The sequence below is a fragment of the Sparus aurata genome, chromosome 13, assembly GCF_900880675.1.
Source record: "Sparus aurata chromosome 13, fSpaAur1.1, whole genome shotgun sequence".
In the NCBI taxonomy this organism is placed as follows: Eukaryota; Metazoa; Chordata; class Actinopteri; order Spariformes; family Sparidae; genus Sparus; species Sparus aurata.
The window spans coordinates 28,262,275-28,384,170 of NC_044199.1; the positions used below are offsets into that span (position 1 = coordinate 28,262,275).

The 121,896-nt window shown below is 40.7% G+C and overlaps 3 protein-coding genes and 1 long non-coding RNA gene across 7 annotated transcripts; 3 read left to right on the top strand and 1 right to left on the bottom strand.

Moving 5' to 3' along the window:
- Positions 1–10,092: 10,092 nt before the first annotated feature.
- Positions 10,093–18,563, top strand: LOC115594808 (solute carrier family 22 member 4-like). Its single transcript, XM_030439060.1, has 10 exons — positions 10,093–10,500; positions 12,078–12,181; positions 12,268–12,422; positions 12,586–12,757; positions 14,597–14,723; positions 15,246–15,346; positions 15,466–15,680; positions 16,842–17,024; positions 17,205–17,340; positions 18,006–18,563. The coding sequence occupies exons 1-10, from the start codon at positions 10,093–10,095 to the stop codon at positions 18,082–18,084; spliced, it is 1,680 nt and encodes a 559-aa protein (XP_030294920.1). The 3' UTR covers positions 18,085–18,563.
- Positions 18,564–29,641: 11,078 nt separating this feature from the next.
- On the top strand, positions 29,642–56,174 carry LOC115594809 (uncharacterized). The gene is made up of 2 exons (XR_003986559.1): positions 29,642–30,011; positions 55,590–56,174. It is a non-coding gene; the product is annotated as an uncharacterized LOC115594809 (long non-coding RNA).
- A 1,908-nt stretch (positions 56,175–58,082) lies between these two features.
- irf1b (interferon regulatory factor 1b) lies at positions 58,083–62,508 on the bottom strand. 2 transcript variants are annotated; one of them, XM_030439101.1, is made up of 10 exons: positions 62,333–62,507; positions 61,477–61,569; positions 60,919–61,018; positions 60,636–60,803; positions 60,448–60,488; positions 60,203–60,323; positions 59,950–60,072; positions 59,790–59,818; positions 59,512–59,632; positions 58,083–58,843 (listed from the first exon to the last, which is right to left on the bottom strand). In XM_030439101.1, exons 2-10 carry the CDS (start codon positions 61,561–61,563, stop codon positions 58,737–58,739), a joined length of 897 nt encoding a protein of 298 aa, XP_030294961.1. In that variant the 5' UTR covers positions 61,564–61,569; positions 62,333–62,507; the 3' UTR covers positions 58,083–58,736. The 2 variants fall into 2 exon arrangements, with proteins under 2 accessions (XP_030294961.1, XP_030294962.1); XM_030439102.1 differs by lacking the exon at positions 59,512–59,632 and having other exon boundaries at positions 58,204–58,843; positions 62,333–62,508.
- An 8,830-nt stretch (positions 62,509–71,338) lies between these two features.
- acsl6 (acyl-CoA synthetase long chain family member 6) lies at positions 71,339–121,271 on the top strand. 3 transcript variants are annotated; one of them, XM_030437945.1, is made up of 21 exons: positions 71,339–71,427; positions 91,459–91,679; positions 93,836–93,950; positions 96,929–96,993; positions 100,115–100,216; positions 100,669–100,768; positions 101,250–101,428; positions 102,783–102,815; positions 104,185–104,236; positions 107,843–107,916; positions 108,054–108,131; positions 112,619–112,753; positions 113,205–113,339; positions 114,768–114,863; positions 114,969–115,041; positions 116,862–116,950; positions 117,284–117,400; positions 117,517–117,660; positions 117,795–117,896; positions 117,987–118,058; positions 118,782–121,271. In XM_030437945.1, exons 2-21 carry the CDS (start codon positions 91,476–91,478, stop codon positions 118,920–118,922), a joined length of 2,106 nt encoding a protein of 701 aa, XP_030293805.1. In that variant the 5' UTR covers positions 71,339–71,427; positions 91,459–91,475; the 3' UTR covers positions 118,923–121,271. The 3 variants fall into 3 exon arrangements, with proteins under 3 accessions (XP_030293805.1, XP_030293803.1, XP_030293804.1); XM_030437943.1 differs by lacking the exon at positions 71,339–71,427 and adding an exon at positions 73,929–74,286; XM_030437944.1 differs by lacking the exon at positions 71,339–71,427 and adding an exon at positions 79,446–79,526.
- Positions 121,272–121,896: the final 625 nt, after the last annotated feature.

The window sequence follows — 121,896 nt, forward strand, 5'->3', positions numbered from 1 at the left end:
TGAGTTGTCTTCACTTTACAATTGCAATCTGGCTAAGCTAGCAGATGTTTGATGCCACAAACTATCTGCTGGGACCCTTTTTGTACTGTTGCTGAAGTTTGGTGCTGTTCTGAGCATTATTTGTGGCTATGAGTGGCTTTTTGATGGCAATTTCATCTTGGAGGAAAATACTGTAGTGTACTGTTGACATGCGGTCTTTTTCTGAGGTTGCTAAAACTACGTAAGCTAGCGGTCTGCAAACTTGATCTCTCGAGGAGGGGGTCTCTCTCGGTATCACGGTGTGTTAGACCATGGATTAAACTTACACTGGAATATCCCTTTAAGCGCCCAAGTCAGCCAGCCACAGCCTAGAGGTTTTTTTTTCTAACAACCCTCAGAAGAAGACAAAATACCAAACAGTACAGCGAGTGTTTAAACACGTAAAAGTACCCCTAGCACTCCCATTGAAAATGAGTTTGACCTGAAAACCAAAATACGGTTAATCTTAAAAGTGCCTCTTTCATGGTAACTATGCTTTTAAACCAAGGTTTGACTCGGGTACATTCACAAAAAAAAACCTAGGTTGCATTTTGGCGAGAGTTTCGCTTTAACTTACTGTAAACTCAATGTGCTGTGACAATTTTGTGTGGAAATTCTCAACTCTCATGTTATAAAGCGTCTAAGTTGCAAGCCTCCTGTTTTCAACTTTTATATAAATGTCAGTGGATTGATACGGTTCTCTTGAATGAAGGGAGAAAAATAGTGTAAGCTCTTTTCACTTTGCAATAGTTTGACCCTTTTTGTGGAGGAATTGTGTACTTTAATAAAAGTCAAAGCAATGTCTCTGGGAAGACAGATATATTTATTTCATTCACAATGGAGAACTCTTGGTGGGATCAGCAGTTTCTGAGTTCTTCTGTGTCTTGTGTTTTCCATCTGTCTGCGCTCCCTCATAACAAAGTCTCCATTCTCATGCCTGACTGGACTGGTTGCTGCACACACTTCAAGTATGCTCTCTTAGCAAGACATTATTATAATTTTATGAATGTTTGATTATTTTGATGTGATAGACACTGTTAACATTCAGTTATTAAGCGAGCTTTGACTCTTATCAACAAGCTGTTCAGATACGTCTGATTAACAGTATTACAATGTACTTACAATAAAAGCTTTTAACTAACAGATAAACAAAGACAGTATTGTGTTGAATAACAAAAGTATGTACAACCAGCGTCCAGTCGTTCAAATTACAGAAAGACAGAGACAATGGGAAAGAACAGAGAAAGAAAATAAAAAAGATTTCCCCTCAAACCCTCACCCCAGGTCCAAGCCACCACCCCAACAGATGATCATAATACAAAGACTTAACTGTACCAGGAAAGCTAGTACAACATCTTTATCATTGTCCAATTTAGATAACTGATATCTACGTCTGAATCCACACATGAAAGGAGAATGAGTGAGGAGGCTTCTAGTGGGTTGCAATCAGTTTTTTTGACTGCTGTAAGAAACACCTGATAAAGCACTCTTATTTAATCATGTCAAGCTCAATTTCTAAAGAGTGTTTAAAGTGTGATGGGTGAGCAAGACACTGATCTCAAATATCTCCCCCTCCTCCACTCCCCCCTTCGATGCCTCCCAAGAAAGGTGTGAGGACTTCTTAAATTATTTTTAAAATAGCATCAATGATATCAGGCAAAACATCTCCCCCCCAGACCAAATTTTACAGACCAGCAGGGTTATCCATAGTTATTTTAGCTGCTTTGAACCAGTCTCACTGCCCTTTTTAAAGAAACTCATATCGCAAATGAAACCAGCTACGTGCAGCCTTGATTTTATCCCCACCAAGTTTCTTAAAGAGGTTATCGACACTGTTGGACCCAGTATTTTATTGATTGTTAACAGCTCCCTAAAAAGTGGCACTTTCCCACACTCTTTTAAACATGCTGTGGTCCGACCTCTTTTAAAGAAACCAAACCTCGACCCTTCTGCTCTTAATAATTTTAGGCCAATCTCAAAGCTTCCATTTGTATCCAAGGTTTTAGAGAAAGTCGTTTCTACGCAACTTTTAACCTTCATGTCTCAAAACAACATCTTTGAGAAGTTCCAGTCAGGTTTTAGAGCTTTACACAGTACAGAAACTGCCCTCCTCAAGGTATCCAACGACCTTCTTTTAGCAGCAGATAGGGGAGATAGCGCAATTTTAATCCTTTTAGATTTAAGTGCAGCGTTTGACACTGTTGATCATGCCATTTTATTAGACCGCCTGAAAACCTGGGTCGGCATCAAGGATACTGCTTTAAGCTGGTTTTATTCTTTTTTTTTTTTTTTTATATTTTATTTTTATTGAAGAAATAAAAGTCAACAGGACATGCTTCTTGCACTGTACATTTTTGTTTTTAAAACAAAAGAAAACATTGGAGACAAAGACAAAAAACAAGACAAAAAAACAAACAAACAAAAAAAACTAACAGATTACAACACAAAACAAATCCAAAAAAACAAAGAGTCTGTGTAGTGGAGAGCCAGGTGGAGTTACAGTACTAATGACTCTTTTACGTGAAGTCCGCTCTATATGGGTTAATAAAGTCAATCCATCCTTTCCAGCATTTATTAAATGTGTCTGTCTTGAGTCTCAAAAAAAATGTTAATTTTTCCATTACAAAAATATCATGCATCACATTAAACCAGTCAGTTAAAGTGGGTGAACCTTGGCTTAGCCATTTTTTGGTGATGGCTTTTTTACTGGCGACCAACATGACTCTGAACAAGTAAGCCTTGGAGAAGCCGAGAATCTGTTGTGGCATCATGCCTAAGTACAAGACCTGGAAGCAGGAGTCAATCTTAACTTTCAGAACTTTTTCCATACTATCTCTGACTGTCTCCCAGTAGTGGGCAATCCCAATGCAGTCCCAAAACACATGATAATGATTTGCTTTCTGAGCCCCACAACCTCTCCAGCATGCTGCCTGCCTCAGCCTGGACTGCTGAACTGGTGTTATAAAATATCTAATCATATTTTTCCAATTAAACTCTCTCCAAGACAGTGAGTTAGTTGATTTCCATTGCTTTTGATGCAAGTTTTCCCATTCCTCTGTTGTTAATACGAAGTTTCCCTCACTTTCCCATTTTTTCTTGATGTAGGATGTGTTTACCCCCCTTAGTTCTTGAAGGCCCTTGTACAACTTGGAGATAGTTTTGGAACCCGACTCGGCTCTGTATGCTGAAATAAAAACTCCTAGTATGCCCTTCCCAGATCCTAATTTTCCCAAGTCATCTTTACTAAATATGCTATCAATATGATGTCGCAGCTGTAAAAATCGAAAGAAATCCTGTTTAACAAAGTCATGTTGTTCCCTCAGCATTTGGAAACTTTTAAGCGAGAATTTCACAAAGAAATCGATATACATGTTAAGGCCCCTCTCCTGCCATGACCTAAAGTTTGCATCCAGCCTATTTGGAGTAAAATCTGTGTCGTGGGCTACCCAGCGGATAAGCGAGTAAGGCTCCTTGGACCCAAAGGATTTAGCTACTTTAAACCAGGTTGCAAGTGAAAGATCTAACCATGGGTTGGGTTTGTCCCCCAGGTGGTGTTTCAAGTTGCTATCTCCAATAATAGCCTGCAGGGGAACCGTAGTCAGATATTTGCATTCAATCGACTTCCATATTGCTGAGTAATCTGGGTTGCATATATTTATTAAGGGTTTAATCTGAGCTGCTTGGTAATATGTTTTTAAACAAGGGAGGGCCAAGCCCCCTTTGTCCCTCGGCACCTGGAGGGTTTTATATCTGACTCTTGGTTTCTTGCCATGCCACAGGAATCTCGAAATCCACTTGTCCCATTCTGCAAATTTCTTATCCGAGATCTCCACTGGAAGTGACTGAAATAAATACAGAACCCTTGGGAGAACATTAATTTTAACTATTTCAACACGCTGGATCAGTCCCAGGAAGGGCAACAGATTCCACCTGTCCAGGTCTTGTCTAATGTTAGAAAGCAATGGATCATAATTTTCTGAGGCCAGTCTTGTTAGGTCCTTTGGTAGCCACACTCCCAGATATTTCATACTATCAACCTCCCTAATAGCATAATTATCTCTAAATTGCTGACTGGTTGTATAATTAAAAGTTAAGAGCTGAGATTTATGAGAGTTCAATTTGTAGCCTGATACTGATCCAAAATCTGTGAGCGTTTTCATCAGAGCAGGAAGAGAATGGGCCGGACGCGTCAAGTAGATCAGGACGTCGTCCGCGAACAACGCTATCCTGTGGTCACCCGCCAGTGGAACTCCATGTATCTGATCATTCTGCCTAATCAGTTGACCCAGAGGCTCTATAAAGAGCGCAAACAGAAGGGGACTGATGGGGCACCCCTGGCGGCAACCGCGCGCCAATTCGAAGGACCCTGAAAGGGAGCCATTTATTTTTATTCTCGCTGTCGGTTTGTTATAAAGCGCCTGGATTGTCCGTATGAAATTGTCATGGAATTGAAACTTATGCAGGGTTTTATATAGAAATGACCAATTTACAGAGTCAAAAGCTTTTTCTGCATCTAACCCCATTATGACTGCTTCAATTTGCTCCTGATTTATCTTATGAATTATGTGTAAACTCCGTCTGATATTATCTTGTGTTTGCCGTTGCCTTATGAAGCCAGTTTGGTCTTGGTGTATGATCTCAGGCAGAATCAGCTCCAGTCTTTTAGCTAGTATTGAGGCAAAAATCTTATAATCCTGGTTTAGTAGACTCACAGGTCTGTAATTGGAACATTCCTGCTCATCTCCTCCCTGCTTGGGGATAACTGTTACAACCGCTTCCCGCCAGGAGGGGGGCGTCTCCCCCCCCTGCAGCACCCAATTAAATGTCCTCAGCAGCAGAGGTGTTAAAGGTTCTCTGAGTACCTTATACCACTCAGCTGTGTACCCATCTGGTCCCGGGCTTTTGTTGGTCTTGAGCCCAGAGATTACCTTATTCAATTCTTCACTAGTAATGGCTGCGTTTAGGGCATCATTTTGGGTGTCAGACACCTTTGGGAGGTCCAGCCCGCCAAGCATAAACGTGGCTTGATCATCATTGTTTAATTTTGGCTGCGTGTACAAATTTTTGTAAAACATCTCAAAACTCCTGCTGATGTCGTCCAAATCATATTTTATTCCATTGTCCTGGGGGTCTCTAATCTTATAGATGGTCCTCTCAGCTTGCTGCTTCTTTAGCCTATAGGCCAATAATTTTGATGATTTACTACCCACCTCATAATGTCTCTGTTTCACAAACAGCAAGTTTTTGAGTAAGTCTTTTGATTGGATATTGTTTAATTGAGTTTTAACCTGCTGCATTTCTTTGGCGAGATTTGGATCCAGACTTGTCTTGTGTTCCCTTTGCAACCTTTTCAATTTTAATTCTAGATTAATTAGATCCTTGTTTTTTTCTTTTTTCAATGCGGCTGTTTTAGCAATAATTTTCCCTCGTAGCACTGCTTTGCAAGCGTCCCACAGGAAAGGAGGAGTGACCTCACCGTTATCGTTTTCAATCAAATAATTTCCTATTTCCTCCTTTATCTCATCCTTCATCTTCCCATTCAATATAGAGGTGTTTAGCCTCCATAACGAAACCCTCCTTTTAAAATTTAATTCAATTTCCATCTGAACTGGGCAATGATCTGATATGTCCATAAGTCCTATACTGCATGATTTGACCATATGTACATCCTTGTGGAACATTAGAAAATAATCAATTCGAGAATATGTGGAATGGGGTGAGGAAAAATAAGTGAAATCTTTTAATGAGGGGTGGAGCTCCCTCCACACATCAACTATACCTGTGTCCTGCAAAACACTGTTGATTTTCCTGCTAAGTGAGCTGCTTTGGGGACTGCAGCCCCCAGATGAGTCCATTTTGGAGTTCAGTCTGACATTTAGATCTCCCCCACAAATCGTTAGGCCCTGAGCTTTAGTTAACATTAAATCAAAAATGGTCCTGAAAAATGACCAGTTTGCTCCAGGTGGTGCATAGACATTAAAAAAGGTGACTTCAATCCCCTCAAATCTTCCCCCCACCATAATATACCTTCCCTCCTTGTCTTTAATTTCGAACTGGGCTTCAAAATTTAGTCCCTCTGCTATCAAAACTGACACCCCTCTTCTCGGCCCAAGCTTATATGAGGCTGAGAAGACTTGACTAAACCCCCTTTTCTTGAGTTTAGCGTGGTCTGGCTCAGAGAGGTGTGTTTCCTGAAGGAAAACAATTCCCACCTTTTCCCTTTTCATTTTGCTCAACATTTTACTCCTCTTAATGGGATTGAGAATGCCATTCACATTATGTGATAATACCTTAACCAAGCCTGTTGCCATTGTACTTTTTTTTTATGTCATCTCTCCTCCTGTCACCAAGGTAACCTTGCCCCTGTTGCTACACAGACATGTAAAGAAATCAAAAACTAAATGACAACACTGGAACGTGGAACACAGTGTTGAAAAAAATAACACAGAAATGACTCCCTGAACTGGGGTCCTGTTTGTGACCCTGTTGGAGCCGTGTTGACTTGACGGCTCAGAGGGATAGACTTCCTCTCCCACTATGGGTAGAAGGCCCTCTATGAGAAGTAAGCGGTGGTACATGGTAGTTATAGCCCCCCGTTACATGGCTGTCAGAACTACTAGTTAGCCTGTCTAGGTAACATAGACTGGGCAGGAGGTGATATGAGCACAAGACATGTCAATAAACACCTTATTGATGAACAGAGGTCCGGTTGTTTTACAAAGTATAATGTTATCTCTAACGTTTGAACTCACCAACACGTTATTCAGTCCCCTTGCCTTTCAGCAACACAAACTTGTCCCTAAGTTGAGCATAGAAGTTCCTGTTTCTCAGTCAAATTCGTTTAGTTTCTCCTAAAAACGTCCAGCTTCTCCTTGTAACCCGCGCGCTGCGCAGGTGCCCCTGTCTCGTTCCCCCGGGAAGATGTGCGCCAGGTCAGCCGCTTAATCCTCTCTGCCCAAGTCTCCGGGGGCTTGAACGCCTTTATGGGCAAGCCCCTTGCTGCCAAATCTTTGGTTGCCTCCTCCGCCGAGTTGTAGATTCGGGTTTCGTCTTGAAAGAAGACCCTCAGCTTTGCTGGGAAAGGCGTCTGGAATCGTATTTTTTTCTCCCTCAGCACCGTTTTGGCCTCTGCATACTCTTTGCGTTTTTTAAGAATTTCTGGGGCATAGTCATGGTCTAAGTTTACTCTTCTTTCCTGAAAAACAAAACCTCGTTTCTGCCAGGCTGTCTTCACGATGTCCTCTTTAATCCGGTGACTCGAAAATTTGACCACGAACGATCTTGGCGGCGCGTCTTTCGGTGGTCGGGGACCCAGTGCCCGGTGGGCTCTTTCTATTTGCAGGTCCGAGGAGGGCTGAAGATCCAGGTTTTCAATCAGTAACTTCTCAACAAAGGAGATCACAGAAGGTGAGTTTTCCTCAGCACCTTCACAAACCCCGTGGATCCTGATGTTGTTCCGTCTGGATCGACCCTCCTGGTCCGTTAGCTTCATTTCCAGGCGGGTCTGCACCTTTAGTAGCTCCAGCACCGCGACCTCCACGCCTTGCACTCTCTCCTCCGCCTCCGCAATTCTTTCCTGGCCTTGTCAATCCTGATATTTGTCTTATTTATGTCTTCCCTAATTTCTCTCAGTTTCTCACCGTTTTCTCGGCGGAAATCTCTCAGTTCTTGAAGAATCACATCCAAGTTCGCCATGTCCTCCTCTGCCGACCGGCCCTCTGTAGCGAGCTGGCACAAGCTAGCTCTGCTCTCGTCCACCGGAGATATGACGGTCGCGGAGCTCTCTCTGGGCTCTTTGCCGAGGGTTGACTTCTTTTGTTGTATCTTAGGCATAATATGTGCCCCTACTATAACTTTATTAGACTCGAAAGAAATTTTGGCCAAGTTACAGGGGCTTTAGAAATTAGCCGGGGGGAGCTGTTAAGTTAGGCTGCTACCTGCATGGCCGCTCGACCGGAAGTCACCGGTTTTATTCTTATCTGTTAGACAGAACCTTCTCGGTCACCACAGGTAATTATTGCTCATCTACAACCTCAATTGCCTGTGGTGTACCGCAAGGTTCTATTTTATTTTCTATTTATATGCTCCCACTTGGCCAGATTATTGAACACCATAATGTATCGTTCCACTGCTATGCAGACGACACACAAATATACCTTCCGCTGAGGCCCGGTGACCGTGGAAGCCTAGCTGCTATCTTAGACTGTCTTAAAGATATTAACAGTTGGATGGCCCAAAATTTCTTACAGTTAAACAACACCAAAACTGAAATCATATTGTTCACTCCCCCTAACAATATTAGTCATTACCAGCAAGCCCTTGGTCCCCTCTCTGTCAACATAAAACCCACTGCAAGAAACCTAGGTGTACTCTTTGACACAGAGCTGACTTTCATCCCTCATATCAATAAACTGGTCCAGTCCTGCTTCTATCAACTTCGCTCTGTTTCCAGAATAAAACATATGCTCACACCCCCCGATCTGGAAAAAGTAGCCTAATTCCTGCATTCATCTTTTCAAGATTAGACTACTGCAACTCCCTCCTGTCCGGCATTAATCAAAAATCTCTCTCTCGCCTCCAACTGGTTCAGAATTCAGCAGCTAGGCTTCTAACAGGTTTTAACAGACGTCAACACATCACTCCAATTTTAGCTTCCCTCCATTGGCTCCCTGTCTGTTTTAGAATTGATTTTAAGATTTTACTGATCACTTTCAAAGCACGCTTAGGTCTGGCTCCGAGCCATATTACAGATATTTTAATTCCCTATGAGCCAGCTCGCAGCCTTAGATCCTCAGGCGGGGCCCTCCTAACCATTCCAAAGTTGAGATTAAAAACTAAGGGGGACAGTGCCTTCGCCATAAGGGCCCCTTGACTTTGGAATGCCCTGCCTGAGGAGATAAGGCTTGCAGGATTGGTAAATTATTTTAAATCACTTCTTAAAACTCACTTTTATAGACTTGCCTTTTTGTGATGTGGCCCTTGTGTGTCTATTTTTACTCTAACGGTCTTTGAATCTTGTTTTTGTGTTATTTTATTTATTTCATTTATTATATTTCTGTTATTTCGCCTACTTTATTTATTTTGAGTCATTACCTCTGCTATCTCAACCATTCCATGCGAACGATTTATCGTCGCTTGTAATTGTAAATTGTTTTATTGCTTTGCCTGTCAAAACACTTTGTAAACCTTGTTTTTAAAAAGTGCTATAGAAATATAGAAATATAGTTCTTTTTTTTTTTTCAGCTTGCTCCATAGTCATACTCATGTATGTGCCACTCGGCCGCGTCGAGTCATGAAAGTGACTCCAACGGAAACTAACTTGAGGAGACTGAAAGCGAAGCAGGTTGATAGAAAACATCTAAATCTACAATAAAATACTTGAGAGCATTTTGTAGCAGAACAAAATGTGCATACGCTAAAGTTGGGGAGAAAAAGTGAATCTTTAATTGGAGTCTGATTAAAATGTAAGTTCAGAAAGTAGAGTGTACACTTAACAGTTTTGCTACTTTGACAGGTTATCCCAGGTTACAAAGAAGCCATGTGTTAATGAATAAACTGCTTGTAACACTGGCTTGAGCCACAAAGTCCTCTTCAAAACAGCTGTAAAAAAAAATAAAACTCATCCAGCATACTGATATGCTTCATAAATGTTTCACCTCTGCTTGAGATGATTAACTCTCTTTCCATGAATCTTCTCTACATTAGAGAGATTAGATATCTTTCTTTACAAGGATTCCTGGAATGATGTTTCCTTTTATAACACCTTACATAATGACTGTATTTAGCTTATTTCTCTAGTTTTATAGAAAACATCTAAATCTATAAAGTACATATATTTGAAAGCTCCTCCAACACATCAAGTTGTGCATAAGCTAAAGTTAGAGTTAGACTACTTTTCCAGAGCACTCCTCAGTGTGAACTGTAGTTGTGTAACCTCCCAGGCTTATAAAGCCTGAACTCAGCTTGATGGCTCATAAGCCTGTCTCAGAGCAGTAGATCACACCCTGTTTTGTGCCTCTCGGTTTTGAAGAAGTCTTATTTTTCCCCCTAAATATTGAGGATTTTGATCAGGTAATGGGCAACCAAAAAATTAGAGACTATGACAGTATTACATCTTTTCTTGGATCTTGGGGACCCTTTCAGCTAAGAATATTTTTAGCCCTGGCCATCAGCATCTTTCCGAATGGGTTTATTGGCATCTACATAGTATTTGTTGGCGATACCCCACCTCACGAGTGCTACATCCCTGAAAACTACAGCATCAGTGAAATGTGGAGAAATGTTATCATTCCACCGGAGACAGTCGATGGCATTGAAAAGCGCAGCTCTTGCTCGAGGCTTAACCTGGAAATTGTCAGGAACTACTCCCAGAATGAAATCATGCCAAACTTGGATGTGAATGTGAGTGAAATTCCTTTGGAGAGATGTCTGGATGGCTGGACATACAGCAAGAAAATCTACCAGTCAACTATTGTCACAGAGGTGAGCGATAAGTCATCAATTAACTTTAAATGCTTTATGTTTTTGCAAAAGAAATTGTATTTAGAAGCCTATTGTAAATATGTCCAGTTATCAGGAGCAGTTGATACTATCAAGCATACTGTCTGTGTTTATGAGTTTGCATAGTTTGTATTCTTAATCGTGTGCAATAGTTAAACGTCGTAATGTCATGTCAATGAAGTACTGTACTTCAGTACAGTTTTGCATGGTACTTTTAGTTTTCTTGAGTATTTTAATTTTCTGCTACTTTATACTTCCACTGGAGGCAAATACTGCAGTTTTTATTCAGTGCATTTATTTAATAACATTAGTTACTAGTTACTGCATCAGAGCCAAAGTCACTTGTTTTTAAAGTAACATTATGTAGATATTGTCATTTAGTACAATTTGACGCCCTGCACAGTTTCTGATTGCAACACCACTCACAAAACTCATCACATCATAACAATCTCATGTCTTATATTTTAACTTGTATCTTGAAGTAAACATGTAAGTAACGCTGTGATCCTGTGCAGAAACAAGTGATAGGGTTGCTGAGTGGTTGAGGCAGAGACACCATTTACCCTGTCACAAGATGCTGAGCCATCAAACTGATTTTGAAGCTGTCATTTTAATGTAAAAAAGTTACATAATGCTGCTTTAAGTTTATTTGTTATTGGCATTTGATTAAAAAGGGATTGGAGGTTGCTTGGTACTCACATGCAGTGGAAGTTGATGGACAGTGTTTCCCAGATGCTGAACTTTCAATATGAGAATGCAGACCATCATCATCATCATCATTATCATCATCATCGCCATCTTGTTGCTGTTGTTTACATTCACCACAAAGCAAATTCAAAAAATGCAGTATTTGTATATATGTATGTAAATACATCTATACATATAATATACATGCCTGTATATTGTGGAGCATCAATAAGTTTACAAACTGTCATTTTGGTATGCAGCCCTATTTTTTACAATGACAAATAAATCACCTTGAATCTTGGCCAGTGAAGTTAATACTTATCACATATACAAGACACGATATCTTTAATTTTATTCAAGTAAGATTTGATGATATAGGCTTGTTTATGGTTGTGTCCTGGTACATGTTGTAACAGGCTGGGGGACAGGTTTGTGTTTAACTGTTCTGTTAAGAGTGTGACAAGATACAGAAGTTCAGCCAAGATAAAATAGACATTGCGGTCACTGGGATTTCCAGCCTGTCAGTAATTACAGCTATCTATGTGTGAAATAGCATACGCAAGTTTTGGGGGGATGTTTGTTGTTGTTCCTTCTAGTTGTGGAATGAAGGTGAGAATACAAGCTGGTGGATGTTTATTTCTTCAGCTCTGACAATTAGGTCGGACTTGATGCAATGCTAAGTCTGAAGGCATATAGAAGCAGGCCTGTACTAATCATAGCTTCCTCTCATTTGTATGAATTTGCTCTCACAAGACACATCTATGAATCAGTAACATTTATGCCAGGGCCTGCCTAGCTTCTATCCTACAGAAAAGATCTACGTGAGACAGACGTTGCTTATTATTCATTTTTAAAATGTGTTTATTTTGCAGTGGGACTTGGTGTGTGAGAACGCATACAAAATTCCACTGACCACCTCCATCCATTACATCGGTGTGCTGGTGGGATCGTTTTTCTCAGGCCAGATGTCTGACAGGTACCCTACCGTATTCACAATTGTCTGAACATTTTTAGAGAACATTTTCATCACTTGCTTAGCTGCAAACTGTATTTCTTACACAGATATGGGAGGAGGCCAGCTCTCTTTCTCATGATGGCTCTTCAGACTGTGTCCATCACAGCGCAGATATTCTCCCCAAGCTGGGAGGTCTTCACCCTCATTTTCTTCTTCGCGGGTGCAGGAGGATTCTCCAACTATACCATTGCATTCGTGCTGGGTATGTTTTCCATTAAACACTTGCATTTTCTTAGACAGTGGCATATGGTTGCATATGATGATAAACTCTTCCTCCTTGTCGCTTATCTCACATGAAATGTGACTGGCAGTGAAGCACCGAGAAATCTGAGTCTCTGATAAGTTAAAATTTATCACACCGACAGGAACAGAAACTCTCAGCCCAAAAGCCCGAGTGGTCTTCTGCTCCCTCGGGGTGTTTATGAGCTCAGCTGTGGGGTACATGGTAATGCCAAGTGTGGCTTACTTCCTCCGTGAATGGCGGCTGCTGCTGATTCCCATGGCTGCCATTGGCCTGATTTACATTCCTTTATGGTGGTAAGAATATGCCTCCATCATATTTCAGCTTGCACTCACACAGCAACATTTTATACATCTGGTTTAAGTGCAAAATCTCTGTTGTTAACATATGTGTCGTATCATTTTACCGCACATATTGTTGTTACCTTGCATTACCTTGAACTGTTTTAGCTCACATATTGACCATTAACCTCACAGTTTATGACACATTTCAACACTGTGAATTATGATCTGGCCTAAGTGTGAACTGTTTGACTTATTTCTGAACAGTGACCTCGCTGATATATCGAAAGGTGTTTGTCAGAATGTGCTTATCCGGTAGTGTGTATATAGCCAAAGATATCTGGCCATCTGAATATTGTTTTGTGAAATACCCGTTTCTCTGAGTGAGCTATAAACTGTGACTGTGACTCATTGTCAGTCTCTGGTGGATGAGGTTGGCCTTTAGGCTGAAATTGGTTAACTCTGTTCACTCTTTGCTGTTACCACTTTATTGAATTACACAAAGACAACCTTGTGTGAATCATTCTATTATTTGCTCACAACAATATTCACTAATACTGATAAGATGCTCTGGTTGTAACAAATTAATCACAGTCCAAAATGTCCATGAAACAAAACCCCATCAGACAGTTATTACTGGAGATAATCAACCAAAGAATAGATTTTTAAAAATGAGGTAAGAAGAACTTTTGGGTTATTGTGATGATATTTAAAAACTTTTATAATGCCCGAACAAATGTCAGGAAAGTTGCACATCAGAAAGCATTTCTTTGTTCCAGGAAAAAGCTGGTGCTGGACTCCAGATTACATAATGTCTGTGCTCATTATTCCAGTCTGCAACATTTGCGCAGCAGTTTATATGTTGCTTGGCCCATGTAGGACTGACTTCAGGGAGCATTCTCATAGCAAAGCTTAGGAAAACAGCTCTCAGCTGCTTTTTCATTAAAGCCTTCTCTGTTTTTAAAGAACCTCCATTCAACCCTCCTGGGGTTTTTCAAGTTTGTATTCCTGTGTTGGATGTGCTTGTTGCTGCACACCATGGCCATGACTCACCGTGACTAGAGTTTTTCTCTCCACCCTCAGTATCTCATTTAACCCACTCCACTCCTTTCTTTGAAAGTTGGTTTGGCCAGCCACGTCTTTACCAGCTCCATACTCATCTTTGCTCCTCACACAGTGGATGAAAGAGTCCCAAAATGCCCAAATACTTTGGTAGGGCGGTTTTATGAAAAAAACAGATGGTGGACAAACCACATTTTTTCTGGTACTTGTAAGCAGTGTTTTCCACACAGACACAGGATAGACTTGGCTTTTATTCGTACTATATTTGTCTGAGAGAATGAAGCCATTTGCAATCGACTACTGACATTATGCTGAGAGAAAAAAGAGAGGGAGAGAGGTTCTCTGGTTTTACATCCTTCTCCTGTAAACAAACTCATTGTGAAGCAACCTTGTCAATTAAACGAAGCCCTTCTGATGCTGTTGTTTTCTGAAAGCTTGGAAGTGGTTGTTGCGATTTGGTAGCACTGTGGATCAGATAGTTTCTGTAGGCTACGTAATTATTGACAAACTACCTCCACACGTGGCTCACCTGCTGTTGAACTGGGATGAAGCCAGTGTGTGCAGTAACGTGGACAATTAAAGCAACACTATGTAGGCAAATTATCAACACCCCCACCGCTGTCTCATGTGCAACAGTTTGTTCTTGCTGGTGTGACCAGGCCCCTTTGGATTATGGTTAAAGGTTCTACATGTGACATTCCTTACTTCAATACCACCAGCATGTCAGTGCTTAGTCCTGCTTGTCTTTGTGAATCTTCTGACAGTGTTGTACCCTATGTTTTAACTCTCCAGGTTACTCCCAGAGTCTCCTCGCTGGCTGCTCTATCGGGGAAGAGTGAAGGAGGCTGAAGCCATACTGAGAAAAGCTGCCAAAATGAATAACATCAAGGTTCCCCAGGACATTTTTACACCAGCTGAGGTAAGTTTTGTCTTCTAGGTTTTATTTTTCTCATGTTATAAACGTACACTACACGTGCCTCAGCCAAACTCAACATTTTCAAGCCATTTAAAGCAACGTTTAGGCTCACTTTTACATTTCGTGTTAGCCTATTTTTGTGGTGGGGCAAAGACCATCATAAGACACGTCCAAACGCTTTGAAAACGAAAACGACAAACCTCAACAGCTATACACGTCAGACTAGTTGGTGGTAACTCTGTAATCTGCTGTTTATGTGGTATACATCAGATAAGCGGGTCTCATCAGTCCTTTGTGTCATAACCCTCATTCTTAAAATGCAGTCTGCTGTAAATGATGTTGTGTCACGATTTAAGACGAGATTTGACCAGTTATGATGTCCAATACAGATCTGCACGACTATATGAATAATCCATGTCTACAACAACATGCATTGTGTTGGCAGGGCTTGTTTTTTTCATTTCTACATATTCAGGACTGGCCCTTTTTAGGTTTAATTGTCACATCTGTTCTTGTTTTTCCCAGATTGAAGATGCACTGGCTATGAAAGACAAGAAATACAACATTTCAGTTATCCTGAGCAGCTGCAATGTCTTCTCTGTTACATTACTGTGTTCTTTTCTGTGGTGAGTCTTAGATTCCTTTTCAGGATTTAGACCTTCCCTCCCAAATTAGACTCAGAAAATATGATTTAGTTTTCGGTGTTTCCCATGTGTATTCATGTGCTGTTTGAATGTCTCTGCAGGGTCGTCATAACCATTAGTTACTACGCCTTAATCCTCAACACATCAAACCTGCATGGTGACCCTTACTTAAACTGCTTCCTGTCTGCTCTGACCGAAGTGCCGGCTTACATTATTGCCTTGTTGCTGCTGCAGTACTGCTCCAGGCGCTTCTGCCAGTCATCTTCACTTTTCCTTGGAGGCGTTATGATCCTCTGTGTTCACCTCATCCCAATAGGTAAAACTCAAAACTCTATTGCATATTGATTTAGCCTCTGATTCAGCCATGTTAGCAGCTCTGTAAGGCTGTACTTGTGCAAAGTTGTACTTTGACCTAAAGGCTAATACAACAAATATTTGCTAATTTGTGATGAACACAAAGGCCCAATTCCTGATACATGACCATTAATGTTGCTCGAGGAGCAACATTGCAGCTGACCAAGCTTGTTGGAAGCAAGTGGAAGGAGTCATCCTTCATAGCACAAGGTTAATGTTGTGAAAGGGTCTATTTCAACACACTGAGTCTTATGTGAAACTTAACCAATGATTTTGTGGCCTAAACCAAACCAAACTGTGAAAGAAAACTGGATAAAAACAAAAAACCCCCCACACAAACAGGAAATAATAAATTAAAAGTAATAAAGAGAACAGTATAACAAAACGCTCCCTGCATGATACAAAGCCCGGTCCACCAACCTCGGTGACATCAGTTATACCGTCTCGTAGAAAAAGTCTGAAATCTTACACTGTATTATTGAAGTTGAGTGTTTGTTACTTGCTTTCTGATAATCAGCAAAACAGTTCTGTCAAACTAAATCACCACATTTGAAGTCAGAAATATTGCACAAACAACACATACAGCACATGGTTTAACATATGCAATTATAACTAATATAACTAAATCACAACAAGTCTGACAGTTGCAGCGAAAGGATGGTCAGGGACTAGCGTTTCAAGGTTTTGTTTCTGGGCTTTGGTGAGTGTTAAACACCACAATACCACCCAGTGGTTCACTTTTTAGTTTAGTTTTACGACAAACTGCAACTTCCAAATGGTTGTACCAAATCCATTCATAAGATGTTGAGACATTCCACTCAAAACAATAAATGTGAACCCCAGGAGGGCTCTGGATGAAAAGTCAGAGGCTCACTGAAATCCATAGGATTGATCCTTTGGTAACCATGATTGTCTGTACAAAATGTCTTGCCATTCCAACATATAGTTATTTAATAGTTATATTTGTCTTCATCAAAGTGGTGAACTGACCAAAATTGTTTGGATATTGGTCTATTTTCACCCCTTTAATGGACTTTAATGGAGATATTTTATGTGAATCTCATAAGACTTTTTAGTATTTGCTGTAACTAAGGTTATTCTTTTGTTTTGATTACTTCCTTAGCTTTACCCGGCGTGGCTGTGTTCCTTGAGATGGTGGGGAAGTTAGGCATCACATCTTCATTTTGTGTGGTGTATGCCGTTTCATCAGAGCTCTTCCCCACTGTTATCAGAAACACAGCAATGGGATGTTGTTCAATGGCTGCTCGGGTTGGAACCATCATCTCCCCCTTCATCATTTATCTGGGTAGGCTGATATTTCGTTTTCCATTTTGAGCATTTAGAAAGCGACAAAGGAATTGCTTTTCAATATAGCTGTCAATATATTTTGTGTTTTTTGCCCCATCAAAATGGTGACTTCAGGACAGGTGTCAGTCAAATTACATTTTGTCGTCACTTCTCATGGTGTTTTTTGCTTCTTTTGCAGGACGATACTACAAAGCACTCCCATACATTTTCATGGGAAGCTTAGCCATTTGTGGTGCCATCTCTTGTCTCATCCTCCCAGAAACCTATGGAAAGGCTTTGCCAGAGACCATACCACAAATGCAGCAGATATGTGGGTGAGTTTTGCACACTGGTCATGTACTACATGATTACCGGACACTGTTTCACAACCAGCACAGACGCAGCCACTGCAGAGATCATGGCTTTATGTTTGGCTCGATTCCCAGCTACCAGCAGTAATAATCACAACTACCATACCAGGGGCCATTTTGTGATAGGGTCCCACCTTCTGCAACACCATATTGGTGTGTATGGTGCAAGGAATTCACAAAATCTAAAATACCATTAAAAATACCTTCTAAACAGCTTAGATGATAAAACCAGTTAAACAGCAATTTTGACTTCATGGGAACTTTGATAAGCTCTTAATACAACTATGACTTGGAGAAATGAATGAGATGCAAATACTTTTTTCAGTGCAGGTAGTTTATTGACAGACACAGTGTGGTAATGTTAATGAACAAAGGCCAGACATGACAATAAGCTGATTAGCATTTTTTCTTGTGCTTTTTAATTAGGCCCTTTTATACTACATATGCAATGTGTGTGTAACGTTTCAAAGAAACATATATGACAGCAGAGAGACTAGTTAACACTAAATATCACAGTTTCTGGAACTTTTTTCAAAGAACCAGGATCGGTGTGAATACATGTATCAGTATTTCTGACAACACATCACTGACACTTTCCACTTCCAACGCTGCTGTCGCATTTCAAACAGGATCCGAGGAAAACAAGAAAAGGAAGCTGAAACTGGAGAGATCACTGCTGATGACCAGAGTAAAGAATCCAAGTTATAGTTAGTTCTGAGTTTTTTTTGTTTGTATTTTGGTTTTGTTCTTTTTTTAATGTCAAAGGTTCATGAAATGTAACAGACTGTCCCCAGACACTCTTTTTTTACTTCAACTACTTTTATGTATGTATGAAAATTGTCAACTTTTCACATGTTTTTGTGTTTCTTGGTTGTCTTTTTATTTTTTGATGAAGGGACTTTTTTCCTCCCAAAAATGAACAATTACCCATTCAAATTAGAATATGATTAAAATCCATTTGAACAAGATTAAATGAGATGCCACAAATTGTAGCACTTGGCTGCTGAAGAATTAAAGACATACAAGGTCACCTTATACATCCTGATGCTATGTATTTACTGATTTTATCAATCAGCATTTTGGTTTGTGGTTAACTGACCTCAGCCCAGCAGAGATACTGCAGCGATGTTGCTGATTTTGCCTGAATGTTGACTGAAATAAAAGTGAAACCACAGACTGCACTGACACACGAGCCAATCGTTGCTTATTTGTTCACTTAATCAAAGTTTACTACTTCTATGCATTTATTTTTCAAGCCAACGTCCCTATGGAATAACATAAAGGTCAGTTTTATCCTCAATGTGAGCTCTTACTTGAGGATCTATATCCTGTAGCAAAACTCATTGTTGCAGCCAAATGGTCAGTGGTCAAAGCCCTGTGTTGTCCTGAAGTCTTCACCATGACACCACGAGGGAGTGATGAAAGCTCTCACAGAACTCGTTTGTGGGATCTGGGAAGAAAATGTCGAGATGTGGGTTAAACTTTAATACTAAACATTTCAAAAAGTGACATCTCCTAAAGGTGCAGTTGGACAGGAGCTCTGAGAAAATAACTGATGATTTCATAATGATGTGATAATGATGAAAGCAAGGTCAGGCACAGAAAATGAAATATTTTGTATGGCACTGAGTTATAGTGCAAGTTCAAAATGACGATGTTCTGGACCGTCCCTTAAGGAAATAGATATGTTTTTTAATGTAGTACCACCAGAAATGTATCCCTGTACAAACACACATGTATAATCTGAACCCATCAGCTACCAATATTTACCTGAAACAGATTCACAGCATCTGGTCTCTGGAGGGGTGCGTGCCACATCCTTCAGCAACCTCTTGAGCTCTGCCGCTAACCTTCCTAGACCCAAGAATTCCATCTGTCCATGTAAAATCTGAAAGAGCAACACTGGCCTGAGTGTGGCGATTACACGATTACGCAAGCCAAACAGGCAGAATAAGACAAACATGCATGCTTTTTTGAGGAGGAGCCAATGAGGAGGCAACCTACCTCAGCGAAACCTGGAAGATCACAGCAAAGAGAGAGGGAGAGAAAAGGGAGGATGCATGAGTACGGCACTGTGATATCAATATATCTGTCAGTGTTTACTCAATTTCACTTCATCCTAAACCATTTATTAGCAAGTATGACCTGAGTTATTTGCTAAATCATAACATAATATAGGAGACAACAAGCAAAGAATGTAATTCATTAATTCATTAATTGCAGTTTGCATGTGTAATTACACCTCACTTCACCTCTGTAATCTGTCAAACACAGTTCCTCCTCGTCCAAGCTCCACATGTCCTGTCGAGTATAAAACAGAAAACTGAGTTGGAAAGACTGTGGTTGCAATATAATGCATCACAGAAAAAAACAAAATATGATATTAAATATTAAAATATTTCATGAAGCATTTCAGTGAGTATCTAATTTATAGATTTTTTTTAACAGTTTTCTATTTATAGTGGCCTTAAGTTATGTAAAAACAGTTATATAAAAACAGTTTATTTTACAGTGTGTGTGTGTATATATATATATATATATATATATACATATATATATATATATATATATATATATATATATATATATATATATATATATATATATATATATATATATATATATACACATACACACACACACACCTACACACACACACACACACACACACATATATACACACTATACAGACTCAGAGTTTGTTTTAAAATGCATGCTGTTAAGAGTAGTAGCCAATGAGGAGGCGATGCTCACCTCAGCCATAGCCCAACCTGGAAGATCACAGCACAGAGAGTGGGGGAGAAAAGGGAGGATGCATGAGTACAACACTGTGATATCATTTATCTATTTGTGTTGCTATTTCTCACTTTCATCCTGAACCATTATTTAGCAAGTACGACCTGTGTGTTTGAATAATTATACTTTTCAGAGCAGTTTTAATGCAGAAAACCTTTACTGGAGTAGATTTTTTTAAGAAAAATCATGAATTTTACTCACTCACACATGTGCAGATACAGTTTCAAACTTAGCTCCCCTTGCTGGTTTCTACGATCTTCCCAACTCCAGCTTTAATAGGGAATACATGATAAAACAATTTGACGCAACAGAAACTGTCTGTTATGAAAATGCATACAATTTGGTGATTTATTTGCCAAATCATAATACAGTAGTATATAATATAATATAATATAATATACAGACAACAAGCAAAGACATGTCATTAATTAGTTCATTCATTGCAGTTTGTATGTATAATCACACTTGCTCACCTCTGTCACATGCCCACTTCATCAACAGATGTTCATCCTCGTCCGACATTCTGCCACACACAGCCACAGCCCTCAGAACCCTTAGGAACATCCTCACATCCTGTAAAGTATAAAAAAGGAAAACTGCGTTGGAAAGAGGGTGGTAACAACATAATGCACATTATGCATCATAGAATAAACCAAAATATGAACCTAAATTTTCAAATATGACATGGAGCATCGCACTGACTATCTAACTTGTAAACTGCTCTTAACAGTTTTCTATTTCGTGGCCTTAAGACAGGTAAAAATGTATTTGGATAACAGTTTTTCATACAGTGTATATGCAGTATATAGACTCTAACTATGTTGAAAATAAAAAAGTAGAAGCAAGAAAAAAAAGAAAAAAAAACTCTGACATGTTTTTGGCATCAAGTTTTTATCTGGGAGTTTGAGAAATGCTGTCAGAGTTTGTTGTTACAGGTCTAAAACTTCAATGACCATTTTACGTCCACATAAATACACACGGCACCTCTAACAATTTTAGTTTGAGTCCAATAAGTGCTCCTACTCTTACATTTGTTGATACAAGTAGATGGTCATAAAATATCTACTGTAGTTCCCTTGATTGTGTCGGCCTCCTCTTCTTCGCCTTGTTCAACTGTGCAGATGAAAAAGAGACATTTTGATCACCCGAAAATCTCAAACAGCTCATTGTGATTGCAGAACAGGGTGAAGGATGAAATAAAATCTAAAAAAGGATCAGCGGCTGCTCACTTCCTGTCAGTCGTCTCACCTCTAGAATTTAGGTCGGCAGGTTAGAGAGGTTACATGTTTTTGAGTAAATTGGACTTTTTGAGTGGCAGATGCTTTTTAATACAGCACACTTACTCGTCTTTTGTTTGTTTTTTGTTCCTGTTGAGGAAAAATATTACTTTTACTCAGTTACTTTTGGAAACATTGTTTGAGCTACTTTTATTTAACATTTTATGCATTCATAACTCTGACTCAAGTGGTGATTTTGAGCACTACATTTAATTAGAAAACTTTGAGTTCAGTAGATACACAGCTCCATCGCGCAGCGGAACATGGCTTTCCATGGATTTATGTCATCTGCAGAAAACATCTTTATAAGTTTCACACCTACACACCTCAAGTTTGCAAGTATCTATTCACATTTTTCTCACCTGCATGGCGGGGGGACGGATATTTGTCCAGTCTACAATACGGCCCAGAATATGATAATGGGATCCCCTGTAAAATACAGAAAACGACTTAGGGTGTCTGCACATTCAATGTAGAATAAATCTAAATATTTTTCAGAAATAATATTTCAAGTATCTAACAAGTATACAAACCAAACGGCGACACACTTCAAAACATATTGTGCGGGTTGACAATATGACAAAATGTAAACCATGAGAGCTTGAACAACAAGGGTTATACCTGAAAGTGCAAGAGACTTAAGCAAATCATTCACAGACCGGTTATCTTCTTTATGGGTGATAAACAGTTTTTAAATAAACAAATTAAGGAGGTTTGCTGTTCTTCTATTTGCATTTATGTGTTCTTATTCTCAAGAGAAGCTCTCGGAATTAAACAGCTGCTCAAACCTTAATGAAAAGGTTGCATTTTGTGGTGGATCCCTGTGGGTTTTGCCCGAAAACTATTGAGCATTTATTTTTCTCTTGCTGCAGTTTTGGCAAGATCTTTACAGTCGGTTAAATATTGGGATCAACAAACCTTCATTTGATTTAATACAGCTTTTGGTCTATATATCTACAAGAATGCTTTTTAAAGATGGTAAACCTAATTATTGGTATGGTTAAATATAATATACGTGAATGCAAACGGAAGAACAAGCAAACCCTCCTTAGCTTGTTTAAGAAAAAAAATCATCCATAAAGATGCTACCTAAAGATAACCTCTGTACTTTAAGGTCTAGTCCTTGCTGACCCAGCTCTTAAGGTTTACATTTTGTCATATTGTCAACCTCCCAAAACGTTTGAGACATACAACGTTTGAGATATACAAACTACTGTTCCTAACTTGAGTCTGTAAACTGATCTGCTTCAATAAAAATTAAGAAATCAATATAAATCTATATGTATGGAAAAGTGATCTTGCATTCATGGACGGTCCTGCTGACATCATTTTGGACACGCTGGCAAGATGGCTCCAGCTAGCAGGCCCGGAACCAGCTGCCTGTTAATGGAATATGCACGGATGCATCAAATAAAAAGGACTTCAAGTAGTGAGATTAATGTTTTCAAACAATGGAGTAAGAGCACGTTTTACTCAAAAACTACCAACCGCTGTCGAAAACCATTCTGGTTCTCCTGTCTCGTCTCCGTCATCTTCCCTGCTGCACTTCTACGATACGAGAGGTTTGTTTTTTCAAAAGTCAGTTTCTCCTGTGTTGCATCATGTGTTAAAAAAGTTCAACTGCAGACAATCAGAGCAAAAACCACACAAACTCTACCATCTGAAACATTAAAGCACTACTTGTGTTAGATGCTCCAAACAGCTTTTTCACACCATTCAAGTGTTCTAGTATTTATTCTCATCAGCAGCTCCTGGCAATAAAACATTTCAAATATGAGAAATGTTCCTGTTTTGTAGAAGTGATAGATCAATACAGGATAAAATAACTTACAGATGCTGCATTCCCCATGATGGGAGAGAAAAATCGAGAAAATATTCCTGACTGCTTCAAGCCTCCACAGAAGTGTCTCCGCTCCTCTCTGAGTTGTGTTAAAGATTCACAGACACAAGGGAAACAAGGGATTTACCGACTGTAAGGCTGCAGGAGGAGGAGGAGGAGGAGGAGCGCGGTGAATGGAATGTCCGTCACATCCAGATCAGAACAGAATAGATTCTTTATTGTCATTGTTTTCAGATGAACACAGTGAAACACCGATAGCAGCTCGTTGTTTGACAAATATAAAATATGGACAAAAATAGATAAAAGAAGAACATTCACAGCAATTAAAGTAACAATTAGTAACATTAACTCCATAACATTTTTTAAAAGGGGCCTAGTTCTCAAATCCTTTTTTTTTTTTTTTTAAATAAGGCAATTTTTTAGCCTTTAGCTGTTTAGCTGTTGTATATGCAAAGGTAATCCCCTGCTTGTCCTTTTTATACTTTAAGTACATTTTGAGGATAATACTAACATACATTTAAAGTGCAGGACAACAGTGAAGTATTTCTACAACGTGTATTAGAAGGAGAGCTTTTCAGCCGAGGCCTGTTTATCTTACCTGGATACATAGTCACAGTCGACTGTAGAAGATGGAATTGTTCGATGGTCTGTTTGCTGTGTCTGCTCTGAAACACACCAGCCCCAGTATTCATGCAAAAATATCGAACAGTACAGCAATGTTGGCCTGGTCTCGAGAAGTCTGCCTAAACAATCCAACAAAGCTCAAGCAGCCAAGATCCGCCTCTGAGGAACCTGTGGGCAGCATTGTCAGACTGCACAGGCGGAAACCAGTCGGGTAGTTGATGCCTGGTGAGAAAACAGGAGGGGCAGAGAACTTAGAAACACTTTGGCCCTGCCTGATGCACAGTTCCAGTCCCTGCCTTTTCAATGTCACGACGCTGTCAAGTCAAATGTATTTCTATGTTACATTTAAAACAATCTGAACAACCCCAACGTGCTTTGCAAACAAAGGCAGAGGATCTAACTATAACAGGTCCATACTGACTCCTAAGAAGATTAAACGAGTTTCCAGTGATCCTGTGGGTTTTAATTTGAAGTGGTAACGCATTACCAGGCTGAGTAACTGTAATATATATTATATATATAATATTACTGCAATTACTTATCAGACATTAAGGGCATTAATCTAGTCCGTTCACGCTTAAATTAATTGATTAATGCAACAATTTACTTTTGTAGTGCAACACCGATAACTTGTAAAACAACCATTAAAGGTGCAAGAGACAACATACCACCAGAGTAACCTCTAACTGTTGCTAGATGCCATTAGCTGTGGCTCAATTAGCCGTAGGGCTAGCTGTCCAGACTGGGAGCTCAGACCAAGGGTAGCGTTGTGTGACACTGATAGGACAGGAGCTTTGTTGGACAGGCCACGGATAACTGGTGGGCATGCTAACTTAAGTAGTTATTTATGTGACACAGTACAAAGACCACAGAGGGTCAAAACTGTCGCTGTGTCACGTTCTGTTGGTCATTTTTAGTTAACCTCTAAATGGTTTTAACTTTGGGTAGTGGCAATTAAAGTATGATCAAAAGCCGAGAAAAAGACGGTGTTGAGCTGTGCTTTGAACGACTCTTTAAAGGAGGCCTCTTGTACACAGTTTAAATGGCATGGGTTAGTCTAAGTGATAAGTCTAAGGCTATGTCCACACGTACGAAAACGATCTCTTTTCCCTCCGTCCTCATTGGCATCGTTTCAAGAACATTTGCGTCCACATGGATTCACTGAAAGCGACCGAAAATGCTGTAGTTCATATTCCCTGCCTATAGGTGGCACTTGAAATTCACCAAAAACGGAGAAGACGAGACGGAGCATGCGCATTAAGCTTGCGCGCTGTAAACAAACAGACAGTAGACGGAGAAACCGAACACAACAAGAAGAAGATGAAAATGGCTCGTGCAGAGGAACCAGAATCGTTTGTGTGGCCCGTTAATGAGGTCGAACTGCTGCTGCGACTCACTCAACTACAAGGCGAATAAGTTGCAAGAAAGGCTCAATTTCTGTGGAGGACCAAACCTGACATAAGTATAAATAAATAAATAAATGCATAAATGCATAAATAAATACATACATAAATAAATAAATAAATGCTGAAATAAATGTGTAAATAAATAAATTAAAGTATAAATAAAAGAATAAATGCTTTTTATTTATTTATACATTTCTGTTCACCTACATTTATTTATTTCTGTATTTCTGTTCACCTACATTTATTTATTTCTGTATTTCTGTATTTCTGTTCACCTACATATATTTATTTCTGTATTTCTGTGTCCATATGTAAATGAGGAGGTAGGAGGTCCTAACCTCAGTCAAGAGCATGATTGGTCAAATCGGAGAGCCAGACAAAAGCAAACGATTCCTGATCTCAAACCTCCCTCTCTGTAACGTTGTAAACAGCTCCAGTTAGCATAATGGCCTCGACCAGTGTGACAGGTTAACTGGCGTTCATTTTAACTTGCGAGGGTCCCAGATGTGCTGGTGGTGTGGTTTGAGAATCCTGTCTGGAGAGCCATGTCCGCTAACCAGGAAAAACATTCTGCTCATCGCTCCAAGTCATGTATATGTGTATTCGTTTTGACGTGGCTTGAACACTTCTATCCACACGGAGAAGCCGGGGCTGCGACTTGCTAACCACTGCTAGACGAGCGCTACAGAGCACAAATCGTCCAAAAGTGCATGTTGTCGGTCTCATATCTTTGTCTTGAATCTCTGTACTCTTAAACAACTCATGTGTGGAACAGTATCAAGCATTTGTTCACGCCGAGCGGCTCGAGAGCGGCGTGGACACCGCTGTTAGCAGTTAGCTGCTAGTTAGCTTTTAGCTGCTCACTGTAGTGCTAAGAGCGTAGCGTCCAGGTTAACTGTTGACACATGTTACCACCGAGAGTGAGATACATGTCTGGGCTTTCCTATGAACCATTGTCGCTACTGGTGTTTGTATCACAGGTTGATCTGGACGTCTCACGATTTGCCACAGCTGATTGACCTGACGCTGAGCTCGGGCTGGATGTCAAAGTACTCTGCAGACTGTTTGACCAGCAGGCTGTATGACAGTGTACAGTTTTCACACTGACTTTGCTTCAGCTTAATAACGATGTATGCGGCTCGGAACGATGGCTTTAAGCAACCATTTGAACAGTGCGGAATGAAAAATACCCGATGGTAACCTGTGTCACAAGGTAGCCTGGACGCTGCGTTACAGCGAGCAGCTAACAGCTAACATAAGAGCTAAAAGGGGTCTCCACTCCGCTCTCGAGCCGCTCGGCGTGAACAAATGCCTCAGCCTGTTCCACCCATGAGTTATTTGAGAGTACAGACATTCACGACAAAGATATGAGACCGACAACATGCACTTTTGGACGATTTGTGCTCTGTAGCGCTCGTCTAGATACACATATACATGACTTGGAGCGATGAGCAGAATGTTTTTCCTGGTTAGCGGACATGGCTGAGGATCCCTCTCTCTCCAGACGGGATTCTCAAACCACACCACCAGCACACCTGGGACCCTCGCAAGTTAAAATGAACGCCAGTCAAATTCATAACTATACCATAGCTACATGAACAAATGTCAACAACTGCAGCTAACAGTTAGCTGAGCGGGCTTGCTGGTAGCCAGCAACATTCCTGTACAGTATACAGGAATCAGCGCTGCTAGTAAGGCAGAAGTAGTAGACCCTCATCGAGCACACTCCTGTAACCAATCATGCTCTTGACTGAGGTTAGGACCTCCTACCTCCTCATTTACATATGGACACAGAAATACAGAAATAAATATATGTAGGTGAACAGAAATACAGAAATAAATAAATGTAGGTGAACAGAAATGTATAAATAAATAAAAAGCATTTATTCTTTTATTTATACTTTTATTTATTTATTTATACATTTATTTCAGCATTTATTTATTTATTCATTTATTTATGCATGTATTTATTTATGCATTTATTTATTTATACATTTATTTCAGCATTTATTTATTTATTTATGTATTTATTTATGCATTTATGCATTTATTTATGTATTTATTTATGCATTTATGCATTTATTTATTTATTTATTTATTTATACTTATGTCAGGTTTGGTCCTCCATAAATTTCTTCTGTGGCACGAAATAGGGCATGTAGTCCGCCATTGTTGTTGTCGTTATTATGTGACGTCATGGGGTTCAGAGGTCGGAGGCAAGAGGTCGAGGGGTGGGGCGATGGCGTCATTGTTTTGGAAAGTATGCGGATTCGCTGTCCACACGAAAACGGGAGGGCTGTGTTTTCATATTTTTCCACCCAGAGACCCGTTTTCAAAAAAGTGCGTTTTCAGGTGGTGCATTTTCAGGATCCGTGTGGACAGTCGGCCAAAACAATGCAATATATGTGCGTTTTCGCAAAAGAGCGTTTTTGTGTGGACGGCCTCTAAGCATATATGTAGGGCTGACCTCCAATAGTCGACTATTCGACGATTCGATTCGGAGTGGTCTGATTCGACTATGAACCTCGTAGTCGAGGAAATAAGGTCCCAGCACAAATTTCAAGGCATCAAACATTTGATATAGTTGCCGTATTTGTCGGAAAATATAAACGAAACTCACCACCTGAGAAGCCTTCCTTGTTGTGGGGAAGCCCTGTGAGTCGATTACCGAGTGCAGTAGAGTCCCACAGTAATGATCATCATTGAGCTGCGGAACTCTACTGCACTCGGTAATCGACTCACAGGGCTTCCCCACAACAAGCCTGCAGCTGGAGAGATGAGTTTTGTTTATCTATTCCGACAAATCTAGCAATGATATCAAATGTTTAATGCCTCGAAATATGTCCTGGGACCCTATTTCTAATGTTGCTGAAGTTTGGTGCCGTTCTGAGCATTATTTGTAGCTTTTTGATGGCGGTTTTATATTTGGACCCATTTACTGCAATGTATCGTTGTCGTGCTGTTGTTTCTGAGGATGCTAAGACTAAGTTAGCTAGCGGTCTGCAAACTTTATCTCTCGAGAGGGAGTCTAATACAGTTTCACGTTGATTTAGACCATGGATTAAATTTACACCGGAATATCCCTTAAATAAATCACCCACTGCAGTTGCACAATCCAAATGAGCGGAGGTGAGCAGCACACTACAGGACCGTTAGCATTTACGGATTTATTGGCTCACAATGGCTACTAAAAAATCATCCAAAGTGTGGGAGTATTTTGAAAAGGTTAAAGATGACCCGAAGAAAGTTAAGCGCAAGTTGTGTCGGCAGCTTCTTTCATATCACACGACGACAACCAACATGGCGTATCATTTGAAACGGGTAAGGCTTGTTAACTTTACAAAAAAAGAGGTTCGACTATCAGTCGAATACGGCAAAATCTGACGAATCAGATTCAACTATGAAAATCCTTAGTCGAAAACAGCCCTACATATATGACATCTACCATTCAAAAATCACCTATGAACAGACTGTTGGATAAACGGCAGCATTTACGCTAGCATTCCACTGTATTATGTTGTAGTGCTATCTACTGAAGTTAGCATGCTTAACAGCTACAGTAGCCCCAGCCTGACCTGGTCCAAAGCTCCTGTGCTAGCGGTGCAAACACTGAGGCTGCACCCAAACACCCAGACTCTCAGACTTTGCAGGCGAGTTCAGGGGAAGTCTGCGAGTCTTGAGGGTTGTCTAAACTCACATCTCACCCAGTCCGAGTGGACTTTCTACAGACTTCACTGATTTAATTACCCACAATTCATTCAAATACAGACATGACTTTGTAGAATTTTTTATGAACGTTACTATAACATTGATAATGCAGAAATATTTAGACGTAGGCTATAGACTGTGGAGGTAATCAAATGCGTTTTTTTGTTGTTGCCGTCTATAAGTGGCTTATATGTGTGTTGCAGTCGCACGTCGTCTTTGAGCGCGTATTCTTACATATTGCATCTTTAACGTCTGCTTTACTAAGTAGAGTCATGTCATATTTTTTACTTGACATGAATAAGATAATTATCTTATTCATATTCATTATCTTATTCACAATAAAAAGATAATTATCTTATTCATGTCAAGTGAAAAAAATGTTCCGCATTAGATCCAACACAAGGAAACAAAGCCAGAGGTGTTACACAGAGCCGTGTGGGCATGCTTACAGTAAGCTGCCTGCAGGACTGGTTTCACTCTTACATCTTTTCATGTTCGTGATTGTTTAAAAATAAGTGCGAGCGGCAATAAAAAGCAGCGGGGCATTACGTGGCACACGTTCGAATACTTTCATGTTCGCTGTAAGCGTTCAGGGGAAGCCCCCAAAAAACAAGGCCAGCTGTTTCATTCCACCTTCACTTCAGATCCTCCAACAGCCTTTAAAACGCAAACATACAGAATATCTGCGCGTTCTCTCTCGGGTTAGAAATTATTCCTGTGTCATTTTTTCAGTAAACACACACGCTGAAGCTTTAATAGAGGGCAGCAGCTGCTGGTAACCCGATCTGAGACCAGCTGCGACGCTGCAGATTAGGCCTGAAGGATCGGCAGAAGTAAAAGTGAAACTGCACACAGCGCTCCGGCTCACTCTCACACCGTTTGCTCCTTCGTTCAGGTTATTTGTCGTTTACTCCCTTTTACAAGTGGATTATTCTCGGAGCACAATTTCCAAAAGGAGTAAAGGAGACGTCTGCTTGGTGAAAGGTGAGTTTTCTCTCCTTACAGCCTCTGAATAGCGCCTCGCATCCTCCTGGATGGAGATTCAGTAATGGTGATGCTTCATGCTTCATGACTCCTGAAATGTGATTTTAAAGGAAAAACAGCTAATCATCCATGTACAATCATGCTTCAAGCTGATTTATGGGGTTATTCTACAGGTTCTGTAGGTATTTAAGGGGCTTTTTTTTCGTTTTGTAGCAAGAAATCAAGCAAAATGACAAAGTGAAAGTGACTGGGCGGAAACGATGATATAATGGGCAGCAAGGAGCTACCTATCATCTTTCTCTTTTCTTTATATTTTTCTTTATATCTCTTTCTTTAAAGCCTCTTTTTTATTTCAATATAACGTGTATTGAACAGCAGCCAGCCTCGTGTGCACTTTTGTTGTCATTGACTGGGTTATTATGTTTTGGGTTTTTTTTACCAAACATGTCTACAATTTTCCCCCCATAAAAAAATCTTATATTTGAACTTTTATATTAAATACTGGGACATATAACTGTCTCACACATACGTACGTTGTATTTGTTTGTTAGTTTGTTTGTCAGTAGCTGGAAAACATTCAGATAATGTACTGTCTATCTTCCAGGCTATTTCCGTTTCTATAAATTGGAAAATTTAAAAACTAAACTTAACTAAACTTAACTTAACTTAAATATATAAACAGCTATATCTGCAAAAATGAAACAGAAACATTTAAAATCTCGCATATAAGGTGACACGTGTCTGTTTATATATAGGCTACATAATGGCATGACGTGTTTTCATTGCATACTCAGAAACAGGCCACTCATTGCTCCAGGTTTCATACTCTTATGAAAAATGTTAAGATGAATGAATACAGCCTGAATATCTGAATATAAACCTCGTCCTGTGTCGTTATTTTAATGTGAATCTGAAAGTGCGTTGCAGATCCTAATCTGTGATAACCGACCAAAAATACGTAGGCCTTAAAAATCTGCTCACATGTTGATTTAAATGGCTGCTGTCAACAGGTGCTGCACCATACACAGCCGCTAGATGTCTCCAAATCCGACCGGGGATTTTCTGAAAGATGGTGCCCTGACTGTGTAAATGTTACATCTCTTGTATATTCTGAATGGATTAGTGTGTCAGGTGCAGTGTACTTATAGACAAATGTAAGGATGTTGGTCTCATCTTCTTGGGTGAATTTCTATTTTTTCTTTTCTGACGAATTGCATGCTATAAACTGCAACAGATGCACGAGCAAGAGAACCGAAGTGATAACAGAGTAGTATGCCCAAATTTATGCATACTGCATTCAACCGTATGGACTTAGTGAGGGCAGCTGCAGTACTTACAAAAAATGAAATTAAAAGGATACGTATGCGATGTGGAATGCAGCCTGAGTTGTGTCAAAAAGGCTTAGACAGGGACGTTTTGTAATCGAGGGTGACTGCCCTGAGCAGCAGTCCAGACACTGGTGGTGGTGGCTGATGACTCTTCTGTGAACGATAGTCTGATGAAATGCTAAAACTGATGCATCTTGTGAAGACGGGGCGCTGATGCAGAGGATGGAGGGGGCACGCAACAAGGTGGCATGACTGAACTAAAGCAGACGGAGACTCATAATTGAAAAGACAGCAGCAAGATGACAGGTTTGACAATGTAGGTGTTGAACGTGCTAATTGACTGATATGACTGGCTGATGTGATCAACTGACAGCAGGAATAATGAGTGAGCATTGTTGAGAGGAGGGAATGACTAAAATGAATAAAAGCCTAAACATGAAAGAAAAAACCCTACCGAACTTTTACAGGAGCTACAACAGTCTGTTGTCAAATTTTTATTTGAACATGATAAAACTGATGATGAAGCTTATAAAATACGCACAGTGTTAAAGATTAGGCCAGATTTGGTTTAAACTTGAGTCAAATATGAGCAGTCCTTCCAAAATATCAATAGCACAAACACTCAACAGAATGAACGTGCTGGAAGAAGTATTCCCATCCTTTACTCGAGCAAAGGAAGTCACTGATATTGAGTAAAAGTATTCACAATGCAGAAAAATAGCACCACGCTATTTGATATTATTTTCTTGGATTATTGTTTCTGATTCTGTGTTGTGAAATGAGCATGTTGCTCAAAGCCAGATGTGTTAGCTACAACTTGGTTGAAAGTAAGTACACTTACTCAAGAACTTCACTTCAGTACAGTTTTGAGGTACTTGTACTTTACTTGAGTCTTTCCATTTCTTATAGGAAGACTTCTTATCTTAAAAATGGTGCTTTCTACTCCACTACATGTATCTGATAGTGTTGGTTATCGAGTTAATCAAGTTAATTTGACGTTGCAATGATGCAATGACTCACGAAGACCACGGCAAAAGTGTTGTGAATTTAGATGCTTTTTGCATGTTATGGATGGAGATTTGAAATGATATTTGAGGGACTGATTGAGGGAGTGGGGTGAATAGAAGAATGAGGGATGACAGAAGAAGACATTAGGGTCATGGAAGGATGGATGATGGACCAGCAACTGTTGGAGGTGGAGAGATTCAGACTGAAAAGAGAGAGAGAGAAGGAAGAGAGGGAGGAAAAAATACATGTTGGGGAGAAAGATGTGAAAAACTCATTAGGTGCAGAAATGGGATGTGTTTGTACTTCTTTTAACTGATCTGCATGGGAAAACTCACAAGATGCACAGCAGTATATTAAGTAGCTGCAGTTTTACCAGCTGCAACCTTGAAATAGTGCTTTGACATAAATACATCGATAATCACACCCCCAAAAAAAAGTGTTATTGTTTTTTTTTGCAGAAACAGTGTGTTTAATTCTGTAACCTCTATATTATTTTTATCACCTTATAATATCTGATTTTATGACTTTTTTATTTTTTGTGAGACTTTTTATTAGATAGTTATTCTGCTTTGTAGCTTTGCATGATTTAGTAAGTCTGGCACTGACCAAACTCCTTAATGAGTACTTTAAAATGATATATTCGTTTAACTTATACTTTAAGGTGGGATGTGTATGAATTTGCAACCTGGCAAATTCATACTCCAAGCCACTAGGTGCACAGCGTATCACCAGAGAAAGCTAGATTGCTTAGTTAGCTGTGCAGCTAGTTGCCTGGACTGGGAGCTTGGAGAATTTGGATAGTGTTGTTGTTTTTACCGCTAACACATGAGCTTTGGCAGGGGGCTAGCTGGTTAGCATACTATCTTCGGTAGATAACTCTTCAACATGATACACAGACGTCTTTGACGTCAAGTCAAAAACTGTTATTGTCAAGCTGATACTCTGAGTTTTAGTTAAGTTTTTTAAAGATGTTTTAGATAACATTCCTACACATTTCACTTTTAAAGTAATTTAACTAAATATTTCCTGTATCATTGTTTGGATTATTAGAGTAAAGAGTAAATGCAGTTAAGGTTGGTGCCCGAGTAAAAGCGTCATGTCCTAAATGAACACTAGAGAGCACCATTGGGCAACATTTAGATAAACACACCAGCTTAGTTAATAACCACTAGATGGCGACGGAGCCTGTAATATAACCAACATGAACTTGATGCCCTTATCTGTTGCTCACACTGTGTTGGCGGCATGTGAAAAAGGAAGTGTCAAGGTTTCAGTGTTGATAACTCACCGGCTACCTTCCTTCTTTGTTTTTTTACTCACCTTTAAACTGAAGTTGCCCGCTCGCACACATTTTTGGAATTTGCATGTGTTGAATGTACGCGGGGAGGGGTAGACCACAGCAGTTCCCCCAGAGAGAAGTTGTCATCTAACTTTTTTTTACCACAGTCGCCCTGCAGAGCCGTTAAATTGGAGTCAGTACAGTAAAAACAGGAAATGACTCTTCTAAACCAGGGCAGTGGTATTTGATCTACTTTGAACTGAATCACGAGCAGCCTTTACATAACAGCGGTGTTGGAACCTTTGCTGCACCAGCATTTCTGACAAGATATGAGAAACTTAGACTTCCCCATACCATCGCCAGACAGAGGCTTTACACAAAAAGACAATCAAAGATCACAGTAAACAGGACATAAAAGTCCAAGGCCAGGGTGTCTGTTCCGAATGCTTGAATCTAAGGTATGTCTTAGCCTTGCTTCCAAGGAATCTGTTTTGCTGCTGTTATCAGTTATCATCAGCGAGCAAAAGAGATAAAAGGCTGCCACAGATTCATTCACATAGACAGCAGCAGAGACAGGTCATACTAGTTGTGGAGTTTTAAATCATCAAAAGCATGTAGGATTATGTTTTTTCCTTTGCGACTTGAGTTTTGGTGAGTCTAATTGTGGCATTAAAGACTGAATAAAGAATTGTATTACTTACATGTGAAGGTGCACCACACTTTTTTTTTTTTTTTTACCCCAAGATCTTCAAAGAACTGATCCTTGCGATTGGGTTCAACGGTATGAGATTGTCACGCTAAGGTAACTGTCTCAGAAAGCATCCCATTATTTCACATTTGTTTTTATCAGTCACAATGACTATTAAAGGAATGAAAACAAAAAAGAGTTTGATTTCTGTTGCTGTTGCTGATGAACAAAAGCTTTATTTCAAATTCACATCTTGACTTGAAACTTGACCCCCTAGAATTACTGTTGTCGCTAGACAGTGTTAGTAACATGGTTACTATTAGCAGCCTGGCAAAAAACTTACAACAAGAATCCCAATTTGACCTAGAAATCCCACAGAGTAAAACACTCTGTTGTACTAGTAAGTTGGCAGGTTTTGTTACTCATTGATGGGGTAGAAAGAATGCCTGTTTCGAACCATATCGAACCCAGGTGTGAAGGGGAAACACATCCCAGCGAGGGAACACACTTTGTCACAACACTGGAGCGCTCTCCATCAAGTGAATATGACCCGTCCAGTCACTATTGTTTCATCTCGGTTTCTTTCACTCGCGCTCATCTTTTTTTTTTTTTCTCAATGTAGAGTTTCCCCAGTGATTCTTGTTTCTTCCACCATGACCTCAGGAAAATCCACCAGGCAAAAACAATGGCTCTTCCTGTTTTGGTTGCACAATGGAATGGCATAGCTTTCTTCGTGCCATAAAACGACTTTCAATTTTTGTGGGAAGAATACGGTCCGGTGGCCTGGCATCGTGGTGTCATGTTTTTGTTTTTGTTTTTTTTTGTTACAGCTATTACACTGTGCAATCAGTGATGACCTCAGAATGACAATTTAGAGCAGTAGTGTTGTCTGTTCTCAGTTCAATAACACAAATGTGGTAGAATTCATGACGGTGGATAAGGTACGATAACCGTCAGTTTGTGTACTCCAGAACACTGCTGCAACCCTGCGCAGTTGTGGTTAGTGCATACTCACGTACGAAGCCTGTTTATGTGGTGTGACACTTTAACACTCTCGACTCTCACCATGAATGACTGTAGCGCACGCCATGATTTCACATTCCAGCAGGGCCACAAACTCAAGCGTTCGCTCTCTGATTCGTCAGGCTGTAAGAGTAACAAACCCTGGACTGACTGAGGGCACAAGAGCCTAGAACAGACAGCATTCCCCTGAACATAAAAGCACAATATCTGATCATTCTTATTGATATTTAAGGTTTGGAGAAATGTCTAAGTGAAAAATGAGTTAAAAGTACAGAGATTTACTGTCAAAGAGCCTAGACCTTTGCATCAACAGCAAAAAGCATTTTTTATTTGGCGTGTTGATAGATTTATAGCACAGTCTACACTTACTGGACATGATGTCTTATGTTTTCTTGTGCTGAAAGTCCAGACAAGCTCCGTGACATGACGAAAATCCTCAATAATGCTGTATGTAAGTGGGACCCTGCAGCAAGAGCAAATGTCCAAATAGGTTTTGAGTGCGTCATCATGCTCAACAAACTTAAACAAACAAACAAAAGAACTGTTACTGTCTGACTGACAACTTATCTAACACATTCAAAGTCGTCATGCAGTGGACCCCACCCTTGCCATTAGGATTTGATCTAAGTTTCAAAGACAAGAATGAAACTGGCATCCGTCAGCTACTCTGCACTGTGTACTTCTCACAAAACAAGCAATTCATAGAGCACAAACTGCCGATTCAGTCTCCTCATGAGAAAACAACCATCACAATGACATTCAGGTCGTTTTTTGGAAATGCCTTCATGTTTTGCGAACAGTGCCTCCCCACAAAGCTGCGACTGTAAAAGGCTTTGCAGCTCAGCCAGGATGTGTTTGCAGGGAGGGGAGGTGGAAGTTATAAACCCAGAATGGATTTCCCAACTCAAGGCCGGTTTCTTAGAAATGCCCTGTCTCCCTCCTGTGAGCAGCACCACCTCCTGGTCAGACGACGCATCGTCACACATGCTTCTAACAAGTCACGTGATTTATAAGAAATCGAGCCTCCAGTTTGTAGCAGGGCCGAGAGCCTGTCAGTGAGGCTGTAAAGCTCTTGACTCAGCAGTTGTTTTTTTCTTTTCCTTTTATTGCGTCATGTGTTTGAGCAGTTTTATTTCTCTTATCTGGGGATTGCAGAGTTGGGAAATCTGTAGGTGGGATATTTGGCACATGAGTTGATCACTCAGACCTGAAATTTTTAACCTGCATGCACGACCGCTGCCTCTCACAGGTGGGAGTTTTGGGTCTTGCGGTCTCGTCTCGTGACCTCAGCATGAGGCAACAGTGTCATCACATTTGGGGATATTTTTAGTCGTGTGCCTTTATTGGACATATGTTTAGCCTAGCCAAATTTTTTCTTGTGGAATTGTTTTGCAGCAGCTAGAAATAGAAAATGCATTTTTACATTATTTAAATTCTCTGTATTGGTTGGAAATTGTGCTATGAGACAAAGTATGACTCTGTGAGTAACATTGACACTTGTGGTAGGCAGATGGTGTTAAAGCTGGCAAAATAAACTTTTTTCATTTAAATTTTTTGTTTCTTGAGGTCCATTTTAAAATTTAAGTTTGTCTGAAAGCTATGCTAACAGTCTGGTTAGGTTTAGGCACAAGAACCACTTTTTTGTTGTTTTTTATTTTATTTTTTTTGTTTTTATTTTGTCTCCTATGTTTTTATGTTTTATGTTCTATTTCTTTTCATGTACAGCACTTTGTCCCAGCTATGGCTGATTAAATTGCTTTATAAATAAAGTTGAGTTAAGTTGAGTTGAGTTGAGTTGGTTAGGGTTAGGAAAACAGCAGGGTTTGGTTTAAAGTACTTGTTTTGGTGCCCACAAAAATGGCTGGAGAGGGTTAGGGTAAGTTTTCTAACCCTAATCGACCCTACCATGAAACATACCTGGCTTTGGTCGCTATAAAAACAGCTGGAAATCTCCCTAGAGCAGCCATGTCCAAACTTTTCCACAAAGGGCCGATGTGGCTGCAGGTTTTCTTTTCAACCAAACAGCAGTACACCAGACCTGACTCATTTAATCAACTGATATCAGTCTTCAGAAAGTTGATTGGTCAAACTGTGTTTTTTTGACTGGTTGGAACAAAAACCTGCAGCCACACGGCCCTTCGTGGAATAGTTTGGACATGCCTGCCCTAGAGTGTCAAACTGCGGTTGCCCGCAGAGGTGAAAGTCGGCTAGTGAGCATATAAAAATGGTAAATACATTGGATGTATCTGTGGTTTGCAGAGACGTTAAGTGCCAACATTTTATTCTGTTGACTGAGCTGGGTGTTTGCTAGTGATTTTAGTAGGCCACAGATAGAGAAGGTTAACACAACGAAGATGTCAGGCAAGGAAATAATAAACACCTGGCAAGTATCCCGAGTTTTAGAAAATGACTTTTGTAAATCAAAATAAATATCTGTGGTATGTTCTTGAACAGGTCATTCAGCCTGCATGTTTAGCATCCCCGCTTGTTGTTTTCTTCCTGTTTTCCGCTCTTGTTGTTTGTTGCTATGGCTTTGCAGCTGCCTCACCTGCATGTGGCCACACCCACAGCAGATGGCAGGGCAGAACAAAGGTATTGCCATCAACGGGTCGCATCAGGTTACTGGGGCATGGATTCACTGACACTGACTCAGACACAGACTGTTTTATGTTTTTGAAGCCATTTTAATGTCAGAAACACATCAGTTATATAAGATCGGCGCTGCACATTGTCTTCTGTTAAGACCTCTGCATATGTTGACCCAGTTCTTATATCAGAATTAAACTGATGTTGCAAATAAACGTAAACTCATTGCACAGCAACATTAAAACCATAACAGAAGAAGAAGTTAAGACATTCACTTGGAGGTTTTGGTGATGTTTCAAGTGTTTCCTGTCTGATAAAACAAACAGCATGTCAGCTGTTGGAATGGCTGCAGCCCATTCCTGTTTACAGTGCTGTCGACCGCAGCAGGGATCTGTTGGCTTAGATAACCTTCAGTACCAAGATATACTGTGACACATATACCTACATACACTCTGACACATATACTGTATAACACCTGTAGCTCTGTAGTTATTGGTGTTGGCTGAAGGGTTGTTCTTGGCTCTTCTAGGAGTTCAGGAAGGTCAGGAATTCCTGTTCAGCAGCCAAGATCGAGAATTTCCCCAGAACAGACATTAATCACCTTAATTCACTTACTTGCGTGATCTCCATGCTCTTTGCTGAATATTTACAGCAGGTCCTGGCCTATGACATTGTTCAGGCCGATAGATATTAACATTGAACCCCCGAGGCATCTTATTTATGATGTAACTTTGAGTGAGCACGGTAGTGTAATTGATGTAGGTTCCCCCGGAAAATGTGGGTGGATGTGGCCGTGCACCCAGCAAGCATTCCTGAGATTTCCCAGTGTTTTTGTAGTGTGCAGATGTTGGAGTTTAGCGTCATGACACCAGCGGCACGGTGACACAAGGCTTAAAAAATCTGAGCAAAGAGGTGCAGCATCTTATGGGCTGGGATCATTATTTTACAACCCCATTACTTTACAAGTTGTAAGCAGTTGAAGCACTTTGTGGATACCAGGGGAATCGCACTTCTGATAACAAGACGCTTCTGCTGAGCCACAGCCGTCAGTGTTAAATAAACATTGATTGCACAATATTAATGGCTATAGAATAATAAAACCATCAGCATTTAGATTGGTCCATATAAACCTCATTTTTAGAATGCACTGTGTGCGAAATCTCCTGGAAAATGATGGCTGACTGCATCAACTCAGCCTGGCTTCAGTTCTGTCTGCTTTCATGTCTCCAATATTACCGTGATATGTGTTTTTCTGTGGTGTTGGCAGTTGCCACTCTGATAAAACTTTTTGAGGTAGTAATAAATAAAAATGGTCAAAAAAGGGCCTTTGTTTTGTACTCATACGCTCAGCAAGAAGATTTATGACAAAAATGTCACAATTTTTTAAGTCAGAAGTGTGAGGGCACGAGATAAAGATTTCAGGAACACATGCATGTTTTTCAGGAAGAAAGAAGTTTTACAGTCACACATACATGCACAGACACTTCAGTCAGTGTTCATGAAATATGTTCAGGTGTTCATGTGCGAGGCAGGAAAACACCAAAATGTCAGTTATGTATTTTTAGCTGACAGGGAGTCCTGCAGGGAGTGAATGTCATGAGAAGATTAAGTCTGAGGTGTTATTCTGTGTTGATCATGTGATGTGACCAACACAGAGTTACAACTTGTAGCCCTCATGAGGTGTTTTTTGTGATTACAAGTTGTTATTTTACAACCATTATTGCGCTGATATGGATTTGCATGTGGTTTGTGCCGTATGAAAATCAAACTGCAGCCCAGTTTGACAGGTTTTTTTTTTGCTGCCTGGTGTGGTTTTATGAGTACTGTGCCACTGTGCAGATGAGTGCCATCTAACCCCTCCATGTGTGTGTGTGTGTGTGTGTGTGTGTGTGCGCGCGCACGTGTTTATGTGTGTGAAGGAGCGTGTGTGTGTGTGTTTGTTTGTGTGTAAGTAATAGACAGAGTTTTGGACTTTCCAGTAAATCAGCTGACTCTACCAAAGTTCTCCTCTTCTTTCTTTTTCTCTCTTTCTCTAATTTCCTACAGACGGACCCATGCCAGGACACACACACACACACACACACACACGCACGTGCACACGCACACGCCAAGAAAAGCTAAGAAATCTAACCAATATGCATTGCAACTTTGCCCCAGTAAGCAGCCAGAAACATGGCTTTGGTCTTTCCAGAAAGTCAGCTGACCTACAGTCCCTCCTTCTCTCTCTGTCTCTCTCTCTCCCGCCTACATCTATCTTACACTCCCACACCCACACACACACACAAACACACACACACACACACACACACACACACACACACACACACACACACACACGGATGCTCTCACACATCACTGGATTTTTGGCAAACAGGCAGCTCCTGTTTAGAGAAGTATCACAGTTAAACGGATTTTGATGACGTTAAACAAGAATGAATAAACGTCTCCAACTCTGTTGTTTCCAGCAGTGGTGGTGCGGTGTTCAGTACTAAGATCCTCTACTTAGGTAAACATAAAAATTAAATGCTGAGGAAATACAATATTACGAACAGAGGTCATGCATTGGAGAAAAAAAAGGGAAAAAAAGGTCCCTGTGCAATCCAATCACTAGAATAAATGTTTGGAGTGTGTGTCTGCCTTCCAAGGCTCTGCTGAAATGAATTTTCTTTGTGTTATTTTAGGCTCAGTTTTTATAAAGTGTTGTGCGTATGGTCAGGTTAGGTCTCAGGCACAGAAACCTCTCTGTAAAGGTTAGGGAAAGATCGTGTTTCAGTGCAGCTGGAGATTCCACCGGTGTCACATATACAAATGTTGACTCAGAGAAAAGCAGCCTCAAGATGTAGTCACTAGAGTAGCAGCCTTGTCGTCCAGGTGTAATGCCACCACCGTGACAGCTCACAATCCACAGAGTAAATGTTGGCAATGCCAGCTTTTCTGCAAACTTACTTAACGTTACTTTATGTTCAATTTTCAAGTCTATGTTGTGACAACACTGTTTAGGCTCTGGTTAGGTTTAGGCACTAAAAACACCTGGTTAGGGTTAGGAAAAGATCACATTTTGTCTTGAAATACCTAGTTTTGCAACATAAACACGGCCAGAAAACATCCCAACATCTCATTTAAAATATCCAGTGGTTTCACATCAAAAAGTTTTAATTAGAGTCTAGACATTCGTCACCGCCTGCACCTTCCCCTTCCCCTCCTTACATGAAAGCCAGCTCATAAACATTTATTGTTAATGTTTATTGATTCCATGGTTAACTGCAGAAATGTTAACTGCCAGCATTTTATTCAGGTTGTGAGTGTTATAGTATTAAATATTATATTGGATTAATACTACTGATGCATTCACGTGTACATAAAGCATATAGCATTGTGCTGTTTTAACAAGTCCAGGTGTAGATCTTTCAAACTATTTCATATATTGTGAGTTTTGTAATCTGAAACAATGTTTCATGAGATCCTCGTTTGTCTAGTGCATAAAATCTTAATCTGAGAAGTAACTTGCAACTATAGCTGACAAATAATTGTAGCAGAGTCTTGTTTGGTGGAGTAGAAGGATACATTGCCAAAAACTAAAATACTTAAAGGGGCACTGTGTAGTTTTGGGGGAGGAATTTAAATCAGATGAAAACATTTTGTATTGATTTAATTGTTTACGTCCAAACAAGCAAAATAAACTAAAACGTACTCTCATGACTGAATAAACCGAATGAACAAACTGACCGCAAAAGACAACACAATTTCATATTGTTTTACTTTGTTAATGTTTGGCGGACCCTGCCACCTTTCTAGCTTCGAAACAATGTTCTGGACCTGATTTTCCTCTGAGAACAACTCGTTTATTGAATTTTAAAAAATGTATACGTACATATTTCTGAGTTTGTATGATTACCTAAATCACATTGTAAATATTAATATTCTGAGTTTGTATTTAATTTCCAGAACTACATGGTGCCCCTTTAAGAAAAGCCAGAGTATCCAAAATGCAAACGTAGTCAAGGTAAATATATGCTAAGTTACACCCCAGTGCTGGTTTCCAACTGTGCTTGACATTTTTCTATCAAAGCACATTATCAGTGTTTATTTAAATGGTTTGATTTCTTTTAGTGAGGTGTGTTCAGTATTCATCACAGCACTTGTATTGGCTCAAAACTGCACGATGCCATACAAAAAAAATATACTCAGTACACTGGAGCATTTCATAGCCTACAACAATGAACATTTTTGCCGCATGAGTTGGCCTCTTAACATGCAGTGGCACGAAGATGCTGTCGAGCAGCATGGGGGTTTGTCTCCTCGTTCATGACCACGTCCAGTTGAATCCTCAATTTACTTAACACCAAATATAACAAAACTGAACAGTAAAAAGATAATACATTCCGAAGAGTTGCTGTCAAAAAACGATTACAACTGTAATCTCAAGGGTTAAGGGTTAGTACACTTTGTTAAGAGTATCGCAGTTTCAATCTTGTGACTGTGCGTGTCTTTGTAGACATTGTTATAATGTGTTAAGTAACTTCAATTGTATGGCACTCTTCTCAACATAGTTATAAAGTGCCTTAACAAAGGATGTGACAGACATTCAAAAAGTCAAACCAGAGTAAATTTTATAAAGTAATTAAAAGGTAATAAAAAATAATTCAAGTATGTTTCAAGCCAACTTTTTAAGTTGTGGTTTTTGGGGACATTGAAAATAAAATAAAGGTACAGCTTTGAAGATTGTGAATCTTTATTTTTTTGTTAATTGTAGTGGAATAAGTAAAGAATGTGCAGAGTACAGAATGGGGTAGATGCATCGCTGGTTAATATCAACGCACAGTCCCCCACTTCCCGGGACATTTTACTGCTTTTTACCGAGTGCTGAATGTAAGAGAGTTACGATAATGCAGGTGGGATAAAAAAATAAATACATTTAAAAAAAACAGGTTTGAGTAATCACAGAAACACGGGTGTTCTGGGAAAGAAAATCAGGCCTGGACTTCTTCTCTTGGACCTGCCTGGGTCTCCCTCTTCCTCATTACCGCTCTGTGAACACAAGCGCCATGCTGCAAACAACTTTTAAACCAATTCCAGCGGGCCCAAGCGTACATTAGCACCAAGGACCGTGACTATATATAAAAAAAATATGATATTTAAAATGAACAAAATCTAACTTAACTGTGTTTTTTTAATTGAAGGGCATCAGTCTGCAGGTTGATCTGGATTTTTAACAGGTACCTTTATCAGTGCATCCTTCTGTTTTGTTTTCATATGACCTGGCAGTGTCAAAAAAGACATGTTGAACATCTAAAACATAAAACACAAGAAGGTTTCATTGCTGCGAGACAAGAGTTAAGACTTCCTGCAGAGCGCTGCAGTGTCCACAAGCTCTTTATAACCTCTTTTCAGAGACAGCGCTGGCATTTCCCGTAAATCAGCAGGCTAATCACCAGTGCTTGTTTCACTGTGTCTCTCTCTCTCACACACACACACACACACACACGCACACACACACACACACACTCCGTATCACTGTCAGAGACACACCCACAGATACTCACACAGACAGAAACATATCCACAAACATGTATAAATTTAATCAGTCTCTCGCCTTCAAGCCCTCACACGCAGCCAGATACCGAACTCATCCCACAGACTCGATTAATCACGTATTGATGGATGATTCATCTATAACTCAACATCAGATAGTATCAGTCTGTGTAGCGTGATGCTTCAGATTTATTGATCTAGTAAATAACTGAGTGATAACGTGAAACTTGCTTTTATCAAACGTCCTCGGGGGAGTTTATAACTGGTTATGAAACAGTCAAAATTTGACACTTTATATGACCTACATGAGATCAGAATCTTTCTTCGGGAGACGGGTGAAGAAATCATAGCATGGATGACCGAGATAAGCCCTCCAATCGGTGTCCTGCTCTCATTCTGCTTCCTGTCATTGTCTCTATCTCAGATTGACAGTGAGTTAACAACTTGCCAGACTTTTCTCCAGAACTGCTCCAGCATGAGCAAAGTGCAGAAGTACAGTGGGGCTGTCAGCAAGTCAGTTAGCTGACGATTTGTCTGCTGGGATGGATAAAAAACATTTGCAGTTTACTCAATCTCACATGAAGTGTAAAGTCAAATATCCTGAGGTCATAAAGCCAAACCTGCCAGTATCCCGCTAATCTTTTATTTAATTTTATAGTGATACAAATCAAATAGGAGTGCCTCTGTGTCTGGGGATGTGCGTCGTGTTACCCAGAAACCCAATACAGTGGCAGCGGTGACCCTGCCTGATGTGTGTCATTCGTCCCTGCACTCAGTCTGCCCTCTTAATGTTGACAGGTATGAATCCCTAAAGCTAATTTCGTCTGGCATCCTGTCTTTCAGTTAGCAAGTGTATACCAGACAGTGGTGGAAAAAAGTACCCAGAGCCATCTTTACCTCACTAAAAGTACTAACACCTCACAGTAAAAATACTTGATTATAAGTTAAAGTCCTGCGTTCAAAACCTTACGTGAGTAAAAACATGTGGGTATTATCAGCAACAGGTAATTAAAGTTTAAACATAGTCTATTATCTCATTAAATTGACATTACTGCTGCATTAAAGTGTGTGTTGCATTTCACTGCCGTAGATGTTTAAGGTTGCTCTAATGTTAACAACTTCATATACTTGAGGGGGTTTAATCTCCAGCAGTGCATCGTATTCCATAAGATGACTGTATGTTTGTAGAATGGCATCTCGCCAGGATAAAATGTTTCAGCAAACCATTTCCAGCCGTGTTAGTAGCGACCAAACATAAACATGTTTTTTCTAACCCTAACCAAGCGTTTTTGTTGTGCCTAAACCTAACCAGAGCGTAATCACAGTGTGTGACAAGAGAGAAATATACAACTGAACCTAAAGAAATGTAAAGTTGCAACATAAAGAAAAGTAAAGATTATTACTTACATGTGATTTTGCAGTTTGTTAACATTTAGTCTGGCGATTTGGTTGTGTCATGGCCTCAGAGAAAAATGGCTAACCCAAGTGGCTTTTTGAACAGATTGTTAAGCTTAAGAAGAAGGCAAACTTTCTCAACGCTTAAAGGATCGCGTCATATTTTGGTTTGTCAGAAAAACTCAACATCAACACATCTTGAGATGCCTGGTTTAAACTAGACAGGAAGGGTACAGAAATCTGCAAAGTATCTAGTAGCTAAAGCTTGTGCTCTAAAATAAAATTTGTATGATGAAATAAAAACAATCAAGCAAATTACATGTGCCTAGGATTTGTAATAAGTACAGTACTTGTACTCTTGATAGTAATTAGTTACATTGCACCACTGTTTTTAACTGATATCACTTATTTGACTCCAACAACCTGGGACAACTCCAGCTGTGAGCGGGGAGGGATTCACGTGGTAATGACTGTACTGCTTCGAGCCATTGTTGCCTTGCAATCTGAGTCATTAAAACATACCTGGACCAAATAATTTTGGTTCAGGTGGTTTATTTTAGACGCTGAGATAAATTAGTTGAGTCATAAAATCATAAAGGCAGTGTGAGCTGGCAGTCTCTATTTGTATCTTCCACACTTCTCCAGATTAGTGTGACTCATGACACAACGCCTAATGAAGCACAGCAACACCCGATAGTGTTACAATATGTTACACCATTGTTTTTGAGGTATTTGTATTCATTCAGCAGACAATTTTTTCCCATTCGGTTGAACATGTCCTGAAACTGCTCAATTTATCGAACATCTGAACAAAAAACTGAAAACGGCTCATAATTTTTGTCAAAACCCCGCAAATCTGCTAAATGAAACGCTCCACCACAAGCCATGTCCTCCTTTGTGCTTGTAGTTTTACACAAATGTTTTCCAGGCGTTCTATACGAGCGGCTGTCTGGGGTTTTGTTTGTGATACTCGGCTTCGAGTTTTCAGAAACGTGTGCATTGTAGTTCCAGTTTTTGTGGGTGTGCCATGGAGAATAAAAAGGAAGCTCGGCGGTGGTCATATGCATTAAGTCATACGCCCCAGCCATAATCAGCTGACAGCCTGCCGATTGAAACATCGTTACACACCAATCACAGCTATTCTCACCACGAGTCGGTCCGTTTACTCATAACCACTCTGACTGAAAAGCTGCCAAACACTGCTGCTGCTGGAAGGCTCGCAGCCACCACCCTGGCCTCCACCTCTGTTTTTTAAGTAGAGTCATATCAGGGCTCAAGATTACAAAAACAGCGATATCACTTTATAAGTATCGTCTTCCTTTTGGCTGAGTCTTCCTCACCCTGGGGGTCGTTCTGCATTGTGCTCCCTTTTTGGCTCAGGGAACTTATCAGAGCCGAGCACAACTGTATTCCATTTGTTGTGATAAATGTTCAAACCCATGACGACAGTGTTCGTGACTGAACCATTGTTTCATTGCAATAAACCAGAAAATGCGGCAATATCTTTTCGTATAATAATACCAAACTTAATTTTAGGAGCACCTGTCAAACCAGAGTGCAAAGTGCTTCACTTGATTAAAAGATATAGAACATAAGTTGCCATCCTCAGCACACCTTGCGTCCTCTCCTGCAGTTCACCTGTGAGGGAACCTTGTTATGAATTATGAGGCATTGTGTTTTCAGGTTTATTTATCCCGGGAAAGTAGCAGAATCATTCAAGTAATGACAGCAGCAGGCAGCAGACGGATATGTAAATTTACAGGCCGACACACCCAAGAGCAGTTTCCCCCTTGAGAAGCCTTCCACTTCTTCCTTTTCACTTTTACTCCAACTGACACCCACAAACCGCTCTTCTGTCAGGTTGTTAGAAAACAGTGTTGTAAGGCCGTGGATCAACCTGCAGGTCCCATGAGGAAGTTAGATCTAGAAAAAGTACGATTCATCTCTTAAAAAATATAATTTTTTAAAAAATGTACAGGCTAGCTAATGCTAACAAGCTTTCTGTGGTCACACATCAAGAGAAGCAAATTTCGCCCCACATTATTTGCAAGTTTGGTTGCAGGATCATTTGTATCTTAATTTAATAAGTTAATTTATTTTGCTTCTAAGCAGCCAGAACACTTTACTGCACATTAGCTGGAAGATAGTGATCAACAGCCAGCTCTGAGGGGTCCGTGTCTGTGTTTAATTTCATGTCTCACCAAAGTAGCACTCGTCGGAGCCTCCATTTCGTTCTTTGTCTCTTTTTCCGATCTCTCCTCTGTACATTCACAAAGGCAAAGTAATTCCCCTACCATTCAGCAGGCCGATAAGAGAGAATTATAGTGCATTACAGTGGAGCACAGACAGGCTGAGAAGTGAGAGTGAAGATAAATCTGCCTTTTAATCCTAAAAGTGTAAAAAAAAAAAAAAAAAGAAAGAGAGAAACAACCGGTCTACTCTCCTCCACTCCACGCATTTCCAGCAAAGGGACAACACCAATGGCAGCAGAGAATGAATGAAGTATAATGACTGTCAAAAGTCCACGTAAGCAGGAGGTCAAGGCTGTTGGTTGGGTCAAACGCAAGCCTTTATTTCCTATGTGAAAGCAACGGTCAGTGGGAATTATTTCATGTAAGTAGTTCATTCAACCGAAACATTTACCTTTTCCCTAATTTTACCAAGTGGGATTGATGCCTCGACTTAAAAAAACTGCAACTGTCACCTGAAGTCACAACAAGCCTTAGATTGAAGTCTAACTTGTCCGTGGAGTGAAAATATTCTCATACTTTTAAAAGCTGGGCGAGGCGCAAGGTGACATCCTGGATCAACATTTGTTTTACAAGATTTGGCATGATGGTTGGTGGGTTGGTTGGTTGGTTGGTATGTACTGAATGTGTCAAGCCACAGAGCTTTCACTGACATCTAATTATACCAGACATGATTTCTCCAAACCTGAAAGTCCACCTGTGGTTCACTGTCTCGTGTCATGTTTATTATGTTTGGCTCGTCCCAGTTAGACCTGGAGCGCTGTTGGTATCACTGTGGCACAGGCAGAACACCAATACGCCCATGTTTATTTAGCCTTTCTATTCTGATCTTTTTTATGATGGATCCTCCAGAATTGGTATTCTATTCAATGACAGCAATACAGTAGTGGTGAAAAACTTTTTAGAATTCACAGAACTATAGTTAAAAAATACATAATTGCAAATTAAAAGTTCTGCGCTCAAGGTCTCACTTAAATGCATTTCCAGAAGTACTATCAGCAAAATCTACTATCAAAAGTGAAATGACTTATACCGACCCCTGTGACTGAATGATGATTAACTAATAGCAGCGTTTAAAGGCTTTTGCTGCTAGAAAGGGAGCTCATTTAAACTTTTTTATAAACTTTGGCCGGTTTTGTATGTAAAATCTTGATCTGCTACTTAAGTAAAATTAAAGTCAGTGTGATGGAGCAAAAAGGTACAAGCTCTGCCTCATATTTTGTCGTGGAGTAGAAGAATAAAGTAGCATAAAATGGAGTGGGAGTGACGTGAAGCAGGCAGACGAGGGACATTCCACTATGTAAAGATTTGGAAATGGTATGGCCCTGTTTTGGGGTGGGTATTTTAAATCACACTTAAATATAAATGTTTCACCCTCCCTGTCTTGTTGTTTTTCCTTCTTTTGATGAGTGTGGAAGTCTTAATTAGGGGGTACCTACACCTCCACACCCCCTGTAAGTCTAACCCTTAAGTTCTTCAATGGCGATACCAAATAATTCTCACATTTAAAAGAGCCTCCTGAGGTCGTAGTCACTTAGTACGTTAGTACATTTTATTTCATATTTTGCTGTTACTGTAATCCTAGTATTGTAGAAGGCGGAAGCAGAATAAAAATGCATACTTTATGGTGTAAAACGTGCTCAGTAAGCTGATATAAGACTGTTAGATTGCACATGAGCCATAGAAGCATTGGTTAAACGCTGCACACAGTTAAAGAATATGCATTGTTTAATAATGTCGATATTATGAAGCTCCCCCCCAGTTGCAAGCTAGCTTGATTTGGCTGATCAGGGGCTCGTATCAACCCAATCACCAGATTGACCAGAGACATTAACGTTTCTTTAGGTTAATTTGTCAACCTTGTCTTGAAGTAATGTTGTGCTTATGTTCTGGTCAGGTAAGGCACAAAAAATACTTCAGGAAAAAGGGTTAGGAAATTATTTTTTTTTTGGTTGAAGTACCTGTCTTGGTCGCCACAAACATGGGCGGCAATGTTGCAACTTCCAATGAAAAATAACCAGTTTTTGATGGCAGCCTACTCGCTCATAACTCCACCACCATCCCCTCCACCTATCGATATAAAAAGTCATGTCGCAAACCTGTTATGTAAGCGTGATGTGACACATAGCGCAGAAACGGCAACATGGCAACTATGACACGTACAAATTTGAAGGCATCAGTAGTTTGTAGACAGATTTACTGCGCACAGTTTATCCTGGTGGCTCGGCTGCCAGAATAAATTAAGTCATGCCTTAAATATGCACTTGTGTCAGAATCAGAATCTCATCCATTAGCCTTCATTGACAACCAACATTTGAATAATTACAGGACGCCTGACAATGGAAATTTAAGTGTAACTGACAGTCTGTGGTTTTGACGTGAAAGACAGTTTACTCTCTCAGACGGAATATTTAAAAACAACTGTTTCTCAGCACAAGATGACCTCATTTCCTGTCTGAGAGTGTCAAACAAGGGCCCAACCCCATTTTGATAAAGTGGCGGGAGAGTGCTGTGAGCTTGAGGAATCAAATGACACTACATCCGCTATTTAACCTGTCTCTTCTCTTCTCTGCTGGTTTTTTATGTTAAATATCCAAAAGCTCTGAGAGCAGCACAGTTCGCTATAAAACCCATTTCATATTGAATCTATGTCATGTTATTTTCTTTGAAATTGTTTGTTTTTATTATTAAATTTAATTAATTTAATTTTATTAATTAAATTTTTTCACTCTTCTCATATTTTTATTTCACAGAATTTCAATAACTTTGAATCACACCAAGAGCTTCAGGAAGGGAAATACGAAGCATAATATAAATATTATTTTAAAATTAATAATAACAGCAACACAAAATAAGCAAAACTGACTGCAGAAACTGTGGGAACTCTTTTATAGTTCTTCCCTCAAGAAGCAAACCTGACTGAAAAGTTTCCAACGGTGGCAGTTGCAGTAAAAGTTCACCTAATTATGTTTTGTCTCTACCTTTTGTGCCTGCTTTCATTAGATGCGTTACTGCTACTAATATGCTCGGCAGTAAAAGCTCTTTGTGGCGCTTTCTTAATTTGCACATGATTTGTCTGTCTGCATCTGTTTTCTTAAGCTGCAGTGTGTTGAGCTCTCGGGGGCCTCCATTTTTGACAGACAAGGTTGAGTGTTGACCTTGTGAGACAGTGTACAGTGATCAGATTAAGAAGACAAGTCGTCTGTTCAGTCCAACTTTGAAGCAATTATTTTGAATCTTTTCCTGCTTTCCTTTCCTAAGTTTGCTTCATTTTTCTGATTAATATTAGTACGTACTGTATCAAGTATGTCCCCTTGAAAATGTGGTTCTAGTCCCAATCAAACTGCCCTGAAGCTCTCCAAGACATACAAACATGAAAATGCAAAAGTTTGATGTTAAAAAAAACACAACAGTGTTTGGTATGTGTTTTTTTCAGAACACCAACCCCTATATGACCCGGCCAATTATTTTTTTCGCTTTGACATATTGTATCAGCGTAATGGACCCAAAAACACAAAAAAAACATAAAAACATATTTTGAAAACATTTGATTTTTTACTTACATTGATAACACAAACATGCTCAATGAAGCATTTTACAACTTGAAAATATAAAAACAAGTTTCAAATGGGAACATACAAAGGTAGAATTGTGATGAGCACAAACTTTATTCATCTATTTTCAACCAAAAGCAGGGGAAGTCATGGTGGAGTTTTATTTTTACACATTTACACATTTGCACACACCAGACAAGAGAAACAGATAAAAATAGACCTGTTTTTAAGGTACATTGTTGCTGATCTTCATCTGGTTGCACCTCCCGTACACTGCATCTGACGAACAAGCTCAGACGTGATTGCAAGGAAAAATACTGACAAAAAGATTCATATGTAACGCCATGATACTCCCGCACTGAAGCCGAAGCAGAGCACATTTAACAAGAAGGATGATGACTATCTGACCTACACACATTCCTTCCAGCTCCAAAGTAAAGCCTCCCTGACTACAGGTCATAGGTCATGACGCCAACCTCTGTACAGTTTGGTTATGAAATGATAATGAACTTGAAGTGAAAGTGAATTATTTTTATGTCTTTTGTTCCTTTACATTTTCACTACGCCGCATTCAAAAGCTCAGAGTGGGATCTGGTTAGGCACTTTTATCTGCAGACATATCAGCTTGTCTGCCACCATTGAAATAAGGATTTTTGCTGCATTGAAAGAGCTGCAAATATTTATAAAAATATGGTAATCTCTAAATGGCAACCTTGGCTTCTTGTCTTATTCCAGCCACGAGTTGGGAATGAGTCTCAAAATCAGCTTTTCTTACAAATAGCACCTATAAACTGACACAGGAAAAGATGTCTTGACATATAGTTACCTTAACACTGTATGTGTCCAACTCCAGTACTACTGGGTTTCAAAGTTTCCATAATGTAAATTTATACCATGTTTTATGAGTCTGAGGTTTATCCTGAGTCCAGTCTGTGGCTGTTGAGTCCAGCCAAGATTGTGGTTTTGATTAAATGTAAATGAACGTTCTAAAACAAACCTTAACCAAAGTTCTGCCTAAACATAAACATAATTAGGTTGAACAATATGAGAGTCACCACGAATGGATGTTGGGTTGCGAGATCGGATATAAAGGTGGAGGACAAATGAAGTACTGTATGTTGTTAGTGAACATTTCATAGATGTGCAGTACATTTGTTAACATTTCCTCATTATGTTTCAAAGAATTGTAATCCAGTTGGCATTACATTGTAAACTTGTAGTATAAAAGTATAACAATTCACATGACAAAGTCGGAAATTACATTTATAAACACATTTTGGAGTTTGACATGTTAATGCCCCTTCATCATGGAACCATTTTGGACATGACACCAAACAACATACTCATACATACAATGAAATAAAAATGAAAAGATTATAGTTTCCAAAAAAATGTCAATATATCTTGTCTCAGTAAAACAGACATGTTTGTATAAGATAAAAACAAAAGACAAAACAAACAAACAAAAAATATATCTGAAAAATAAAAGAAAGAGAAAAAAGAAAAATTCAGTACACATACTCACACACATATTGTCTGGTGTGGCCAAATTATGGTACGAGAATTGGAATTTTGCCACAAGATTACTGCTGCATTGTGTGCAATTAAAGTATCAACCACAGTGTTTTCAAAATTTTGAGTGATATCAGTCAGTGTCACGAGAGTCAAAAACTCAGGGAAATACCAATGCGGCTTGCTGGTTACTGTGTATATGTGTGTTTGTGTGTGTGTGTGTGTGTGTGTGTGACTTCAGGGGAAGTAATTTCGTAGTACATTTTCAGTCGTTTCACAACTATCGCCAGTCTCGGTGTGGAGTATCATTAAAGTGAGCTCATGTCAAGTAAACTGTTTACACTCACCAGATGGAAAGCACCAGAGATATCTCTCTCTGTTTCCCCCCCTACATTACACACACACACACACACACACACACACACACACACACATTGTTCTTCCTCCCTCTCTTCACAGTCCTCTATGTGGTTTTGATAAGTTAGGTGTTTTCACTGCCATGTCATTTTTGTAAGGTGGGGAAGGGTAGAACAGTTGTGCGTTGAGGGTTCGGTATCTCCACCCACCTGCCACACCTCTTCTTTTATCAGACTATATCTGGGCATTTTAGGAACTCCTGTCATGAAAGACTGAATTTTCTTTTTAACGTTGATATGCAAATGATAATATACGATTATGCAAGGACAAATCCCCAAAGATACCAGATATGCTGGGCTACATTTTGAGGAAGTCTGAATGAAATGCAACCCCGTGCAATGCATCACATCACTGCCTGTATGTGGCCCAACACATCCAGAATATCTCCATCTGATAAAATGGATCCGCCTCAAAGATGCAAAATGCAATTTCTTTTTAATGCAACATTCAAAAATTAACTTAGTAACAGAATTTGAAGAAATAACAGATTTGACGTTGTGTTGCAGAGATATCTACTGAAGTTAGCATGCTAACCAGCTAGCCCTGTCCCGTCCAAAGCGCCTGTGTCCTTCTCTTGGTGCTCTGAGCTCCCAGTCCGGACTGCTGGGTGCAAAGCTTACAGAGCCAACTAGCTAACAGCCGCTATAGTTAGCGGCAGTTAGCTGTTACTCTAGCAATATGCTGCTCCCTATTGGTCAAGAGAATATTTGGACATGTGGAGAATTCTTGCACATTGCAACTTGAAGAAACACGGAGTCTTGGGTTTGAATATCGTCACACAGCAACGGATGAGATTACTTTCCAACCTAAAATCTACCCCACAGGCAACAAAAGCAAAAACTTTGTTTTGTTGATTCACTGCCAGTGTCTATCAGTTTAAATAAACTACTAATGACAAAAAGACATAACAATAGACTTTAAATGCATCGCTACGCCTTACCTGACCCATCTAAGTATATTTTTTTTTAGCTTTTAGATTCTGCCATGTGCGCTTTATTTGAGTCAAAACTCAGATCTTTTATTGAATAAACAGCCTAAACATGTGCACAAGATAAAGTGTAAACGTAAAAGGCAGTAATCATCATACAACCAGCTGTTGTTGGTTAAAGCAGCAGGTTAACGTATTCGGAGCAGAGCATACACTCATTTTGTTATTTTACCACCTTGTTTAAGTTTACACCATGACCAGCACCTGTTCACTTCACCTGCTGAGTTTACTATACAGGCGCCTCACCTGTTATGTATTCACATCAAATATTTACAGAGGAGGAATCATGGGTAAACTACTTTGAACGGATCAGGTTTAATTTTTCCACTGTGACAATCAGAAGTTCACGACTAATCTCAGATAAAGATGGCCATAATGTTTTTTTTATTTCACAATTGATTTTGCCATTAAAATGTTACTATTTCTGTTTTAACGTTGTCACACTTCAATGGCTGTAGCTCAGGCTGCAGATTGGTTTGTCCAGTAATGAGAAGGTCCGAATCCCAGACTCCCCCGGGCTACCTTGAGCGAGATGCTGAACCCCAAATTGCTCCTAATGAGCAGCTGGCAGTTTTGCATGGCAGTGTTGGCCATTAGAGTGTGAATGTGTGTGTGTGAGTGAGTGAGTGAATGTGTCAAGTGATGTAAAGTGCTCTGACTGGTTAGTGGGCTGGAAAAGCGCTGTAGAAAAGCAAGTCCACTTACCATTTTACCATTTTACTAGAACTGTGCAAGGTGATTGTTTCTCAGGAACAATATGATATTATTTATAGAAGCTTCTTTATAAAACAAATTCAAATAATGAGTTCATGTTTATGTAGCAGTGTTTTGTAACTGATCATCTACTTGGTGATAGTTCATTAAGAAAAAACAATATCAGCAATTAATCTGTGCTGGAAACCGGCACCTTTCAAATGAGACCCGACTAGTTCCCCAGAAAGTGATAACATGGAGCTAAAATTCAGGAAATGTTAATATCTTTTTCCGATATTTTCTTAGGTCTTGATTTTGTCCCTTCCTGCAGTGCCTCACCATATTTTCCTTGTGATCTCATTCAGATGGCTTGACTTTGGGCGACACGGGTGCTTCCACGTAATTCAAACTTTCTGGATCATGCGGGTGTTTTCAAAATGACTTTGCTTGTTTGTCTTAATTCACTACTGAACTTTGATACCTAATCGCACAAGTCATTATGGCCGGACTGTTATATCACCACTTTCACCCGCTCTTGGATCAAACTGAGACGTGCGCTGGCCGTCGTTTCGACCCTGGCCTCCTGATAACACACACGAAACCATGAGCAAGTGCCATAAACTCAAATCAACTCATCAATTCATCAAAGACATCCCAACAGTAGAATTTAGGGGTGACATATTATTAACATATCCCACAAATTAAAGTGATATTTGTATTCATCAGGTTATATAGTACTGGCACAGTGCCAACCTAATATGCCACCAAAACAGAGTAGAGTAAGGTAAGATATAGATTAAGGGTTTTCTTTTCTTTTCTTTTCTTTTCTTTTCTTTTCTTTTCTTTTCTGTATGGTGCTGTACTCCGTGCCATTGTTTGCTTTTGGTGGTTACCACGTAGTTTTGCTCCGTCCAGCAACCGAAAACAGCAATTAACAAAATTTGCTCTCAGTTTTGTGGTATTTCCACTTTCTCACCCATTGTTATTTTGGATCAAGTCCTTTTTTACTTCCTTGTGACTTCCCTCAAAGTTTTTTTTCCCCATCTGTCTTTTTTCAGATGGTGCAATGAAACCCGCCGCACTGCTTAAAATAACTGCCGCATGTGTAATGTAATGTGTGTACAGTTGTGTCAAAGTAACTGGAACAAACAGGCGCGCTCCTGTTGCTCGGTCGCGTTTGGCTACCAAACAGACCAAACACATCTCAGGCACAATGAGATGCATTTGAACTGAAATTATCAAGACACCACCCCCCGAGCGCCTAAGATGTGTACCACAAATATCTGTATGATAAAGCAGAAATGTGTTTGTCCTTTTTTCTGCTAGGGTAACAATCTCGAGGATCAACAGTCGTCCTGGTTCCCTCCACCTCTGGAGCTGCAGAGGGAAGGAAGAAGAAAGCGCGATGCCCGTCTGTCTGTTAAGGAACTATGACTGAAACTGAAAAAGATGCGGCCTCTGGGAATCGGGCAAATATGCGCTCACAAGCACATTACAGGCACATACAGTCAAAGTGAGGTCTGGTGTCAGGATGTAAAGAGTTTCACGTCTGTTTTTTATCGGTTTTCCAGTTCTTTCAGTTTACCACCCACAAGACACGAGCTCATAAACTGTCAATAAATGTATGTGTTCATGATATAGGTTTGGAATGTTTTCTAAATTAATTGACGTTTTCATCCCAATACATGTTTGCAGTTAATAATTCATCTGTTATAACGCCAGTATTAAGCAATAAATCAAGTGCCACGTATAGCTGAACCGCCTTTTTTGGGGGGCATTTTCTGCGTATTTCTTTTGCATGTGAAATGTTTTATAAATGGATCTAAATTTCAAGCTAATAACTATTTTGTCTCTATGAAGCCATGTTCACTTTCAACGAGCGAATATGAAATAAATGAATTTGCAATTTAATGTGTGTTTCCATCTGTGTGTCAGTCGATCAAGCTGGTTTTACTGCACTTAATAGCAGGTTGTCTGCGGCAGTAACAGCTGCAGGTCATGTATTCATGTGATTCATTACAATAGACTAGATGGATGCATTAAAAGGGGAGACTATTCAGGCTATCAAATCCACTGGTTGTTGATGCATTAAAGCCCAATTCAGGTCCCTGTTTCAATAAAAAGCAACAAAGGAGCTTTCGAAATCCAAATATGCCTTTTAAATTCTCTGCGTAGTATTTGTTTGAGATCCGAAGCAGGTTAATCTTTTGAGTTTTATAAAATAAACAGCTATGGAGAACTTAGAAGATAAGTTCACCCACATCTGAAAAAGGAAGTCACTACTTACTGACCTGCTTTTATGGTTGTATCAAATGAGATGAGACATTCAAATACATAAATCAAAACCTAAATCCCCAGTATCCACCTGTGATCTGAAAATAGAACCGAAAATGTGGGCATTACCCACAAAATGCTTCATTTGCCCCACATGACGTGCCATGATTTATTTACTATAAAGTATATCGCCAAGTCGCTCACACAACAACTAATCCAGGCTTTACAGTTGTGCCTTTGTTTTAAAGGCATTATCACCTGTTGCCACCCACTTATCTGCACATTATCTTCCAAGTGGTTCAACAGGTCGACTTATGTGACTTCCAGTCATCAGCAGCCACCCGGACAAACCGGAACAGATTATCGCGATGAATGAAAAGAATCTCATTACCATCGAGTGTGTTCTGCCTGCACTGTGATTTATTACACGGGAAAACATCAGCGGCCACAAACATGCGGACGCTTTATTCTTTACACCCTTTTCCTGTCTTCATTATGGTGATTTATGTTGATTGTGAGTAATAATTAAGCCAACATGCATGGCTTAAGCTTAGTTTAACTTCATGATAACACTGTGATGACACTCGACAAAGACACTTCCTAAAAATGGGGATTATAGGGGAACCCCAGATAGTGACAGAGCTATTGATGCAACATGTTAATCAATAACATTACAGTCTCATTCTCTGTCAGTTGATTTATCTGTTTATAACTCAACGCTCAGTTATCACCGTTTCCCCAAATGATGGGGAAAGGGATGGGACAGCTAATCAAGTGGATGTAGGACCCCGAACTTTCCTACCTGAACTAAATGAAAGTAGGAAAACTAAATTAAAAAACAGAGCGGCGAAAGCTGGACCCCCTGACCTCCATCCCCAAACTAAGAAACAAGAAAGCCAAAAACTCTGAAACAACGTGAGAGCCGCTCTGTCCGAAGATGAGAGAGCCTCCGTTGAACTCCAACCCAAGAAAGGACAACAATAACAATAATGCATCAACAATATCCACATATTTTGTTATAGGAAGCCATTCAAGAAAGGCAAAGCAGCAAGAAACAAAAAGTTATGTTAAAAAAACATGATAAAGTGCACTCTGGGATGAACGTCCAGTGGGGAAAATGTGACAGATCGCATGCAGATTCCTCTGGAGCCACAAAAGGCTTATATATACAAACACATTTTTCACATATGCAGACATACCCTCAATGAGCTGTAAACACACTTTAATATGTAAAATTGGTGGAGTTACCTTTTAACTTGCAGTCAACTGAGCTCTAGACTTCCCCGAATAATTACCTTTCTTTCCTGAGTGCATTATATCCAGACACAGGTACGGCAGGAGATGAAGAGTTGTTATGAAAACCCAGGTTATGACCTGCCTGATGTTACATTTGATCACTCCTCAGGTCATGAAAACTTGCGGTTTGCTTGACAGACCAGTTTTTCTAACACCTGACTGTGTTGATATTAGACCTTAATGTTTTTTTTTTAATCTTTCCTCTTCACCCCCTGAAGACTTTGTGTAAATAATAAACACCCATATTCATTCACATTTGGATTTTTTTTATTTTATACAAACACACAAACAAAACAATCTGTACAAGAATATATACAATCGCGACCTGCGAACAAAACGTCACATCCTGCAGTATAGAGCTTTCACCAGAAGTTAATAGGTTTGTCAAAACGCATTCTTATCCCTTAAACTTAGATTTACGCTTATATAACGGAAGAAAAAAAAACGTTTTATGTTATATCAATGATACATGAACTACAAGTCAAATGTTGAACACACTGAAAATGATAATATTTGCATTTTGGCCACCATGTTCGTATTCATGGATGAGTATGATCATGTAGCTACATGGGCTGCCTGAGTAAAACAGATTCACATCAAAATGCCTTGAACCAGCCAAAAACATAGAGAATAAACAGTGTTGGTTGCTCTGACACAGCAGTGCACTTCATCATGTCTCTTCATGACTTCAGAGAAAGGGTGAGGGGGATAAGGAACGCTTTCTGAGCTTCAAACACATGGCACATGTGGGGGAGTTGTAGCTTAAGGTGTGACACCGTCCGTGACAGACCGGAAGGACGATGCTGATGAGTCAACTGAGATGAGGGGTCGGATGGAAAAGATGGTGGCAGGAAGAACTCTTACAAAAGTCCAAAAGGTTTATAGCAATGCCCTGTCGTGAAGTCAGCAGGGGAAGTGGGGGAGCTGTTGGCAAAAGCCGCTCCAGAAGTCATCTGTGGGAGGGTCTGCGCCCAAAGTTATGTACTGCGGGATATCGTCTAGTTCGTCGACTGCAAAAAACAAACAGAGGAAATCCAAGGTCAGCATGGTGACGAAGAGCACGTGTTGCACAAACTGAACTTAAATACCAAACATCTTTAAAAGTGAGCTAAAGTCTGAGAAAATAATCACGTCATGGTGATGTCGGCAGGGTCAACTCAGACCCAGTGTTTGAGGTTAACTTTTCCAGGCAACAAAACACAGGCTTTTAGATTGCATTATGGGAAATGTAGGATCCCAAAAAGGGACTAAAAGTCAGGATATCTCAGCCTCTGCTGCATCAACAAGAAAATTCTGTGTCTTGCTGGTTACCGAACTTCATGAAAGTGTGATGCCATATCGCTGGAGGAGCATCTTAAATAGATAGTTGCTTCACTTGACCTTAAAGGTGCAATATGTAAGAATTTTAGTGAGAGCACCGCTTGATACACAGCTAACCGAGCTAACTAGCAACCTGCATCTACTGTTAGCTGTTACTCTGTTGATGTGCTGTTTGTTTTGAGTATGAATGCGACAGGTGGCCGAGTCTTACGTCTCGCAACTTTTAAGGTATAATATTTTGGAATGCATACATCTGTAACTTCACTTTAAAGCCTGAGTGAGTGCTGCGTATCACCCTCTATATTTTACACCTAAATTCCTTAATTGCCAACATTAAGTGTCGACTAACAACATTTACCTGAGGAAGATTCACTCCACTGGCTCCCTGGGCTGGTGCATGCTTCATTGCTCAGGAACCCCGTGCCGTCTAAACTGCATGTTGTCATCCAGTGTGAGTCTTTCTCCAGTTGCTGGCAAATCTGAAAGAGCAACACTGGACTGAGTATGGCCAAAATATTCTACACAACTGGAATTTTTTTCAACATCAGAAAGGCAGAATAGGACAAACATGGGTATTCCTGCCAATGAAAAATGCATGCTGTTAAGAGTTGGAGCCAATAAGGAGGTGGTGCTTACCTGGATTATGTGGTCGGTATCGTCGAAATCTGGAAGATCACAGCGAAGAGAGAGGGAGAGAGAAGGGAAGGAGGATGAGAACGGCTCTGTGGTATCGATCTATCTGTTTGTATTTACTCTAATTTCACTTCATTCGTGCCATTGTGTGTCGCTGTCTTACCGGGGCTGTGTTCAGGTGAAACTTCAAATCTGTGGCAGAAGGTCTGGTTTGGAAAGCTCGGTCCTCCGATCTCAACTGACATAGACCAGTCGGGGACTTCAGACGGAGCCACAAATGAGAAATCTGCAAAGATAGGGAACAGTGGCATTCAATAAACTGCAATCAAACATTCAGGACATTTGGCCTTTAGTTTTTTAATCTGCACAGGCACAGGACAAAGCATTTCCTTTTCACGTTATCTGATTTTCCTCACCTTCCTCCTCGGTGTTCACTGTGCTGTCGACCGTGTTCTCCTGAGCGGAGGAAGTGTCCTCCACATTTGACTCATCCATGGGAGTGTCGCTGTCCTCTTCCTCCATCTTGACAATTGCGCTCTGCAGACGCAGATACAAAGACATGTTTGGTGAGACTCAGGAAATGAGAGAACAAAACAAGTAGCTTGTGTCGCTACTGCTCCAGTGCCTTTAAAATGATCTGGGTATCTGGGTCATTATTCACCTTCTTCATTGTCTTGGTCTGCTTTGCTTTGGTCCGTTTGTCTGTGCAGATGAAAGAAAAAGACACCCTGTTAACATCTTAAACAGCTTTTTGAGTTTGCAGAACAAACCGAGCACAGACGGAAAAAAAAGAAAAGGTAAGCAGCAGCGTCAATTCAAGCTCTGCTCGCTTCCTGTCAGTTATCTCACCTCTAGATTTTGGTGTGGTGGGCAACAGCCTGAAGACGCGCATGGCTTGGTGGCCCTTGTTGATGCTCTTGTCTTTCACCTCCTCGACGTCAGGCAGCGAGTTCATCGCGCAACGGAAGTTGGCTTTCCACGTCTTTGGGTCACAGGTCTGACCTTCCACGTACTTCCCTGCAAAAAAAACAAAAAAAAAACAACATCTTTGTTAACATCTTTATCCATCCAAACTAAAAGAAGAATTTCCTGCCTCTGTTCACAGTGAGCGTGCATACTTGAGCTCTCTCACCTGTGTGGATGGCCCACAACTTGAACAGACTCGCGTCCTTGTCCAGCTCCCAGCCGTGTCGGGCCGCATGCTTCCAGGGAATTGAGAACATCGTCTTGTCCTGTAAAAATACAAAGAGGACGACTGAGTTGGAGGGGTGGCTGCACGTTCCACCTCAAAACAAATCAGAACTACGAGCATTACTTTTTCCATATTGCTGAAGGCTGCCATTCAAACTGAGCATCTAAATATAGTTTCATGTTGAATTATGTAAACGTGTTATTTGCATAGCACAGTGGAAGATACAAAACAAGCTTGTGGCCTGTTTATAAGTGATGGTTTGTCTTTTTTTCCACCAAAATCCAACTTTTAAACAAACTACTCTAAAGGCAACGTGCAAGTGTTCTGTCCTCGTTAAAGACAAGGGACAACTAAACATAAAAAAAAAAGACGCGTGCAGCCTTCACTTCCCTGTGTAGAATTAACCTCCTGCTCCTACAACTAATACATTTCAAGATGTCTATGTCTGTACTTATTTCAATTGGCGACATCAAGTGTGGCAGGAATTGAGCTTCTCACCTTGTCCACCCAGTTCAGACCCGTGACGGAGTTCGACTCGATCATCTTCTCCAGCCACGGCCTCATTCTCATCCTTGTCACGGGCATGTTGACCTAAAACGATTCCGCAAAAGAGGGAAAGAAAAAGAGCAAATTCTTTAGATAAGGACTGCTGTGTGTGATCGTACTGACAGCAGATGAGTTCTCGCATCTGCCTCAGCTCAGATTTACTGTTGCCCGCTGCTGGAGGAGGTGGAGGAGGAGGAGGCGGAGGGCGTGTGAGAGAGGAGTTCACGGCCGGGGCAAACAGGCAAACCGGGGTGGGCGTTTACGCGTATGAGTACGTCGCGATGGACCAGAAATAGTTTCCTCAGTAGAGTGTTTTAAAAAGTCTTTAGCATTGGGAAAGTGCACAAAATGGACGTGGATTAATTTTTGCAGTGCAAAAGTTTTCGTGCAAGTTTATTCTCTCCGTGCGGGACGTTTATGTCGACTTGCGCCAAAAGTCCGCTGTGCGCGGGGAGAGCGCACGCCTCCTCCTCCTTCAGCAGCATGCCTTTAATATAACACATAGGTTTCGTGTTTGTTTGTTTGTCTTTTGAATTTTCATTCAGTCATTTCATTAACCCCCCTGTCGAATCACTTGCTGCACGCATGTGTGCAAGAATGACACAAACTTTACCACCAGAAGAATTGAAATCATACCTAAGTTAGTCATTTAAGGATGCTAGAGGCTTCCTAACAACTTTATCTTCCTGTAAATGTGTCTATTATTTAGGATAAAGGATAAATACATGAAAACATATATTTTCTTAAATGTTAAAATATGAGGCATGCATGCAAGTAGAATTGATACATTGATATCAAATCAACTTACAAATTTTGCTTGGTCTATGATCCGCGAGAGGAAAAAAATGCGCAAAAAAAGGTTAGTCCAATTGGTTTGAAGTTGCTTTCTTCCAAAGGAGCGTCTCTTCTCCGTGTCTTTGTATTTTCCACCTGAAGACCAGAGTAGATCAGAAGCGGGTACTGTCTGCTCTGTGGAGTCCGTCGCGTTTATATACAGTGTAGTGGGTTTTCCCCCGGCTGTCCATGGAGGCGGGCCCACTGTAAAAAGTGTCGGCTCGTACAACACATGTGCAGCAGGTAGACTAAGATATCTGTTCAACAAAGAGCACTTGAAGCATTTTCTCGCGTGATAATCACTTGGGATGTTTTTGCCATTAAAACCCCCTTCTTTCTCACCCCTGGATGTGTTTTAAAGACTCCACAAGATCAAGTTTAACAATAAAAATCAGATGAATGTGGGGTTTTCTTGCAGTGGGATCGCGCATGCGCCGCTCTGTCCCCAATTCGGCAGCAGACCTGTTTCCGAGAAATCACGCTGTTAAAAGCAAGGAGGAAGTTTACGACAACATGGGTTGATTACAGGGGGCCCGTGCACGTAGGCACGACCGAACCTCAGACCTGAAGGAGCTGACTGACTGTCAGTCACAATACAGTCACCACGAAACACTTTTGCAGAAATGGCCTGTTTATGAAAAGTCTGCAGGCTTACATGCAGAAAGATGAATGAAAGGATGGCAGGTGATAAATAAAGCTACTTTTTTATGTACTGTCGTGTACAGTGCACAGTTATAGATGTAGTAATAATAATTATAAAACAAAATGTAGCAGTTGTGATAGAGTCCGTTATATAAGTCTGGTTTGGAGGTTGTGTGGAACTTATTACAAAAAACAAACCAATATGCATATAAAATGTGAATATAAAGATAATAATAAAGTGCATATTTCAAACAACCTGCACACGCCCACACACACACACACACACATGCCCACGCACATTCACCCGACAGTTATCAATGTTGACCTCGTGCACAGTCCGGTATGATAAACATCTGGGGGGACCAGCCCTTCAGCATAAACAGCCTTCAGCTGAGAAGTCGGGCATTTACAAGAAACGGTGTAGTAATTTCAGACGGCCAGCAGGGGCGGCCGTGCGGTGCAAGCCGGTGTCGTCACAGCTCGAGCCTCCATGCGCCGCCGGAGCCGTGATGATGACACAGCGGGAACGGGAGCTGATGTGAACCATGCGGAAGCTGCAGCTGCGTGGGCTCGATAACCAGGCTGCGGACGCACACATTAATATTCACACTGACACGTGATTCGCCGAGAACTGAGGCGAGCGAGTGAATAAAGAAAGAAATAAAGAAGCCAGCAAATGATGAGTGTTGTGAAACATTTTATCATGTTCTTCTTATTTAAAAAAAGAAGTATTATGGGGCTTTTTCTCTCACTCTGTCCTGCTAATGAATCCCAGAGCTCGGGTTGTATAACAGCACAGCTCTCTGTCTTCATGGGAATGTTGGAAACCCCGCAACGTGTTGCAGTGACCGGTGGCGGTGCTGCTGTCCATCTAGGGGCTTCCCGTGTGGAGTGCGTGTGCGCGCCCCGCGACGGCTGCGAGCCTGAGATAGGAGGCTCGAGTCCGCGCACGCGTCTTGGAGGGAATGGCGGGGAGATTTCCAGCGGAGTTTTCACCGGCAGTTAGTCTGTGGGGTTTCCCACTGCAGGCTCTCACATGGATTCGTAGGGGAAAATCATCCCGGTTTTCACAGCTATAACTGTTTTGTGACAGGACTCCTGCCGGTGGGTGACATCAGTGTGCAGAGAAAGGTGTGAATTATAGGAATTCCCTGAAGAGGCTGTCGAAAACCACATGCAGCTGTGCAGATGACACTGTTGTGCTGAGCTGTCAGATCAATATTAGACCTATAATAAAGACATTATTTTAGAAATGCTCCAACTTTAGTGTTTACCAACTCTTTTATTTATATTTCTTACTTTATTTTACATTTATTTGATCAGGAAATACATGTAGACAATAAAAAAAAAAGCACCAATGTAAATGCTTAGTAACCATTTTATTTATTTATTACTTTATTTCACCTTCATTTTACCAGGAAAGACATGTAAATTGTTTTTAAAAGCAATAACTTTTAACTTTAGTTTTCCAAGAAATACATTTAGACTTCGTTTTTAGAAAGCACCAACTTTGGTATTCAGCAACCTTTCTATTTAATGTTTTACTTTATTTTCCCAGGAAATAGCTTAGATATAGATAGATATTATTTTTTAATAAACCAACTTTCAGTGTTAGTGTTGTACAACTTAGGAACCATTTATTTTATTTTTTACTGTATTTTATCTTTATTTTACCAGGAAATACACATACATTGTTTTTAAAAGCACAAACTTAAGTGCTTAGCGATCTTTTTATTACATTTTTTACTTAATTTTACCAGGAAATATATGTAAATTGTTGTAAATTGAACCCTTTGACTTAATTTTACCAGGAAAAAACATTGACATTGTTTTTAAAGCACCAACTTTAGTGATTTAAAACTTTTTTATTCTATTTTTTACTTTGTTTTACCATGAAACACAGGTAATTATTTTAAAAAGCCCTGACTTCAGTGCTGACCAACTTTTTATTTTATATTATATCTAAATTAGTCAGTTAAATTATATCTGAACTGTTGTGAAGTCAGCAGGTTGGCAAAAGCCGCTCCAGAAGTCATCTGTGGGAGGGTCTGCCCCCAAAGTTATGTACTGCGGGATATCGTCTAATTCGTCGACTGCTAAAACAAACAAAGGAAATCCAAGGTCAGCATGGTGACGAGCACGTGTTGCACAAACTGAACTTGAATACTAAACATCTTTAAAAGTGAGTCAAAGTCTGAGAAAATCATGAAGTCATGGTGATGTCAGCAGGGTCAACTCAGACCCAGTGTTTGAGGTGAACTTTTCCAGGCAACAAATCACAGGCTTTTAAATCGCATTATGGAAAATGTAGGATCCAGTGTTTTTGCACCCTTAAAAGGGACTCAAAATTCTGTGTCTTGTTGGTTACCTAACTTCACAAAAGTGTGATGCCATATCGCTGGAGGAGCACCTTAATTAGATAGTTGGTTAACCTGACTTTAAAGGTGCAATATGTAAGAATTTTAGTGAGAGCACTGCTTGATGCATGGCTAACCGAGCTAATTAGCTACCTGCAGCTATTGTTAGCTGTTACTCTGTTGATGTGCTGTTTGCTTCGCGTTTTCTTTCTCCCGGTGAGCTCCCTATATAGTGACTAGGGAGTAGGGAATGAGTGAGTGGCTGTGTTCAAAATCACTCATCACTCATTCCCTATTCCCTATAGTCACTATATAGGGAGCTCATCGGCAGAAAGAAAAACGTACTTTCAGACACTACTCAGGCGTCGTTAATTACGTCACTGCTGTCGAACAATTCAAACATCATACATCAATGCTGGGTGTGGACTTTGCGTTTGTCTGCCTTTTTTTCTCAGCACAATGCATGATGGTAAATATTGCTTAATTAGTAACCATTGGTTGTACACTACTTTTATGAGATGCATTGTGGGTTACTTTGAGTCCACTATATAGGGTATAATAATTCCCACTAGACATTCGGAAAGCACTACAAAATGGCGTACTCCCTATGTGGTGCATTATATAGGGATAGTGAGTGATTTTGGACACAGCCATTGTTTCTTTTATAAGGGAGTCCTGAGCATCCTTTTGGGAAGCTGTTTAGGCCATAACTATAAACTTCACTCACACATGCATACATACTACACTTACACATATATACTGGTACTGAGCACTTGTACATACATACATACCACACTCCTTGTAATCCCTTAAATATATCCAGTGGTATCATGTTTACAAATGTAAAAATGCAGTCTCCAAATGTGATCTTGGCTTGGCAGCCTTGTCGACTGGCTGTTACTCCATCCCCTCTGCTCCCGGGTGATAACAGTCGGGTCATAAAAATGTGATGGGAACATGATATGGCACAACAGCAAAACACTTAGACCTCTAAACTAACTGTCCTTTAGAAATATATATATGAACCAACACCAGCCACCTTACTATTTCCAAATTTCAGCTTAAATCTACTTTATTTACAACCTAATCTTTTGTTTTCACACCCGCAGCGATAAATTCCTGCACATTCATTCCACTCTGTGCATACAACGATGGTAATTCTGATTATTTAGGCCACCTGCAAGGATAAGACAGTAATTTGAGGCTTTGGGACGAGGCAAGCAGCTTGAGCATTCAATCTCCCCCTGGACCATCTGCTTTGACAGCTCACTGACAGTGGATCAAGTCAAAGCCCTCACCAGTTCGCCTGTAAATGCACCACGACCTCATGCCTGGGAGGAAGGTAGGGGGATCGGGAGAGTGTAAACAGCAGGATACTGATATGATTTTTTCACTGGGAAAGCCCGGTGAAATCCTGTTACATTGAGTACTCGGTTCGTCACTCAGCAGCAAAGTAACCTGTTTTCTGTTTCTGGATACTGGCCGCAGGCATTTCAGTATCGTCTCCTTTTCACCGCTGGTTGTTTCATGTGTGTTTACAATTTAAACCGTATATCATTTTTGTCTTTTGTTGAACTGTCACTGGTTGATATAAACGTCCCTTACGTGCCTCAGCGGATGATTCCCTCTCTTTCTTTTCTCACATAATATTTTCCACCGCAGCCACTCCTCAGTGTTGCCTGCCAATTCACCTGCAACCCACTCATTCACACACATGCAGCTCTTTGGTAATAGGGCCACGCTTTGTTTTACAGGGTTTTATTTATGTGCTTATAATTTCCAGGAAGCCCTGAAAGAAATAAGTATGTCCAAATAGAACGCAGCAGGAATGAGACCTACAACCTGTGAATAAGTAATAAATTAGCATAACACAGCATGAAAGTTGGCATTTTTGCACATCCACTGACCTCATCCAGAATTTTAAGGTGTTGTCGTTTTAATTGGTTACCACAATTTTTTGAGATTTTACCATTTTTTACTTAAATACATCAGTATATGGACCAGTATAAAGCATTAATCTAATGAGCCCATGACACCGATGCAGCCATTTGGTTATTTTTAAGGCAGCAATGAATTTTATATGTTTGTAATCATGTTCCTAATAATCTCATGGAGGTCCAGCAAAATAAAATCATTTGGTTCTAAACACAGTAATAAGTTATCCTAAAAGTTTGCACTTTTGCACGTCCCGTACCCTTGTCTCGAAGTCAGTGGGTTTTCTTTTTAAGTGGTTTTTGGTTAGATGTCTGAAACAAGGTCTGAGGTTAACGCACGCTTAAGAGATTTCAAGTTTCGTACATAAAATGAATCAGTAAAATACCCCACCAGCCAATTAAAACCATTTATTTGTCTTTGTAAAAAAAAGTTAGCAGTTGCTAACAAGTGGTTCAATGAGACTATAGAGGCTCTCGGTGACATTAAACACATTTATGCCTCATAAATAAAAGAAAGCATTAAGACATATGTGCAGGAAACTCATTCAATTTAGATGTGGATAAGAGACGGAAGGAGACGTGGGGAAGAGTGGAAAAACAGGGACGATTTGGGTGGAGTTAGGTGATGAATGACTGATAAACAAGGAATGTGAGAAGAGTGCTAAAAATATGTTAATGGGAAAATTTGGACAACATGTTGATCAAAAACAACAGACGTGAGGAAACACATAAAGTTTCCACGATTCACACTGAACTGCTTCAGGCTGATCGAGTCATTTATTACATCATCACTGCAGGTTTCAGTCCAACCGGCCTGCTGATGAAGAGTTTTACTCAAGTGGTTTTAAACTTTATAGCACCTCCCTCAGGCCAATACATGCACTGTTCACAATATCACAGTGACACAATGTACTGTCCTCTAAGTTCATCAGGAACAAACTGTCTCTGAGATCTTCCTCTCAAGTCTTGTTAAAGCAACCATGAAAATATAACTCAGGCCCTTTACTGCAGCACCATCACCACAAATTTTTGCAGTTAAGATCCCACTTTGGGTAAAAGTACACTCAGACAATGAAAAAGACTGTGACCTGAAGTATTTTTTTTTATCACAGGTAGATCTAGGCTAATTACAAAAGTGTTTTTCAAGTGTTGTACATACAAGATCTGCAATTTGAAATTGGTTATTCTGTCTCACACATCACATAATTTAATTTATACGCATCCACCCATCCTGAAAGAAAAACGTTGTATTAAATATGTAAAGTTACTGTTTGTAACTGATTGAACAGAGGCTTTATAGATAATAAGTACTTTTAACGTGATAAGCAGCATTTTACTGTAGGCGTTGCTGTTTAAGCCACTTTAAATCAAGTAGCGTGTCCAAAAGAGCCATTAGATAAATCCGAGGGTAGGTGAGATGATCCATGGTGTAGGAGAAAAGGGAAAAAAAACTTTCTGCCACATATATTTGAATGATATTTTCGGACTTCTGTGTCTTTTTTGTGACATATTGCAGAGTTTTACCTCCATGGGCCTCAAACAGCTATGAGACAACTGCAAGTTCAGAGGTGAATCAACTCTCCAATAGACAGGAAGCCCCAGCTATACACTGCTTTTCAGCAAGAGGTTGAAGTGTTATATTTTATCAGGTCATCATGTGCTATTTACATAAAAATTCTAGCAGCTAAAATTGTCAACTAAATTGACAGGAGTAAAAACAGTGTTTCGTTCTGGATGATAGAAGTATGATGTAGCATAAAAGGAAATGCTCAAGTACAGATACCTCAAACTTGTACAACACCTACAAAGGGCGGGATTTTAAAGCCTTTTTAACCACACCATGCTTAGTGTAAATATGAACAGCACTTAAGGGACGTGCTTATAGATTATAAAAGGAACATTAAACAGGTGAGTCCCTGTTTGCAAAAGGTTCTTACACTTCTCCGAGTTGGCACACTGCCTGACAACACTGTTACTAATTAAACCCCACTGCAGCAGCAGGGGCGAGGGCAGCAGTAAAACATGGTCGGAGGGTCACTGAGTGTATGTGACGTCACACTCCTGATGGCTGATGCTTATCTTTGGTGCTGTAAAACATAGTTAGGACATACGAGGAGCCAGAAGCTGATAGACAAGACATGCGTTTGTATTGTGAATTCAGTGTTTTTATAAGACTTGACCTGCTGTTCCGCCTGGAAAACGTATTGCTCAATTTCATATACTTTTAGGGCTTTGTACCGATCATTACATCGCATTTGAAATCTTCAGACAGTAACTCTGGACCAATTACATCTGCAGGGGCAGCTGAGAATTCACAAACCACTATCACTGGTGTGTTTAATCTCTACTTTGCTCTTTTAACTATTTAAACTGTTAAATTTGACTGCTGTTATGTAAGACATTTTGTCTTGCATGAACAAAAGAAAACCAGCAGCCTGAGGGGGGTCATGCATCTACTACTACAGTAAGACCTGCATATGACAGCGTCACTTTGTTCAGCCAGCTTTCAGTTTTGCCCAGTGGCCATTCAGGGTGTTGCAGCTAAAACCTCCCCCTGCAGGAGAGAAACTCCAACAAGGTCAATAATGACTCTTTTTGCTATAATTTTTTTTTTTGTCCCATGGAGGTTTTTTATTTGTAAAAACTTTCCTTGAGCTGAGAAACATTCAATACAGTCAAAGATGGAGAAACACACTCTGGGAAGTCTGCATTTACACTGTGAACAGGAGCCTCTCCCAAACAGCTGATGAAAAATCCGACATTTACTTGACCTCTGAAATGTGTTCTTTCATTTTCAGGAGGCAATTCTTCACCAGAAGTCATATGACGTAGATACTGTATGTTGGGTGTGTTTCTCCGTGCATCTCCTGTTGACTTCAATACAGCTGGCACCAGAAAAGTCTCTGAAGTGTGACTGTCGCGTCCAGTTAACAAGCTGAAGTATCCTCTGTGGTTGTGGATTTTGATTTGCATGTTTTCGTTCCCTTGTATAATTCTGCTGTCTCCTACCCAACTTTTTGTGTTTAACCTCAGGCGACTGACTGGTCAATGTCCAGCTTCACTGCTAAACATCCCTCTTTTTTTTGTTAGTAGTTAAGGGAAAGTCTTGAAGGGTGTACACAGAATGATAATAAGAAAAGAAAGATTAACAGTACAGAGTCATACTTTTCATCTAGTGCAGACTTCTAATGCTCTTCGTAACTGCACGACTGTTTCTTTGCACTCTGTCAAATGTTCTCAGCTTTCTTCTATACAAAAAATTGAAAAAAATAAATAAATAAATAATTTGTCTGATACTTCCAGAACAGCTTTTCTTTGTGTGCAATACTCAATATCAAATGTGAGCATGCTAACCTACTAAACCATGACGATGACCCTGGTCACCCTGCTTGCTGGCCGTTAGCTCAGGGCACCACCGTACAGTGCAGCCTCACAGAGCTGTATGCCGCTGCCAACTCTTGTTATCAAGCTTTTCATTTTCTCTACATCACAAAACCAATATTTCTTTGACTGGCTCATAAATTATGATGCTTTTCCTGGAGGATTTTTTTTCCTGTGTTTTAAGTAAGAAAAGGACATATTGAACTTGAAAGATAAGGGATCCCCAATTTATTACCATCCTGTCAGAGAAAGGAAAAGGAATGCTTATGTCCATTATCATCCTTTTTGACCCCTGACCTTGACCCCGACCTCTCGTCTCTATGATAACATGATAACACAATTTTAACAGTGTTGTGATTTAACCACTGAGCAGTTCTAGCTCATCAGATTGTTTTTCTTCTCTTGTGTGTACTTTGATCACATCGCAAAATAAATAAACTAAGTCATCAGCGCCCTCCCCCAAAGCCACATTCACTCTCCTCGTGTTCATGCTGGCAGACCACAGGTACCACCGTTAAGATTTCCACAGTAGAGTACTTTGTAATTTCAGTATTTTCTCTCCTTGTGCATGTGTTTGATCATTTTTTACCCTCCTCTTCCATGAATGAACAGGTTGACTGCTTGTCCTCTTTTCCTCTGTGTTTTGTGCTCTCTCTGCGGTGGAAAAAGAGAAGAAGAAGAAGAACAGGAAGGTGGCGGGCGGTGCTGCTGCGAGCGACAGATTAGAAGTCCTGACAAGTGACCCATTTAATAAGGTCAGTCACATGACGGCAACAACCATAAGACAGTAAGCATGTCGGCCACTACTGGAGACACTTGTGAGGTAGATGAACTCGCAGGCTGAGTCAGTGAATGACTGTGTATGGGATTTAAATGTGATTTATTGCATTTTGACTGCTGTTGTTGCACTTAAAATGGGGCGTGAGGCAGTTAAGGTGCCCCAGTATTCAGAATTCACGACAAAACTTTTTTTTTTCAAGCCAGTTCACATACACACAAACACACACACACACACACACACACACACACACACACAGTCAGTCAGACATAATGGTCGAATTAAAGTCAGAGCAGCCCAAAAAGTATTGTCCACTAAGACTGCCGTTCTAAGAGTTAGAGTTAGAATAGTTTGTAACTAAAGTCAACATGTAGAGACGGACAAGTGGATAGATGAGTCTCCATGTACGGCGTGTTGATGTGTAATGTTCCCGGCAACCTCTGTAGTCTCATTTAGCCACTAGCTGGGTGCTAAACTGGGAGTTAACCAGCTTGGCAAGCATTCACACTCAAGACCTCCTTCAATGGACCCGGCTAACTTCAGTGAGCTGGGTTTGGTGCCCAGTTAACTTGAATGGGGATTATTTATGTATCCACCGTTTTACAGATGCTTCTTTCATAATGTTAGCTTATGTAGCTCAGGTGGTAGAGCGGGCCGTACATTAATCGATAGGTCACAGGCTCAAATCCCTGGCTCCCCCAGCTGCATGTCGAAATATCCCCAACCCCAAATTGCTCCTGATGAGCCGTTGGCTCTTTGCATGGCAGTCTCTTCCATCAGTGCATGAATGTGTGTGTGAATGGATGAATGTGACACGTGTGGCTGCGATTTGAGCGGTCAGTAGACTAGCAAAACCCTGTAGAAATGCAAGTCCATTTAAAAAGTCTTTTTGGGACGCAGCGCATCACGTGATGATGTAATTACACGGTTTGGCCACTACAGAAACTGGCTGAGAAGCCTGCCTGTATTCCTAGGGGGTTGCACTATGACGTTTGATTATATCTGGATATAGCCATGGAGAAGGACCCTCCTTCATTCCTATGAAAGCAGGATGGATCATCCGTGTTGTGGTTTAGAGCCCGGCTAACTTGAATGAGGATAAAATAATTTAATTGTGTGGCTCTTCTAGACTTTTGAGAACGTATCGGACCTAGTGACTCCAGTTATGACGGTCAAACAAGTCACTCCTGGGGGTTGTAACCAAGCCCCCAGGAGGAGTGCCAGTTTTTGAAGCCAGTTTTCATAGTGACCAAACCATGTAATTATATCATCAGGTGATGCACTGCAGCAAAAGAAGCATCATTCGGTCCAATAAAATTTGGATGTAAGCTGGGCACTAAACCAGAAGTCAGTTCTAGTGTGTTCAGTCTCTAGTGTGCACGCTCTATGGGCCACACAACGCGGATGATTCAGGTATTTTCAAAATTGGGAAGTCAAGCTTTCTTTGGCTTCATGCACCACTGAGCAGCTTTCATAAGAATGAATGGGGCTCCGCCTACAAGACCGCGTCCAGTGATAAAACATCTGTGGTTGTTGTATCTGCCATTTTACAGATGCTTCTTTCACAATGTTAGCTTATGGGGGTAACGTGACGATGTCATTACACAGATCAGCCACTACGAAAAACTGGCTCCAATGCCTGGCGCTCCTCCTGGGGGGCTTGCACTGAGCACCTTTCGTAGGAACAAACAGGCCATGGTCTCCAACGCGATGTCCAGATTTGATATAACGTCCTTTTGGATTTCCTTCTTGCAAAATGTTTTATATGCATTCTGTCTCGGTGACCCCTGCTATACATTTCAGAGCGCCACATTCAAGATTTGTATCATAAAGTGTTCCCATCGTTTGTGATGCAGTCAGATTTAAAGAGATTAAAAAAAAAATAAAAAAAAAATATCAGAATGAATGTTGATGTGATTTTTTAAATTATTATTATTATTTCATGTGAATATGATTCATTTGGTCCTCTCTGTGTGTCACCCATGCTGTCAGTCACCCACTGCCTCAGTCACCAGTTTTTCTCAAGGTTACTTTAGTTCAGTGGGAGTGTCTTACTGGACCACGTGATCCTGATGCGAAGTTACTCGGTGTCAAAGCTGCGCTCAGCTGCAGGGCTGCATGGTGTGATGTGCTGCGGACTAAAAATAACACCGCTTCCTCTTCAAACAATAAAACATTCACAACGTTTCAAACGAGAACATTTACTCATGTTTGGATGGGGGGTTTTTTGGGGTTGTTTTTTTTATTTTTATTTCTTAAAATTAGGTTGTTGCAGAAGAGAGAATTCAAAACGCCAGAATCCATAGCGCTGCTTTCAAGAACATCTCCACCAGATTTCACGATTATTCTCACAATGAACGAGATAATTGAATAAAGTCGTGGCTAATCCCTTTTGCACCCAGAATAGAGATATCACCCCTGATAACCTTGGCGTCGATCGCATCTTCCGTCCGACCTATAAACCCTCTCGTTTCAGCAGGGGTGTCTGCCATTGCGCAGCAGCCAACTAGGGGAAGGTGGAAAATACAGCAGAAGGAGGAGGAGGAAGGATGCTTCAGTAGGCTGTCAGGGTTTGTTTCTCCAAGCCTGCCGGACATCATCACACGCCATCCATCCATCCCCCTGCCCAGCTCCCCCACTGTGGTCCGTCTCAGATATATTGTCGCCCCCCACCCCTCCTCCTCCTCTCTCCTCCTCCTTAATCTCCCAGATTGTTGGCGACTTGCTGCAGTCGATGCTGCAGTTTTGAGCCGCTCCTGCACCGGGACCCGCTGACTCAATGAGAAAGACATGCTCGCATTCGTTTTGGTCTCTGGGTCGCTCTGGATTATATTAGGTGAGTTCCGAATCGTGTTCATTTTTGTTCTCTCCCCCTCCCGCTTGTTCATTATTTGATGGTTTTGCATGGCGGGGCTGTGGCTGGAGGCGATGCACCTGTCTCTCTGTAGAGGATGAGGCGCATCGCGTTGCCATTCACTGCCGGCTTTTCTCGCACACCCGTTATCTGCTGTTTTATTCCACCTCGCTCCGTCGAGCTGCTTCATCGCGCTGTATGCTGCAGTTGACGCTTCACCTGCACGAAAATGACGCCGGTGACATCTTTAGATTCTCCTCCCAGAACACGTGTATCATACCGGGCCTCCATTCAAACGCGTAACACCCCATTCCGAAATAGCTGCGCGCTCGGATTGCCTTTTTCTTTCCCCAGGCCTTATTAGCTTAAAGGATGCTTCCGTGGCTTCACCTTCCACCAGGTGCTGCGGGGTGGACCGGGCAGCCCATGCGGCTCGAAGCATGTGGCTCATTTTCTGCACATCTTTGATTCAGTTTCACTGCGTAAAAATGCGCTTTACTCCGAGAAGCCACAGCTCAGACAAAAGGACTGTGAGCAAAACGGGAGAGAAAAACGTGTGGTTTTGAGGCCGACCAGCTGCTAAGGTCGTGTGACATTGTGCCTAGACACCGGACACACGTCATTAAAAGGAATGAAATACACTGATGTGGCGGCCCTGTTTCAACGCCTCCAGGCGAGGCTCGTACCGGGCGGTGCAAACATCCACCCGCCGGTCATTTATTGCACATTAAACATCTCGGTTTGCAAGAAAGCCGGTTGTGAAACTCAGCATTTTTTATTATTTTTTTTTTCGTCTGTGATGTCCTCCGCCACGTCTCTGTGATGGAGGGAGGGAGGATGAGGGAGGATGACGCGCTATCGGTTGAGCGCAGCTGATTGGACGGAGCTGTCCAGGAGAGAGCGGTGCTGAAATCCTGCGGCCTACCGGCGAGCTGACCGGCGTGCTCCGCTCTCACCGACACCACCCCCCACCCCGGTTCACACAGCCGGGTGTAGGGGCATCGGACGGGGGTTAGAGACACGGCTCGTTGACCTCTTGTCGTCTTCTAACATAGGCGAGGAGATCCTTTTTTTTTTCTTTTTTTTAAAGATATAATCCCTTTAAAAGCAGAGAAGATTGGTTTTAGCAACGTGTCATGGAATCAAACAGCGTAATCCGTCATTTCCGGAAGGAATGCATGCAAGCATTCATTATAAATAAACAGGGTGGGATCTTGTTGTATCCCTCCGCCTCAGAGTATAGGTCGTGAGCCGCAGCTGCACGGCGTGGTTGCTAAGTAACCAGCAACCAGTAACAGTTGGGATTTTTTGTTGGTGCATTAATATTAAAAATCTGCTGTTACAGGCCTGCAGGGGTTGTATTTTGAATACGACAGCCAATCAGAAGTGAGGCCCACGTTTGCTTAAGGCACCCTGAATAGTGTGGCTGATAAGAGGAGCCCACCCCAGGGAGACTCACCACACCTTTAACCTGTCGTCCCGTCCCGACACCCTGCTGCTCCTCCGTATGAATTATTCATTGTAATCACCATCTAGTGCAGCCCCGCATGGCATGTAAACCTATTCTTTTTCCCTCCTCAATATTTCATTGAAAGGACGGTGGTTGCATCGCTCCACCCTTTGGAGGAAAATACCCAATGATGTTTCATTATTCAAGTATCCTTAAGGTAGCACATGGCCCATGTTAGCCAGAGGAATAATGACTCTAATTGTGTGACTCTTGAGTTTTTGTGTGTGTGCTTTTTGTCATTCAAACCACCTCAGAGTCAGAGGGATTGTGAAAATGTCGAAAGAAACCTGCAAATGAAAGACAAACTGCGTGACTGCACAAGATGACAGGATAGATGTTGAGTGGTCAGTCTCGCCCGCTGTGTGTTGAAAGTCTGCCACTGAGTGTCAGGAGTAATGAGACCAATAGAGTTTGTGCGTGTTGTGCACCGTCAGCGATGGGATATAACTACATTCATTAACTGAAGTACTTTTCCAGAGGTGAGCGCCATAGAACTGTTCGGTTCCAAAATGAGACGTAAGACATGCCACATTTTACACGTTGTATATATTCAAAAATAAACAAAATGCTCGTAGAAGAACCTGAACAAATAGGATCGGTACAATTTAACTTAAAAATCAAGAATGACTCTACAAACCAAGCTTGTCAATACGTTTTTGTCTGAACACCAATGGTGGAAAGTCAAATAACAAGTACATTTACTAAAGAGTTCAGGTGCAATTTTAAGGTACTTACTTGTACTTAACTTCAGTATTTTTGTATTATATTACTTAATACTCCACTACATTTGTTTGATACCATTGGTTATAAGTCGCTTTGCAGATTGAGCCAAAGTCAAACGATTTCAAATTCATTAATTTAATCTGCAACTGGATTAAAAAAACAAAACAAAACAACAATTCCCATAATAACAAAAAAAAAAAGAATCGGTCAAACGAAAGTATGTAGGTTTTACTTTTACCTGTACATCTGATACTTAACTACATTTGTTGCCAGAAATATTGCTTTTAATACTTAGAACAAAGGATATTAGATACTTAAAGGAGGCTTATTATAATTTTGCAGTTTTGTCCTTTAGTGTTATAAAGGTTCTTGTGCATGTAAAAGAGACCAAAAGTTAAAAAGCCCAGAGGCTGCACCAACAGAAGCTTCTCTCTCCCACAGAAAACACTGGTCCTGAAACACCTCCTCAGTAGTCCCGCCTTTAGTTTCTGTGACATCACACAACATCACCATGTCACACATTTGCATCATTTATGCCTACATTCATACAACAGGTGACGCTAACCGAAAGCTGAAAACACGACAGAGCCGACCGGAGACATGTTTAAGCGATGCTGAGTCAGGCGTGTGTGAGCCAACCAATCAGAGCAGACTGGGTATTGAGAAGGGACGTGCCTTAAAGAGACAGGAGCGCTTCAGACAGAGGGGGAGAGCAGTGCTGTGTGAGAAAACTGATGTGTTTTTCAAGCACTAAAGCTTGGCAAAAAAATAAATAAATTGACAGCCATGAATTCTACCTCAAAGAATATGTTTATTTCAAGGTTAAACTGAGTGTCATGTCTATCAGGGCATGAGAGCTTGTGATATTATAACAACCAGTTTTCAGAGCCTAAAAAACTTTCTTCCAACCATTCCAAAAGTGATTCTGAAGAAAGAATACGGATGCTTCAGGTTGGTAGACTAAACAATCAACTATCTTACAAGGATCATTGTGGCTGATACTAATGACAATAATCATGTGACACCACATACTGTGATGCCGTGTAACCGCGATTTTTTGTAAGATGGTCATCGGACCGTGAAAATCTCACACTGTTGCAGCCCATGTCGGACAAGTGCTTTTCTTTGTGCAGCAATCAGAGTTAAGTTGATGATTTTGAGATTAACTCTACGTATTGACTCCACTCAAGTCTCATTCCCGGTGTGATCAATAACATCAGCCGGTCTGGGTGCTCCCAGATCCGCATGGCAGCTTTCCGTCTGAGTGGCTTTTTTTGCTGTCTCAGCATTCAGCGCGTCCACTTCCTCATAGTGTGGGATGCTGGATGGAATAATAGCTCAGCCCAAAGTGCTGAACCAGGTCTGTCTGCCCGTCACGTGCTCAAGTAGTTCTCACGCAGATCACTCTTCTGTGTAATGTACAACGCTGTGCTCGTTTGGTTTTTGTTTGTATTCTTTTCAGATAGAAAACACAATTTGTTTCGCAGTGACACAATAAAAGTCCTTTTGGAAGTGAGAAAACCCTTCAGGGAGCAATGTTTGATCCTAAAAAGCATAATGTGCGATTTCATGATTTCATCTAAAGGAGGTCTTCCTTTTTACCTCAAAAATGAACAATGAAGGAACCAGTACTATGTTGGTTTATGCCCTTTTTTCTCATATCCTTAAAAATGCAGCAGTAACCACAAAGGTTCACAGGTCCCATGACAGGGTGCATGTGCAAAAGCGTTTCCAGCTTGAAGGATTTAACATTTTCAGCATTTATCTCAAAAAGGAATATAGAAAAGCGACCGATATCTCTCTTAGCCGATATTGTCGACCGATATTGGATTTATCGGCGTCTGCGTTTATGTTGTCAGATATGTGTCGTGTGAAATTTTCTTTTTTCCATAGATAATAATGCAGTAAAACAAGCTTCAGATTAGTTCAAGCTCCTGTAAAGAAGATAGTCTCATTACCAATTTGTCAAATACTGACGCTTTCAGATGGCAGCTGACTACCAAAAGAAGCTCTAAATTCCAAGTTTCAGTGATCTGACGTCATTTTGGACACTGAAGTTTATTGTTAAATTAAATATTGATAGAAAAATGTTTGTCACCCCAATACTGGTAAAAGTCCAGTATCGGATGGGCTATAGTTTTTTTGTTTTTACGTGTCTTTTCTACCGAATTTAAAGTGTGTCTGCACAATTAAAGTCAGCTTAATTGAAATCGCAACATCCAAATTGCAGGAAGCTGAGAATATCTTAAGGTGTAAAAAAAGGTTAGGTTAAAACAGCCGTATAACGAAGTAACTGCAGAGATGTCATCAACATAGTTCACAAAAATATATTATTATTATTATTATTATTATTAATATTATTATCACAATATGATATTTTCACCATATCGTGCAGCTCTAAATCACAGTATGTCCCTAAAAAAAAGTCAGGTAGAGATGCACAGGCCTGCCTCCACCCTCACTTTGACAGTCAAATGAAATTGGAAGCAGCCTCATTTAAATGTGCAAATATCGTCGGCACGTTCATTTCCATACGTGTGCCCGCAGCGGTGCGTACATTGTGTGTCAGTATGCCAGAGTGAGTGAGGAGGGGAAGATGAGCGCAGTGGGTTTAGGTAGAGCGAGAGGGGGAGGGAGGGAGGGAGAGAGAGTGGTGGAGGGAGGGGCGGGCCGGTGGGTGTGGTGAGAGTGTGCGCAGCGTCTGCCGAGCTGAGGGTGGTGTGATACGGAGGCCAGCCAGGCCCAAACCAGGCCGAAACGCATCTCGCTGCCTTCCTCTTGCTTGCCTCAGCTTAATCTGGCCGGTGGCAATGGGAAGGTAATCACTAGTTTGCACAGGGTGATGTGATATCCGCCTGAGGCCCCTTGACACAGCACACACACACACTCACACACACACACACACACACACACACACACATACACACACACACGAATACACAGAGACACATCACCCCTCACCGGCTGCCTGGCTGCCTCCGACGCCTTTGTAAGTGCCGCTGCCTCCACCGCAGCTGCTTTAACCCTTCCGCAATGCAAATACAGTTTAGATCTTTTTAGCCTGTGCTTGATCTTTATGTCTCTTTTTACCTCAATGCTGCACCTTTAATTTTAACATATTTCTGAGTGTAGAATTCCTGCTTAACTCCCTCCCTTCGTTTCTCTGCAGCGTGTTATGAGGTTTTTCTTTTATGAATGATGACTGCAATAACCTGTTGTGCTGCATCTCAGTTCGGGACGGGAAATGGCTTTTTCCGGTTTTTGTGTGCACAGGGTGTAACGGTGTCTGTGCAAATGTGCCTCGGTAGCGGTGACAGGAAGAAGTTGTGGTTTCACTCCTCGAGGGTGGTCTCGAGTCGAGTAACGGCAGACAGCGATAAGGATGAGTGGTTAAAAAGAGCGAGAGATTAGGTTCTGCTGTGCAACGATGATTAAGCACCCGTGGTTAAAATAGGAAAAAATAAAGATGTGGTGCAAGTTAAAAAAATTGCATCTAAAGAAGAGGAGAAAGCCGAGTGGGACGTCTTTAAATAGAGTGCAGTAGTGAGGTTACTACTGGTCATCCGTCTCTGTGCTAATAGGCTGTAATCTCCCCACGCTGGACTCTAATCATTGGTGACGGCCCTCAGATGGGCCGATGGGGTGGGACTTAAGGACGGGGAAGGGTTGCGTTTCCTCCGCTTTAAGCCTCAGAGGTCACAGGAAGTCTAACGGGCCCATTCACAAGCCTCTAACATCCCTGTTAGCTTGCGGTGCTCACGCTGCACCAAACCGGATTCCTCAAGAATGATGACACAGAAGTATTGCAGCGTTAAACAAGCCTCTGTGCAGCAGTTCAAAATCAATATGTTGACAATTTTTAATTTAAATGGATTGACTGGTGTGTTTCACAAGCGACTACTCAGAGACACTTTAGATGCCATTTGTGGTAATGCAACATGCACAATCAGTCGAATGTCCTTCTGTTCCAAAAATACTGCCACTTGTGGGACACAATAAGGTTTTTATGGCAGTGGAGACAGCTGGAAATGTTTTTTGCACGTTGGGTTTCAACAACTCAAAAGCCGCAGTGAAATCAAACACTTTGGTAGAATTTTACACATCAGTGTATCTCAGTGCATACTCAGTCTTTTGTGTGAGCTCAGACGTTGTTTTTCTACCCCAATCTAGTTTAGACTTCTGAGGTGATACCTCCAGCTGTAAGGATTTCACTTGCTAGTTCTGATACATTTTATAGCATTGAAAAAAAAAACCTGGGCTGTAGGATTCGGACATCCTGTGTCCAAAGTTTATTTTTTTTAATCCAGCTGTTCACCCACGGCATGTGCTCTAGATGTTTTGTAATAGATATGACACAGTTTGAATTATGTTCCCTCAGCTCCATGTTCGACTGTGCACATCTGTCAGGCTCTCGGGCTGAGTGTTTGTCTGCGGATGGTCCCACAGAACCAGATATCGACTGACGTTGCATCAACATTTTTTCGCCAGTCTTGATTGTATTTTGTTTCGCCTGTTTGCTGTCCTGACAAAAATCACGTCAGATTAGCATTTTAATGACAGACCTACAACAGATCCTAAATTCAATCCAGGAAACGGTCAACAAAAAGCATGTTGTAAGCTTAAGTGTCAGTCACGGGCAGCCCAGTTACCCAGTGTACATTTCTGCAAACCACGGCTATGTTGAAACTTTACATTTCTTTAGGTCAAGTGTTTAATTTCATGTTGTGACAATGCCGTGCTCAATCCACAAAAACGCTGGGTCAGTGTTGTCACGTTTAGAAATGTTGTCCTACTGGTAGCATTGGCTAAAGACGTTTGATAATCCATGTGAAGAGCAAAAGAGTGTCACTGGCCGAAGTGTAAATTCGTCTGATGATGAAGCTTTAAAGGGACTGTTGCCGGGCAGACAGTCTGCAATCTCACAGTTTTAATCATAATCTCTATCCCGGCTGATATACTAAAAAGCCACAGATGCATACAGGAAGTTTGGAACGCAAAAGAAATAGACCAGAGTCTGACAATGTAACCTAGATTGCAGCAATAAAGTCCTTATAAAGGTTTATTGTGTAACAATTGAGCTTTTTATTTGTTTTTGAAATTCGGATACAGATATCTGTTTATCCGGATTAGCTACCATGTCATCTCTAACTCCATTTTCACTTCTTAGATTAGTATTTAGAGTGTAAATAGTAACCGGCACATAGAGGAGGTAGTCGTGGCCCAGATAACCGCTGGCTACACCGGTACATTAATCACTGCTCCTGGAGGCCCAATCGTCGTCAGATAATAGACGATAGGTTCTGAGATTTTACCAAAAACCTTCATTACCACTTAATTGTTGATAGCTAGATTACATTTACAGACTCAGGTCTGTTGTTCCCATCTTCCCGTAAGTAAGTGTACGAGAGAGATAGTGCTTCAGAAAACAGTCTCCGGAATAAATCTTGTCCAATTGTCATCAACAAACTCAACCATTTGCAGGATCCCTTGGAATTTACCTCTGTTGGTTTTCAAGTTGTTTTACAGCAGCGCTTTTTTCGCAATCAAAGACATAAGACATGTAAGATGTGTTGAGACGCGATGTTAATTAATTGATTTAATGTTAATTTGTTTCCCGTCGATCATTCCAGCTCCCCGACCTTAAATAACAATCAGACGTGGACCTTTGAGTAAGGAGAAGGTTTCAACTGCGAGACACACCAGCCAGCAGCCCTTCATCCCCCGAGCTCGACGTCAAACCTACCTGCGCATTCATTTATTGCTCGTCATCTGAATGCTCGAGCTGTAAACGCACCAGATTTTCATGGCGTGATGTGCTCTTGATTTTGCAAATTAGACTCCGAGGTCGTTGAGTTCACATGCTGATAAAGGTCATTGTTGTTGCTGATGGGGATGCTGCCGACCTGCTGCGCTTCTGTCACACCAGCTGCAGCAACAATCTTTGTAGACGGCAACAGGGATGGACTTAAAGACCTCGATGTGTACGTTTATGTGTGTGTGTGTGTGTGTGTGTGTGTGTGTGTGTGTGTGTGTGTGTGTCCCTGGGGTGTTTTATTTAGGTTACTAAGGGACAGGACAGAGAGTTAGACACCAAACAGAGCTGCAGGCTGTAGTGGAGAGAACGTTGAAGCAGCTGAGCAAAGGACCCTGTTTATCCAAAATTTCCTATGCAGTCTGATTTTAACCGTGAGGTCCATTTTGGATTGAGACATTTGGCTCGTCAAACAAGCGATCAGACATGGGGTTTGAATCTTACTGGAGCGACTGAAAATGTATTCTCGGTGTCAAATTAAATCTGCGTTAAATTTCAGCGGCTGCTTCCACAGACGTGGTCGGTAGAGGACCGAGGGTTCGTACACGTCCTCCTTCAATGGGACGGCGTACCGAGTATTCACCTCAGAGTCACCTTGAGTGAAGGAAACACTGGCTGTCGCGCATTCTTGGAGGAGTCTGTCAAATCAGGCATCATGGCGTTTTCATCTGCCCCTGAAATGGGACAGAGTCGAGGGATAATTGATTCATAAGACCTTTTTCACTGCCTCCCACACAGCACCCAGCCTGACATTACCTTGTCTCCTAACTCCACCAATTTTCCACATTAAAATGTGTTTACAGGTCTTGAGGAGTACTACTGCATGATGTGAAAAAGCACTATAAATTAATTTCTTGCTCTTGCTTTGGATAAATTGCCTCCAGTGTAGGCACCAGGTTTGAAAAAGGAAGAAGAATGCATGGAATAAGAAAGGTGACATGTCTGGTTCTGCTGTATTGATTTTTAAATTTTTTGTCTGTAAGTGCCATGCTAAAACAGGGGACTGCTTTTCAAAACCTGGCGCCAACTTTACCCATAATGCAACTAAACCACCGATTGGACATCACAGGATCCAATTTATCAGATTACATGCAGCTTCCTCTGGAGCAACAAAAGGATTTTTACTGCTTTTTCGCATCATGCAGCAGAACTCAAGACTCCTCAAGTAAAGACTTTAATGTGTGAAATTGGTGGAGCTACCCTTTAAGGGGAAACATTTTCAGCCTGAGTCAGTCGTCAGAGGTTGGCATTACGTTTACAATCAGGTCAGATGTGTTATAACTTTCATGTTATAAGAAACCTGACAGTTTTGTTTTTTTCTTTAATGTCAGTCGGACAGGAAAATGCAGACGAGAACAGAACAGAGAGAGAGAGAAAAAGAGATGCAAGACGGACAGTTTGATGTTTGCATCTCTCCTGGAGGCCAATTAGGTGTCTGGCAGGCTGTGAGTCTCCTGCTGCTGGCGGGCCATTCCGTGGCAGGGAGATGTGGCGCGCTAGCATGCCTGCATTGTAGCATTCAGTGGGTTGTTTAACCCTGCAGGGCTCCATGTGAGAGGCTGTTTCTGCACAAACAGGTGCCAGGAGTGTGGTGTTCAATCATGAGTCAGCCGATGTGGATAATTTCCAGATGTTGTAGATGAGTGTTGGGTTACAAAATGTGATGTAACATGGCATCTTGCTTTACACATTATATATAGTTATACAACAACAAAATACTCTTAATCAGTACAATTCAACATAATAGAGCAACAGACTCTACAGCCAAGATCTTTACCTTTGTAAAGTGTTTTTTTGTCCAGTAAATCTACTCAATTGTGAGGTACTTGTACTTTGAGTATTTACATTTACATTGTACATCTACTTCATTACATTTTCGAGGGTAATATTGCAATTACTCTACTAGATTTATTTGACAAATTTAGTGACAAGTTGTTTTGTAGATTTAGATTAGGTAAAGATTCAGCCACAAATATTGGGGTAACTGCTGCTAAGTGTTGTTTCTGTTAGCTTGTTAGCTCAGTTAGCTGTGCAGCTAGCATTTTTTTTACTATCAGACTACCTACTCTAGGGATAGCTAGGGGCTAGCTAGGGGATTAGCATGCTAACTTCAATCAATATCTCTGTGAGACTGTACATAGATGTCCAAAACACTTTTTTGCTTCACATTCTGTCAATCATCTTAGTTAATGTTTGAATTTTTTAAACTATACTATATAGTCAGTGATGTCATATTTAAGATTAAGATCAAATATTATAGATCCCTTCACAAGCTATTCAGCATGTATAAAGTAGTTTAACCACTGTTACCAGCTACAACATTAAAGGGATTAATACATTCATACATACATAATTATAATCCAATGACATATTACACATTGTTCTGAAATACACCATTCTGTATAATGAGTATTTACTTTTAGTACTTTAAGTATATGAAGTGTAAGTATACTGCTACTTTTACTTTCTACGATCTCTGCTAAACAACCACGGACACGTCAAACCTAAATCTTTTTTACTCCCAAAAGGTTGAGTGAAGACAAACCCAGCCTCCTCTATTCCAGCTATCTGCTCATTGGTGTTAGTAGGTTATGAAGTCTGTCTATATTTAGAGCTGGTTGAGTGCTGTTTCCCCTCCTTTGCATCCATTTTCAAACACCAACTCATCCACTGTGTCTCTGTCATCCCTGCAGCCAGGCCACATTAGCCGTTGGAGGCAACACAAAGGCACATGCAGCGAGCTCCGTTATATATGTGTGTCATCTTCAGAGCCCACTTCTGATTACAGCGATGCGTCAACGTTCACGGAGAACATCTGAACTTTTAATACAAAATCAATCAAGCGTGCCATCTGACCACATTGTGAAATAAATATGTCATCTATCCGTCATCTCAATTTGGACCAGTACTGTGGCAGTTATAGTCTCAAATGGTTTGAAACTTAATAATAATGATACATTCTATTTTTAATGTCATAATAGTACAAAGATCAGCGCCAAAATGTGTCCCTCCAGCTGTATCTGAGAAGTTCAACCCAATTGTCGGATAAATAATAAACCACTGCAAAACCACAGATAAGTTCAAGCTGTACATTTCTTTATGGGGAAACTTTACATTAGTTTTGGGTATATTTTCAATTTCTCTCTGTGCTTATGCTCTGGTTAGGTTAAGGCACCAAAACCACTTGGTTAGGGTTAGGAAAACATACTTCTTTTGGTCGCCACAAACACAGTTGGAAATGTCCTGCAGTTCCCTTTAAAACACCTGATTCTGTCGATACAAACACTGCTGCAGAAGGCCCCACTTCCCGTGTGTTACATATGGTTTTAGCAGCCACAAACACAGCAAAAAACACAACGCAGGCACCCACTGAAGTCGCAGTTTTGACACCCTCATCTTTTGTTTTCCACCGCCGTCCCCTCCACCTACCGATGCTGGAAGTGTCTGTGGTTTTGCAGAAAAGTTAACTGCTAACATTGTATCTTGGCGACTAGGCTTGAGAAACTGGAAATGTTTTGCTCGAATAGAGCTGTCTTATTTAGCCAGTCGATGTGTCTTTGTAATGAAAGTTGAGAGAGAGTTTCGCTTTTAATTATGGAGCATCCACTGGGCAAATCATTCCCATAATAGCTTGATAATAGCTTTTCATAGTCTCAATATATTTCTGTTTAACATTTAACTCTCAAAATCATTTTGGAAGTGCTCATCATCATGATTAAACACATTTATTATTGACTTTCTACTATTTGATTACTTGTGAAATGAAGTCAAGGCTTCCTCCACAATTGTAGAACGAGTCAGATTACTGTTTCTGCACCAGAGGAGGCAGACATGATGGCTGTAGTTGATGATGTGTTTGATAGCAGGGAGGTTTGTTTGTTTTTATATGACACGGTTCAGCTGTTCATGTCCTGTTGGCACGACATGGAAATTATCTTGTCTGTTTGTCTGTGTGTGTGCGTGTGTGTGTGTGTGTGTGTGTGTGTGTGTAGTGCTGCCAGCCTGGCTGGTGCTTTGTCATCGATCCCCCCCATCAGAACTGTTTGGATACATCATCCGTACTGCGATATGGAGCAGAACAATGATGTAGTAGATATGTAGTGTAATGTGGAAAACACAGTGTATGTGGGGGAAATATTCACTTGTTTTGTACAAGCCAATCAAAGCTGTGTGTCAGCTCTGTGTTTGACTTAATCAGAATCAGGTTGATTGCCCAGTGGGTTTACAAGGAATTTCCCCTGGTATTTTGGTGTAAAACAATAAACCAAAACCACACTCACTAAATATAACTTCCTGGAGAAAGCCAAATACTGACACTTTTTTCTGATTGGGGATGAAACTCATTGTTACCATAGCAACAAAATGACTAAATAAAAGTAGTTTTAGAGAAGTGAAAAATCTTTTTTAAATTTTTTTTTTTGGGGGGGGGGGTCCTCTATATGTTGTACGTTTCATTTGGGAAATTTGCTTGTTAGCTTTATTTCCAAGATATTGATGTTTAGATTCCTATCAATCCCATGTCAGCATTTTGAGTATGGTCCTGAAGACCGAAAGTTGTTAGCCTAGTTTAGCATAAAATCAGAAAAGAGGGGGAGACCCTTTGTTTGAGGGCCCGACCATTACACAGTTTTTTGGGGGCCAATACCATTAACGGTGGTAAGAAGTGCAATTATTCTGATATCGATATATTGGCCAAAACACAATCATGTGGTCATCAAACACGCTTTTAATGAAATTTAATGGAGGCAGGGTATTTTGAAGGCTAACAGTAAACATTACTGTCTAGAATGACATTGAAACGGTACAATTTACTAGTTCATTTCCACACCCAAAGCACTTATTTTGGATTACTGTCTGGAAAACCAAAAAGGTTTAGTCAGCTGATATCGCAAAACATATATACCGATACTAATATTTCTGACAGCCAATCGATATATTGGTCAGACTCTACTTTATGTAGAGTAAAGCCAGCTGTTACTTCCTGTTTATAGTCTGGATTCTAAGCGAGGCTAACCCTGTTCCAATTGTGGCTCCTGTGAAATGCACACAAGACTGATGTCAAACACCTCAAACACAACTGTTTTCAGTTTTATTTAGTACACGTAGCATTTTTGCGCTTTGCATTCTGGGCGTTTACTTTTATAGCTGTTCATGTACCAATTTGGGTATTTTTGATAACTTATTTCTGACACATTCCTCGTACAGATGTGCATAGATGTGTTAGATTTCAGTGTTAGACATCTTGTGTGGTTGATGTGGTTGTCTTGGCTGGTGGCCAGGAAGCGAAGGAGAATTTTTCCATATTATTACACTTTAAAACAATGTAAAGTTTTTGATACAGTAGAATTAATAACGTCATGAGATAAATCTTTCTCTGTGATGTCTTTCTGTTCTCAATTTGTCCCCTCGTTTTACATTTTTTTAACCCCACTTCTAGATGCTCGGCTCTCAAGAACGTTTCTCAAAGTTCCCTCCAAATACCTGAATCTGAGCCAGGTTGTGTTTTCAATTTGTCACGTCACTTTTCACTAATGAAGTCTAACTGTCGGACAAATTCCAGCAGCGCGCAGTGGGCCGCTCTGTGTACCCAACAGGGCAGAACGTTTCATCCCAGAATTAACCTTGACATTGTAACCGCGTCGACGTCCACACACATGCCAACGAAGAGTGTCATTTAGCTCCAATACAGTTTCTGCTACTTGCCGTGGTTTCCCAGCACTTGGACAGCTCTGATCCCCCGTCAAGCTTACTGGAACTGCAGAAGCAGAAAGGGACAGCAGAAAAAGAGGAAATATCCGATCAGTGCAGCAAAAAAGAGAAGTAGAGGAGTTTTGCGGTATTATAGAGGCAGTACAGTTTTCAGACACATCACAGGAACCCGTCATGCTGTGTGTTTTTCAGTAACAGGTGATAGTTTCTATGTGAACAGAAACAAACCGAGATAAATTGAAATAAGAGGATTTGAGCCCAAAAAGAGCAGAGTCCGGGAAAGCGGTGTCATGCAGGGAATTCACTGTAGCGCAGCAGAAGGTACTGTGCTTCTGACTCGAATCAAAGCGATTGCTGAGCGATAGCTGTATCTGTAGATGTCGTGTCATACCGTATGTCAGTGCCGCTCTGACCGCAATGCCTGATGACAGCATGACCATGTGTGTGTGTGGGAAACAACGCTAAGCGTGACAGCATGTGAGTAATGCATGTAGATGTGTGTGCTGGTAAGTTTTCAAAGAACAGTTCACCCAAAAAACAACTGAAGTAGCTGAGGACCCGTTTAGAATGTAAATAAAACAAAGGAAAAAAAGATGAAATTGAAAAATGGTCTCCAGTCATTTACACTGGGGATTAACTCATTTGTTTTTTTAAGGATGATACCAATTACTAGTAAATAAACACCTAGTATAACCAGTCATTAAATGTATTAAACTACAATTCTCAACTCAAATACTGTTTTTAAGTACAATTTGAGGTACTTAACTTGAGAACCTACTATACAGCCCTTAGATTTACTTGAGTATTTCCATTTTCTGCTACTTTATACTCCCATTCCTATTACTATATTACAATTTGATAACTTTAGTGACTAGATACTATTCAAAGTCAGATATTTCAGTGTTAATAGGCTATTATTTGTGACAGCTAAGCAATCAGATATGTTGTGGGTGGGATATTGAGTGAGACCACTGGTGGTGACGACAGCCAGAGGAAGAATGATCCATTAGAGCCAAAGTAGGGCATTTTTTGATCAATTTATTTTATTGGCAATCAATCACTGACACCAATAATCAGAAAAATGCTGACTATCCACCCTGATAATTCGGCCTTGTTTTGCGTCATTTTTTAAATGTTTTTTTCAGCACTCACTTCATCCAATCTATTACATTTTGCATTAAACAAAGCATTAAACATGTTTTGGCACAAAGCTATATATTTTTTTTTTAACAAATTTAACATTTTTAGCTTACCAGCTCCAGTGGTGATTTCAATGACCAATTGTGTATCTCTGGGCTTTGGAGACACAATTACATGGGATGAGCTTTATGGAGCCATTTTGTGCTTGTTGGGTTGCTTTTTACACGTTATAAAACAAATCGCCATCTACTTCAGTTGTTTAGCAGATTGCTGCAACTCTGTTTCGCCAAGAAGCTCCGGGAATGTTTCGAGGACTACAAATCTGCTCTTAATTGTCATTTTGGGTGAACTGCTCCTTTCAGAACATGAATTTGAAAGAAAAAGTAAATGATTATATATTATGTTTCAAATAATAATGAGAAGAAAAACAAACTTGCAGATGATGCTAACTTGCCGTTAGGAGCCACTTTGCATCACCTTTTCATACAACCCATCCCAAGAGTCACAAAGTCACTGATCTTGTCTGTTCCTTGATTTTAATCTGCTCTCACCCACGCACACGTTTGTTTGATCCAGCCTCCCTTTGTGTTCCCCCAGTAGTGTAGTGATTGTGCATCTACTTAAAATAATGAGTGAATAAGGAAGTCCCATGGTCCCAGATATTTATACCTATCAGCCTCACTGCATGTTGGTGTCTGTGGCTCTGCGCATGTGGAGAGAGAGAGCGAGAGAGCATTAGCAGACAGGAAGTGATTCTGATTGGTCGTGAGCTGCAGCAGTGCCTCGACGCCATTCGTTGGATCAGGTGGTGCTGTCTCTGACTCATTTCCCAGGGGGGAGGGAAGGAAACCCTCCAGTCAGAGCTGCAGCCCGCCTCCCCCTCAGATAAATGCATCTCACAGTGTGTGTGTGTGTGTGTGTGTAGCATCTGGATTGCGTTTCATCCACCACCTCTCATTGCTGTAGTGTAGCTGAGCTATTCTGAGCCACTTTTACAGTAAGAGTAGGAATGCGGGGGAAGACCCTTCAGTCACTGTTTGTTCAGGAGTAAATGATGTGTTTAAGGTCACAGGATCCAGGTGGAGGAGCATCAGGGTCGAACACACTCATCAACAAGGCAACCCGCGCTCAAAGTGGTTTTCAGCACGAGCGTGAGAAATTTGTAGGAGGGTCTAGTTTTGCATGCGCGCGCGTGATAAATTTGTACCTCACTTCTCCTTTTTTAAATGTTTGACATCTCGCTTAGGAAATACTACGTGAGGATTGCATGTGTGGGTTTCCTGCAGTGGAAAAATATGCAGGTCAGACAAACTGTTAAACGACCGCCTGGGTGTAGGTGGTTCATGTGGATTTATATGTCATCAGCTCACAGAATTGCATACATTTAGTAAGTCGTTGCGTTTTGTTTCTATTTTTCACCAGAACTGGTTCGCAGACCTCCGAGACATTTTATAAATACTTCCCTCAGCACACCTCGTTGAGCTTAATTAAGCGATGATTAGGTCCTGACACTTAAAAGCAGTGATGGAAAGTGATTAGGTAGGCTACATTAACTCTAGTACCGTGCTCCAACTCAATTTCCAGTTACTTATCTTGCCACTCCACTACATATGGTACTTTGTAATCCACTACATTTTCAGATAACTACTAGTTACTTTGCAGAATTGTGTGCATCAGAGCCAGAGTTTTACATTTTTATATTAATATACATTTTGGGAAAACAGCCTTATAAAAACAAAACTGATTCCAGAATTATTAGAAAATATATTGTTACACACTATCTATACTTTTACCCATTTATGACTTTTGGGTATTTTTATTACACCTCACTGCATAAAAGCTTTGATTGAATGTCACAATTATTCCACCAAATATTGATTTTAACCCCCTTCTAAGAAAATATACATGCTGATTGATAAGAAGTTGGCTTAAAACATTTCACGTCTTGTTTTACAGATTTGTTTGCCACTGTGTCAAAGTAGTATTCAGATTTCATACAGTGGATTCAGTCATAATGTTACTGCTGTACATGCACAAAAAAAGCAACATTACTTTTTACGCTCAAAAGACAATCATGCCATAATCAGTGACTTAAAGTATTTTCAATTACACGCACATTTTACATCTAACTCTATTATATAAGTGCAATGTTAAGGGTCACATTTAATGCAAAGGTTGTCTTTCATGTTGAGTCAATCGTCTTTCCAGCTTCTCAACTTCAACTTAACTTATAAGTCAAAATGTCTCCTCTGTCCTGCAGAGCTGAGTTCCACTCTGATGGAGAAGATGCAGGCCCAGGAGATGATGAGCGGCCTCAGGATACCGGAGATGGAAGATCTCGGCCAGTTCTTTCGCTCCCTGCCGACCTCCACGCTGGTGGGCATCGGCGCTCTGACCGCCGTGCTGGCGTACTGGCTGGCCACCAGGCCCCGCCCCATCAAGCCACCCTGCAGCCTGCTGCACCAGTCTGAGGAGGTGCCGGTAAGATGGAGCACACACTCACACACACAAATAGATTCATGGATGCATGAATAGGAGCACAATGGTTCTCATTTACAACCACACACCAAGTTAATTTGCACCTTAGTTCCAGAAAATTCCATTTTTGCCTTTCTGCCCAGATGTTTTTCTCCAACACTCCCAAAATCCAGGTTTGAAAAATCCAAGTTGCTAATGCTAATACACTCATTCAGGTCACCTTCAATTGTTGTCATACACTCACATAAATGAGCTTCAAGAGCAGGATAGAGTGCTTTGTGTTCAGGTATTTTTTTTCCCCTGGGATTTACCTGTCAGGCGACATACGCCAACGGTGGAGCTTGACTGCAACCTGACAGAAAGACCGGCCAACACGAAGATGATCTCATGTGAAAAGAAAAATACATGAATTATTTTTATATTCTGATTAAAGAGACACTCGAATCTGAGCACCAATCAAAGATAAGGCAGTAAAGGACGGTTAAAAAATTATTTTTACTCATAATCATTACGTGTCGTACCTTTGTCAAAATAAGGAAATTAGATTTTAAGTAGAGTGTATTATTACAGCAATTTGCTTAAGATTTATATTACTTTGTTAAAACTCTCATGTCCTTTGGTTGAAAAAAAAAAAACTGACTTCATAGGCCATATCCACTGTCGGCTATTTTCCTCAGACATCACGTTCAGTGAGGGAAGCTCAAATTTGACAAACTGTGATCACTTTAACACTGATAACATGATAGATAGTGAAAATCTGGAAGGACTGCAGGCCATAATTAAAGATAAAACAACACATTTGACAACCCACAGCTCAACATTGTTGTCATCTCATCACTTCCTTGCTAACATTAGCCTCCTCTTTGCTAGTGTTACACGATACGATAGGGAAGGAAAAAAAATTGTAAACTATCGACTTACACCTTTGACACATTTATTCGAAGGTGCGATTTGTACCTTTAACGCTTTAATGCTTAACAGGCTGAATATAACATTATGGCGTCTATGTATTGTGTTGCAGAGATATCTATTGACGTTAGCATGCTAACCAGATAGCCCCGGCTCACAAACAACAGCACTCCTGTGGTGCTCCGAGCTCCCATACTGTGCTGCTAGCACACGGCTAACAAGAGGCTATAGTTTGCAGCAATTAACAATTACTCTCATGATATGCTGCCCCCAATTCTTACATATTGCACCTTAAAGACTGGAAGTGAAATGGATGGATGTAAAACAACGGTAAGGCTAACATTTGCTAAAGGGATATAACACATGTTGTTTTATCTTCAAATGTGGCTCTTTATCCCTTTAGTCTCCATCATATTTTCAGTTGCTGATCCATCATGAAGCAGTGAAATGATAACAGGTTGTCAGATTCCCCTATATTTTTATGACTTCTAACCAAGAGCACAGCAGCATTATTCCAGCTTTTGAGCTTCCCATCCTGAGCGTGACGTCAGAGGAAAATGGCCACCAGAGTGTTAGCCGTTACTAAAACGTGCTTTGTTTTGACTCTAGCTGTGTGTGAAGCGTGTCATTGGCGCCGTCCTAACCAAACCAAATACGCGCTCTGTCTGCCGCACAAACCGACCACAGCCACCTGCCCTCTTACCGACAGGTGTGGCTGGCAGCACCCGTAGTCAATGTGAAAGTCCTCTGAAGGGCTCTTTGTGGCTGTGAGGTTCTCTGTTTTAGTAACCTGAGAAGGTGTTTGAAGTGGCGATCTAACATCTGACAGGCACACACATGCATGCACGGACACACGAATGCACTCGCACCAGGTTCCTTAATCTTTTCCGAACAAATGACTCAATTTGCAAAAAAGGACTTTGCCTCATCCGTTTGGCCCTTTATGAGAGTGAACTCACCCAGAATGCATCAGTGATTTTGACACCGGGGAACAAAGGCGAGCTCAGTTCAACTCGGCAGCTAAGATATTTTTATGTGCATTTGTCAGCTATTAAAAGTGATGGATTATCATTTGGAGAACGAGGAAAGCAATTATATTCCTACTCTCCCTCTGGTGTTGGTATCTATTCAACACTGTTGTTATTACAGAGAGGAATTATACCTTCTTCTGTTTATTTTGTTTGAGTTCAGAGAGAAAGTTGTGATGCTGACTTACACAGTTTCTTCGTCTCTCTCTCTCTTCGCTTCAGCATGAGAGTGGCGGCCGCAGGTCCATGATGTGCGACAGCTCCCAGCTGCTGACTCATTACCACGATGACGCCAAGACCATGTACGAGGTCTTCCAGAGAGGCCTCCACATATCTGGTGGGTATGATGTGACAGATGTTCACACTCTCTCTGTGTTTATTTCATTATTTCTTTCCTTCAGCCTAAAGCCTATATGTAATATATACATTTTCTGTCCGTGTTATAGGTTTAATTTATATATCTTTATGACATGACAGCATATACTTTTATATATTCAATGAAGTTATTTGCTTTCGTCTCCTCGACAAGATAAAAAAAAGTATAGAAAAAACATGTAATAAAAGCTAAAAGAACAAATTAATTTGCAAGGAGCGTAATTAAAGATCAATAATGTTATAATGTAAATTTGATTAAATACTGCTTATCAATATACCTTTACAGATATATTTTTGTCAGACCAGGAATATGAACACATCATAGAAGAAGGCAGGGGAAAGGGGGGAAAAAACACAGATAACAATGCGCATCCTGGAAGTATTAATAACAATAACCACTTTAACAATTAGATTGAATACATAAAGTTTAGTGAAATAGAAAAGCAGACATATATATACATAGTTATTTAAAGTAGAATGTACAGCACAGTGCTTAACTTATTTCACAGCACATTAGTCCATTAGTCCTTACCATGTAAAAAAGTTCCATACAGGGTACCAGATCTTATCGAACACATCTCCTCTGTCTTCACAAAAAAAACTTTCCAGATGTAACTTGACTGCCATTTCTCTCAGTCACGCTGTCATTTTCCACACTCACAGTTTTGGCTTATTTGCAATCACCATTCCAAACTAAACAGACTTCTTTATATATATATATATATGGAGATAGTTTCTCCAAGAATCGCTATGAGCTGATCGAAAAAGCTTGAAGAAACACTGAAAAATACTTTTTTCCAGGAAGTGTAAAGGTGCATGACCGAAAAATGGCCAATATAACAGAGCATATTGAGCACTGTATATACTGTGTATAAATCATACACATCATAGTAAAAAAAGTCAGCATCTCATTATTTTAAACAAGATTAAACTGGTATGGAGAATGACAACTACAACTTCCATAAGTCTTTGGCAGAGACGCATCATAATTGGAGCTTTTAGCAAATAGCGCTTCCATGACCGAGCTGATTACTAACAGTACTGTCTCTGTTTTATTTTTATTGAAATGACATTGTGCTAACATTTTATTGCCCAGTTCATTGGTCGATTTTGATCCAGAGTCAGGTTGTAACTTCCCGGGAACACTAATGAAAGGTGCCATCCACAGAAAAATAGACAAATAAGTTGGATGAGTTTTGAGGCTGCTTAAAGTATGCACACACACACACACACACACACACACACAGACACACACACACGCACTGTGATCCTGTTAATTTTCTCTTTGCAGACAATAATACAATCCAGCAGACAAAAATAGGACACAGTCAAACAAAGCTGTGGTCTGACCATAAAACATCCAATCGTGTCCTGACTGCGGGATTTAAAATGAGGCCTCTGGTTGCCGACGGTAACAGTGTCAGGGCTCACTAAGCGACTGACTCACGATGCAGAGAGATGCTCCTAATAGCACTCCAGCACACCTGCAGAAGTGACTCACTTACTGTTGTTCATTGGGGTTTGGACTCAAACGTGACTCAGCGAAATGAATGATCAGTAAATCGCTCAGGTGGAGGACATCCCATGAGCACTGCATTGTTATGGATTTTCATCGATTTGAATATCTGAGTGAAAATAGAAAAAAGCCTTTAATGAAGCTTTTTAAGTTGATATGGCACACTTTGCTGTGTTTGAGCTCTTTCTTTAACAACTCCTGAGTGACATATAAATAAATATGCTAAATGCATCACAAAAATGACACTACTTTTTGTGATTTTCAACAAAATGCCAAAATAACCGATATAGGCAGACAAAGGATCAAAGTCTCATATGAGATAGGAATAGATATTTGATTGTAGGCTCAGTCATATGACGCACATCAGACCTACACCTTCTATAATGTAGCCAGTAATGACGGGACAAGAAAAAAATCTCTTAGTCCACAGAACAAGGAATTCATGGGCGTCTTTGATTCAAGAATGTAAATTAAAGTACGCTCTGAGGATTAGGCTTCATCATTAGGCCTACGAAATACAGCTCATTTCAGTCACACAGACACAGAACAAAGAACTTATAGGCTCGTCTGTATTAAACACGCGCACAGCCTATATTTATATGGTTGATGTGGTCATGTTGGTGTGGATGGGTTCTTAAAATACTCATAAACGCTTCACTTCTGTTGTAGCATGTTACGTGACATAACTGTAGTGATATATCACTGATATATTATAAGTAACGTGTTGTGTTACTCCGTTATTCCGTGTCTGTCTGCTGTTGGTGCAGAGCAGGTAGTGCACAGTGGGATTTTAAAGGCATTTTGCTGAAAACAGCTGCAGAAAACTACAAAAAGAGAGCGGTGAGAGTGAACCAAAATAGTAAAGTTTCAGGCCAGACAACAAAAAGATGACCTAATACTCAAGGTTATATTTAGCCTCGTCTGTGTGAACAACCCCTCTCACATTGTTCAGTTATTTTGAACATTGTTGTTATAAAACAATTGTGAGCAAAGCTTCTTTAAACCGGCATGGTTTGACTTTAAGATAATCAGTGTTTAAGGTAAAAGCCCCTTTTGGTCTTAGAGTTAGGGGAACTCGTGTTATTGGTCAGTTGTGACTTGCATAAGGAAAATCAGCCCCATTGGTTGAAAACAATTTAGAAGGAGGGATGACAGGAAAAAAGTCAGTGCATAAAAAGATTGCATTTGTTATATTCTTTCGTTCCATACTCTGCAGACTTCTTTGTTTTGTTGAATAAAGAATCAAGGACAAGAAAAATTCTGTCTGTATTTTTATTTTAGTACTCGTAAAAAGTTCTTCCATGACATTAACATCAGGGCTTCTAACATGTTTTTTTAAAATGTGAAGCTGTGTCGACCTCAGAAATGTTGAAGATTCATAATGTTTTTGGCTTCAATACGTTGTCTCGCTGTGTGTCACTCAGGTGATGGACCTTGCTTAGGCTCGCGGCTCCCGAACCAGCCTTACAAATGGATATCCTACAAAGAGGTGAGTGCCACTCAGGGAACATGTCTGATGTGCAGAAGGAGGGTGAAGTGTAAGAAGAGATGCCGAGCATGTGAAAGCTACCACAGATGAATGCAACCGAACGCCTGCCAGAACACCTGCCAGATTGTAGAATTTAGGTTGCTTTTAAAGGGCATTGTGCGTCATAATCGTATTTTTGCAGACATTATGATTTATCTTTTTCATGGTTGAATTTTTACACATACATACAGCATGTAGCATTTTCTGTAAAAAGACACAACACAGAAGTCATACTCGAGTTAAAGAAAGGATGTTGTGTTGAAATCATTACTAACTACCATACAAATAGTACTGAAAGTCTTGTTTTAGAAGTTCAAGTAATATACAGATAATAATCAGCCAAAAAACAATGTTGCAGGATGGGTTACTGGAGGTCAGCACAGTTATTGTGGAGGTTTGATTCTGAGATACTCATTGAGAAGTCAAAAACCTGTCCGGTCGACGCGTCGTGTTGTGAGTTATCTATCCTGCTCCACTGGCTCGACGATATGCCATGAATCATTGTCTCTGTGTGCTGCAATAACAACAACAACACGCAACCTGTTAATATCTGAATGGAAGTCAAATAAGACAAAAAAAAAAAAAAGGAAATGTGCACAAAAAGAGGAAGAAACCAAGAAATTTGTTTTTTTGCCTGAATTTGCCAAAACAGCAACTGAACAATGAACTGATTTTCAAAATGGTTGATGATTCTATCAAACGATTGCGTCGTCTTCATCGTCGTCTTCTTCAGTGTCTTAATCTTCACCTTCTTCTTCGTCATCTATTTGTCTTCTTCTTCCTCCTCTTCCTCTTCTTCTTCCTCTTCTTCTTTGTCTTCTCTTCTTCTTCTCTTCTCTTCCTCTTCTTTTTCTTCACCTTCCCCTTCATGTTCGTCTTCTTCTTCATCTTACTCTTCTTTTTCTTCTTCTTCGCCTTCACCTTTGTCTTCTTCTTCTTCTTCTTCTACTATTTTTCTTTGTCCTCCTCTTCATATTCTCTGTCTTCTCTTTGTCTTCTCTTCATATACTTCTTCCTTCTTCTTCTTCTTCTTCTTCTTCTTCTTCTTCTTCTTCTTCTTCTTCTTCTTCCTAATGTATTTCTAGGGGCTCAAAGTACTCAAATCTGAATACATCACTGCCACTTTTATGATGCATGTTGACCACACAGCCTTGATTTAAATTGGACCACCAGGGGTGATTCAGTTATATTCCGGGTCATATACTGTACATTAGCATTAGCACATGTGTTTTTTTTTAAAGTTCTGTCTCTCCAAAAGTATTCCTTTGAGGCTTCCTCGTCATAAGTCATGAGGCGCTGACGCAATCTCTGGCAGCTCTTAAAGGAAACTTCCAACCTCCCTTGAAGCAGTTTCAGGTTCCAACAAACCCCTGAACACAGGAGGCAACCAGACATGTTTTGAAAACTCATTATAGTGGCGGTGGCAGTTTAAGGGGAATTTCATCTCAGACAAGTGATGCAGAAATCAACAACAAAGCTACGCCCGAGGCTGTATCAAAATTACGCCACCTTCAACATTAATGAATGACTTCATGGTATTTCTCAAGAGAATGGTTGGTGGGAGGGGATTTTGTTCATGAATTCCCAGGAAGCCACATGTGTCCAGGTTGGTAAGTGTGGAAGATTTCCACTAAACCACACATGTGAAAGTTGTTGGGCAACGTCATTAGCCGTCTATTTTCGCTGATGTCTGTCACAATCACGGTAACTTGAGAAATGAGACTTTGGCAATTCATCAATTTTACAAAAAAGACAGTCGTGAAAAGCGTGACTGTTTCCAAAATTGGCTCACAGTTGAGTTTGAGTGTTATTGTAATCCATAGATGAATCACGGAAATGAACAGGCTATTAACAACTAACACATGGACTTTTCCAAGTTATTACCAGGAGACAAAACAAACACTAACAAGCACTAACAATTGTTCAGTTTTCGCATGAATTTCACACTTCAGTAAATAAATCAAATAAAGTTAATTATAGACATGTGGATATGAACCAAAGATCCACAGAAAAAATGGGACAAAAACCCCAAAATGAAATCACAATCCTAAGCAAATACTTTGAAATACTAAAAAGCGAAAGACAGAGATAGAAGGATGATGGGGTATAACATTTTTCTTTGTTTTTAACTCTTTTTGAAGATATCCATGGTGACCATATATACAAAAAGTGTCAGTGTTCAGCTGTATTTCACCTGTGAACTTTTCTATAACAAACACTGCTGCCATTGTTTGACGTTCGGGTGTCGTGGCTGCAACAAATGGATTGGAAGTTGTTGTTTTTTTTTTAAGTTCAAAGTGTGGCTCTTCGAATATACATCTTCTTCCTTACCACTGGATTTAGAGGGATCCCTAAGATACATCATTTGTTTGGGGGAAAAGTGTACATCCAAATGAGTTTTATTTCCTTTTATACATGTTCCCAGTACCCCTGCGCACAGGGATGGACAGAGTACTCGACCCCAGTACTTGAGTAAGAGTACAAATACTACTGGTCAAAATTTACTCCGTTACAAGTAAAAGTAGCTCAGTCGACATGTTACTCGAGTAAGAGTAAAAAAGCTTGCTTTTAAAGGTACCTAAGTATCCAAAAGTACATGCTTTTAAATTTACTTTAGGTAAAAGTAAAAGTAAGAGTAAGAGTAAATTTCTTATTTTTCACATCAATGATTAATATAATTTTTTCGAAATAAATTTGAGGACCTTTTAACTCTTGTTTCTGAGAATTAACTCTTTGAAACCACCTGCACTGATGTGCTTGCTTTTAGAACCACAATGTTATATAAAGCCTGCAGAAACACCTATAAAAACAAATAAAATGAATGAGATCACAGGAGGACAGCAGATGTTGCAGATGCAGATGTTTATTAACAATCATTAAAACTGTAACCAAATACAGTACTCAAGTAAATTTACTCCGTTACTGTCCACCACTGCCTGCGCACTAGGACAGGCGACAACCCAACCCAGTGTAATCCTTCCTACTGTAACTGTTTCACAAGAAACTGAAAAGCTGAGAGAAATTAAACGTGTATTTGTATGATGGAGTTTGTCCAATCAGCTGCTGTCTCGCTCCTCTGCAGGTGACGGCCCGGGCCGAACATCTGGGTTCAGGCCTCCTGCACCAGGGCTGCCTGCCCAACCCCAGCCAGTTCATCGGAGTGTTCGCCCAGAACAGGCCAGAGGTGACTCTTCATCTCTGTCTGTTAGCTATCCACGCTATGTCTCCCTCTTTGTTTCTCACAGCCTCTCTGCACGGACACATGTAAACCATTTTACAGATGGTTGCATTCCTCCCGCCCACTGGTGTAAACACAAACACCCACACTCAAAAACTGTCTATTTGTTAAATCTGTTAGCAGCCACACATGTAGATCCTGTCGTGTGCTGACGGATTATTCATTTCAAGTGTGGAATTGGAATTTGCCACTGCTGCAAAAGGCCTTTTTCTAATTTCCCAGAAATCATTGTCGAAACATGACGATGGAAAGTGAAGGAGAAAGTAGAAAAAATTGCCACCGCTGTCATGGCCACTTCTGCTTCTGATTTGTGTGTGAGCGCGGTCTGAAGATGTAACGTGAATATGTGAGTGAAGCACGTGTGTGACCTTTGACCCCCGGCTTGTGTGTGATTACAGTGGATCATCTCAGAGCTAGCTTGCTACACCTACTCTATGGTGGTGGTCCCCCTGTATGACACACTGGGCCCAGACGCCATTCGGTTCATCATTAACACCGGTGAGAACACACACACGTCACACACACACACACAGACAAACAAGTGCTAACTAGCCACACCAACACACAAACACACACACAAACACAGTCAGGAGTGATGATATCTTCTGTCCTCTTGTAACTATAACTTAAAATAATGGTTTTTAGTTACTGCACATACAATCTGGTTTCATTAAGCAGCACCTTCAGGCACTGGAGCTCCCCCCACTGGTGTCTGAGAGCACTGCTGTCTTCCAAAGCATGGGTGATGACTCGTTTCAGTGGACTGAACCAGATGTAACCAAAAACACAAAAGCAAAAACACGAGAGCTGATTAACTTGATCATTCTGGCCCTGAGAGGTTCTGAAGTCTCTCTCGAAACCTTCCCCAAAGTGCTGATCAGATGTCCCATTCTATTTTGTTCTGTTCCTTTTCGTCTCCTGTTCCGCTGATATTCACACAAGGGTGCGTGTGCTCTTGCGCGCTTGCTTGTCATTCCAGCGGACATCTCCACGGTCATCTGTGACAAAGTAGACAAAGCTCAGGTGCTTCTGGATAACGTGGAGCGGAAGGAGACTCCGGGCCTGCGGAGAATCATCCTGATGGACGCCTTCGACTCCGCCCTCGTGGAGCACGGCAAGTGCTGCGGCGTCCACGTGCAGGCCATGCAGGAAGTGGAGGTACGATGTGACGGAAACAAAATGAACGAGAGAAAGGGTCTGCTCTTAGCTCAGTGCAAGTATCAGATATATGTGTCAAGTGGCCAGGAAGTAGTTTCTCCAAAAAAATGGCCTGAAGGACTCTTTAAAGATAACAGTGTTGATATGTTCTCCAGGTTGGTTGTCAACATACGATATAGTGAACGTTTGTTTTGCAATAAGATTTGTTGACAGCATAAAAAATCTGTCATGTATCGCCTGCTTTATCCTTTAACGTTGAGCTTGTGGATGTCGGACAAACATGTTTTTGTCGCAAGGTCGACGTCAAGTAACCAAGTTACAACTCGGGGCTTTGACTGTCCCTGGACCTTTGATTTAGCTCTGCCGCCACAGTAACAGCTGCAGAGACGCCATACCTTTTTTTAATCTGGTGAAAGTCGAGAGTCTCAGCTATGCATAAGGTAAAATCCTGTGAACAGCCAGACAAAACAAACCGATTTAATCACCACACAAGCTAAAAATATGAGGCGTTGGTCGGGCTTGTGAGGCGGTATCTTTATCTGCTCTGCGCAGAATCTGAATAATGTGGCGTTACGCGAGCACAAAGTCACACGCAGACAACACAAGGCGCATTATGAAGCTTTATTGTGTTGTGACGCCTCTGTGTCCGATGTGGCCGTTTGCGGTAATGCGCTGCTCTTTTCATTCCTGTGACTGTTGATGCCTCATTAACACGGTCACAACAAACAGACAGGCGAAACTGGTCCGGCAGATCATCGCTGTGTTTACTGCAGCAGCTAATTTAAGATGGGGGCAGAGTTATTTTTCTTTCTTTTCTGATTAATCATAAAGGCAAAGAGCGAGAAAAAAAGGACGGGCGTTTGCATGCTGGAATTAAAAAATAACAAAAGGCTTTACGCCTCAATGAGGACCATCCCACGAGCGGCAGAAAGACAATCACAATAAATCAGCTGGCAGTCACTTGTATACATAGCTGTCATTTTTCCATCATGATCAACCTCCATGGAAGTATTTGAAGTGTGTCAGTGTGGCAGACGCCCCGGCTGTTCATGGAAACCATGTGGCTTGAAAAGAAACGAGAGGGCTCTTAGTCAGCAACACATAAGTGCATGTTCGCTTTCCAGTGACACAGAGCCCCAAAAATGTTTGTCCTTTGGTAATGAGATGACGGTGAATCACACATGCCCTTGTCGAGATTGATCTGCTAGAAAATGTTCTGAGAGCTCAGAAGACTCTCACTCTTAAGGGAGCAGTGGGAGATAACACTGAAGCTATGTCTAAAAATGTCATTTATGCACACCATGAGCCCTCCAAGTCCTCCTGTAATAGGTAACGCTGTTGTCTTTCCTTACAGGCTCAGGGCAGGGAGCACCACAGAAACCCTATAGTAAGTACTCCGCAGTACATTGGAAGAGATGCACTGTGTTAGGAATGCTAGCAGTACGGCTCTGACAATCTCTGTATGTCGGTCGGCCCGCCACTCACAACCGTTTAAGTCCAACAATCACTATTAAACCCAAACAGTTAGATGGATTACCATGAAATGTGCATTCATTGATCAGTCTCTGCTCCGTGTTCAGTGCTCATCGGGAAAAGCTAGAATGCTAACATGCTAATCACGCTTGACGTCACTCTTTTTAACCGTTACTCCCGTGCTCCCGATTGGTCATTTCTCCCATTAGTCTCCTGATAAGAGGGCGTTGTTGCGCTCACTCGAATCCTCCGCCCCGCTCAGTTTGTTGCCGAAAATGGATGAAACAGGCTCAAAGAAGGAGAAATACACTGCCAAATTTGACTCCACATGGTGTGAGACCTCCCTCTTTTGAGATGTTTAAGATGTTTATTTTTACACTTTTTGTTACATTTTGTGTTGGGTTTTTTTTTTTTATTTCTGCCGAAAGCTATTCATATAAGACTAAAAGTAACTTCATTTTAAAAATCTTTGTATGCATTCTTTTAATCTGTGGCGCAGGGTTATGTGAGGATGGGGACATTAAGGATAACCCATAAAAATGTTGGCAGGGTTGATGACATGGTAAACGTTATACCTTCTAGTAAGTAAATGAACTCATTTCTTTTTGAGTAAATATGATCTCAGTTTAACAGAACACGTCACTAAACTTTTTTAGTGTCTGTCTATTTAAAGGAGCACTATGTAGAACACCACTTGAAGCTAGAGAGGTGACAGGGTCCGCCACATACAAACAAAGTAAAACCGCTTCGTGTTGTCCTGTAAGGTCAGCTGAATCAGTTTATACAGTCATGAAAACAAAGACAGTTTGTTTAGTTTAGATCTTTTCTTCCTTAAAACTACGAAGTGCACCTTTAAAAATACAATAATCCTTGATAATATCTCATAAAAAACTTTATTGCAAAGAAATTTTACACTTACTAACAATTTTACAGTAACGTGACCAGTCTTTTGGGTTCACTTGCATTGCCCCAGCGATTGTTGATAAAGCACCGAACCTTGACAGTTCAGCTCCAACCTTCTGGCTATTAGCCAGCTAAGCTAGTGTTTACTCTCTGGCAGCTCACGCCTTCAGACCATAAACCATGTACAATTGCTGATACAATGCCACAGATATTAAATATAGCTGTACACACATTGACAATCAACATTCATTGTTCTGAAGTGACATGTGGCGGTGCAGGCTGCTGTCACGAGAGCTGCAATGAGTAAGAGTTATCGCATGATAAGCTGATAAGTTTCATGTCAATCTCAAGCTCTGATGGTTCCCATTATTTGTCCACAGCCACCAGTACCGGATGACCTCTCCATTGTCTGTTTCACCAGTGGAACCACAGGTAAAAACTGTGTAAACATAATGCATTACTTGGGTTTGGGTTTGAGAATTTGACCACAAGCTAAAAATACCATCAGTGTCTTTATTATTCCTGTTTAGTTTTAAGTAGTTTTGTCATTTTATGGCCTGTTAACAGCAGAGCTCATCACACATGTTCATCTGTTATGGGAAATGGGTGAAGGCGAGTCAGGACAGACAAGGAAAATGAAACCCACATTTAGAACCCACAGCATGCCACAAAACAACCACACCTTATACCTTACCTAAGGTTTCCTTCACTGACATCAGTCCAAGCAATGTCACCTTATTATTGTCTGCACTACAAAGTTCACTGACCTGATGCTGCTCCCTTAAATTCTAGTCAAACAGTAATCTGACTCAGTCTTCTCGTTGTTATGCCTTTGCAAGTTATAAAACAGGGTCATCCATTTACAGATGCAGAGGTCAGACTTCTGAATACAGCTCATTTATAATACCAGTTAAATAAGAATTTGTATTAATATTTTATTTTTGGGAGCGGGGAAAAAGGTTTATTCTGAAGGAGATGTACCTGCTCCAGTTGAAATTCAAAAAATTCAAAATTCCTTTCCGGACCAAAACATTCAAATAGCAGCTGTTTGTTTAACATAACAGACGGATTCTTTCATTCAGAACGTCTGTTGAGGTCAAAGCCTGGACACTAGTCGAGTTATTCAAGTTATTCACTGACTGAATGTGTGTTGTGTGTGGCTGCGATATCGGTCACCTGCTTGAAAATAGCACATATTTTTGAACTTTTCTGAAGGTCCGAGTCAAACAAAAGAGTTTGCTGAAGAGCCGATGCCAATATCAACATTAGGGAATAAAAACATTCTGATATCGATTTATCAGTTCGACATTTATATATTGGAACGATCAAACTTTTCATATAGGTGCATATCGGACAGCACATGTGCTAATACTGACATGATTTGTGATAGGACAACATTCGGCCGGTAGTATCTCTAGCTTGTAGGAATCAAAAGTCTGCCTGAAATTCGTTTTTTCGTAATTGAAAACTCAGCATCAAAGCATAGCAAATTAAGAATGTCTATTTAAACAGCTATGGATTATAGCAAATGGATCAAGTCTCTTCTTTACAGAGAGACGGCGAGGCGAGCATTTACTATAAAGGCTCCGGTTTCCTCGCAGCTGCTGGGTGACATAATAACGAGATGATTATGATTCCTTGGCCTGCCCTGAGGTGCCAGCGGGAGGCACATTCATTTGAGTGAGGAGGCACTGCTCCTTTTTCCGGGAGGCCATATCCCGCAGCAGCCACAGCCTCTGAAACCAGCAGACAAGGAAACTTAAAGCAAGGTTGTGTAAGGACACGCTGGTGTCAGTTTACAGCAGCAGCTGCAGCTAGCCGCACACAGGTCCCACTGAAGACACCGCCACCTGCTGGCTCTGGGAGGGACATTTTCACTAATCGCTGCATTTCTCGAGAACGCACCTCTGCATTTCCTGTGAATCCCCTCAGAGGAATTCCCTCAACCTTTGTTGCAACAGCGCCTCAGCTCTGAGCCTTAGACATTGCTCATGGTTGCAATCAGGCGACATGTCTGGAAAGAGGAACGCTTCTTTGAAGAGTGATTGCTTCATACAGACTTCTGTGTGTAGACTGGTCTGAGCAATGGTATTACCGTAACTGAGAGCAGAAATGGTCATTTTAGCCCATTGTCGGAATTCACACAGACAAAGAAGACAGTGATTAAGGTTTTTTTTTTTTTTCTCAAAGAGAGCGCTGTTTTAAATTGTGACATAACAGATTTCTAATTTTCTGCTTGAAATGATGGTGGTCTCATGATTAAAACGTTCTACAAGGAACTTTTAACTGATTTTGAAACAGTCCCAGTTTAATACTCGTGCTTCTTTATGACGCACATAAGCAAACAAGACCATCACTTATTCAGTTTGGATAAGTCATATTATTAGAATTATGTTTTAATGGGTGCTGAATATGAATTGAGTGGTCTCACAGCCTGAGAAGGGAAGCTGCTCTGTAGTCTGGTGGTACGGCGCTAAAACATAATCTTTTGTTCAGCAGGGCCGTCAGGATCAACAAAAATATATAAATAAAATTTCTTTTTAACAGCTTTACCCCTCTGAACCCCAAGCAGTTTCTTGCCGGTTTCATTTTTATATCCATCACGTTTTTCTCGCCGCGTTTTTCACTGCTGTTGTGGAAACAGCAGCGTCGAGAAGGAGGGAGAAGTCAAGAAAATTTGCATAACAACGAAAAACAGAGAGGCAGAAAAAAAGATGATGAAACGGTTTATTGAGATGGTTACATCTGTCAGTGTCCAAGAACACAAAACAAATAAGGAAACAAGAAATGGGAAAAAAGACATCAACAAAAAGAAAAAAGAAAATAAATCAAATTTTAGTTGATAGGTAGAAAAAAGTCATTTGGATGAATAATCACTCTTTCAAGCTTAGATTTGGTCAGTTTTCCTCACGGAAGCGTTTGTTGCACTTGATTTGTCTGAGGGCAGTCACATAAGTGGAAAAACATGCAATTCTGATCTTTTTTCTCTAGAAAACATGCCTTCCAACTAGGGTTGTCACGATACCAGAATTTCAGTAGTCGACACCAATACCTGTGAATTTCCACGATTCTCGATACTAATTTGATACCACGAATTGAATTCTCTTTACAAGTCGGGGTGCCTGTCTTTGAGGCGTTTGGCCAGGTTTGACCTGCTTCCTCCTTTCGTTTGAAAACTCCTGAGGCACTGTTTGCATGTCGGCTTGTTTGAGTCTAGAATTGCCCCGTATTTATCCACTTCGAATGCAAAATATTTCCACACGCAACTCTTAGTACCTGTCTTGTCGACGAGCCAACGTGTTGTGCTTTCACTCTCACTTGCTGAAGCCATTTTTTTCTAAGACGGCAGGTTTTCTTCTTCAGCGCCGCTGACTGCTCTGTGCTGCTCACACGCGTATGCTGCCCCCGTCAGTTCCGCCAAGAATCGACACGGCTCGCCAAGTGAAAAGTTGTATATTCGGTTCTGACGGTACCAGAAAAAAGCAAGTATCGAATTATTTTTTTCGTGTCGGCATCGAATTGGTATCGAAGTATCGGTTCTTGTGACAACCCTACTTCCAACCTGTTGGCATGTTGTGGGGTTCAGAGGGTTAAGTAAAATATACATATATAGATTTGAGAAGCCGATGACCTTGAAAAAAAAAGAGAAATAGTCCCACATTTTGATTATAATCATAGTGAATAACTGAGTGTTTTATATATCTTTTTAGAAAGTTGCCTTTTCAACAGATTTACAGCACATGCTTGAGGACTACACTACATGTGCATCAAAGGGTCCAAATGAGAAAAGAAAACTCACTCTAGTAATTTATTATATTGACATCTGTTAACAGAAAGTGTGTCACTTATTCTTTATTGTGCTCAGTCAAAGCTCCGTGCTAACGCAAATCCTTCCGAGGAAGTTCTCGAGAAACCTCGAGATGTCCAGATTCTTTTGTCCTCCTGTTGGCTGACCGTGTCATGCTCGGGGAGGTGATGGATGTCTCACTTCTGTAACGCCTGTGTGTGTGTGTGTGTGTTTTGTGTCTGCCTACACAGGAAACCCAAAGGGAGTCATGCTGACCCATGGGAACGTGGTGGCTGATTTCTCAGGCTTCCTTAAAGTGACAGACGTGAGTAACAATCCTTCAGGTGTCATTTAGTTGTGCGGGTCCATTTAAGTCGTGTGTTTTCCCCGCACCCTCTCTTTCTCATGAAGTCGCTGTGTCGCAAAGTCATCTGATTCTTTCCTTCTCTCTGTCTCCTGCAGAAAGTCATTTTCCCCAACCAAGATGATTGCCTCATCTCCTTCCTGCCACTGGCTCACATGTTTGAGAGACTCATCGAGGTAAATGGGCCGAGACTCTTGCCCACAGGAATGTGATAGTTACGAGTTTCAAGCTGTAAGGAGGGCGATGTGGGCGGAAGAAGGATGTGTACGGAAAGATCTTGAGGGTGGGCGTTAATTTGAGATTATTTAGTGTGTGGGACGGAGGGAGACAAGAAGGGAGGGACTGAAGGAGCATTTACTGTAAGAGCTTCTTTTACCTGCAGCTGGTCACTAATCAGATTCCTCCTCCACTGTGCCTCTCACCTCCTTGGACCAAAGCATGGATAAAAAGCATTTTTAAGTGTCTCGGTGCTGTTTTTGGACTGACAGTGAGAACACGCACAGCGTCTGAGTCTTACAAAGGATCTGCTGTTCAATGGGGGGAAAACCACTTCCCTTCAGTTTCAGTTTTAGTCAGAAACCAAATTAAATCCATTCAACCAACATCAGTGCTCCCGAAGGGAAACTTTCCCCCTGTTAAGTCTTATGGTGCACATTTCTTCCTGTAAATTCCCAATAGAAAACCTGTTTGCATGTGGATGACAACAGTTTTCCCCTCCAGAAATGTAACCAAGTCTCTCCTCATCCCTCATCATCAGCCTTATACTTGACATCAGGCAGCTACAGGTTGCTTGCATAGAAACACTTTAATGACTACATTTGTCCCACAACGTTCAGATCATTAAAGGGACCCTTGGTTGGACAGGACAGTCTGCTTGATGACATGCCTGCTCCAGTCGTACACTTTGTAACAAAATGTGTCTTCAAGGCCAAATCAGAGATTCAAAAGATCACGGGATTTTTGACACTTTATTTTCACTTTAAGAAAAAATGCGCATTCAGTGACTGAATACTATGATTGCACAGCAGTTGATACTGTATATTTCTTTTGCGTGACATTTAGGTAAATACCACATACGAAAGTGAAGCTTCAATAGCTAAGGAATGACAAAATGCAGCTACATTGGAGGATTTTCCCCGAATTTCTGTCCTGACAAGAGTCAAGATTCAAGATTCAAGATTTAAGATTCAAGAGGGGTTTATTGTCATTCCAGCCATATACACAGTAAACAGTGCAATGAGATAACGTTTCCCAAGAAACAAACAGTGCAAACAAACAAAAACAATATTGAACGACAAAAATACGAAATGCTTTTTTTTTTCATTTAACTGCTCTCAACTGCAAAAATGCCTTATAAAGTGACTGTATGATGATTAATGTTATTATTATTATTTACTATTTACATGAGGTGCAATAGTGCATTAGACAAAGATGAAACAGCGACATAGGACAGCATACAAAAGGGCAACAGAGGTGACAAGGACAATTGATCCCCTGAGATGTGCCCTCCAGGAATACGCACACTTTTGTGTAGTCATATCCGCTTCGAACAAAGACATTTACAGTAAAGGGTGTATCAGTATAAGACTGAAGGGAAAACATTAATTTTGTGACCACTTGGTCACCTGTTTAATCCAACACACCCTCAAACCTAAACAATTGAATTTGCCGACTGTCAGTGACTCAATGTGTCAATAATTCACGTTCTCCTGCGTACGTGATGTAGCACAACAAGCCTACATTACCAAGTTAAAACAAGCCACCATTTACTTTTGGTTTGACATCGGGCACACACAGTGGCCTCCTGAATTAAAAGTTCTGTGCTTGTTTAACCCGACTATACATCCCCAACCTCGTCCTTCATTATAGTACTTCTTCTCACGTAAATATGGGTCATAGTAGGGTGCCGTCATAGTCGTCCTACTGTATATGGTTGTTTTTGTGATGAGGACAGGCTGCGAAAGGACCCAACAATGGAGGATTGAAGATAACACACACCCACACACACACACACACACACACACACATTAACAGTAAAGGTTGCTTCAGATTTCAGATGTTGAGTCTGTTTAGTCACCTGTCAAAACCTCAACAACATTTAGCTCTGCTATTAACCACCCTGCAGGGCACCCATTCTTACGCTTCCTGTTTTGTTTTGTTCTGTTTTATGTCACCGTCAAACCCAGGTGCACTGGTAGCTTGGACAGCTTGGAGTAGTTGCCATTTAACTCCTGAGAACACATTTTCAAAAAATGGAGAAAAAAAAGTTTGTCCCTTGACGCCCCGGGGGTTTTAATGTTTCGCAAGCAGAAGTGATTACATAAACTAAAATGTTTCGGCCTTCGCGTGTTGTTTCAAAATGTTTCTAAATCTTCACGTACGGGAGGCTTTTTGGCTTCACTTTTTCACCCGCTGTGGTGGTTCTAGTTTCACACCAGCAGTTTCCATCCAGGTTTTGACCAGATGTTGACAGCAAATAGAACAGTGACCCTCCAGACCTCAGGTGTTTTTTCATGACTGTCCCATGATCAGCCATACAATTACTCATCAAACATCAAACAACCGAAACTGCTGAGACTGCATTTTTTTTTGTCCCGTTAAAATAACTCCACGTAACATCGTTCTGTAATCCTCTGTAAATCTTAGCCGTCATTGTGTCGTTAAGTGGCTCATTGGTATATACAGTAAGTGTGTGCCCTCAGACGTGGGTGTCATGCGACATGTGTGTGTGTGTGTCGCTCGGGCTGCATCAGGTTCAACCAGCCGGGTTTGTTGGCCTGCGGCAGCGTGGGACTCAGACACAGGAAACCACCTGACTTCCCCAAAAAGCATTGCATGAGATCACACAATAGAAGCGAGTTCAAGAGTCTCACAGAAACAGATAAACACATCAGCGCACCAGTTTGTGTCTCACACCGACGATGTCTCGATGATAGCCAAGGGGCGGACCTCCACTTTGTGTCCTCAGACGGCTTCAAAACAGGAAGGATGTGTGCTGGGTTAATATTCGGGCCATGTTCAGTCTGTCACTGCTCTGCGAGTGTTCTCTAAAAAAGGGCATGTGGTGATGTGTGTGTCTGTGTGCGCGTGGGAAAAAAACAAACACAGGCCAACTGAACATGCAGTAGTTCTCACTTCGAGACTCTTTTGTATTCGCACTTGTCAGCTTGCGCAAGGATCCCCAAGTCCACAAGTTACAGCAAATTTGCAAAACCCATGGTTTTTAGATTAAATGGTTGTTGATTTGAGTCACCCCGCCCGGGCTGCAGATTCCTGAGATAGAATCCAGTAATAGAACTCATAAGTTTCACTATGAACAACCATAAATGAGTCACTTCTTTAGCTGCCAACTTGTTTTAATCCTATGTGCGTGCATACATCCACTGTCAAACACAGAAGCCGTGCCTCGACATTTACAGTAGAGTGTCTTGTTGCATAACATTGAACAAGTTTAACTGTGTTCATTTCCGTTTACTTGAAAGCCCCAAAAGCAGATTTAAGCAACACTCGTCAGGATTGTATTAGCTTTTTTACATTGGAACCAGTGTTGGAAACTATGTATATTTACTGGAATACACTTCCATTCCACTGGGCAATATTGTACTTTTTACTCTGCTATATATCTCACAGCTTGAGTTCCTAGTTATGATCAAGACTTTAGTTAAAGATGGTTGGGGGAACCTTGAAATAACTGTAAAACTATCCAGTAGTATTGGATCTATTTTGTGAGTCATAGGAAGGGCAGTGCTGTGAAAAGTGCCCGAGATACAGTATGAAAACAGTGCAGTGTAACACAATCAGGGTGTGTGTGTGTTTTTTTGATGTGATTGCTGATAAAATGAATTCAATAACATGAGTGGTACTTTGGCTCTGATGTAGCATGCAGTCTGCAAAGTACCTATTAACTAAAAGTTAGCAAAAAAAAAAACCTGACCTGTAGTGATAGTAGTAGCTCAAAGCTGAATTTTTGCACGTAGGGGTGAAGAATGGGGAATTCTGGGACACTGACTTCTGTTCCGAGTCCATTTTGAAATCCACAATGAACGACTTAACCTGTGGGTCCCAACACTTGAAGTACATTGTTCTGATTGGAGATCTTTACTTTTAGTGCAGTATGATATTAAATGCAGGAGTTTGACTTGTAATAGAGAATGTATACATGTTATACAGGTACATTTACATAAAGTAAAGTGTCTGAGAATTTGATAACAAAAATGTGCATGAGCCCTTAATTATGACGAACATAACCGACAACCAATAATGGGGCGTTTCCTGATGAATGTAAAAGTGAACAAACATCTCTCATGCCACTGAACGTCCTGTCTTTGTTGACTGACACAAGATTTGAAAAGTGTCAGAACAAGAACTCCAATCTTCTACGTCAAGTACTGTATGATGAGATAGACAGATAAACTGGCGTAAACCACATGTATACCCAACAAGTGCGTATGAGTATGCCAGTAATTTGTCTAATGGTGACAGATCTCCTCCCTTCAGTGTGTGAATTTTGCTACGTGAGCCAAGTTTACATCTATGAATATCTGTCATATGAGTTTTATCTATAAAAACTTGAATGTTTTAACCCCTGTCAGTGATGGGATTGTGTCTGTAAAAGATATTGGATCACAAATATGTTAAATTATTTGTGTGCCTGTCTCTGCAGTCTGTGGTGTACTGCCACGGAGGACGGATCGGGTTCTATCAGGGTGACATCCGCCTCCTCCCAGATGACATGAAGGCCCTGCGGCCGACCATTTTCCCCGTGGTGCCTCGACTGCTCAACCGCATGTACGACAAGGTGAGATGAACAAAAAAGGCTTTCAAATAAGCTGTTTACTTGGACGGAGCTATTCAGCTTGTTTAGTTGATTTAATAAAAATAATCTGTGGCTCTGTTTGGGAAACAGACGCCCACTCTGACAGGGATTTGTGGTTTGAAAATCAAGTGAAATTATTTTCCACTACCATCCTGACTCATGGGCTGCAGTGTTGTGTTATTACCTATGATTAATACACTCCCTTTCTGGTTTCCTCAGAAATCCAAGTAAGATCTAAGTAAGTGGAAAATAACGTGATAGGACACAGAGTTGTTTCCATGAATTTACTGTAAAGTGGGATTTACCTGCTTCCAGATGATTTCTGGACAGTGAGCCTGAATAAACTTGCATGAATTTAACAGTTGGAACAAGAAGGCACTGGTCCCAGTCAAAAAAAGAAAAAGAAAAGAAAGTGTATTTTGTCTCCCTGCAGATCTTCAGCCAGGCCAACAGCCCGCTGAAGCGTTGGCTGCTCAACTTCGCTGCCAAGAGAAAAGGTGCTGAAGTCAGCAGCGGGATCATTCGCAGTGACAGCATCTGGGACAAAATCTTCTTCAGTAAGATTCAGGTAAATAGTGTCTCCCCACAGTGAACTGGATGTGCCAGGACTGCTTATTTGTAAGGACGGGTTTGTTGAAATGATTCATCTCACTTCTCTCCTCCAGCCATTTCTAAATCTCTTACCTCAAGAGTGCTGGCACACCACACACATCCTCACACCTGTATAATATTCAAAATAGCAAATTTCATGTTTGAATGCAGTCGCAATTAACAGTGAGATGGTTCCACTGTACCGATTAAGGGTTCATAAAATACTTGCGGTAACAGTGAAAAGACACATCTGGAGAGATTAATATGATAATGCACCAAAGCTCCCTGTGGTGTTTACTAAAACCTAAAAGTTTTTTTTAACCTAATTTCCACATGTGCTGTATATTCAATATAAACAAGCTGATGCAAAAGAAAAGTGATTTTTATGTTAATCTATTTTCAGGGTCAGTTGACGTTCATGATCAACATCACAACATCAGCAAAAAGGCTAAAGCTAGAGATAAACTTGCTTATTAACCAGGCGTTCACATACCGGCTCTATATACTTTATACTATTTATAGTACGCACGTTGCTGGAGGATACCACTAGATGGCACAACAGGGAGCTCAGTCCGTCGTTGTTATCCGTGCTGCGGCCCTGCATGCCTACTGACCCCTGACCCCGTCACACCCACATGTTGGCCCAACACTGCCCCTACCTACATTTGCGAATTGCATCTTGCAGGGCGAGTTCATTTCTAAGGGCGTGCACAACCGCCGATCCAAACAGACAGAGGAATTAAAAGCAAGTATATCTGCGGCACAACTGTAGTCTTTTGGCCATATTGGACATCCACGGTCATCTCTTGTATAGAGTCCTGAAAACAAAGGATTCCTTTATAATATTAGATGTCATTGACCAAAATAGCCACCATTATTTAATGAAGCAAGACATAACAAGTGAGACAAGACAGGACACAAGAAGGCATATTAGGAAGCATGACAGGATGAGCACATGATACAAGAACAAACAAAAATTGAACACAAAGAGGGGGAAAAAAAACAGGAAAAAAGTACAGGGACGTTGGCACACTGCGTGTTCATCAGACGTGGGTGTGTGTGGTTTGTTTAGATTTCATTGATAGTAGCCAACCAACTGTACGACCGTCATCAGATTCCCATTCAAATGTTGTGAAATCCTGATTGGCGCTCAGAACTATATGACATCACATTTTTCCAACCAAATCCCATCCTCTTCAAAATCAGGGAGAGCTCTCATGTGAAAGAACAAAAACAGTCAAAAACTTTGGCAGAAAACGTGTGTTTGCGTTGGACCGCGTTGCTCAAAGCGAAGAAAGCAAACTCTCATGCCCTTTCCAAAATCCAACATAAACAGCGCTAAATTCCTGGGTTGTGCAGATAATAAAGACTCCTCTGTCTTCATAATCTGTTTCCTCTCTCGCAGGCCAGCCTGGGAGGAAGGCTGCGGATGATTATAACAGGAGCAGCTCCTACCTCGCCCAGTGTCCTGGGATTCCTCAGAGCAGCTCTGGGATGCCAGGTCAGATGCCCACATACCACCTAACCCAAACCTTTACCCCATCCTTAACACATACACACAAATACAGTTTGTGTATGCACTCAACTCCCCCGTGTCTGTGTCTAGGTGTACGAGGCGTACGGCCAGACAGAGTGCACAGCTGGCTGCACCTTCACCACACCTGGAGACTGGACCCAAGGTGAGCTTCAGCGCCGTTTATGCAACAGGCCTAGATCAGGGAAACATTTCCTTATCTCTGCCGGACTCCCTGAACTTGTTTACTCAACCAGAGGCTCCGTTCAAAGGTCTCAAAGTGACATGGCTGAGTCATGACTTAAAGAAATAAAAGGCTCCTTTGCTACTGTTTAATTGAGGTCAAAGTTGGAGATCGTCAATGGAGGGGTCACAGCCGCTCAGATAAAGACACAGGTGCTCAGACAACTATAGATTATAGAAAAAGCAATAAAAGAAAAAGCAGGGTGAGAGTGAGGAGTAAACAGCAGCGGAAGAAAAACAGGAGACAGGTTCGACAGATAGAGAGGAAAGAGCAGTTAAGCCACATAATTCACACTCATAATGCCTGCTTAGCTCATTGCCAATATCAACAGACAGGTATTATAGACTTCTGGCTGCCGTAACTGCTCCTGTTTATTCTGCGTTTAATTCATGTGTTAACCTCTTTGCATTACTGGTTATTATCCAAGTGAACTCAGTGCACTTACATAGACTTAAAACGTGTTATAATTTGCTGTCAGACTTTGCTGTCAGACTGAGTCACCTCGTTACCCAAAGTAAACCAACTAAATTTAATATGTCCCCTTTGTTCCTTATTTCAGCTGTAAACGCAAAATCAAATGTGTTTTTCATGTTTATTAATTCAAAATAAAATGTAGTATTACTGAGCACTTATCATGGAATATGAATAAAGACCTAATGCCCACACTTCATCTACTTTTGGGCTGTTTGAACAAAAGCACACATAATGGGACCTGCAATCTGCAGGATGTGACACAAGATAATAATTGTAAAGTCTAGTTTGTATATAAAATGGATATTATAGATGTACAGGTACCATTTCCTTTCTGGTACCAACTCCAGCCTCTTAGGCAGAATTGGAGGTGTTTCTGATAGCGGTTTGAGTATTGGAATTCCTAGAGTTTCCCTTATTGAGTGGCTGAAATGTGACAGAGAGGGGTCAGATTCACAGTATCACAACAGATTTACTTCCAAAGATGGCTCCCTGTTTATTGACATGAATGAAACTTGATTACCCAGCATATATATGAAAGAGATGACACTTTTATCCCGAAAAACAGGTGCATTCACTTTTTTTTTTGCTGAGTGTGTCTTATTGCCCGCACACACAAATACAAAAAAATTTAAAACTAATATTTAAAAAAATACGTGAATCAACACTTTGAAGAACTGAGGAGCTACAAACCTACAGTAAAAACAGGAGTAAATGCATTTTGTTGCTTTGAATTTGACCTTTGACCCTCGAATTCTCGATTCTTTTTTTTTTTTTCATTTTATCTTCTCATTCCACAAACTGTAATAAAGATGTGTGAACCAAACACCGACAAGGAAATGTCTGGATACATATTCTATCATTGCATATCAGCCAAAACCACGACACGGATAAACCCACGGTATGTGCCGCAGCCCGTTGTGCCACTTGCAGCAGGGGCAGTAAATAAAAGACTGTCAGATAATAACATCCTCAAGCTATAGTCTTACATCGCCCCCTGCTGCTCATTTCTGGTACTCCATAAGTTGTTTGTATTTTTAAAAGATATAAGACCCACTGATCTTTCTTCCTGATTCTCTTCAAGATTTAACCATTGAGCCTACCTCCTCCTAAATATTCGGTTTTATATGATGTGAAACATTGTAATCTGTAGAAATCCATTTAGCAGCGACGAAGGCTGCAGTGTGGGAAGAGAATCGGACAGCTAAAGTTCAATTGTGAATGTTATTTTGTTGACTTTTTTTTTCGGTTTTTCCTGACCCTTAAATCAGGTCACGTCGGGGCCCCGCTGCCATGTAACCTCATCAGACTGGTGGATGTTTCTGAGAAGAACTACTTCGCCTCAAAGGGAGAGGGAGAGGTGAGCAGCATACACTGCACATGCACTCGTTCGTATGTCATTCATAACATGATTTTTCGTAACATTTTATTGACAGAAACATGGCAAAACATTTTGGGGGGGTTTTTTCATGGCTGATGACAGTATTTTTTCAATTATGGATAGATACCAATTTAATTATCTCTGTAAAAAAACTTTGTCTCTAACATGTCAACAAAATGAACCAGGGACCAGGGCATGAATTCTTATGTTTAAACATAAGAATTCATGCCACAGCTTCAAGAGAATAAAGGTGTCGTATCAAAGAAGAACACACACTTTTTATAAAATGGACTTTTCTAATCTCCCATCCAGGTTTGTGTGAAGGGACCAAACGTGTTTAAGGGCTACCTCAAAGACCCAGAGAGGACGGCCGAGACGCTGGACTCAGACGGCTGGCTTCACACCGGAGACATCGGCAAATGGTTACCTGTACGTACACACAGCTCACACCAGACTCCATGATAATTAAGTATTCAATGTTCAGCAGCATTTACTTTAATTTGTTCCCTGCTGTCGTCTTTTGTTGTACCTCTCCTCTCCTGTAGAACGGAACACTGAAGATCATTGACAGGAAGAAGCACATCTTCAAGTTGGCGCAAGGCGAGTACATCTCCCCTGAGAAGATCGAGAACATCTATATCAGGAGCGAACCAGTGGCTCAGCTCTATGTTCATGGAGATAGCCTGCAGGTAAGAACGTTAACACACATACACACTCAGCATCTTAATGTCCGATAGACCTCAAGTGATCACCTGTCTGGTGCTCAGTTATCACCAGAATTGTCACTCAATCCTTTGACTTTTGTCCTCTTACATTTGTCCAGTCCTGTTTGGTGGGGATTGTGGTTCCGGACCCTGAAGTCATGCCTGAATGGGCCAAGAAAAAAGGCATGTTAGGCACCTACAAGGACCTCTGTAAAAACACGGTGGGTTGCACATGGAGGAAATGTTTTGAAATGCTTGCTGAAAATACTGAGAGAATTCTGCTGAAGTTAACTTCATTCTTTTGTCCACAGGAATTGAAGAAGGCAATCCTTGAAGATTTGGTGCGTCTGGGCAAGGCCAGTGGCCTCCACTCTTTTGAGCAGGTAAGTACAGCTTCTGCATATCTTTGAGGTTTGAGGCAAAAACAAAAGCCAGGAAAAAAGATTTGGGTCAGTAGAAAGAGAGTAAATTCACACATATGCTTTAATTTTTAGATTAATCAAAAATGGTGGATGCTTCCGTCAAGTAAAAAAGGTCTTTGTGACTAAAGAATCATCAGTCTAGAAGTGAATAGTTTGCTCTTGAATGATATTTTGGGGGGCTTTTATTCCCTGCACCACAAAAAGAAAAAAAAATCAAGTGGTTTGCATGTTGCCTTCGACTCAATTTGAGGCCTTTGTTATTATTTTTAAAAAATGTCTAAGATAACCTCACTCTTAAAGCTATAGTGTGACCATATATTTGACAGCTGTGCCTCAAAAAAAGGTATGTTTGATTATCTTGAAAAGTCTTATTTGGGTCCGTGAGTAATGCAGTATATGCTTAAGTCGAGCTACTCGCTAAAAAAATGACAATTAACAGCCGATTAAAAGCAGTCAGTTGATAAACTTTAATTAAACTGCAAACTGTAAACATCTTTATCTTCACTGTCTCAATATATGAAATAAAAGAAAGGTGTTGACGTAGACTTTCTCCCTTTAATATGCAAAGTTTTGGAAGAAAAATGAATTGGCTTATCGCGGCTTTCAAAAACTTTGGGGAGACTCTCAAGAACACTGCTGTCATTCAACAACTTTCATCTATTCTTCTCCACTTTCCCTCTCAAGGTGAAGAACATCTACATCCACAACGAGATGTTTTCCATTGAAAACGGCCTCCTGACGCCGACGCTAAAGGCCAAGAGACCCGAGCTGAAGGAGTTCTTCAAGGCGAAGATCGACCAGCTCTACAGCAGCATCACCATGTGAAGGCTGGCAGACCTCATTTTCCTTCAAGCATCTTAACACTAAGACCTGTTTTGATCATTGACCTGCAGTGGGACAAAGATGTGACACCTTAGGGCTTAACATGCTTTGGGAAAGCAAGCCAAATCTGGTCCTGCTATGGAAGATTTAAAATGCCTAAATAAAGAAACAATCCAAAAAATAAAGTTAAATAGAATACACATTATGTTATGCGTATTTCCTTTTGATGTATTCATTTATTAATTACCCAAAAAATAACACGTTTTTTTAAATGCTAAACAAATTAATCATACTTTATCAACAAGGTGGTGCCTCTCAGTGAGCCGAGGGCATCATAGACCTGCCAGTACTAAATAAAAAGCACTGTTACTAAGTTTCCTGTGGTCATGCAAAGGAGCTTTTTCTTTTTGGAAATGGAAAGAAATGATCAATAGCAACCGTCCAATCACGTGGTTGGGGGCGTGGATGTGGGTGGAGCTTAACACTGCTGACAAGAAACTGAAGGATCTTCTTTGCCCAGCTCTCTGTGAGTGTTGACAGCTTGTGTTAGCTTACAGTAAACACAGACAGGCTTAAAGGTGCAATATGTAAACAAAAAGTTTTTTAAATTATAAACAATTATGACGTTACGTCAAAAATGTCTTTGCATTGTGTTGCAGAGATACCTGTTGAAGTTAGTTAGCATGCTAACCAGCTAGCCCCTAGCCTGTCGGTACCTCGTCAAAGAATTGATAGTCCAATAAACGACACCAACATTCCCCCACTGCTTCAAGCGAATATGACCGCTAGCTGTACGATCAACTGAGTTTACTAGCTAACAAGCTAATCTGGTGATATGCTGCCCTCTATTTATTTGGAGTATGCCAATGAATTCAGCAGGCGGCAATTTTTTTTTTACATATTAGGTAGATCACATTCACCTGTCACTGTCACTTCTGTTCTGACAACAATACAAAAAGCTTAGCAGATTCCTGTTCAAACCTACTGTATTTTAGGTTGATCTCTGTTGGACAACACTGAAATGCAGTACCCTTTACTTTGTTTTCCGTGATGTGATTTTTTATTTTTTTTTTGCATTGGGAAATACTTGTCACAATGAAAAACAATTAAATACTAATAGATAAATCAATTCAAAATATTTTTAATCCAATTATGACACACTAAATGTACGAAGAAAAGGGAAATACACATAACAACAATGTTTATTATATCGAATTTCATACTTTTTGTTTGTTTGATTTGTTTTGATTTAGACATATTAAATCTTCTGTACATTGTTACCTGTTAGCCTCCCCAACAAACCATCAAATGCTCTGTCCCCGGCTCCACAAAGTCATCAGCACTTTTTACGTTGACCAATCCAGTTTTAATCACCTTTTTTTAATCTTCTCTCCTCCGTGAGTTTAAACCCACCAGCCAAACACAACCTAAAATTGTACGACAGCAAGTATGATGTCTTTGTGTGTAGTGTAGCTCCAGGAGACGTCTAGTTCTGTGATCATGCCAACACCTCGTCGGATAGAAATCAACTTTATCCACAGTGGAAAAATAGTAGATTTTCATTTGAACAAGCTGATCTGCCACAACAAGGACACAACTCACGTTCGACCCAAACATCATGTAATTAGACCATGAACACATTCTCCTGTTTGAGGTCCAAATTAAGATAAGACGGTCAGGAGAGTAACCGCTCCTGCCTTACAAATGATCACTATCCACACTGTTCCATGTGGAGTATTTGAATGTTTGAGCTGCATCCAAATCACAGTTCTTGTCAATTATACACTCATTCATTAAATAATCTGGATACAGCTGTGGTCAGCATTTTAGCACGCATGCTCTTTGTTTATATGAAGGATTGACTGGTCCACTGTAAAAGACATCAAGGTTTGCACTCTGAAGCTGGTTCAATCACAATTTCCCTTACATCTGTCTTAGCACAAACAGTATGTCAGGTTAAAGACAAAAAAAAAAGAGAAATAATGCAAAACCAGGGCTCGGGGCAATGCATGCAGTTTGCCCTGGAATGCTGGGACCGTTAGCATTTGACTTGAAAAAGACAAGTAGTCTTTGCGGCCATTAATAGCAGGATGTATGCAGCTGCCCACAGCCACTGCTGCTAGTGCAAGGCTTTGTAACGTAGGCAAAGCTGATGAGTTCCACTCACTGAAGGAAAATAGAACAACCGTCAACTTTTAAACAAAAGAAACACTTTTTTTGAAGGGTTACACATAGAAGTACTGTATAGGCTTTTTAAGTTGATTACCGTCCCAAAGCATAAACAATGTGGATGTACATAAATGAGGACAGCTAGATGTAAGCATATTTATTAAAATCAATGGTTTGAACGGATTTTTTTCTCTCTTTTTGCGTGTAGTGAGATGAATTGTACTTATTTATTTATCTATTCTGCTGTAAAATGGAATCAGCACCATATCCTTGTAATGATTGAGTGCAGCAATAGGGACGCGGGAGGGTGGGGAATAGGACACGGGCAATGAAATAAAAGATATTCTGGAATGATTTTAATTTGGTGTCTTGTTTTTTTCATAGTGTATTAAATCCTGTTTGCATGCAAGTTTTATTCTGAAAGGTTTCCCATGAAGTACTACATCTATCTTGAGAGCAGTATGAACCACAAGTTGGACTGCTTTTTGAAAGATCATTTGCTTTAAGGGGCCCGATTACGCATTTCCTTTCCTTCATATGTTACATATGTTCTTGTGCATGTAAAGAGAAGATGTTTAAAAGATGTTTAAAAGGTCAAAGTCTGCACCAACAGAAGCTCTTCTCTCCCACAGAAAACACTGCTCATGAAATGCCTCGTCCATAGTCTCAATTTCAATTCTGTGACTTTGTGATATCATGTCACACTAAAACACTCAGTCACACATTATTTTAAGTTGCTAGTTCTGCATGTGTGAACTGATTAACACAGCTGCTCTGTTGTTGGTAGCAGTGGCTGCTCAGGCGTGTG

Coding starts and splice junctions, on each gene's coding strand:
- LOC115594808 (XM_030439060.1), top strand. CDS start 10,093: ATGGGCAACCAAAAAATTAGAGACTATGACAGTATTACATCTTTTCTT. Junction 15,347..15,465: donor TTACTGTGTTCTTTTCTGTG/GTGAGTCTTAGA, acceptor ATGTCTCTGCAG/GGTCGTCATAACCATTAGTT. Junction 17,341..18,005: donor CAAATGCAGCAGATATGTGG/GTGAGTTTTGCA, acceptor CATTTCAAACAG/GATCCGAGGAAAACAAGAAA.
- irf1b (XM_030439101.1), bottom strand. CDS start 61,563: ATGCCCGTGACAAGGATGAGAATGAGGCCGTGGCTGGAGAAGATGATC. Junction 60,324..60,447: donor AGACCAAGACAATGAAGAAG/GTGAATAATGAC, acceptor CTGCGTCTGCAG/AGCGCAATTGTCAAGATGGA. Junction 59,819..59,949: donor TTCACCTGAACACAGCCCCG/GTAAGACAGCGA, acceptor GTGATCTTCCAG/ATTTCGACGATACCGACCAC.
- acsl6 (XM_030437943.1), top strand. CDS start 74,241: ATGCTCGCATTCGTTTTGGTCTCTGGGTCGCTCTGGATTATATTAG. Junction 102,816..104,184: donor AGCACCACAGAAACCCTATA/GTAAGTACTCCG, acceptor ATTTGTCCACAG/CCACCAGTACCGGATGACCT. Junction 114,864..114,968: donor GAGCAGCTCTGGGATGCCAG/GTCAGATGCCCA, acceptor GTCTGTGTCTAG/GTGTACGAGGCGTACGGCCA.